This window comes from Neovison vison, chromosome 10 (genome assembly GCF_020171115.1).
Source record: "Neovison vison isolate M4711 chromosome 10, ASM_NN_V1, whole genome shotgun sequence".
NCBI lineage: Eukaryota > Metazoa > Chordata > Mammalia > Carnivora > Mustelidae > Neogale > Neogale vison.
Window position 1 is genome coordinate 31205611 of NC_058100.1, and position 140375 is coordinate 31345985.

At 51.4% G+C, this 140375-nt stretch overlaps 2 protein-coding genes, 2 non-coding genes and 1 pseudogene across 6 annotated transcripts in view; 2 read left to right on the plus strand and 3 right to left on the minus strand.

The window, feature by feature from the left end:
* Positions 1 to 7746: 7746 nt before the first annotated feature.
* Positions 7747 to 7818, plus strand: TRNAP-CGG. The gene has a single exon. It is a non-coding gene; the product is annotated as a tRNA-Pro (tRNA).
* A 495-nt stretch (positions 7819 to 8313) lies between these two features.
* On the minus strand, positions 8314 to 8385 carry TRNAP-AGG. Its single transcript has one exon. It is a non-coding gene; the product is annotated as a tRNA-Pro (tRNA).
* A 6422-nt stretch (positions 8386 to 14807) lies between these two features.
* On the plus strand, positions 14808 to 67017 carry MPZL1 (myelin protein zero like 1). Of its 3 annotated transcripts, none has more exons than XM_044266879.1 (6): positions 14808 to 15048; positions 48462 to 48628; positions 52256 to 52469; positions 53173 to 53305; positions 55694 to 55796; positions 65335 to 67017. In XM_044266879.1, exons 1-6 carry the CDS (start codon positions 14808 to 14810, stop codon positions 65434 to 65436), a joined length of 960 nt encoding a protein of 319 aa, XP_044122814.1. In that variant the 3' UTR covers positions 65437 to 67017. The 3 variants fall into 3 exon arrangements, with proteins under 3 accessions (XP_044122814.1, XP_044122815.1, XP_044122816.1); XM_044266880.1 differs by lacking the exon at positions 14808 to 15048 and adding an exon at positions 15421 to 15528; XM_044266881.1 differs by lacking the exon at positions 14808 to 15048 and adding an exon at positions 20506 to 20524.
* Positions 67018 to 76693: 9676 nt separating this feature from the next.
* LOC122918897 lies at positions 76694 to 76812 on the minus strand (annotated as a pseudogene).
* Positions 76813 to 82998: 6186 nt separating this feature from the next.
* The window catches only part of ADCY10 (adenylate cyclase 10), a 61678-nt gene continuing 4301 nt past the window's right edge, over positions 82999 to 140375 (minus strand). Inside the window, exons 6-32 of the mRNA XM_044266268.1 lie at positions 139592 to 139688; positions 134999 to 135087; positions 132294 to 132485; positions 130350 to 130468; positions 129263 to 129339; positions 127375 to 127564; positions 124903 to 124958; positions 121162 to 121315; positions 119125 to 119317; positions 118522 to 118608; positions 116361 to 116635; positions 114605 to 114741; positions 109518 to 109646; positions 108124 to 108402; positions 107744 to 108034; positions 99608 to 99677; positions 99120 to 99351; positions 97168 to 97275; positions 96735 to 96910; positions 93322 to 93478; positions 90120 to 90324; positions 89945 to 90041; positions 88936 to 89051; positions 88015 to 88132; positions 86221 to 86416; positions 84081 to 84269; positions 82999 to 83160 (exon numbers count right to left, since the gene is read on the minus strand). Of these exons, the coding sequence (XP_044122203.1) occupies positions 82999 to 83160; positions 84081 to 84269; positions 86221 to 86416; positions 88015 to 88132; positions 88936 to 89051; positions 89945 to 90041; positions 90120 to 90324; positions 93322 to 93478; positions 96735 to 96910; positions 97168 to 97275; positions 99120 to 99351; positions 99608 to 99677; positions 107744 to 108034; positions 108124 to 108402; positions 109518 to 109646; positions 114605 to 114741; positions 116361 to 116635; positions 118522 to 118608; positions 119125 to 119317; positions 121162 to 121315; positions 124903 to 124958; positions 127375 to 127564; positions 129263 to 129339; positions 130350 to 130468; positions 132294 to 132485; positions 134999 to 135087; positions 139592 to 139688 (4191 nt within the window). The remainder of the gene's footprint in view (positions 83161 to 84080; positions 84270 to 86220; positions 86417 to 88014; positions 88133 to 88935; positions 89052 to 89944; positions 90042 to 90119; positions 90325 to 93321; positions 93479 to 96734; positions 96911 to 97167; positions 97276 to 99119; positions 99352 to 99607; positions 99678 to 107743; positions 108035 to 108123; positions 108403 to 109517; positions 109647 to 114604; positions 114742 to 116360; positions 116636 to 118521; positions 118609 to 119124; positions 119318 to 121161; positions 121316 to 124902; positions 124959 to 127374; positions 127565 to 129262; positions 129340 to 130349; positions 130469 to 132293; positions 132486 to 134998; positions 135088 to 139591; positions 139689 to 140375) is intronic.

Consider the following 140375-nt stretch of genomic DNA (forward strand, 5'->3'; position numbering starts at 1 on the left):
GAACAGTTTACTGTGGGGACAGCTCCCCGGAAGCCTTGCCAACCTGTGGGGCCTCGCTCCTACCACACCCACCTGTCCCTGCGGCTGACCTCAGAACTGGATTCTGACTTAGCTTCTCAGATTTTGTTTTGTGCAAAGCAATAGCCTTTTTAACGCTCTGGACTTTTTATGATTCTCAGATGTGAGTAAAAGCTGATATCAGGTGGGTGGAAACAAAGGGAAAGAGTGTTGCTGAAACATAAGTCCCGTTAGTTACCTCAGTTATGGAAAAGCTTAAACTGTGGAGATCCCGAGACAACCTCTCAGCTTTTTCCACATGTGAACCGGCCAACCAACTTTTAAAACACTGGCCTGGAAGCGGTACTTCCTGCAGCATTTAAAAATATGTATTAGGAACCTTTGCTGTCCGGGAGTTTTCCAGCCTGTGGTACCCGGGGAGGTGACAGGCTCAGCCCACGCTCTTCCCAGGGGAGGAGGAGGTGGAGACGGGCAGATCCGGAGAGGCAGATGCGAGGTGTCATGGTTCTGCACACGCTGCCTTTCCTCATCCTGAGAGCAGAGTGGGGAGACCTTAACAATGCCCGCCCTCTGACACATCTGGGGGAGGAAATGTGCAGTTCGCAAGACGTCCTTGAGCCTGGAATAGGTGCTTCCTGGAGGTGCTGGCGCATCTGTTTTGAAAGGTACAGGACGAGGACATCTTCCTAGCGTCCCCGGGAAGCTGCTCTTGAATCAAAGCCCAGGCTCCCTTTCCGGACAGGACTGGGGGGCCTGGGTTTTCAGCCTCTTCTCAACGGGTTGCTCTGGCTTTAAAGTTCGGTGTGGAAAGTGCAAGGGGCTTTGCAAGGAGCTGGGGCCATTTCCTCTCCCCTCCTGATGCATAGCTGTTTATCCAAATACTCGGTTAATCTTTGCGGTTGGTTCTCATCCGGGGTGGAGGGTTTCAGCGTCTCGTTGTGCTGATGTGGTAGATGGAGCACCTGCTTCTCTGAAGGTCCGTCTGGCAGCCTCCTACCCTGACTTCAGAAAACCGTTTCCCAGACAAAAAGGCCTCTGTCCCTGCTGGTACGTCAGTGGTCTCGGTACAGTTTTACAGTACAGTACAGGCTCCTAGGACCGTTTTCCTAACTCCGGATAGTGTTCATACTTGGGATATATATTTTTTCAAAGTTCTTTTTTTTTCCCAAAAGTTTTTTCAAAACTTTTAAAATACAAGCATTTTCTAGACCTTGTAACTTAGTTAAGCCCGAAATTTTAAGTTTTATGTTTTAGCAGGATTTTGGAGCTAGGTGTGTTTCAGTTATTTTGAGGTCCACAAAATCCATAGCTATCCCTCCCTCCCCCGTCCACCTGTCCACCCATCTGTACCTGTCCCTCTCCTATCTGCCCGTCCATCTATATCAACAGAGATGTGTTACCCCCTAAACAATACATGATTTTATTTACGTATGTCTTTGGGTTGTTTATGACACACACATCCGGGCCAGAGTTTAGTGAATGTGTACGTGTTTGTGAGCGTGTGTGACAAAAGAAGGGACACCTGCCACTTTCCTTTACTTGAAAAAGGAATGGGCCAGGCAACCTGAGATGTAGCTGTGAGGACAAAACGATCTTTTGTCTGGAAGCATGACAGCTACAGCAGCAGGTGGGTAAGGAACAATGCATAATAACAAGAATGGGACCCCAGAGGAACAGCCATAATGGGGTCAGAATGACTTCCTACCGGCGCAGTTCCTAATGCTCACGTTATTGGATCTACCTTGTGAGAAGTCCGAGGCCCTTTCCCGGGCTGTGGGCTGTGGGCACGGGATTCACAAAGAGCCCAAACTGTTCTGGCTTCCGAGGCTGTCCTGCCGTTGGTTGCCATCCTTCCCGAAGCAACTACGATGATGTGACGGGTTGCATTTGCAGATCTGGAATTTCAAAATTGGGAATCTGAGAAATCCATTTGTGTCTTAGTTAGCACAAAGCCATCCCCAGGCCAGGAAGACTTGGTTTGGTTCACGCTTCCCTGATAGGCTTGAAGGAAAAACACTGATTTCTTCACAGCTACAAGGCTCGAGAGAGGAGTCAGAGGTGTTGTGTTCCTCCTCTGCCTCTGTCTCCTCTGCCACATACTGTGTCTTTCCTTTCTCCAGAAAGGGAGCAAGTAAACAAAAACCCTGAATGCTTTGAAGGGAGATGCCAGTATTTGATCTGAGGCTGTTCCATGGTTTCAGCAACGTGTGGGACAAGTCACCAGGTGACCACAGGAAGCCCAGGGGCCTCCACTGTCCTCCCTGAGCTGCCCCTGTCCAAAGCCTGGTTTGCCAGTCAACTAGACCCTCAAAAAACATATGTCTAACAAAGGGTTAAATTAGTGGACAGGCAGCCAGTAGTTCATCACCTCCTTTGACGAGACACTCTTGGCCACGTGACTGTGTAACAGAGCTGATGAATGAGGACTTGCTGTTGCTAATGAAAGAAACCCAACTTTAATTGGCTGATAAAATCCAGAAAACTGGGGGCGCCTGGGTGGCTCAGTGGGTTGAGCCTCTGCCTTCGGCTCAGGTCATGATCTCAGGGTCCTAGGATCGAGCCTCGAGTCAGGCTCTCTGTTCAGCTAGTGGAGCCTGCTTCTTCCTCTCTCTCTGCCTGCCTCTCTGCCTACTTGTGATCTCCGTCTGTCAAATAAATAAATAAATAAAGTCTTAAAAAAAAACCACACACACAGAAAACTGTATCTATCTATGAATCTCTCTCTCTTTCTCTCTCCCTCCCTATATACTGAATAATATAAATTAAAAACCCGTGGATAGGCCTAAATACAATACTCAAGCAATATCAGAAGGCTCTCTTTGTTTTTTGGTCTCTGCTTTCCTCTGTGTTGGCCATATCTCCCAAGCAGGCCCTTCGCAGCCTACAAGCCCAATGGAAAGAGCTTATTCTTTCCCAATAGCACTGGGGAAAGAAAACCTACAAAGGATTTCTATAAACCCTGTGTGGATCACATGTTCATACTGGAACCAGCCTTTACGACTGAGGAGCTGCAGAGATCAGACCAGCCAGTCCTGGGTCGTGTGACCTCCGGCGCTAAGGGCTAGGTTAGCCACTCCTCTGCAGTCTGCAAGGACTGTGATTGAGGACAATGGGTATCCAGCGGGGTGCTGTTACCAAAGGAAATTATGCTGGAAGATCCAAAAAACACAGCAACAGATGTGTCCAACAGGGCAACCCCAGACACACCAACCTACTATTGCATGGTTTACTAAAACATTAAATTTTGTTTGACTCCTCAGGAAGATCTCATCAACCTTGTGCTTATGGGCCAGGTAAACATAGTGGGAGCAGAATGCTAGAAAAGTCTAGGGGCAGGAGACAGAATTTTCTGACTTCCCAATCTTGCTTGGGACAACCCAGGCTCCCACTCAGCCCAGTGACGTCCTGACCAGAGTGGCTATGGTTGCCGAGAAGACTTGTGTTCCAGCGCTGCCCTCAGATCCCCAGGGAGCTGTGGAATTCCGGAGAGGCTCCGCTGTGCCCAGACGGGCAGGAAACCATGGCTCTTTGAGACTCGGGAGGAGGAGGAGACAATGTAAACGTTGTGTACTTCTCAGTGAAAAGGGAGCCTGGGTAAAGCCCCCTACCTCAAGAACCAGAGCATAAAGACTTCTTACTCCTTCTAATCCTGGAAAGCTGTGGCCTTCTCCGTGGGAGCTGTAACACGCTGGTCCTTGCAGTGCCAGGGAGGGGCTAGGAGGAAAACGGGATGCAGAAGGAAGGGGTCAAAACAAGCAAGCCCCCACCCACCCCCACCAGCTACTCCTGTAAGTAATGATTCTGGCCCTTCAAGGTGTCATTTTACATAAAAATTTGAGAAAATTACTTGAATTTAGGCAAACCTGTAATGTTCGTTATCACACTTCTCAACCAGTTCTTTTTAAAAGAGTAAGTGGACTGGACTGCACTTAAGCAAGCATTCCAAGAAGACTCTAGAAGGACGATGTATGGTTGGTGCTCAAGGAAACAGTAGGAGCCCTGACACTAGCTGTTACTGCTGGATGGACCAAGGAACCCATGGCTGCTGGACGGCTCCAGGAACTCAGTCCCATCATGGCTGCACCAGCCCCCTCAGGAGTGACCGTAACAGCTTTACTGACGAACTCCAGAAGGAGCTGGGCTGAAAAATCAAAAGGGCCTGTTTTACATTGCCTGAGAGTCTGTGTCTCTTTTCTTTTACCAAGCACAAAGAAACGCAGAGTTCTTAAGGTATGATTTAGGGTGCCTGGGTGGCTCAGTTGATAAGTGTCTGCCTTTAGCTCAGGTCATGATCCCAGTGTCTTGGGATTGAGTTTCACGTCAGGCTTCCTGCTCATTGGGGACCCTGCTTCTCCCGCTCCCCCTGCTTGTGCTCTCTCTCTATCAGATAAAGAAATGAAATCTTTAAAAATAAATAAATAAAGTGTGATTTAAAGGAGTTAATTATCCTTATTTTTTCTTATTATAAAAGCCATACATCTTTATTTTAGAAAATCTGTGGAGGAAAAGAAAAATAATTAAGAAAAAACATGTTTATAATTCCACTACCAAGAAATAGCTAGTATTAAGATTTTATGGCATTTTTCTAGTTTTTTTTAATCTGCATATGTATTTTTGCTTTAATTCTTGTTACAAAATTAAGTTCTCCGTACATGTAATTGTGCATCTTTCCTTTTTGTAACATACTACCTGGAGCGAGTCTTCATAAACAATCCCACTTCTGATCATGAAAACTATACACTTTTGTCCTTTCCTATGCGGCCAATACCATCCAGAACAAGACCGAGTCTATATAAAACAAAGGGACAATAAGATCCGCTGGTAGAAATGGTATTCCAGAAGAATGTGGTTCTTTCCACAATCTCAGCCTTAGATTTCGATCACCTTAGGACTTCAAAACTTGAGGACTCTCAAAACTTAAATCAAGTGAAAACTTTTGAATGAAAAAAGAAACACCCGGGGCAGTACCAAAGATTCACTTCTGATGATTCAGGGGCTGCAAAATTCAGGGGAAGTTATGAGATAGACCTCAGAAAAAGAACCATTGAGGTAAATAAACCATGTAGAAATATTTTTAGTAAAAAGGAGCTAGAGCTATTACAGAATATTGGGCTGGAGTTTGGAAAAGACACACATTTTCAATCAGATTCAAGTTTCTGTTTGGATCAGGGCATGGCTTGTGGTGGTGAAGCAAATCTGACAGGACAACCTCAGCAGCCTGAAAGTCAGTTAGTGCCTAACCTCAGGGGCAGCAAATAAGGCTGAGCACACAGTCCTGACTCCAGTCCTGGGTGCCGAGTCAGCGAAGAGTCCTCTGAACGGCAGACCCATGTGCTCAGATTGGATTCTCACTTCCGGAGACTAACGTCAGGTCAGAACAAAGTCTGCACCCCTTCGGTCTAGACTGGGTCTGAATTCAGGAGCGTGCAAACATTAGTTACAAAATAGGAATGAAAATGATTGTTAAAGCCGTTCCCTGTTCCAAGGCCTCCGCCCGACATCATCCCAGAGTTACTCTAACCATCTCCTAATGGACCTACTCTATTTATTTATCTGACAGACAGAGACCACAAGTAGGCAGAGGCGGGCAGAGAGAGAGGGGGAAGCAGGCTCCCTGCTGAGCAGAGAGCCCGATGCGGGACTCGATCCCAGGACCCCGAGATCATGACCTGAGCCAAAGGCAGCGGCTTAACCCACTGAGCCACCCAGGTGCCCCAGGACCTGCTCTAACTTCATCATCTTCCACTCATACATCTGACCCCAAGTCAAAATTATCTTCGGTTGTAGTTTTAACATCACCACCATTCTCAAAAGCGTTGATGCCACCAGATCCCTATAATAAAATTAAAATAGTAAAGCATGGGTTTGGGGGCACCTGGGTGGCTCTCTGCTCACCAGAGAGCCTGCTTCCCCTCCCCCTCTCTGCCTGCCTCTCTGCCTACTTGTGATCTCTGTCAAATAAATAAATAAAATACTTAGAAAAAGGAAAAAAAAAAAGAAATAGTTCATGAAGTATGGGTTTCCAACTTCTCCAAGAGCCACTGGTCCTGTTCTTCCAAGCCAGCTTCCATCTTCCTCGCAAACCAGCCTAGCTAAGTTCATTGGCATGAAATTGCACCACGAGCCATAAAAGTTGTCACAGTGGTCATCTCTTTTGACCGTATTACCCCAGAAAATCACCTAAAACATGAAAAATGTGTACGCACAGATGGGCCAGTCAAGCAACACTTACACCAATGAAATGCTGGGCGCGCCTTCCGCAGCCTGCGGGGAAACAGGGAAGTCCTGCCCCGTGGTCTTGATCGCACAGGTTTAAGTCACTAGGAGCGACTTAAGGGATAAGAAAGCAGGTGTGGGAAGTTCAACGACCTTGAGAGTGGCCGGGCAGAGGCAGGAGAGGCCTCCGGAGGAGAGGTGGTCTCGGACAAGGACAGGGTGTCCAGTTCCACGCGTGGTCCAAGCGCACAGAGGGCTTAGCTCGGACGGCCGCCCTCCCCAGCCACGTCCTCCTGCTCCAGGGTTAGGGTTAGGATCGGGGATGGGGTTAGGGTTGGGGTTAGGGTTGGGGTTGGGGTTGCGGTTAGGGCTGCGGCTAGGGTTAGGGTTAGGGCTCTGCGATGTCAGCGGGGCCAGGCTTGGCTTTTCAGCTTTTGCTCTTGGATTTGAGGTGTTTACACCTGAAATCCCCTCTAGCCCCGCCCACACCCCCGCCAAGGGCGCGAGCTCGGGTCCTGACCTTGCGTCGCCGAGAGACACCTCGGGTGCCCGCGGGCCTCAGGAGGAAGGGGGCGGGGAAGAGCAGAGAAGCAGGTGGAAGGTGCGGAGCCAGACCAGCGCCGGACCCTCGCAGGACCGTCCGGCAGCGACGCAGCAACAGCTTCCACAGAGCGGGACCGAAAGGAAGCTTGGGGTCCAGAAACCGGCTGCAGGAGCCAGGACCGCGGCCGCCCTGGGGTGGTCGGGGCGGAGGCGGGCCGGAGGCGGGGCCGCAGGAGGGGCCGAGGCGGAGGCGGGGTCGCAGGTGGAGGCGGGGCGGAGGCGAGGCCGCAGGCGGGGCCGCAAGAGGAGGCGGGTCGTAGGCGGGGCCTAAGTGCAGGCGGAGCCGGGGCGCGCCACCACCGCGGGGCCCCTCCCGCCGGCTGCAGGGGGCGCGCGCACGCAGGGTCCTCCCGGTTCCCGCGGCCGGCCGGACCCCCGTCGCCCCTGTCCCGCTAGCCGCCCTCCCGCGGCTCCCAGCGCGCCCCCCGACGTCCCGCGTGCCCTCTGCTGCGGCCGGGCGGTAGCACGTCGGAGCAGCACGTCCGCCGTCCCCGCTGAGCTCCGCGCCCGCAAGCCCTCACAGGGGCGGACGACCCCACCGCGGACGCTGACGTTCTCTCTTCACCGTCCTCTGGGGTTTCCTCCCCGCGCGCTGGGCCGCCTCCAGCCGCGGCTCCCCTCCGAGGGCGCGAACCGGGGGCTGCGCCCGCTCGACCAGGCCCCTGGCGCCCAGCGAGCACGGGCGGAGGCGGGCACCCGCCGGCGCCCTCGCAGCCGCGGCCCCTCGCCCGCCGTCCCCGCCGGGTGCAGCGTGGGCCGCGGCGCAGGCTGAGCGGCGAGAGGGGCCCCGGGGCGCACGGCTGGACAGGCGCGCGGTGCGGGCGGAGGACGGATCGTCGGCCGGGCGGGGAGCGCGGCGAGAGGCGGCGGCGACTGAAGGGAGGCGCCGGGCGCCGCTCTGCCGAGAGTGGCTCGTTGGTCTAGGGGTATGATTCTCGCTTCGGGTGCGAGAGGTCCCGGGTTCAAATCCCGGACGAGCCCAGGCTTTTCTTTCCCGCCACGCCCTCGACTGTCCGCGGCTTTTTTTCGTCCTCACGCAGCCCGTTTAGAGACACGACGACTGCGGCGCGGGGGCTCGGACGGTAGTTGCTCCGGGGCTGCGGAGCGGGAGGCCGCCGCGTGTCCCCGTGCCTGCGGCGAACAGCGGGACCCGCGGCCCCCAGAGCACGCGCGCGGGGAAAGGAGGCTCCGGGCGCGGGCGCGACCCCTCTCAGCCCCGCACGGAGCGGGCGCGGGGACGGCGGGCAGGTGCCGAAGCCACAGTGGCGGGCGGCGCGGGCCGGAGCGGGGTCCTCCCCGCGCGCGTCTCGGGTGCCGGCCGGGTGGGAGCGGCGCCTTCAGACTCCGCAGGGCCCGCGCCCTTCCCACGCCGCTGCGTCCGTCCCGGCAGCTCTTGGGTGTACCGTGTGAAGAGTCCAAAAGTCTCAGTTCTGTGTCTTGCAGCAACACGTCTTTATGTCGGGAGTGAGGAAAAGAGGGCTCGTCCGGGATTTGAACCCGGGACCTCTCGCACCCTAAGCGAGAATCATACCCCTAGACCAACGAGCCGGCGTGAAAAGCCAGCCCCGGCCGTGCTAGAGGAAGGTGCGCCGCGCGGTCCGGCGCCCCCACGCGGCCGCTCGTGAGTGCTGCTCGCGTTCTTCCAGCTCCGGCTCCGCGCGCCTCCTCGCTTTCCCGTCAGGAATCCGACGCGGAGCGTGGCCGCGGTCCCGCCACAGCCGTGACCGACTTGCCACTCGGTCTAGGAGCCGCGACGCTGGGATCCTTGCGGCTCACGAGCTGCGGCGCGTCTGCGACAAGGTCCTGCGGCAGGAAGGTTCCCGAGTAGGCCTCACCCAGTCCCGCGCGCGACGCTTCCCGCGGGTGGTTTCGCGTCTACACGGTCTCGCAGGGTCCAGACGCCGCCCGCCCGCCCTGAGTTCGCGCCTCCGCGTTCCCGCTCCGGCGGTTCTCCTCAGCGGGGACGTCTCCTTCCTCGGGGACCGGCCCCGAACCCTGCCCTTCCCGGAGACCTTTTTCCCACATCGGCGTGTGGTGCGGGACCTACGTGCGGCCCGACCGCGTGCGCTGCGGGGTCGGCGTGCGGCCCGCGTGCCCCGACCGCGTGCGCTGCGGGACCCGACGCCGGCACTAGCACTGCCGTCCGCGTGACTCCGTGCGACGGTGTCCGCTGTCCCGCGTCTGTCCGGAGACCCCGCGTCCGGGTCTCTCTCGAACCCGTAGCGCTGACGCGCGCGCGAGCACGGCGCCCTCTGAAGGACGGTCAGTTCCCGGTTCCTCAGCCGTCCACGTGCCGGTCCTCGGCCCGCGAGCAAGTCAACCCGGACAAGCGGCAGCCGCGGCGGGGCGGCCCGAGACCGACCTGTTCGCTCACTGGCTTCGCGTCAGCGTCCGCTCCTCTGGCCGCGACTCCGGCGGTTGGCCCTGCGCCCCGGACCCGGGCCCGCAACTTGCTCCCCGCGGGTGGCCGCCCGCCGGGGGCAGGGCCAAGCTCCGGCTCTCCCCACGGCGGGCTGGCGTGGCTCGAGGCCGTCGGAGCCGGAGTCCGGGGCCCTCCCTCGGCCCGGCAGGAGCGGGAGCAGCCCCGGAGATGCTCCTCGGCCTCGGAGCCCGCGCGCTTGTTCTCCACGACGCGCCCGGGGAAAGCGCCCTGGCCTCGGGGGAAGGTGGTCTTTCTCACGAGAATGAGGACTCCGGAGAGTGCGGCTCGGACCATGAACCGTCGCAACCACGGCAGGTGTCGGCGACCCCGAGCTTCGCGGTCACTAACAGGTCTCTGGGCGCCTCCCCCACGGAATTGGCTGTCCTTGCGACGGTTTTCAGGATTTTCTTTCTCACTCGTACCGCTCTCTGGGGACTGGGAAGTAGTTTGTCTGGACTCTTCGGGCTCCTCAGAGCATCCCGTTCGCCTCTCGCGGTGCTGCCCGAGGACTGACGGTGACAGAACTCCAGATGCCGGCGGCCCGACTGGCGGTGAGAAGCAAGACGGCCCGTGACCCCCCCCAGGGTACCGCCCTCCCTCGGAGTACAGAGATCGTCACAGTGTCCAGGGGGACGAAGGGTCTTGAGAAACATTTCATCCCCGTCACAGCAAATGAAGAAGCCTTGGCACATCTACTTTGACCGACGACACCTCTCTGAGGACCCCCATTATTTTTGTTCCAGTTTGGTGCCCAGAAACGCTAGACTCTGGGGAATTCGAATTTTCAGACCTTCAATATTTGCCACCCTTCTCCTGCATGAAGCCATTCTGTCCATAGAAACATTAATGAAATCGGCTTAGCTTCAGGCAAACCCTTCTCATGGTGGCCTGGGATTCATTTTTTATTCTGTCTGATATTTATTCATGAACAGTCAAATTCTTGGTGTTCCAGGAACCTCCTGCAATCACTACCCACAGATCACCGTGTTCCAATGCCTGTAGCAACAGGTCTGTAAAGACAAGGAAGGAAGGAATGCCGGCAAGAATACCGGAAGTGGTCCCAAACATCTGGTTGAAATTTGGGTGCCTGTCACCCTCTTCCTATTTTGTCCCATTAATTCCAGGTCCTTCTCTATTTGCCAGCAGTAGACGCTCCTGAGTGCCCCTTATCTTATCCCTATTAAGAAAAGATAAAAAGTCCTGAGAAATTCCCAAGGCAAACCCCTCCTTACTTCTCTGTTTGTTGTACACTCCATGAAGGAGGAGGTCTGTGAGGGCGAAGGGCCTGTGTCAATAACTATTATCAGAAGGCCTCTGCACATGATTCTCTCTTATTATTGATTCTGTGGGGGAAATTCTCCCCAAAGAGTCCCTTCTTTTCAGAGGCAGCCGTCCTTGAAAAGGACCCTTCTGACCTGACCGGAAGTCTTCGCTGATTCCGATTGTATTGTCTGAACGGCATTAGCTGGCAAAGGGGACTTTCCTGGAGGAAGAAAGGGGTCTGTGAAGAGAAGGAAGGACCTTGGGCTAACAATAATGACTGGAATCCAAGGGGTTTGGGGCTTGTTTGTTTTCCCATTTACTCTCTATGGCAGGGTCAGAAACTACAACCTTGCATGACTGGTTTTTTTTTCTGTAACGTCTCTGGATTAATTTAAAAAACATTCATTCATCTCTTCATCCAGCAAAAATGTCTTGAGCATCTGCTGTATGCAACATGCTGAGTGTGTTCATGAGCAAAACAGAAACATTTCCTTCCCCAGGGGGAACACACATTCTAGGGAGACGAGACAGACCATACATACAACCAAGAAATAAATTGCAGGGGGAGGGTTTGCGATTTGAACAGAGGGTGAGGACAGGCCTCTTTGAGACGATAACATGAGAGCAAAGGAAACACCAGGAGACATGCATGTACCTGAACTGTTCCTGAAACAGCCATGAGGACAGTGTGGCTAAGAGCAGAGGGCATGTGTGAGGGTAACAGAAGACCAGCATTCCTATGCGTCAGGCTCTGACTTGGGCCCTGGGAAAGCAGAAAACTGTATGGCAAGTCCCTTATATCCCTCAAGGGGGACCACTGTATATAGGAGACAGACAAGTAAGCAGGTAACAGCCAGCAGGTGCTGATAGGATAAGAGTCACCTTTATCGAGAACTCACCACCTACACATTACTCTCAGTGGTGTTCGCAAAGACCTTGACACCTGAGTCCCATCGTAGGTTTTCAAATCGCTGAAAATCTGAACGAGTACAGAGCTGTATCTGCGCTGTGGTCATGTCTACAAAGGGCAGTGTCAGAAACGGCAGAAAACCTTTTCAGAGGAACTCACCCTCTGGTGATGTTCTGAAAGATGGGAAGATAAATGCTGAGCGTCTGGGAGCAGAGGGAGGCCTAGGGCCTGAGGAATCCACAGAACAGAGCCCTGCAGGCCCCAGGGGCCAGCACTCGACCTAAGGCAGGTTGAGGTTCCACGGCTGGAGTATGGGGTGAAGGGCCCCAGATAGGGGCTCACAGAAACTACACGCCAGCAAAGGGTCTGGACGTCATGCTAAGGACAAGAAGGAACCCATGAAGGCTCTAAAAGGGGAGTTAATGGGAAATCCATTCTATGCACTCTCTGGTGGCTGTAGAAGTTGTGGAAATATCCATGGAAAGTCCAGCCCCCTGCAAAACACCTCCGAGCCTGGGTGTTCTTGTTTGTTCTCTCTGGACCCTGGACTGGTCTTCCTCCCCACCAGCTATGTAGAACTGGAGAAGGGGGAGAAACTGGCTGGGGCTTGAATCTAGGGACGAGGAGCTGGTGTGCTCAGTCTGGGAGTGGTCACATCTGGGTGTCACCCGGGAGTCCCTGAGGAGGCCTGATAGCAACTAGTGCTCAGATAGACCAAGCCCTCCCACCCTTCCAAGAAAACGATGCCTTGGAATCCGTTTTTCCTTTGCATCACATACTTGCCAGCAAGGGCATTCTATTGACTTGAGACTGGTGATCTGACCTTTCTTGTGAGCACCTTGTGGCCACATGAGGCTCATGTTCCATGTAGCCCTTCTGTGGTTTCCCTGACATCTAAGTGCCTTCTGATTGCCTGTGGGGGTGTTGTCAGCATTTTAAGCTATGTCCAAGGCCCAGCATGTTAGCAGTCTTCCAAGACCAGGTTCTCTTCCTTGGCTTTTAGTTTTGGTGGGCTGGTAGCATTATTCTCCACTCAGGCTAGAAACTGAAGGTCTTATCTGTCTTCCTGGATTCTCCCCGGAACCCCATTCTCTCTTTTTAAAGGTTTTATGTACTTATTTGAGAGAGAGAGAGAGCGTGTGCATGAGCGGGAGCAGTGGGGAGTAGAGGGCGATGGAGAAGCAGACTCCCTGCTGAGCTCCATCCCAGGACCTAGGATCATGACCTGAGACATCGAGGTGCCCTGGATTCTCTTCTCTTGTTTAGACTTCCCGTCCAGCTGACCTCCATCCTGTTGCTCTCTCACTCAACTGAAACACTTCTCCATGCCTTGTCCTCCTCTCCAGCCCCTTCACCTCTTTCTTCCGACCCTGTCTGCTGTGGTCAACCTTTGAAAACACAGAGCTGAGTGTGTCATTCCCCTTTTACCTCTCCCTACTGCCCACAGAATGAACAACCCAAAGCTCTTCAAAAGACCACAACAGCCTACTTTTCCAGCATTTTCTTTCACTCCCTCCTCTGAAGTTCCAAACCACACAAGATTTACCCACAACTTCTTGGACCTGGTACTGCTTTCCCATTTCTGAGTTTGCTTTTGCTGTTGCTTTCCCAGTGAACTTTTTTTTTTTTTTAAAGATTTTATTTATTTGACAGACAGAGATCACAAGTAGGCAGAGAAGCAGGCAGATAGAAAGGAAGGGAAGCAGGCCCCCTGCTGAGCAGAGAGCCCGATGTGGGACTCGATCCCAGGACCCTGAGATCATGACCTGAGCCGAAAGCAGTGGCTTAACCCACTGAGCCACCCAGGCGCCCTTTCCCAGTGAACTTTTACTCAACCTCTAAAGTCCACCTCAGGGGCACCTGGGTGGCTCAGTCATGAAGCATCTACTTTCGTCTCAGGTCATAATCCTAGGTCCTGGGATCCAGGGGTCCTGAGCTCCGCATCAGGCTCCCTGCTCAGCCTGCTTCTCCCTCTCCCAGGCACCCTGCTTCTGTTCCCTCTCTCTGTCAAATAAATAAATAAGATCTTTAAAAATAAAAAATAAAGTCCACTTCAAATGCTACATCCTTTCTGCATTTTTCCACGTGCCTCATGCACCAGTGGGTCCCACAAGAGGAAGAAGTGTGTGTTGGGGTTTATCACTGATGTGGTTCTGGAGTATAGGTGAGGTCGGGTGGGGTGGAGCCGGGAGCTGAGGACCAAGAAAGAATTCTTGAGACGATTTGGTGCAGAATGGTGGTTTATTAAAGCACCAGGACAGGACCCATGGCCAGAAAGAGCTGGGCTATGAGGGGTGGCTGATTATAGACTATGGGGTTGGGGGAGTAAGGAAAAAGGGATGTTTCAAAGGATATTTACCTGTTAAGACCTAGAAGATACCGCAGTCCTTGCCATTGTCAAGCTAAGGTTGTTTTCCCCCACTAGCAAGGCAGTTGGGAGATTTCCGGAAGAATGTCACACGTGCCCCCCCCAGGAGTGGGGGGAGGGAGGAGGCCACAGGTGACAGCTCATGCTTGGTCTTCAGCCAGTCCTTCTGCTCCCTCATCATCACCCTCCAAGAAGCCTGTAACAGGACATGTGTCCTTGAGCACTAATGTCCCTGTTGGCCTTGGGTTTCTCCTTCTCTTCAAGCATTTAAACAGATTTAGTGCCTGTATGTCTACCCTGGAGGACTGTGTGCTTTTGGGGAATAAAATCTAGGTGTTCTACATCCACAGCACATAATAATTACTCACTTAACGCATTTGTCCTCTAGCCAACCTATGACATTCAGACACACTTCATAAGGATCTTAGAGAAGAAAAGGGCAAAATGGTTGTCATGCTTTTTTAGTTTTCTCTCACCACTGCTAGTTATGAGTTGGCTTACAAGGCTAGCAGGCTAAAACAGCAAAAATGTCCCTTTGTTTAAAATTGACTTTATAGACAAAACCCTGACATGAGATTACATTTGGGTTTTCTCACCATACTCTTTGCCCTCTTGTCCTAATGGTCCACACCCTTGCCTGGATCCTTCCTTTACTTCACTCACTGAGCTCTTGCCCTGCTCCCGTCGCTGCCGCGCGGCGCCTTTTAGGGGTACTGAGCATCCCAGCATTTATTAGGCAACGGGGAGCGGCAGACGCTGTTCGGGGCCAAGAGACCGACGTGAGCAGAGTCAGCCAAGGCCCCTCAGACTCAGGAACTTCCCCACCCGGTTTCCATGGACAAACGAGGGGCGCGTTGTCCGCAGACGGACAAGCAAACGGAAAGCCAGGAAGGAGCGCCCGGCTCCGTCGGCGGGGGGACCCCGCTCCCGGCTCCGACGGGGGGACCTCGTGCCCGGCCCCCGGCGCTCCGAGAGCCGAGAGCGGGCCCTGGGGAGACTCGGGCAAGATGGAGGCGCCGTCCCGGTCCGCGGTCTCTCCGCTCTCCGCACGCCGCCTTCCCAGCGGTGCGAAGGGCGGGCCCCGCCAGGGCAAGGCGGGAGCCGAGCTCCCTGCGGCCGCCCGAGTCCCGCCGTCGCGCCCGTTTCCTCCGCCTTTGTGCGCGGACGGCCGCCTTTCCCTCGGGGCCCGGAGAAACCCGCAGCGCGGACCGCCGGGAGCGCGACCCGCGGCCGGGGGGCTGCCAAGAGGTCTGCGGGGCGGGAGCTCCGAGAGGCTGAGGAGCTGGCGGGCCCCAGGCAGACACCCAGCGGGCGGAGGCCGGGCGGCGGGAACCGAGCGCCTCCCGAGCCCGGCCTCCGGCGTGCGGAGAAGGGGCCGGGTGGCGGGGGGGGACCCGGGGACTGGGGGGATCCGGGGAGGGGGCGAGGGGTGATGGACAGTCGGTGTCCTCCAATGGCGTCCTCCCCCGGGCGCAGCGCAGGCCAATGAGCGGAGCGAGGGGGCGGGGCCGGGGGCGGTGCGCGGCGCGCAGGGGCCGGGGGCGCGGGCGCGGGCGGCGACGAGGACCGGGCGCTGTCGGGAGCCGAGCGGAGCGCAGTGGGGACGGCGGCCCGGGGCGCGGCGGCGGCGGGGGACGATGGCAGCGCCCGCGGGAGTCGCGGCGGGGCAGGCAGACGCTGCCCGCAGGCGCTGGTTGTGGTCGCTGTTGGCGGCGGCGCTCGGGCTGTGTGAGTGGTGCCGCGGCCGGGGCGGGGTGGGGGGGGACGGCGGGGCGGGGGGAGGGGCGCGGCGGGACGGGGGGAGGGGCGCCGAGGGGGTTGGGCGCGGCGGGGGTATCCCTGCGGCTGCTGGGCGAGGGGCCGGCTCCCCGCCTTGCTCCCCCCCGCCCTGCCCGCGTGTGGCCCGGGGGCGGCCCGGCCCAGCTCCGGGGGTTCGGGTTCGGGTTCGGGCGGCCCGGGGTGGCGCGGTCGCCGCCTGTGGGCGCCGGCGGCAGGTCGCAGGGTTCCTTGCGCGGGGCCTTTGTGGGCGGTTTTGTCGGCCTGAGGGAACGTTTGGTCTCGCCTCGGAGGTGCGGTTCGGTCGAGTCGGGCTCGCCCGCAGGCCCCGACCCGCCGCCGTCCCCGTTTCTCTCGTTCGCGAAGCGCCGGGTGCGTCGCAGCGTCTGCGCTCGGGCTTTTCCGGCGGGGCGGCCCTTGCTGTGGTCTCCGGACCCCGGCGGGCTAGTTCGCGCGGCGATCCCGGGGGGGGGGGGGAGGGGCGTCCCGGGGGGGGGGGAATCCCGGCGGCGGCAACTCGCCGAGGCCTCGCCTCGCCTCGCCTCGCCTCGCCTCGCCTCGCCTCGCCTCGCCTCGCCTCGCCTCCGCGGGTCCGCAGGTCTGTGCGCCGTCTCGTCTCCTTTGAGGACGGGTTCAGAGTGCGGCCGGGGGCTGAGACCTGTTTTGGGTTTTCAGTGTTATTTGCTTATTTGGCAGAGAAGAGCACAAATTGGCAGAGGGGGAGGGGGACGCAGGCTCCCCGCCGAGCGGAGACCCTGATGCGGGGCTCGATGCGGGACTCGATCCCAGGACCCCGAGATGAAGACCTGAGCTGGGGGCAGAGGCTTGACCCACGGAGCCACCCAGGCGCCCCCAGTCCTTGTGTTTTAAGCCAACAAGTGAGGAAATAGACTGGAAATGAGGGGATGAGAAATGCTGTGCCTCCGACGGGAGGGGTCGGGCGCTGCTCCTGAGGGCGCGGCCCTGAGGCGGTCTCGTCAGGCTCGAGCAGCGCAGGACGAAACGCTGGGTGTTCGCGGCGGGTCCTGTGGAGGACGGTCAGAACAGCAGCTTCGCGCAGCTCGGACGCGCCCAGCGCCGCCGTCAGGGAAGAGGGTGGACAGAGGAGGCTGTCTCACGAAGCAGTGGCTAGTGCTGGCTTAATTTTGGAAGACTTGGCAAGAAAAAACTTGCCCTCGTCTTCAAAATTCCCTTTTCTGGCCGTAGACGTGCACAGAGAGCAGTCCACTTCCACAGAAAACCTCGCAGAGTTTGGTCGAGACACCGTTATCCGGCAAACGTTTATTAAGCACCAACAGGGCTCCAGGAAGGACAGTCCCTGCCCTCCGTAATTTACCTCAGTGGGAGAAGCACCGGCGGTGAGACGAGAAATCCCCGTTGAGAGCCGTGTGCCCCTAGAGCCCTGAGGAGAGCCCTCCTCCCAGACTGGACGGGGCCACCGGAGGAAGACACGCTTCGCTGAGTAGGCGTGGGGCAAGGAAACAGGGTCCTGAATGGACCTGTGGGTCGGTCACTGTGGTGGGAGGTTGCAGTTACCCGGCGAGGGAGGTGGGGCCGTTGAGGCGGGAGAGCCAGCAGAGGCAGTAGCTCCCAAAGGACCGAATTTGCCATATGTGAGGCTGGACGAAGGAGTCCGTTCTCTGTGGGGACGCGGAGGATGGCTTGGAGTGGAGAGACGGAAGAAACCAGAGGCTTTAATAATCCCGAGGAGACCGGAGACGTGGATTAAAGCTGGGAGCTGTGAAAGGGACACGCTGGTGAGCTCGTTAGAAAGGACGTTGGAGGGGCGCCTGGGTGGCTCAGTGGGTTAAGCCGCTGCCTTGGGCTCAGGTCATGATCTCAGGGTCCTGGGATCGAGTCCCACATCGGGCTCTCTGCTCAGCCCTCTCTCTCTGCCTGCCTCTCTGTCTGCTTGTGATCTCTCTCTGTCAAATAAATAAATAAAATCTTTAAAAAAAAAAAAAAAGGACGTTGGATCCGGCTTGCACATGGATTTGCTTGAGTGAAGGGTGATCCTCACCTTCAGGGCTGGGAGGCTGGGCCCATTTTTGGCAAGTGGGGCTTCTCACAGATGAATGTGGGATTGAGGGAACGTGATGGCAAAGTTACCTTCGGGTTTGGTGAGTTTCAGATGCTGCTGAGACATCCTAATAGAAGTGGGCGGACGACGGTGGGACAGGGAGTCCTGGAGGTGAGAATGTTCGGGTTGGAAATACAGATTTGGAAGGAATCATGTAGTTAGTAGTTAAAGCTGTGGATTGTTTCGATGAGGTCACCACCGAGAGTGTGTTGAAGGAAATAGAGAGGGCCAGGGGCAGAGCCGGGGGTACGTGGAACCGAGAAGGAGGTCCGATGAGTACACGAACTGGAAGAATGAGGCGTCTTAGAAATCAAGAGGGAATGAAGTTTGGTTTTCTTTCCTTAAGATTTTATGTATTTATTTGACAGAGGTCACAAGTAGGCAGAGGGGCAGGTAGGGCAGGGGGAGCAGGCTCTCTGCTGAGCAAAGAGGCTTAACCCCACGGAGCCACCCAGGCACCCCAAGAGGGAATGAAGTTTTAAGCAAGAGGGAGTAGTTAACTGTGTCAGAAGCAATGAAATAGGAGGAGGGTTCACTGGGTTGGGCCCATCTGTAGGAGTGAACACACAGGGCGCCTGGGGGGCTCCGTGGGTTAAGCCTCTGCCTTCGGCTCAGATGACGATCCCAGCACCATCCTGGGACTGAGTTCCCTAGCAGGCTCTCTGCTCAGCGGGGAGCCTGCTCCCCCCCTCCCCCGCCTCTCTGCCTACTTGTGCTCTCCCTCTCTCAAATAAATAAATAAAAATCTTAAAAAGCAGGAGGGAGCGAGCACACAGTGTATGAAGACTGGATCTCAGAAATCCGCACCACCCTCCTCAGTAAGTGGCACTGCCACTCGCCTAACTGCTCGGCCCAGGAGCACCTGCAGTTCCTCCCGGTCCTTCATCAGGCCCCACATCTGCAAAATGCGTTTGGAATTCACCCACTGTTTTTCTATGAGCATTTTAATCAAAATCACCCAACTGCAAGAATGTTTTTTTTGTTGTTTTTTTTTTTTTAAGATTTTATTTATTTATTTGATAGACGACACAGCAAGAGAGGAAACACAAGCAGGGGAGTGGGCGTGGGAGAAGTGGGCTTCCCACTGAGCGGAGAGCCCGATGCAGGATGCGGGGCTCCATCCCAGGACCCTGAGATCATGACCTGAGCCGAAGGCAGAGGCTTAACAACTGAGCCCCCCAGGAACCCCTGGAAGAATGATTTTTATGAAAATGGAATCAGATCATTTTGCTTTCCTGTTAAAAAGCCTTAATGGCTTCCCCTTACGCTCCGAATGGCCCATGGGCTGCAGTGCTCTGCGGGATCTGGTTTCTGCCTCTCTGCCTTCCACTTATGCCTGCCCTGGTGCACTGTAGTCAGGCTGCACCACCGTCTTCCGCTCTTAGACGTTTGTTCCCGGCTCTGCTCCTGCGCACCTATGGTTCTTGCCGCCTCTTCCTGCTCTTTCCCCGGAATGCCAGGAGCTGTCTCCTCCTCATCCGCAAGGGCATAATTTCGCTTTTCCAGAGGCCTCCTTCCAGCCACCTGCCCAGAGGAGTTCCCTGTTGTCATTTCCTGGTCCTTTGTTTTCTTCTTTGTTGTAATTTGTAACTACTTGGTTTTTCTTTTTTCCTCTCTGAGAATCCAGGACAGAGACAGTCTTTGTCTTATTTATAGAAATATTCTTAGTGCTGGGACACCCTTGGCTCAGTTGGTTAAGCATCTGCCTTCGGCTTGGGTTATGATCCCCGGATGGTGGGATTGAGTCCTGCGTCGGGCTCCTTGCTTGGCGGCAAGTCTGCTTCTCCCTCTGCCTGCTGCTTCCCTACTTGTGCTCTTTTTCTCTCTGACAAATAAATAGATAAAATCTTTTGAAAAAAATTATTAAAGAAATATTCCTAGTGCTTAGCACAGTGGATATGATGGACGCTAATGTTTGTTAAAGGGCAATGAGGCACAGGTATGTCTCCATAACAGTTTGTTAGTAGTTTGAAGTAAATAGGAATTAGCCTGGCATATGGTGGGTACCCAATAAATGTGTCTTGAAAAAAGGAATCCTTTTCCCAAGTGTGAATTTATGTATTATCTGGTTATTTTCATTCTTTAAATACCATTTCATATTTCTTCAGAAATGTATGCAGTGAGGGGCCCTGGGTGGCTCAGTCATTAAGCGTCTGCCTTAGGCTCAGGTCATGATCCCAGGGTTCTGGGATCGAGCCCCACATTGGGCTCTCTGCATGGCAGGGAACCTGCTTCCTCCTCTTCCTCTCTGCCTGCCTTTCTGCCTGCTTGTGATCTCTGTCAAATAAATAAACAAAATCTTAAAAAAAAAAAAAAAAAGAAATGTATGCAATGAATTAACATTCTTCAACTACTTCAACTACTGGTTTCAGAATTAGTAGTTATTATATATATTTAAATTTTTTTATCATGTTTGCTGTAGCCCTCAAGTGTTTCATCAATAGGACTTTTATTTGATGCTTGTTGACAAAATTCAGGCTTGAGACACTACTTCAGTCAGAAAGCCACAAATTTCAGTACTAATTCCCTCAGCTTTGTTCTTATTTACCAGTTGGGATACTAAAACAAACATTCCAGGGGTGTCTGGGCGGCTCAGTCGTTAAGCATCTGCCTTACACCTCAGGTCATGATCCCAGGGTCCTGGGATCTGCCCCCAGCAGATCCCTCTCCTTCTGCCCCTCTCCCTGCTTGTATTCTCTCTTTCTAATAAATAAATAAAATCTTGAAGAAAATTTAAAAATAACTTAGCCCTTAAAAAAAATTCTGTCACTTGTTTTTACCCTTACTCTAGGATAGTCACTAGGCCCAGAGACTGCCAAAAGAAGAAATAAAGACGAATCTTAAGTGAAAGAGAGATCTATGTGAAAAGTACGTGAAATGAAGATTTGTGTTTTTATAGAGCACAGGCACTAAATGAACACCTGTTGGGTGCCCTGCGTCGTTTTAATTCTGGGAATGCTGTAGGGAGACTGGATTAAATTTACAAAGGATACACTGTGGGATTTCATTAATGGCTGATCTTTCCTACTGGGTTTTAAAAATGTGCTTTGATTGGGGAAGACCTTTTTCAAAAATATTATTGCATGCCCTCCATCTAGAAATGCTGGCCTACCTGGTAAATATTTCTCACATTCCTTTCTCTTCCCACTGATGCTGATTTATGTGATTCCATGGTCACATTTTTCCTGGATGATTAGAATCTCCTACAGGGCCCCAAGGGTGTTTTTATTTAAGTTGTATCTTTTATCTGAGAATTTGATAAGACGTGCTTCTCATGTGTACCTAAACCTTGCAAAGATTTTAATCTTGTTCTCTATGACCACTGGCATCATTTGAAATGAGAGAATAAAGAATTTGCTCTGACAGAATGTATTATAGATTAGTTTGGTCTTTCGGCTCCATGAAAGGGAATTTAATTATTAGAAAAACCAGAAGTGTCTGTCTGTGGTGGTCTCAAGTATCATATGGCCCCAGGTCTTGGTCCCTACGGCTGATGAAATGGAAGCTTTCATGTATCTTGAGTGATTTTCCTTTCCTTTTTTCCCCACTCATTTTGCCAAGTGCTTGATACTAGAAATGTCCTAGAGTCCAGACCACAGTCCTTAGGATTTCAACTGCCATAAGAGGACAGAGATCAGTTGGCTTTGGGACCGTTCATAGTGCCTAAAATGAGAAATTTAATTATATCTTGGGACCTTTGTATCTTTGCCCTTGAGCCTCTTTATTCAATATCTTTTTGATTGCATGTGGCTGCTGAATTTTTTATTCACTTAAAGTTTTTCATTGGTCCCATTAAGTCTTTATCAAGAAACATAGGATGCTTTCATTAATAAATTCTCCTTCAGTAATTTTTTATCCATCTGTCTATCTTTGAAGCTCAGAGTCTTCTTTAGAAATTGTGAGCTTTGTGGGCACCTGGGTGGCTCAGTGGGCTGAGCCTCTACGTTCGGCTCAAGTTATGATCTTGTGGTCCTGGGACTGAGCCCCATGTCAGGCTCTCTGCTTAGCAGGGAGCCTGCTTCCCCCTGCCTCTCTGCCTACTTGTGATCTCTCTCTCTGTCAAATAAACAAATAAAATCTTAAAAAAAAAAAATTGTGGACTTTGCTGTACCTCTGATTGACTCTCTGGGCATGTAGTTGGAATAAACTTGGCCTTGAACAACACTGGGGTTGGGGTGCTGACCCCCACCCAGTTGGAAATTCAAATATAGCTTTTGACTCCTGAAAACTGCTAAGAGCCAATGTTGACCGGAAGTCTTATCAGTAACATAAGTAGTTGATTAATACTTATTTTGTATGTCGTACGTATTATAGACCATAGTCTTAACAAAAGCTAGAGAAAAGAAAATGTTGAAATTGTGAGGAAGAGAAAATACATTTGTAGTTCTGTGCTGTGTTAAAAATAAACTGTGTTGGGGCCCCTGGGTGGCTCAGTGCGTTAAAGCCTCTACCTTTGGCTCAGGTCATGATCTCAGGGTCCTGGGATCGAGCCCCGCATCAGGCTCTCTGCTCCGTGGGGAGAATCATGCCCCCCCCCCGCCTACTTGTGATCTGTCTGTGAAATAAATAAATAAAATCTTTAAAAAAAAAAAAGAATGACCCGTGTCTAAGTGGACCTGTGCTGTTCCATTCGGTGTTGTTCAAGACCCCGCGGTGCTGGTCCGACAGCTGGGATACACCGCACCAGTTGTTAGGGTCACTCATTGAATTTAGAAATGTGCTGTGTCTTTGTTGAGCCCGAGGTACTTATTGTTGCACATAATTGCCGCATAGATTGGAATCCATGACTCGCGCTTTGTTAGTATCAGACTGTAACCAACTGAATGAACTCAGGCGCATTTGCACTGAATATTGTTTATGCTAGGAGACCGAGGAATTCATTATGCGCAATTTAAAAGCATTTAAAAAAGTTTTTATCAAAATTAAGAAATGGTCAAACATTAAGGAGCACAGTGTTGAATTATGTCACTTTAAAATAATCTTGTGCTTTTTCCAGATAGCACCTAAAAAAGCGAAGGTGCTGTATCATAGACTGAGCTTCAGGGAGAACTTTATATGACCCTGTACCAGACGGTATCTTACAGTTACCCCCTCTCCAGTCACATCCAGGTTATATTTGCTAAATATTCTTCTTCAAAGGGTGTTGCTCAGAAACACCGGTAAAGGACTCCATTTCCTCAGAGAAAAATGTGTTAAGATGCGAATATTTGAGATCCCCTAAATGGCCAAAAATGGCAGAGAGAGAATGAGTATATAAGGAAGGAGAAATTTTGAGTTAATTAACTGATACTATATCTGCCTGTATGGATACAGATACGGATCCTGTGTGTGTCTTCTGTCAGGTATAGTTCCTGTTTCTTAGCCCTTAGAAATTGGGATATAGGGCTGGCAGGGGGGCTCAGTCGTTAGGCGTCTGCCTTTGGCTCAGGTTGTGTCTCAGGGTCCTGGGATCGAGCCTGCATCGGGCTCCCTGCTCAGTGAGAAACCTGCTTCTCCCTCTTCCACTCCCCCTGCTTGTGTTCCCTCTCTGTATCTCTGTCAAATAAATAAAATCTTAAAAAAAAAAAGAAATCTGGATATAAAACCAGTTTCATGTTACTTATGGTGCTCTGTCCTCATTGGCTGAGTGCTTCCTATGTGCTACGCCTCTACTAAGCAACTTACATGCCTTATCTCATTGACCATTCTGGGTGATAATCACTGTTTTTCTTTTTTAAAGATTTTATTTATTTATTTGACAGAGATGCAGAGAGCGAGGAAACACAAGCAGGGGGAGTGGGGGAGGCAGAAGCAGGCCTCAATCCCAGCAGCCTGGGGTCATGACCTAAGCCAAAGCCAGCCACCCAGGCGCCCAATAATCACTATTTTTCTGAATTTTACAGATGAGGAAGCTAAGAATCTGGTAGGTTGTGTAACTTGTCCAAGGTCACAAAAAGCTAATACAGGATAGAGCTGGGACTCAAAGCATCTATATGCAGCCTCTCTGCCATATTGCAGAATTTCTCCTTCAGGGTCCAGCCATTTTTTAGGAGGCTTTTGGCATATCTGAAATGTTTACAGAGTCTTTATTCTGCCCTGGGGTGTCCAGTCTACTTCCCTTCATCGTTCCCTTCATGGTAACGTTTGTGCAAGAACTGTGATGGCTGGGCCTCTGCTGCCTGCTGTGGAGACAGCACTTGAGCATCATCTCAGAATCCTCCCTTTCCCTCACACGCCATGGATTTAAATCAGTCTTGCCAGTGTTTCCCTCCTGTTTCTGAATCGGCCCCTTCCTTTCCATTGTGCTTGGACAAGCGCCAGTCATTTGAAGTCTGGGTTACTGTAGGAGCCTCCTAATTGGTCTCCTGATGCTGCATGTTCCCCTTAGGTCTCCCCTCCCAGCTGCTGCCAGAGGGACCGTTCATGGGCAGGTGTAATTGTGCCACTCCTGTGCCAAAACCCTCCATCCCTGTTCCCTCTAGGATGAGCTCAGGTCCTCAGCTTGACTCGTGTCCTGCCCCCAACTCCTGCCGTCCCCTTCCTTGCACTTTGTTGGTTATTTGCATGTTCCTGCATGTTACGAGTTTTGTCTTCCTGGTTTTATGTACGACACATGCACTCTCCTGCCCAGGTGCCCTTCGTGTTTATGTACCTTCCTAACCCCCTTAGCCTGTCTCCAGCGCTCGCATCTAGCAGGTGCCCCAGCTAAAGCCAAGTAGCCTGCGTCTGAGCTTCCTCTCTGTCACTTCACATAAAATTATCTTTGTTTATTTTTTTTCTTTGTTTATTTTTTTAAAGATTTTATTTATTTGAGAGAAAGCGCACAAGGGGGTTGAGAGAAGGGACAGAGGCAGAGGGAGAAGCAGACTTCCCGCTGAGCAGGGAGCCCGTGGGGGTTCGATCCCACGGGGGTCGATTCTGGGAACCTGAGATCATGACCTGAGGTGAAGGCAGACCCTTAACCGACTGAGCCACGCAGGTGCCCCTGAAATTAACTTTTTATAGGATTGCCTCTCCACATGCAGAAACTGTGGTCTTAGAAATCTCTAGGTCTCCAGCACTTAGCGCAGTGTCTAGAATGTGGTAAGTGTTTAGTAGATACCTGGTGAACTGTTAAACCAAAACCCAGGTGGGAACTATAAACCTTAGAGCAGAAAGCCGTGAAAATAAGAAGGCAGGTCCGCCTAGGCCTTGGGACTTGAAGATGCAGGGAGTCCAGACACTGGGTTTGACAGTGATAGGGCTCAGGGGAAACTAACCAAGCCCTCAGGGGCGTGATGCCCAGCCAGAGCTTGGTGTTGGCTTACTACCTCACAGAGAGCATGATGAATGCTGGGGGCTAGGATGGTAAGTGGTCAGGTTGGTGACATTCTTCTCCCCATGTAAGGCAGACTGCTCTCCCAAGACTGCCCAGGGAAAATGGGATCAGCTCAGAGGACGTTCAGCGAGTGACTCTAATGGCTGTGGTCATGAAGCCCAAGTAGTCTGAGACAGCTTTCTCTCCAGGGCAGTGATGTGGTTTGAAGTGGTGGGGTTCAGAGAGTCCAGGGCCAAGAAAGAATGCTTGAGACATCTTGGGTGCAGAAGGGTGGTTGTTTAGAAGCCTGGGGACAGGACCATTGCACAGGAAGAGCTGCACCGGGGCTGTGAGGAAGGGCCGGTTATAAACTTCGTGGGCCTGGGGACGTGAGCACAAAGGGAGGTGTCCAGAAGGACTTTCACAGGCTGAAGAAGACTCCCAGGATCCTCTTGTCAAGCTAAGGTGGTTTTTCCCTTTAGCAAAGGGTAAGACAGTGGGGACTACCTGGACGAGTGTTCTACTCTGCCTCTCTCCAGTATTTGTCAACCGGCCGCAGGGGACAAGAATTTTAATTTCTTTGTTTCCCACACTAGTAGGAATAGAACTGAGGGGTGCCTTGGATTGGCTGCTTCACGCTCCTCACTGGAGAGTGTTACACTGTGCTGACCGTCACCCTGTAGACATGGAGAGGCCACCTAGAAACCTTGACCGGACGGTACACTGTCCTGAATCTTGAGAGTTTCCCTAGACAAAGAGCCGGTCTTTTTTTTTTTTTTTTTTAACATTTTATTTATTTATTTGAAAGAGATCACAAGGAGGCAGGGAGGCAGGCAGAGAGAGAGGAAGGGAAGCAGGATCCCCACTGAGCAGAGAGCCTGACGCGGGGCTCGATTCCAGGACCCTGGGATCATGACCTAAACCGAAAGCAGAGGCTTTAACCCACGGGGCCACCCAGGCGCCCCAAGAGCCTGTCATTTAGAGTGGATTCTGTACAGATGAACATTGAGTGTTGTTGATACTTCTCATTTCAAAATTCATTGACCTCTTTGTTTTTCCTTAAATAATTGAGTTTTTATCAGATTTCAGGGTATTTCCTATGTTAATGTTACCTGGAAAAAACACTGGACTTAGGAGTCAGGATGCACAGAAATAAACACAAGTGTGACCCAGAGTGCAACAGGCATATTACCGCTAACCCCGCTATTGCTGACCTCCTTTGCCTTTGTTAGTACTCTCCCTGCTGTTTATAGCTGAAAGTGTTTTATTTTTTCCTTCTGTCTCTTCTTTCCTGGCCCTCCTACTAGAGTGAATCTACACCAAGACCCAGAAAAGTACCTAGGACAGAGAAGGAATCCAGTAGATGTCTGTTGGATGTATTTTTGGTCACCATGTAGCAAAGTATTGTTATACTTTATTAAAGTTTATTAGTTCAAAGTTTGAAATACATGAGCTCTCTGAATTTTTAAAATAAAAATGAAAACTTCCTAACATTTAAGGTATAATGAATGTACCTTCTAAAAATGTGGTAGCTTTGCGATTCGCAGTAGGTGTTGCCTCACATAGGGGCTGCCTTGGCGTCCCCACAAAGCCTCGGGGAACCCACAGAGTGGCTGGGGAGCTGGGGAACACAGTAGAGTTGTTCTCTGTCACATCGCTGTTGATCACCGTCACCTGCAGGGCGTCCCCGCGTGTATGCTCTCTCTGGAGTTGTTTCTTAGGGCTCAGAGCAAGAAACATCTGCTATTCTGACCGTCTCTCCTGCCCTCTTGTCTTTTTTTTTTTTTTTGAAGATTTTATTTATTTATTTGACAGACAAAGATGACAAGTAGGCGGCAGAGGGGCTGAGCAGAGAGCCTGATGCGGGGCTCGATCCCAGGACCCTGAGATCATGACCTGAGCCGAAGGCAGAGGCTTTTACCCACTGAGCCACCCAGGTGCCCCTCCCTCTTGTCCTTCTGAACCTTGTCATTACCCAGAAAAATGCACCAACTCCCAAATCTCACCCTATTCTACACAATCTCCTTCTTCGAGTCTGACTTCAGTACTCTCCGGGACTCATGTCTGATATTTCCCCACTCTCTCATTTACGTTGGCCACTTCCTGGCTGCTCCTCTCTCCCTCTCCAGCCTGGAGTCTGTGGTCCATTGTTAGGCTCAGTCCCTTGCAAAACTCCTGCCTTCCTTTCCTTCGATCCCTTCACTGTGTTCCATGAGGCCTACAGCTTTGGAGAAGCTCCTGCCATCTTTTCTCATCCACTCAGAGTTTGGTGGACAACTCAGTGTGGCCCCTCACCCTCCTGGTCCAGGTACCAGGCCCTTCCCCACTGTGGGCTTGGGCCCCTCAGACGATGCGGCCGAAATTTACCATGGGAAATTTCTGGGCCAAGAATGTGTTGCCTGTGCTCTGTGTGCTAGAGTTGGCAGCATGACCGGTCCTCCGTACTTTGTTCCGGAGCATTCCCAGAGCTGCTAAGAAAAGTGCCGTTATTGCTTTCAAGGGGCCTGCCTGTCGCTCCCCTCCACCTGTGGGTAAGATGGCCACAGGCAGCTTGAATTTGCCGCCCCAGTTTTTACAACCTGCTCTGTTCTTTGATCTGTTAGGAATGTGGTCTGCCTTCGATCATCAACACAGACCACGCTGGCAAAGAACGTAACGGAAACGTTTCACCAAACAACTTCTGTCAGCAGCCTAGTTCAAGGAAGTGATACTTGGAAAGGGTTGTTGAAGTGATAGGCAGCCCATTTACTTCTGTAGTGGTTCCCTGTTTTATCCCTGGTTTGACTTTGTGCTTGGACACCTGCGTCTGGGCCCCTTATGGGACAGCTTTCTTTGAATTTGCCATGTGTCATGTTGTTAGCTTTTTTACTTACTTTTTTTTTAAGGGTGTCTGGAGGGCTTGCTTTATAAAATTTACTATTTACTACTCTAGGTTGTTCCTGGCGACATGCCCCTTGTATTACTCAGTGGGCCCTACCTGCAGAATGTACCTGAGAAATCTCTCCTAGAACACTGGGCAGGAGAAGCTTTGTTTCAGCCAGTGTACACACCACATCTCCTGCCCATCTGTGTTCTGTTCTTCTACCCCTGACATTGATCCTTTATTTTAACTTACATTTTCTCCGATTTCCATACTTTATTTAGTACCTATATTTATCTGTATTTATAGTAAGCAGCATCGACTCCTTCATATAAGTAGGCAGAGTATAAGTAAATAAATGTAACGATGCCTCTTGTTTCCTGTAGTCAAGCCGTACTGTTTTACTTTCCAGTGTTCTGATCCTGGTTAACTTGGCCTCTGTCTCTGGACTCTGCATGAACAATTGCTGAGCAGTCTTTACTTACAGATTAGAATGCCTTCTGTTTTGAGAAAAACAGATGGATCTCACTGAGGTGGGCTGGGCGGCCTTCCTGGCCTCTCCTTCCAGCACGGTTATGGCCGGCCCACTCGCGTCGCCATCTGCGGCTGAGGGGCGACACTTCCTCTGTGGCATGTAGAGTGAAGATGGTGGGAGTGGCCGATGTCTGCACTCAAGGTGCTTATTTTTTTCTTAAGGTTTTATTTGAGAGCGAGCATGAGCAGGGGGCAGAGGGAGAAGCAGGCTCTCCGCGGAGCTGGGAGCCCAGTGTGGGACTCGGTATTGGGACCCTGGATCAGGACCTGAGCCAAAGGCGGACATGCTTAACCCACTGAGCCACCCATGTGCCCCTGCATTCAAGGTGCTTTGAGTCCCCTTGGAGAGAGCAGAGGTGCGTGAAATAAATGGGACCAACATTTCTGGACCCCTTACTAATGCAGCAGTTTTTCAGGAAGGAAGGAGCTATCGTCTGTTTTGATAGGTCCCTTTTAGAGCCAGAAGCATTACATTGCACAAATATTCCTGAATGGTATTGCGACTGCTTATTTATTTACTGAAGGCACGTGGGGAGCTGACCGTAGGCCAGGCATTGCTCTCAGCCCTTTAGTGGGACATTAACTCATTTCACGCTTGTAACAACTCTGTGAGGTAGACACTATTATTAGAACATATTTATCGTAGAAGAAGCTGAGGGGTGCCTGGGTGGCTCAGTCAAAGTGTCTGCCTTCAGCTCAGGTCGTGATCCCAGGGTCCTGGAATTGAGTCCCGTGTAGGGCTCCCTGCTCAGTGAGGATCCTGCTTCACCTTCCCTCCCTCTGCCCCTCACCCCTGCTCATAGGCTGTCTTTCTCTCTCTCTCTCAAATAAATAAATAATATCTTTTAAAAATTAAAAAAAAAACAACAGCTGAGACCCAAAGGGGTCTTTGCCCCAGGTTATGCATCATTGCGATTTCCTGCAGCCCTCTGGCTTCCACAGCAGCGCAGAAGCACGCGGGTAGCTTTTCAGCAATGGTTGTGAGGTCTCTTTACAAAGTACCTTACAAGGGGCCCAACTTGTGATCTGTAAACAAATACGATCCATTAGAAAGTGGGACGCAATGAAGCCCCGGAGTTCGGTAGGAACGTGCACGTACACTGGAGGTGCGCCGGCTGCGTCCCTCGGAAGCAAGTTCACAGACGGGCCCTCACAGGGGTCCCCTTCATGGACGCCTTACAACAGCAAGTGAACGTCGTTCATTGAGATTGTTTCCTTTTTTTTTTTTAAGATTTTATTTATTTGAGAGAGAGGCAGTGAGAAAGAACATGAGCGAGGAGAAGGTCAGAGGGAGAAGCAGACTCCCCAAGGAGCTGAGAGCCGGATGCGGGACTCGATCCTGCGACTCCGGGATCATGACCTGAGCCGAAAGCAGTCGTCCGACCAACTGAGCCACCCAGGCACCCAGAGTTTGTTTCCTTTTAATTGGGAGTGAAGTCAGAAGTATAGATGTGGGCACTCCCATCCCCACAGTATCTGTTTCAGATGTGGGAACAAAGAGGTCACAATTGTTTGCAGTAAGTGGGTATGGAAGGGACTGCTCAGCCGTCTGAGGCTCTCCGGGAAGAGCAGGGCGGGCTTCCCAGGCTGCGTTCCAAAGTGGCTTAAAAGAACGAGGAGAGGGGACTGGCTTTACTTTTACTGGGATAAAATGGTGGGGCTAGGGCGTGGGCTCCCCTGTGAGCCTCGGGCCAGGGTTTGGTTGGAACTTCCTGCCTGACCCACAGGAGGAATTGCCGGGACTTGATCAGCTGGCCTAGGGGCAGGGATGTGGGACAGCTTGGAAGCTGTTGGCAAACATCAGACTCCATTACAAATGTGTATATATATCTGTATGTATGTGTGTGTGTATATATATGTTTTAAAAGAGTTTACTTATTTATTTGTCAGAGAGAGGTAATAATGAGGCAGAGAGACGGGCACAGAGAGAGGGGGAAGCAGGCTCCCCACTGAGCATGGAGCCCGATGCAGGGGCTGGATCCCAGGACCCTGGGATGATGACCTGAGCCGAAGGCAGAGGCTTAACCCACTGAGCCACCCAGGCATCAGGGTTATTAACAGGCCCTCACAAATATAATTCTAAGTGGTTATCTTTATATACATTATGGGGCAGAAATGTTGTCCAGGGACTAAAGTAAATACCGTGTCACGTTAATCTATTACTACAAATGTAAGATTCTGCAAACTCTGATGTTGAGAATGTATTTGGGGGGCGCCTGGGTGGCTCAGTGGGTTAAGCCGCTGCCTTCGGCTCAGGTCATGATCTCAGGGTCCTGGGATCGAGCTCCGCATCAGGCTCTGCTGAGCGGGGAGCCTGCTTCCTCCTCTCTCTCTGCCTGCCTCTTTCCCTGCTTGTGATCTCTGCCTGTCAAATAAATAAATAAAATCTTTAAAAAAAAAAAAAAAAAAGAATGTATTTGGAACCGTGGACACATGTCCTGTGTGTCTTTTAAAAACATTGGAAATATTTAACATGCCTTATATGTTTGGGTTAATAACCCTGATGCTGAAATAATTGGTATTCCCTTGATCATTATAGGCAAAGAAGCTTTTTTTAAAGTCTAATTTTTTGGCATTAATGATTTTTAAGTTTTATGATATCTTTTTGTATTCTATTAAGCAGATGCTTAATTTTTTCATTTTTAAATTTAATAAGTAGGACTCTTATTTTACTGTGCATATCTTGGGTTTTAGGTTCTGGCCTAACTGTTGGGAGGCGGGATGAAAGTGAATAAAACTCAGACTTTTAGATTCCGAAGGCCTGGGAGAGAAACAGTGATCAAGAGACACGTTAACAGGCCAACGGAAAACAGCATCTTTACCTTCAAGACTTGTGGTTTGCTGCATTATCTTTAATTTTAAGACAGTTTTTCATATTTCACTGTCTCTGACATTGGGATATGCCTTACAACTGTTGGTGAGTTAGAATCAGCATTTTTACTTGCCAGTGGCACATAAAATAATGTGTCTTACCATCAATGGCATCTTAGAATTGATGAAATATGCTAATTTTTATAACTTTATGTCTTCTCAGCATAAGTTCATTTAAACTTCAGGACCAATATCCGCAATCTGAACCACGTTAGGGGCGACTTTACAGATGTGATCGTCTCGGCCCTGCGTTGACGGAAAAGTCGGCGTTGGCCCACGCTGAGCGAGTGGGTTGGTGGAGATGGCATTCTAGACAGAGTAGCGTGCACAAAGCATGATGTCGTTGCGGGGTGTATTGTGTTGGGGACAGGGTTAGGAGCTCGCCGTGGGAGAGATGTGGGCGCTGGGGCGAGATGGGGAGACGGATCAACTGTCAGAACCGTGACCTGGAGCCAGCCTTGGAAGGACGTGGCGTGGCGTGGCATGGCATGGCGTGGCAGGCTGGGGAGATGAGCTTGTATTAATGCCCCCCCCCAGCCTCATAAAGCAGTGGGCCCCTGTGGCTTCAGTGAGGGGTGGGGAGCATTGCCACAGTAACAGAAGAGAGTAGATAAGGCAGCTTGTCCAGTAAGAGGAGCCGCGCAGAGCTCTCCAGGGAAGGGACCAGCTGGATGCTGTGAAATTAACTGGGAGAACGTCCCCCAGCAGGGCCATTTCCTTCTGCCCCAGGTGAGAGTAAGCTGGGGTTCCGTGGCCTGTCCCCGAAGCCTGTTTCTGGACTAGTGCTGTGGCCGCTGCTGAAAAGGAGAGAATGGCTTTCGTGGGGCAGTGGTAGTCCACTCGGATGGAAATTTGGGGGAAAGCATATAGGAAGTGGTGTTTCTAAGCTTTCTTCTAAGGGTCATTTATTCTGAAAATTAGCCCTAAGTGAAGAGCCATTTATTATTATTTTCCTCTAAAATATAACACCTGGTAGAGGAAGAGTCTATCACATAATTTTTTAAAAATGGGTTTTTGGTTTGCGGGTATTCGGTTTTTTGTTTTTTGTTTTTAAGATTTTATTTATTTATTTATTTGTCAGTGAGACAGAGAGAGAGACTGCAGAAGCAGGGGGAGTGGCAGGCAGGCAGAGAACCAGCCCCCCTCTCCCCACTGAAACCCTGGGTGTCCCTTGATTTGTGTTTTTTCCATGTTTGGGAATTTAATCTATTAAGGAGATAATTTGTTCACTTTGGGTCTCCAAATAAAAGAGGCACAGAAAATGTGTGCGTCAGAGAGCCCCTGAGATACAAAGAGAAGACCAGGGAGGAAAATTAATGGAACCGGATGGTTTTCCTGTTCTTCGGCGAGTTGTAGCGCTCATTACCATCTGCAGCCCCCCGAGGGTATTGTTTTACACAGAGCTTGGCGTTGCTATGCTAGGGGAAGGACCTGGTCTGTGATTTGTTTTTTTGGTTTTTTTTTAAGATTTTATTTATTTATTTGGCAGAGAGAGACACAGCGAGAGAGGGAGCACAAGCAGGGGGAGTGGGAGAGGGAGAAGCAGGCCTCCTGCTGAGCAGGGAGCTCGATCCCAGGACCCTGCGATCATGACCTGAACCCAAGGCAGACGCCCCGCAACTGAACCACCCAGGCACCCCAGGAGCTAGTCTTTTACAAACATTTTCTAATTTCATTTCACTTCTAATAAAAAGAATTGCATATTGCTGTATTGGCATAGTTGGGTTGAAAAAGCGAGTCCGTGGTAAACAACCTCCCTCTGTCTCCAGAGTCCTTGCTGAGGAAGCTGATGGTAGTTCCCGGGTCTCTCTCCAGAGACGTTCTGCCTGTAAGTCATTCACGTCCCAAACGTGTCGTTCACCAGCTCGCTCTTTTTAAACAGTGGTTTTACGTAATTCACCTACTGTAGAATTCACCCCTTTAAAGTGTAAAGTTCAGTGGTTTTTAGTATATTCACAAGAGTAGTTTGGCCATCATTACTACCCAATTTTAGAACTCTTTCATTACTCCATAAAGAAATCTGGCACTCGGGGCGCCTGGCTGGCTCAGTGGGTTCAGCACCCGCTTTAGGCGCAGGTCATGATCCCAGGGTCCTGCACCTGCTTTGCGGGGAGTCTGGTTCTCCCTCTCCCTCTGCCCCCCTCTTTCCTGAACGCCCCCACTTGTGTTCTCTGTCTCTCACTGTCTCTCAAGTAAAATCTTTAAAAACAAAACAACTTCAAGGAGCTTGTGGCTGCCATAGGACAGACGTAATCATGCAGAATTCTGAATTCTTTCAAAGAAATTAGGTATCTACACTACTTCGTTTTTTAAAAATATCCCTCTCAATGCCTCGGTGGCTCAGTTGGTCAAGCAGCAGCTTTCAGCTCAGGTGGTGATCCCAGGACCCTGGAATCACATCCCATATCCGCTCTGGCTCGGCAGGGAGCCTGCTGCTCTCCCTCTCTGTTAAATGAATAAATAAAATCTTTAAAAATATCCCTCACATAACCTAAAGTGTTCGTGAACACCATCCCCTTTCTCTCTGCAAAACGCCCTTCCTGTTCCTCTGTGTTGGTTCCTCTCCGCCTGCCGGCTGGACCCCGGGTTCCTCGTCTGGGAAACACTCCCTGACCCGTCCTGCTTCAGACTCCGCTTTCAGTAACTGCGGGTGGTCTCTTTGCTACTCTAAGGAGATGCTTTTGTAGGAGCTTCTTAGGGAAGATGCCGGTGAAACAGGCCTGGGAGCGTGTGATCCCTGTTTGGGGGACCATGTTCCTGGGTCCTGCCTTGTGCCCGGACCCCTCCCGAGCTGCTGGCGCTCAGGGTCTGTTGTACACATTCCTGTGTGTGTGGGTTCAGGTAGAGGGTCTGACGAGACCGCATCATCCACAGAACTAGCTAGCCCTCGTTTGCTCTTCAAGAGATGAGTTGTTTAAGTGATACTAGCCTTTTTAAAATTATCTTTTACATTTTTATTATCTTTGTTGTTATTTGATTCTAACAAAGCCAGCATCTCAGCAGGATGGTGGGGGAAGGGGCAGACGTTTTCCATTCTCTCTCATATTTTATTTTCTTTGCAAGGGGGAGCACCTGTACTCTGAACTCTTTCGGGCTGTGCCGGGGGTTGCTGATCAATCATGTTGACTGACGTTAAGTATCCATTTAAGGGCAAGTTGGTTTCTTCAGTTTATTTAGGGAAAAAAAAAATGAAGTGATACCTAAATGATAAAGTTTGTGCTATAGGAATCCTAAAAATTCAGCGGTTATCAGTTTGTTTCCTCCTGAAATGTTCTTTGAGAGCTTTGTGGCATGAGGAAGTACCCTGTGTTGGGCCCACGAAGGCCAGATAAGATGTGACTGCACCCCCAAGGAGTCTTGAGTCTGGGGGGTGTGCTCGAGGTAATGGCTCTACGAGAACCGAAGAGGTTTTGCCTCTCACTTGAAAGGTGTGGCCTCAATAGTCAGTAGTCAGAGAGATGTACAAGAAATACAGAGTAGCAGGGCAGAAGAGAAGAGGTAGTCAGATCAGGGAAGATTTTTACCAAAGTCCCGTTTGGGTGGATTCTTGAGATTCTGTGTGATTTTAGACGGCCTCGGCCCCAGCTCTGTATGTCTGCGTGCCGTGTGCCCTGAAGCTGGGCCATCTGCACGGCCTGTTGAGGGAAGTGAGAGCAAGCCCATACCCGCTCCCTGGAGACAAGCCCTCACCCGTGGAAAGCAGGAAAGGGTGGTGTGACTTTGCAAAGTCCTGTGCCGTGCGGAGGACTGTGGGCCTGGCGCAGTAATGGGGCAGCTGTGAAACTGGGTTTTCAGTTGGCATGAGTGAATTTGCATTTTAATGAAGACTCTGCCCAAAGGATAACCAGGGAGCAGACACAGCTGTGAGAGTGCCCATAGCTCTAGAAAAGGGTTTAGTATTTCCTTCTCTGTTTGATTCACTTCCCTGTGTGGTTAAAATGTGGCTAGTCTGTTTGTCTAGCTTTCCACTGCCCCGGGACAGACTCTGGTCTTACAGCTCTGTAGTCCGCTTCGCTTCAGAATCCAGCAGTTTCCAGGCTCTCGGACTCCTGGGGCGTTCTGGCTCCTCTGCTTCAGGGCTTCTCAACGCTCGACGTACGTTTCTGTTTTTCCCCTAAAGTTGTTGTTTGTTTGTTTGTTTTAAGATTTTATTTATTTATTTGACAGAGACATAGCGGGTGAGGGAACACAAGCAGGGGTAGAGAGAGAGGGAGAACCAGGCTCCCCGCTGAGCAGAGAGCCCGATGTGGGACTCGATCCCAGGACCCTGAGATCACGACCAGAGCTGAAGGCAGAGGCTTAACTGACTGAGCCACCCAGGCGCCCCTTTCCTAAAGTTCATTTTTAATGATTAAAATAATAATAAAAGGACAATATACATAGATATGAAGTCACAGGAATAATTTGGGGACCTGAGACCACTGGCACCTTAATTCCAGCAGCTAACGCATTCTTCCGAGTAAAGCAGATTTTTGTAATTTCTGTGTATACATTTAAACTTGTGTGTGATTAAGAATACAGTAGTGCACTGCCCTAGTCTTTTTTAAGAAGCTCCCGTCTGTGTGTATGCACTAATAGAGTTTTACAGTGGAACATACCTGTACCTACGCTCAGCCAGATGTCAGGCAAGGTTTGGCTCATATGCTTCCGGCACAGTCTTATCATACTGCAGGACAGAAGTGGAGCCTGATAGCTCAGCAGTTACCAGTTGAGAATCACCTGAGGGCTTTTTAAAAATCCTGGAGCCCAGGCCACACCCCTTTCCAATTAAATCACAGTTCCTGGGGCTAGAGGTGGATGTGGACACCAGCATTTGCCTTTAATAGACTGTTTTTCATAGCAAAACTGAAAGTTTATATATCCATATGCCATATACCCATATCGTCCCAGAGGTGCGTGGCCTCCCTCGTTATCCACCTCCCCACCAGCATGATGCATTTGTTACAATCGATGAACCTGCATTGATAAATCATAACCACCTGTGATCCATGATTTCCATTAGGGTTCACTCTGATGTTGTACCTTCTGTGGGCTTGGACAAGTGCATAGTGCCTTGTATCCATCATTGCCAGGCGGAGCGTTTCAGTAGTTTCAGTAGGCATCAGTACCTCTTAAAGCCCTCTAGGTGATTCCACGGTGCGGCCAAGGCCCAGGACCACTGCGCGGTCTTGTAGTTCTGGGCCTTATTTATTATTCTGACTTGTATGTGAAAACTCCCTCTGTCTTCTTTATACATCTTTATACTTAAGAGCCCACGTTTTATTTGAATAAAAGATTCAGTTAGAGCTTGATAATCAGCATATTGAAGAGAGTGGTGCTTTGGGGTCAGAATATCCGAGAGTCAACTTTTGGCTCCACATTGGCCAGATAAGTGATTTGGGCAAGTTCCTTGGCCTTTCTCTGAACTTCTGTCCACTAGATAACACCCAACAGGGTTGTTGAAAAATACTAAATGTCCTCTAGTTCAGTAATGCTTTACCCATAAGAAGCACTCAGTAAGTGGTGGTTTTCTCGTTGCATCCTTTTTGCCTTATTTTGGAGGTGAGGAATGCCCTTCTCGTCATTGACCACAGGCGTATTTTTCTCCAAGTCACATGTTCTGTTGTTGGCTGTAATACTTTGTGGGTTTTTTTTTCCCTGATTTGGATTAAATCATGGTTCAGGTATCTTCTAACATAATGTAGACCTTCTGAGAAGATCTGAGTGCTCAGAAAGATAGATTTAAGTACAGTGGTCTCCTGTTTGCATGAAATTATATAAGCCGTTTCAACATATGAGAAATATAAACTACATGAGAGTGTTATTTTTTCATCGTAAGATGGGCCCCCCAGAGGCTTCCGCGTGTTTACACGGAGCACTTTAGTCCACTAGAATCTATTGGAAGTGACATGATCTGATTTTTCACTTTTATCCGTTTGCTAAGAACTGAGAAAGCTGGGACACCTGATGTGGGGACGCAGTTCGGGTTGGCTATGGTCACGGCATTTGTGTTGATTGCTTGACTGGACATTTGGCCTTTTAAAAATTAATTAAAAAAAATTTTTTAAAGATTTATTTATTTATTTGACAGAGACCACAAGTAGGGGAGCGGCAGGCAGAGGGAGAAGCAGGGAGAGGGCTTCCCACTGAGCAAGGAGCCCGACGTAGGACTCGATCCTAGGACTCGAAGATCATGACCTGAGCCAAAGGCAGTGGCTTCACTGACTGAGCTGCCTGGGTGCCCCGTTTTGGCCTTTGATGGAGGCCCTGCGCTATGCCAAGTCTGCACTGGGACTGGGCGCAACCTGGGGGGCCAGCGCCGTGCCCCGGCCACAGCCTGCAGATACTTGTTCATTCTCCAGGAGACGGTCAGTCCTTACGGGGCAGTGGCAGAGTCCCCGTGTGGTTTGAAAGAATGAGCCGCTGACGGACAAAAGAAAAGCGGTAGCAGGAGAAAGGATGAACAGTCCATACATAGAGGAGGGCAGAGAAGAAATACTAGGGCTTTAAGGAGTCATATGATTAGTTAATGACTGGCCTGATTCAGGACGTTTTGAATGCCTCCCATTTGAGAAACAGAAAGACCTTTGTTGGTGCAAAAAATGTTAAAGATAGAGATGTGGCCAGCTGGACATTGCTTGTGAGTGGAGGGAGTGGCTCAGAGGAGTTCAGTAATCCTGTGTGTTAGTGGAAGTGCACAGACCTTCTTTTACTATTATTTTCTCCGAGATAAAGGTGTTTTTTTGTTTGTTTGGTTTTTTTAATTCCGGTATGCTTAGCATCCAGTGGTCGTTAGTGTCGGGTTACAAGACAGTGACTAGCAGTTGTGCACACTACTCAGCGCTCACCGTGGGGAGTGTACTCTTGACACCTTCACCTGCCTCCTCTGTCCCCACACCCTCCGTCCCGCTGGTGACCATCAGTTTGTTCTCCGTAGTTAACAGTCTGCTTCTTGGTTTGTCTCTCTTTTCCCCCTGTTAGTTTTGATTCTTAAATTCCACGTGTGAGTGAAGTCATAGTCTTTCTCTCACTGGCTTATTTTACTGAGCATAATACTCTCTGGATCTAGTCATGTTTTATAAAGGGCAAGATTTCATTCTTTTTTATGGCCAAGTAATATTCCATTGTATTATACATACTACATCTTCTTTATCCATTCGTCTACTGATGGACACTTAGGTTGCTTCCATAATGTGTCTATTGTAAGTAATGCTACAGTAAACACAGGGGAGCATGTATCCCTTTGAATTTTTTTGAGATAAATACCCAGTAATGGAGTTACTGGAATATATGATAGTTCAGTGTTCAACTTTTTTGAGGAGCCTCCATACTGTTTCCCACAGGGTTGCGCCAGTTTGCATTCCCACCAACAGTGCACGAGGGTTCCCCTTTCTCCACATCCTCACCAACACTTCTTTCTTTCTTTTCTTTTCTTTTCTTTTTTTTTTAATGTTAACCATTCTGACAAGTGAGGTGATATATCATTGTAGTTTTGACTTGCATTTCCCTGATGATGAGTGATGTGGGGCATCTTTTGCATGTGTCTGTTGGCCATCTGGAGATCTTCTTTAACAAGATGTCTGTTCTGCCCATTTTGGGGTTTTTTGTTTTTTGTTTTTAATTTGACAGAGATCACAAGTAGGCAGAGAAACAGGCAGATAGAAAGGGGGAAGCAGGCTCCCTGCTAAGCAGAGAGCCCGATGTGGGGCTCCATCTCAGGACCCTGGGATCATGACCTGAGGCGAAGGCAGAGGCTTAACCCACTGAGCTACCCAGAAGCCCCTCTTCTGTCCATTTTTTTATTGGGTTGTTTGTGGGGTTTCTTTGTGGTGTTCTTGTTACAGTTCTTAATATATATATATTTTTTTAAATATTTTATTTATTTTTTTGACAGAGAGAGTTCACAAGTAGGCAGAGAAGCAAGCAGAGAGAGAGGGGGAAGCAGGCTCCCTGCCGAGCAGAGAGCCCGAGGTGGGGCTCGATCCCAGGACCCTGGGATCATGACCTGAGTCTTTAACCCACTGAGCCACCCAGGCGCCCCATTTTGGATACTAACCCTTTTGCAGACATGTCATTTGCAAATGACACTCAGTAGGTTATCTTTTAGTTTTGTTGCTTATTTCCTTTACTGTGCAAAAGGTTTTTATTTTGATGTAGTTTCAATAGTTTATTGTTACTTTTGTTCCCATTGCCTTAGGAGACATATCTAGAAAGATGTTGTTACAGCTGATGTCAGAGAAATTACTGCCTGTGCTCCTTCTAGGATTTTTTTTAGGGTTTCAGGTCTTACATTTAGGTCCTTAACCCATTTTGAGTTTATTTTTGTGTGTGGTGTGAGAAAGTGGTCTCATTTCATTCTTCTGCATGCAGCTGACCAGTTTTCCCAACGCTGTTTGTTGAAGAGACTTCCCGTCACATACTCTTCCTCCCCTGTTGTGCGTTAATTGGCCATGTGATTGTGGGGTTTCGTTCTGAGCTCTCTGCTCTGTTCATTGATCCGTGTGTTTCTGTGTTGCTACCATGCTGGTTTGATCACTACAGCTCTGTCATGTAACTTGAAGTCCGCAATTGTGATGCCTTCAGTTTTGTTTTTCTTTTTCAAGGTTGCTTGTCTATTTGGGGTCTTAAAGTAGTACATACCCCTTTCTTATTGAACATTTCAAAAGGTGAGTCTCCTTTGGGATTCCCTCATCTAGATTGGAAGAAGACTCTTGAACCCTGTGTAAGCTTCCTCCAGGATCACCCTCAGCGTCCTAACCCGGCCCCCAGCAACCCTGCGAGCGCTGGGGCCTTACCCTCAGGGCATTTGTTGTGCAGCGAGTATGCTTTCTGTAGCTGGTTTAGTTGGCATGTCTTATTTTTCTCTCTCTCTGTCCTTCCTTTTTCAAACAAACGTTTGTTGAACACCTTAACACAGGCATTTGTGAGGGGACAAGAACATGATGAAGAACCAGGTGGACGCAGTCCCTTCTCTCCTGGCTACAGACAGCGGGTCGCTCCAGCAGATATGTGAGGGGCCGTTGCGGAGCCCGGCCGGGCCAGATGCCAGGAGCACGGGGCGCAGAGTGTGGGCAAGCGCTGGCAGGAAGTCACTTTTAGATTGAGGCCTGGAGCATAACTGCAGACAGAGTGTAGAGGAGTGTGTTCCTGACACATGAAACGCTTTTTTTTTTAAGATTTTACTTACTTATGGGGCATCTGGGTGGCTCAGATGGTTGGGCATCTGTCTTTGGCTCAGGTCGTGATCTCAGGGTCCTGGGATGGAGCCCCACATCAGGCTCTCTGCTTCTTTCTCTCCCTCTGCACTATCCCTGCTTGTACACTCTCTGTCTTTCAAATGAATAAAAAAATCTTAAAAAAAAAAAAAGATTTTATTTATTTGCAAGAGAGAGGGAGGAAGAGAGAGCACAAGCAGGGGGAGCCCCAGGCAGACAGAGACACAGGCTTCCCACTGAGCAGGGAGCCCAGCATGGGACTTCATCCCAGGAATCTGGGATCATGACCTGAGCTGAAGGCAGATGCTCAACAGAGCCACCCAGGGATCCCACATTCTGGAATTTAAAAAGTAAATCTCTTACTAGCTTACTGTTGTCTTCCTTTCTTTAAAAAGACAATTTTTATTATGAAAAATTAAATACAGAGGAGTATACGTGTGTGTTTTCAGCTTACAAAGCTAATGTTTTTGTTTTTGTTTTGTTTTAAGATTTGGTTTATTTATTTGACTTAGAGAGACAGCAGGAGAGGGAGCACAAGGAGGGGGAGAGGGAGACATGGAGAGCGGGACGCAAGGCCAGATCCCACCTGGGATGGTGACCTGAGCCAAAGGCAGACACTCAGCAACTGTGCCACCCAGGCGCCCCCGAGGAGCTAACGGGAGCTAACGTTAAAACGCGCTTCCAGGGCGCCTGGGTGGCTCAGTGGGTTAAGCCGCTGCCTTCGGCTCAGGTCATGGTCTCAGGGTCCTGGGATCGAGTCCTGCATCGGGCTCTCTGCTCAGTGGGTAGCCTGCTTTCCTCCCTCTCTCTGCCTGCCTCTCTGTCTACTTGTGATCTCTGTCAAATAAATAAATAAAATCTTTAAAAAAAAAAAAAGTGCTTCCATGCCCTCACTACCTACCCTAGGAAATCGAACGTTACCAACAGCGCACGCCTTTTTCATCCGGTCCCCTCCATCCTCTTCCACTTAGAACCCCCATCTGAATTGTGTTTCATGTTCTTTTGTTTTTCTCTTTCAGTATGTTTTAAAAGGTCATATTTATGCTTGTGTTAGGAGATATTATGATATCAGATTAACATTGTGTGCAAATAGCCAACAAGAGATAGGCCAGAAAGCTATTTAAATAAACTGCTTGATTGTACTCTTTTAGGCAGGAGAATAAACTGGTAACATCAAAGTGTTTCCAAAAAAATTTCAAAACAAAAGCCTTATTTCGGTTTAAGGAAAAATAGCGGGGGTTGTTGAAAGGGCGAGGTTTTGACAAAGCAGGGCCGGACAGACCAGTAGTGATAACGACAAGGAGCTGCTTCCCTCCTTAAGTTTCAGGGTCCCTGTCTAGGCTTTGAACGTGTGTATTCATTTATAATAATGCTGTTCCCGTGTATTTCAAATGATTTCATGGTATGAGAATTTGAATTTACTTGGCATAAGGCCATTTGGCATGTTAATTAGGAGGCATTATTGACATTGCATTACTTCAGTGATTCAAAATACTGAAATAGATCCTGTCAGCGTTCCTGGGTGGCTCGTGGGTTAAGCACCTGCCTTTGGCTCAGGTCATGATTCTTGGACCTCTGCTCTGTGGGGGCCTGCATCTCCCTCTCCCTCTGCCTGCCACTCCCCCTGCTTGTACTCTCTCTTCACCTGCTCTGTCAAATAAATAATTAAAAAAAAAAAGAAATAGATCATGTCAAAATATAGACTCTTGGCCAAACTATTCTTGAATTGGCTTTTTTTTTGTGATTGCGGTGGATGCTGTTTTGTTGTTTTGTTTTTTTCCTCAGCTGTTGTGGTTCTCCCTCTGAAATAGAAGAATATCCAAATGGTGGGTTTCATAGTCGATTACTGTAGAAATGACTTCTGGTGAGTTGATTTTGCAAACTCTTTGATTCCTCATCAGATGATTTTTCAGGCTTTTTTCATTTGAATTAATCTCCCAGGAAAAGGGTTGTCTTTGGTCTGGTGTCTTGCCCTTTGATGGCAAGTGTAGCTTAGCAGGATTCCTTCCCCCCAGGAAGAAAGTAAGCTCAGCGCCTGTTACCGTTTTGAAATTTGCGTGTAAGTTAATGTATAACTCAGAATCCAAGTTGCGGGACAGAAAAACGTTTAGACCTCACTTAACCTTTTATTTCGTTTCGGTTCACTTCTGTGTTTTTATTCCTGAGGCAGTTGGTTTTTCCAGGATTCAAGAGGAGACTTTTCCCCATCTGAACTTTTGAATTAAAGCTTTAGTTCTCACGGCAATGTTTGCCACGAACCTAAATCTTCAGCCTAAACGAGCCCTATTGACGGTCTCGCTCAGGCTGGGGCCCCGTCCGCAGTGGCGAGGGGTGACGGGTTTACAACCCTAGTTTCCCTCATCTCACTGTGCTTTCCATTTGCATTTCTAGCCGTTCTAGGTGACTCTCTTTCATGACTGTGAAGACAGGCCCTCTGGAGTGATTTTACTGTGTATTTACAGCACTTCTGCGGACGGGGGTTGGGGACACTCTGCACAGAGCGCACCGTGCCCGGTTGGTTCAGAAACCACTGAACTCAGGCCTTGCAGGAGCGGTGTGGGCTGCCCGGAGTCAGTGAAACCCGTGCTTCACCCCCGCGGTGCCAGCCTCGCCCACCGGGAGCAGCACCCTTCTCGCGTTCCCGCTGGCCGCGGGCGGGGTGGAGCCCATGGCTGACTGCGGCTCTGCAAGCGTGGGGACCCACTGAAGGTCCTCCCCAGGAGCCCTGGGCAGAGTGCCCGGCTCGGCCTCCCCAGCGCTGCCGGCTCTGCCCTGGCCTCTCCTGGCCCCACAGCTTCCCGGGTTCCCTCCCGTCTCTCTGCCCTTGGGGGCGCTCACAGGCTGAGAGGCCATGACATGCCCAGGGCGGCTGCTGCAGCTCTGCCCAGGGCCAGGCGCGGGGAGAAGCCTCGGCGGGACGGCCTGAGCAGGGGTCGGGAGCTCACGCTCGGGGGCTTCAGGGGCCTGTGAGGGCTCCCGCCCGATGCTGGCTCACGCGGAGAACCGTGGAGTGTCTTGGGCAGAGCAGTGATATGCTCCCATACGTATTTTGCAAGATCTGCGCAGCCCCCCGTGGACTGGCTGCCGCGAGCTGGGCGGAGGTGGGGTGGAGGCACCAGTTGGGGAAGCCGCCTGGACACCCTGGCTGGAACCAGGACGGCGGCGCTGGGAGACGCAAGGACGGGGCACTTCGGAGAGATTCTTTTTTTTTTTTTTTTTTTTTTTTTTAATTTTATTTATTTGACAAAGAGTGAAAGAGGGAACACAAGCAGGGGGGAGTGGGAGAGGGAGAAGCAGGCTTCCTGTGGAGCAGGGAGCCCGATGCGGGGCTCCATCCCAGGACCCTGGGATCATGACCTGAGATGAAGGGAGACGCCCAACCACGGAGCCCCCCAGGCACCCCTTGAGAGATGTTTCTAAGTAGACACAGCATGTTTGGTGACAGCATGGAGGTGAGTGTGAGAAAGCTCAGGGTCAGGAAGCCTCAGCCGCTGGAAGGCTGGCCTCGCCGCTTGCTGAGCTGGAAGGGGCCGCGGAGCAGTGGGCTTGAGAGCGGGAGTCAGGAAGTCGGTCCGCACATACTAAGTTTGAGATGCTAGTTAGAGCCAAGTGAGGCAGTTGATGGCATTGTGTGTGTGTGTGTGTGTGTGTGTGTGTGTGTGTCCAGCATTTAGGGGATAATTGCAGCCTTAAGACTAGATGAGGTCATCAAGAGAAGAGATAAGGGGTCAGCAGGAAGGTCTGGAACTCTCCGACTGCGACTGCGGAGGTCAGGAGAACCAGAAAAGGAGCAGGCAGTGAGACACGAGAACCAACAAGTGGCGTTTCAGAAGTCAAACTGAGAAAGAACAGCTGTTCCAGTGGGAAGCCTTCAGCTGTGTGCCATGTGAGGACTGAGAACTGGCTGTGCATTTAGCCCCATGGAATCATCGGATTCTTTGACAAGAAGAGCTTCAGTGGGGGGCTGAGAATAAAAGCCTGGGTTGGGTTTATTCAAGAGAATATGGGAGGAGAGGCCTTGGCACAGTAAATATGGACCATTCTTTGAAGATCTGTAAAATAGAAGAGAACGAAACAGCCATCACGGTGGGGAGATGCAGGGTCAAGGTTTTTTCCTGTACAGCTGGGATGTAAGTATAGATGTGGGTGTATATGTGGCTGCTGGCAGTGACTCAGGAGCGTGAAACATTCCAGAGAAAGAGGAAGAGTTGCTGACTGACATCCTTAGTTAGGCCAGAGAAGAGGTCCTGTGTAGAGGGGCCGGCCCTGGAGAGGAGCACAGAGGTTTCCTGTGGGGACTGGGGAAGTTCTCTGCTGCTTGCTTCTGCTTTCCCAGTGAATAGGAAGCACAGTGTTCGGGGAGAGTCGAGGTTAGAGAGGAAGATGTGACAGTGGCAAAGCAGATGCACTAGGGAAGTGGGGAAGGGTTGCTGGGCAGCATGAAGAGCCCCCTTTTAAGTTAGTGGTCATGAGTTTCAGGTGAAACCAGCCTGTGGGATTGTGTCCTTTTCTCCGTCGTGCTCCGCGGTCTCAGTGGAGATGAGGGGCGTGGTGGGAGTACAGGATCGGGTTGAATGCACAGAGGGGAGAGAGTCAGAGGGTGGGTCCAGTCACATGCCCCGGAACCGGCCTGAGTAGGACAAAACGAAGACGTGCTGAGCATGAGAGACCGTAAAGGGACTGGAGGGTGGATGGGTTTTTAGGTTCAGCTGCAGCTGAAGGATCGGCAAAGTCAGGGTCTTGGGGGACGTGCCCTGGAAAGACAGGAGGTGAGAAGCATGAGATTGTGGAGGGTGTGTTCATATTAATAATAGGGTCTGGGGCTGTGCTTCTCAGCTATGGGTAGTTTGGCCCCAAGAAGCTGTTTCAGCGTCTGGGGACATTTTTTGATTGCCATGGCTGGAAGGGGAGAGCCAGGGGTGAGAGGGTGTTAACCAGGTCTGTATGGAGCGTTTTGTTTTATTTTATTGGAACTGCTGATTGGCCAGAGTTGGAATTCCTAATCCTGGCTGTAAGAGCTTCCTGTCCTAATCAGCCAAAGAGTGACCCTTTTTTAAGTCACTTGTTCATTAACAAGTGATATCATTAAGTCTGTCTTAGATTGTCTAAACGCCACTTGGGGATTTGGTTTGTCTTTATGGTCAAAATTCAGTGACTGTAAACTCAGACCCTTGGCCCAGTTCCATCTCTAAATAACCTCTCAGGTGTCAGATTTTGCATGCCAGCCTTGAGGGAGGGATCTGGCCGAAGAAAACCCTTGAGGAGACCTTTATTAATTGGCGTTGTAGATTGGCTTCCATTGCAGTGCTCACCACAGTGGAGAAAACCAGTCAAAATGACGCAGCGTAAGTAAGGTTTATAAACCAGTGCTGCTTCCTGGAATAACCTGGTCAGATGGCCTGGTCTTGTGCTTTGTCCTTCACTTTGAACTCAGATGCCTTGGCGTGCTTTTCTGCCTACCCACAATGGCAGGGAACGTCTTTTGTTTGCTTCTTGTTTGAAAGAAGGGCTTGTTTTGAGGTTTGGACCGCAAATAATAATCCATTGTTCTCTGTAATAATAATCCACCCTCCTTAGCAGAAAAAGTCTGCTTGATGCAGTGTGGCTGTCAGTTGATTTAAGAGAACAGCCGAAAGTGCCCATTGTGTCCTGAGAATAAACATTTGCAAGACGGTTGGGAGGACTGGGGGAGGACTTGCTCTCCGCGGCCGAGAGTCCTGGTTAAGACTCAGGAAGAAAACGTCCCGCACACGGTCGTCAGGCCTGGCGGTAGACAGTGCCCTTCCCTGTTGTGCTCATCTGTTACATTTGAAGAAGAATCGGGACACTGCGGGTACGGATTCTTCCCAAACTGTGACTTTAAAAAACATCTTTATTTGGAAGATGATCTTTTCTATGTTAGCTTTAATTGGTTTCATTTTTAGGCTAAATTATTTTCTTTGTAACCTTCATTTGATCCATGAACATGTCTTTTTTGAGTGAAGATTATTTTATTTTAGCAGCAATCCTTAAAATTCTTACAGTTGGCTCTGCTTACAGATTTGAAAAAAGGAGCTATTTTTATATTATAAGTGATAGACATTTTAATGACTATTTCTGGGCTTAGGCTAACTGCATGAACTCAGTGGGTGAAGTGAAAATGTGACCCAGCGTGCGCAGCTGGTTCTTCTATGGCGCGCGGAAACGTAGCAGTAGATAACGGTTTCACTAAGGAAAGCAGATTGTGTTGTGCATATTTTTGCCTTAAATCCCTTAAAGGAAAAAAGGTCAGTTAAACAATAAACTTGGCTTTTTTTTTTTTCTTAAGATTTTGTTTATTTATTTTTGCAGGAGAGGGAGAGAGAGCGCGTGTCCACAGTGGAGGAGGGGCTGCAGGGAGGGGCAGAGGGAAAAGCAGGCTCTTCACGACTGGCTCGGGCCTCCAGACCAGCGGAAGGCAGATGCTTTACTTTCTGGGCCACACAGGGGGCCCTGGCTTTTTTTTTTTTTTTTTTTTTTTTAAGATTTATTTGTTTATTATAGTGCAGGGAAGGGGAGGGGCAGAGGGAAAGACAAAAACAGTCTCAAGTAGAGTCCCCACCAATCGCGGGGTCCAGTGGGGGCTTGATCCCAAGAGTCCGAGACCCTGACCTGAGCTGAGCTCCAGTCCAGTGCTTAATGACTGAGCCACCCAGGTGTTCTTAATATGGCTCTAAATGAAGCGATATCGTACCCAGAATAGTTTGAATTACATTAAATATAGAAGATGAGAAAAGTTTAGTTCAGTGTGATCGTGGTTGAAATTTAACAGGTAGAACTGTTTAAAAAAGTGGAAAAAAACATGCCCTCAACATTATTAAAAATAGACCATCAGGGAAGCAACCAAGATGTCCTTCAGGAGGTGAATATCCATAAATATATCCATTATTCAGCAATAAAAAGAAATGCTATAAAATGACATGGAAGAAACTTAAATATTACTAAGTGATAGCAGCTAATTTGAAAAGGCTACATTTGGGGGCACCTCGGTGGCTCAGTGGGTTAAAGCCTCTGCCTTTGGCTCAGGTCATGATCTCAGGGTCCTGGGATCGAGCCCCGCATCAGGCTCTCTGCTCAGCGGGGCGCCTGCTTCCTCCTCTCTCTCTGCCTGCTTCTCTGCCTGCTTGTGATCTTCTCTGTCAAATAAATAAATAAAATCCTTAACAACAACAACAAAAAAGGCTACATTTGCTGTATGATTCCAACCAACTTTGTCTCTGGCAAAGGCAAAGAAACAGTAGAAAAAAATCAGTGGTTGCCAGGGGCTTGGGGCAGGGAGGAGACAGTGAACAGGCGGGACACAGAGTTTTAGGGCAGTAGAATGATTCTGTGTTTGACTGTAATAGTGGATACTTTGTCAAAACCCATGAAATGGATAGCATAGAGTGAGCCTTAATATAAAGGTGGGCTTTAGTTAACAATATTGACTCATCAGTGGTCCAGTGTACTACACTAACAAAAGATGTTACTAATAGGGAAACTTGGAGCGGGGGAGGGAGTGAGGGAAGAGATGGGAACCCTCTGCTTCTGTCATTTCTGTAAGTCTGGTTAATTTTATTTATATATATATGGATATACATATATATATATATATATATATATATATAATTTATTTGACAGAGATCACAAGCAGTCAGAGAGGCAAGCCAGTGGGGAAGCAGGCTCCCTGCTGAGCAGAGAGCCCAATGCGGGGCTCGATCCCAGGACCCCGAGGTCATGACCTGAGCTGAAGGCAGAGGCTTCACCCACTGAGCCACCCACACGCCCCAAGTCTGGTTAATTTAAAAGAAAACATAGACATTAGGTATAGCTGAATAGTGAAAATACCTTCTTGCTGAAAAACAGGAACAAAGTCCTGGGCGGTCAGCAGTTCACCCTGCTTGCGGGCAGTATCTGGCGTGGAACATTCTGCCAGACGCGCGTAGTACAGGTTGGCCGCAGAGGTGCTGTAGACATCGAGTAACTCTCTGGTCTTTGCCGTCTTCCCTCATAGGTCGGCACGGTGGTGCTCGCTAAGTCCGACTCAGGCTCTCTTTGGTCTTCTCTCTCCAGTGACCACTGGCGTGCCAGCCTTGGAGGTGTATACGCCAAAGGAAATCTTCGTGGCAAATGGGACACAAGGGAAGCTGACTTGCAAGTTCAAGTCCGCGAACACCACAGGCTCGTCGACCTCGGTCTCCTGGAGCTTCCAGCCAGAGGGGACCGACACCACTGTGTCGGTAGGAATGCTCACATCCTCCTGCCGAGCCTCCCTCCCCGCTTCTCCCCTGCTGTCCTGTCGTGAATGTACGTTCTCCAACGGCTGGTTTGCTTCCCAAAGGGCTGTGCTGACAATCAGATTCCAGGGCCCTTCTCTTGCTTCAGACTCTCCGGGAAGAAATAATTCAGCATCCTTGAAATGCAGTTCTTTCCTTGGCCTTGCGCAGGTGGCACTGCCCCCGCACCGCACCCTGTTCTCCTCCATCTCATCCCCTTATGGGATTCTCTTCCATGGAGCAGCTTCCAGTCGACCCTGCTGACCAATCCTGGTTGATCCTCCCCATTTCAACTTTGATTTGCCCCATTTTTATTTGTATTTCTTTGAACTATTCCTGTTTTACACACACACACACACACACACACACACACTCCTTTCTGATTTAAGTCTGAGGGTTTTTATTTAGAGTCCATCTGCTTCCGTGGCAGTTGTGGGCCTTCCTGTGCAGCGGGTCCTCAGTCGTGTGCTCTCACTCTGGAGTAATTGGGGGTAGGAATGGTCCCGGGCGGGGGACTTCAGACTAAGGTGAGCGGCCGAGCAGAGATGCGCGCCAGAGAGCTGACAGGAAGGCTCGTCTGTCAGCAGCTGAGTGCGGACCCAGCAGTGTGGTGATTCCACGTGGACGGACCGTCTGGTTCTTTTTTTAATGTACTTTTAAGACACATTATTTATTTATTTGAGAGAGAGCATGTAAGAGAGCACAAGCAGAGGGAGGGTCAGAGGCAGAGGGAGAAGCAGGCTCCCCGCTGAGCAGAGAGCCCGACGCGGGGCTCCATCCCAGGACCCGAGATCATGACCTGAGCTGAAGGCAGACGCTTAACCCACTGAGCCCTCCCGGCACTCCGGCCCCCCTGATTCGTGTCTGCAAGATGGGGACGAGCAGCCCTCCCCCTGGGCTGCTGTGAGGGTCGCAGAGGATTGTCACGTCAAGTGCTTGGGACTGTCTGGCTCCTAAGGGGTAATGTGTGCACAGTTTGTCCTGTTTCTGTGGCTCCATCTGCACATGGACGGGCTCTAGCGCGTCTCCTTTTTCAGGGTGTCAGTTCTCAGCAGGGACAGAGTCTGCTGCTTCTCTCTAAGATAAATTCTGCGTGATGATGGGTTACATCCCCGAGCACCCTCTGGAGGCTGTGCCCCTCATACGCCTGTCTCATCGCCTCCTCACCCTCGCGAGGAACATGTGTGTTTCCCACTGCAGACTTGGGGGGCATGGGAAACTGCTCAGAGGGTTGTGACCTACCCCATGTCACACCATACAGGCGGGAATTGTTCAAACCCTGTTTTGTTGCCCTCCTGTTGCTCTGTTATTTCCACTATGTCTCCCTTCACTCAGAGGGAAACAATTTGGTTTTTTTTATTTGTTCGTTTGTTTCGTTTTTAAAGATTTTATTTATTCAGCAGAGAGAGATCACAAGTAGGCGGAGAGGCAGGCAGAGAGGAGGAAGCAGGCTTCCCGCTGTGCAGAGAGCCCGATGTGGGGGTCAATCCCAGGATCCTGGGATCATGACCTGAGCCGAAGGCAGAGGCTTAACCCACTGAGCCACCCAGGTGCCCCAAGGGAAACATTTGTTTACTGTCTCTAGGCTTTAGGGATTGCTTCAAGCTGTGTCTCTCAGTCTTATTATTCATTATCCCCTTCCTACGGAGTGTCTTTGAAACATGCTTTCCTAATTTCTGTCCTTCTTCTATGAAATCTTAAGACCACAGATACACTGTTAAATCTGTTTTATATGTAAAAAAGAGTAGGATTTTTTTCTTATTGTTTTCTGTCCTCAGAACCAATATTTGCCCCCCGCGGTGAGAGGTGCCACCCCTGTTGAGAACGCATGGTTTAGAAGCTCTAGAAGCTGCTATTTGGTCATCTGTGGAAGTGGAGAGATCTTTTTTTTTTTTTTTTTTTAACATAGAGTCTTTGTGCAAAAAATGTACCCTTGATGCCTTTCCTGAAAGAACAGAGTGACTGCCTGTCCATTATCTCTAGATCATGAGCTCCTGAGGGTCTCCTTTGGGAACTGGCGGTGTGTATAGAGATGACTGGAGCCCTGGGAATAAAACTTCAGCCTGAGTGGCTTCACTTCCCGACATGCGATGTCAGGAAAGCTACATGTTCACTGTTGAATTAAGTCTCCAAAACAAGACCTGTTGCTCCAGGTTGGAATATATCACACCTGACTTCCAAATCCTTAAGTGGACCTATGTCTTCCGGGATTTTCATAAAAAAGGAAGCTGCCCTGGATGTTATGCCAGAGAAGGAAGGCAGGCTGAGGTCAAGTCCATGAGTGCAGATGTTAGATAACTTACTCCCTGGGTACAGCTGGGGGTGACTGTCCGTGAGTTTGCATAGGAGTGAGTGAGGGCAGGAGTCGTGCGGACGTCCAGGGGAAGCGGTCTGCGTCTTTATGGGAACACGGCCTCGGTGCAGAAGATGCTTCCCACAGACGCAAAATTTAGCACACAGGAGTTGACTCAAATGAGTCCAAACCTGTGAGGGTTCCCCACCTGAAGTCTTCGGTAAGAGTGGGTGTGAGGGGCATCGTTCAGTCCACATTCCTTCTCACCAGGAAGACACCCAGTGGTAATAACTTTCTCTCAAAAAGTTGACTCCATTTATGCTCGAGACAGTCTTGTCAAGTGGCTTCAAGCAAGTCTACAAGACTTACTGTGGAGAACATGCTGTGTTCATTAGCGTATTTAGCTGAGCAGTTTATACTTACACACCAACCTGATCACAGGCAATTCCTGAACGCTTAGCTCTTGATACAAGATCTTTTAACTCAAAAGCATCAGAATATGTTTAATAAGATGAGCTGGTTGCTTTGGTTTTTATAGGTTTCCCCTGGCCCATTCCCATCCCACCAGGGAGTAAGGAGAAAGAGCTGCTTGGATCGAAGCCCAGGATCAGGAGAGATCCCCGGCCCCTAGACCATACCTAGCTTCCAAGGTGCTGGGCTTAACAAGGCTTCTTTGAGAAATGAGTTCCTTTGCTAAAAAAGCAGGTGTGAGGAAAGTTAGCTGAAGGCTGATGTTCGAAGAGAAGTGAGGACATCGGTTGTCTGGGCTTCCTCTCACACACCCGTAACATTTCCCTGGGAAACCAGTACGTAAGAGGGAGAAGCCCGTCAGATTAACTAACTGCTCTGTGATATTTAGGCTTTACCTGCTTCAGGGCTTTCTAGAACTAAGTGGTAAACTTTGTGAATTCAGACCGAAACCTTTGGATTCAGTCTCTATCATGGTGTGGTCACTGGCTCTGAAGGGTCAGATGGTCCTGACTTTGGGTCCACCCCCTGTTGTCACTGTGACCCTGAACAGATGGCTTCTTTGAGTCTCCTTTTCCTTATGTATGAAGAATGGGCAGTAATCACTCCACCAATGACATATTGAGAAGATTTGAGATGATATACGAGTTTATGGCTTCAGCTGAAATAGTGTCAATCCCCGTGCTTTCTAAACGCTGGTCTGGCTTCTGTCCCATAGCTCACTTGTCATATGGAGTTGTATGCCTTTCTCTATGAAGTCTTCGCCCATTACGGAGTATGGGGTGCCTGCCTGTGAGGAGAGCTCATGTGTCTTTTTTTTCTGGTTGCAGTTTTTCCACTACTCCCAAGGGCAAGTGTATCCTGGGAATTACCCACCATTTAAGGACAGGACCAGCTGGGCTGGAGACCTGGACAAGAAGGACGCATCCATCAACATAGAAAATATGCAGTTTATCCACAACGGCACCTATATTTGTGACGTCAAAAACCCTCCTGACATTGTTGCCCAGCCAGGACACATTAGGCTCTATGTCGTAGAGAAAGGTACTTCCCTGAGTGTTTTGGCAGTGGTAACACAGTCCCCTTTGTCTCAGGTTCAGTTGAAGAGCAGGAGTGACATTTCCGAGTATGTTTGTCTGCAGTTAGGTGCCCTGCCCCTGTGTACCTCTAGCTGCAAGGTCGGGGAGCCCCTGCTTTTCCAGCTGCTTGAGCCGGGTTCCCCATCTGTATCCTTGGAGCCCACTGACCCAAATTCAGGAATGTCCTTCTTCAGTATTAATTGGAAGTAAGACCGAACTCACAGTGGGTGGAAGGGGTGGGCAGTGGGAAAGAAGGTGAGTACAGCTTCCATGTCCTTCGAGGGAGAGTTTCCACATTTGCAAAAGCAGGACAGTGTTTTCCTTCCCTTTCTTGGAAAATAAGCAGGAAATGCAGGTTCTGCATTTGGTGTCTCCTTTGAGACAAAGTCTGCTTTGTTGGAGAGCAAATTGAGGTAAATTCACAGCCCTGGAATTTCTCTGGCTTTAGAGCATCGGGAGGGAGGCGTGTGTGGCAGACGTGCGATGCTCTGTCGTGCCTCCTTCACCTGTGAGCGTGTGCACGTCGTCAGTCAGACACCAGGAGCTCATAATGCAGACACTAAAGAGGACGTGGAAGCCCCTAAAGCACTCACTTAGTGATTTAATAAAACCCTGCTTCTTCTCTTGGTAGCAAAGTACCTTAAAATGATTTTGTTCTTTCTCTCCAGAGGTCTTGCCCGTGTTTCCGGTTTGGGTGGTGGTGGGGATAGTTGCTGCTGTGGTCCTGGGCCTCACTCTGCTCGTCAGCACGACCCTGGCTGTCCTCTACAGAAGGAGAAACTCTAAACGGGATTATATGGGGTAAGAAAAGCTGCTTCGGGGGCGGGGGCAGGGTGGGGGAGAGGTTGGGGGAAGGAAAGGAATTTAAAAAACGTGAATGTTTTTGGAGAAAGAATGGTGAAGTATTAGCTACTGTTTGCTTTCACATCAGAGTGGGGGAGTGTGTCCCTGTGTCCCGCAGGGGCCAGCAGAGCTCGGAGGCCTGTGGGTGAGCATAGGCTGTGGCCTCCACCCTGCTCCAGAAGGCCCGTCCTGGGTTTGGCGATCAGCACGGCCGTCGGCAGCCCCCCGACCACAGGGCTGCGAGGCCACGCACGTTCCTTTCCCGCTCTGAGTGTGGTTTGAGTCTCTGGTAGTGTTCTCACGAGGCTCTCCTTTGCAGTTAGGTGAATAGGAAACGGTAGTCCCAGAGCACAGCGCCGACGGCCGCAGCGCTGTGACGGGAGGGCTTTCCCACTCTTCCTGCTTCGTGAGCAGTTTTACTGCTTTGATCATTCTCGAATGCACGGCTGGACTCCTCTAAACCCGGCTAGTAAGAGCTGAACAGCAGAGTGTACCAGCAATAAAGAGAAGTAGACTGTCTTTTTGTTTATGGCTTCGGAAAGAGAGTACCTCGTAGCAGAGGGTACGTGTCTAACTGAAGGACCTTCTCCCTGGCTCCAGCTGGACAGGCAGCCCACGCACGCTAGGTACGACTCCCAGGGTAAGACCGAGCAGAGGCCAGGTTCAGGCTGCAGCACGAGCCGGGCCTCCTGTGCATGGGCCTGCCGGCAGCAGCCTGAATCTGGGATTGTGCTCCGAGAGGATGGCGTGTGCCGGACCCCCGTGCTGCTGGACGGTGGGAACCCGGGCCCGCGGCTCTGGTCTTTAGGAGTGCCGTGTTCTAACAAGTTTGAGTGTTCAAATTCAGATCTTGTTTGCTTGGAATGCTCTGTCCTGCTCACTCTGTCTTCTCCTTTGCATGGTGAGTGCTTCACGAAGACCTGTAACTAGAGGGCTGGTTTTCAGCGGGAGACTAACGCCGGGTGGTGACACGCCTGGGTCTGTAGCTCTTGCTTTGGGGTCAGAAGGGGGCAGAACTGTGCCTTAGAATCCTGCATGGCACCGTGAATGCTGCTTTTCTTCTTACTGTGGTTTTTTTTCCCTCCCCTGCTTTTTCTGCCGTGGTGTGCCGGGATCAGGTCCTGCTTATCTGCCACTTCTTAAGAAAAGCTGACGTAGACGACACCCTGGGACTGTGGCAGGGCTGGGGTCCTCTTCCACCCCCACTAGACACATGGTAACTAATCACACTGCCGTTGCTGTTAACATCGACGTGAGTGTGTGTTCCGTCCCTCGCCCTTGTCGATAGCTGACCCGCTAGCTCTGAGCTAACCCGGCAGTTACTACGGTTTGTCCACGGATACGTCCTGTGTTTGCATGGGCCCCTTGTCGAGTGTACCATCCCCGGGACCTGGGCTGTCAGGGTTCCTAGAGGGTTTGTGCATTGGAGTATGTATGTTCTTCGTGTGGAGCAGCGGTGCGTGTGTGTGTCCGTGTTCTTTCATATGTGAATTGTGGTGTTGGTGATTGAGACCCTCTTTGTGTCAGATCCCCGGACCATTTTGGTTTGGGGTCAGAGCTCAGAGCTTCCTGTTTCGGAGAAGAGCGCCATTCCTGTTCACTCTGGTCTTAGTAACCACACTTGAATGTGACCCCCCACCCCACCCCCAGTCCTGAGAGTTGCTTTAAAAAATGCATCATAAAGGACTTACGCTCCGACAAGTACCATTAGGGAATCCCTAATGAGTTTCCTCCTGCAGTCACTCTGCCTTTATTTATGAGGTAATGCTCGTTCTGAAAGACCCCCAGAGGCCTGACCAAGTTCAGCCAGTGTCATGCGACATCCCAGTTTCTTAGTGTTCGTGACCTCCTGGGTTCTCTTTGGTTGGGCTGCAGCCTTCGTGGGGAAACTGAGTCTGGGGAGCTATGGGGTGGAAGGGAGGAGGCGTGCCTGGGTGCGGGTCTGGTGACTTCTGGAGCACTCAGCAGAGGCCTGCCTTGGGCCACTGGCTGGAAGGCTTGGCTTGCTCGCCGAGGTGGATGACAGCAGAGGGAAGACACAGAGCAGCGGAAGCATACATGACCCCGAGAGCCAGAGCCCTCTCATCAGGTAGCGTGATTGCAATGTGGGGCCAAGAGGTTGCGCCACGCTGGTTTCTGTGCACACACAGTGGGTTCATCAACTTGAGAGAAGTAGTGTCAGGGACGAGAAACGGCCTCGAGTCTGTGACCATTTTGACCCTCATCGTTCTGTTGTGTGTTATCTGCTGCTTCATCTTGTCATCACTTGCCTATCTATATATTTTTTTCCATTTATTTTATTTTCTTTTTTTTTTACATTTGTTCTCCATACTGCCAACTCACCAGCTGCAGTACGTCAGAGAGCGCGTCCCCACTTAAGGAGGTGCCACGGAAGTCGCCCTCCGATGCAGAGGGTCTGGTAAAGAGCCTGCCTTCCGGATCCCACCAGGTAACGGCTGGTTGCAGCTCTGACCCCCCGCTCTGCACCCTGGCACTTTCCTGGTGCAGGAAAACAGTACTGAGCCCTGCGGCAGGAAAGAGAGCCACCCGGGAAGGGGGAAGCAAGAGCTGGCTGAGGAGGGCCACGGGAACGCGTGGAGAAGAATCCGGCCCGCAAAGCGTTCCACCGTTTAGATTGTGCTAGTCATGCCGCTCCTCTCGGCCCGATGAAATTAGGGGACGGCCTCGTCAGATGAAATTCCTTAACTGCTTAAGGAAACAAGTCCAGTGAACTAAATTATGCTTGAGGCGCCTGCAAGACAAGGAATTAGCAGGAAAAAGTGATATTCTTGGTATTGAAAATAAAACGGGAACCATTATTTTGTATGAGTTCTCCAGAAGAATCTGAAAGTAAGGATGTGTGTGAGTAAACGGTAAGCTCGATGAACAGGGCGCGGCGTGGAGGTGGATCCGTGGAGGAGGAGTAACTGTGATTTGGAGCTCAGCATGGGATCTAGCGTCGTGCTTGATAATGTGTTTCGGCTGTGTTGTTGGGACTCTAACTGCGGCACGGCAGAAATTCCAGAGCTTAGGACCAATTCTGTCCTTCTGGGGTAGAAAGCATTCTAAGGAATTTGGCCAATTCCAGTTTTTCCCTGAGGTGTTTTGGAGCTCCAATGGATTTAAAGGGAACTGAAGGACAGAATGACAGTGTTCTGTGGAGGGTGATATACTCATGCTCTTTTTTTTCCCCTCTTTTTTTAAATTAATTTTTTTTAATAAACATATAATGTATTTTTATCCCCAGGGGTACAGGTCTGTGAATCACCAAGTTTACACATTTCACAGCACTCATCTTTCTTTTTTTAAGATTTTTTTTATTTTTTTATTTAACAGAGAGATCACAAGTAGGCAGAGAGGCAGGCAGAGGGGGTGGGGGGGAAGCAGGCTCCCTGCTGTGCAGAGAGCCTGAAGGGGGCTCGATCCCAGAACCCTGAGACCGTGACCTGAGCCGAAGGCAGAGGCTTAACCCACTGAGCCACCCAGGCACCCCACCATGCTCTTATTCCACAGCTTTTACTGAGGCACTGTGATGGTCACTCCCTAAAAGCACACACCCGGCAGTTCACAGAACTGGGCCTAAAACTCAGGTTCTAGCACATTCTCTGTCATATCATAGCATCAGGGCTCATGACTAATTCCTAGTCTGTCTCTCTCAGAGAACATACTATGTCTCAGATACCTCAGCTCACTAATTTGGGTTGCAAATGGGAATAGGGTTATGAATAAAGGCTTGAGAGTTAGGCATAACATCTGAAGAAGGCTTGGAAACTTTTTCTTCTGCTTTAAGTGCTGTGGGCATTGCTTACCTGTTCAAAACAAACAAGGAGATAAAAACCAGAATGGTGTTTGGACATTGGAAAATGAAACAACGCAGTATGGTACTGTGATCCCTGAGAGAAAGGACACAAATAAGAGGAGCCCTGTGACACTCTGAGCTTACTGCCTTGAGGCAGTTCCCAGACGGCAGTGCTGGGAGGGGAAGCACACCGGAATTCAGTTGTCTCAGTGAGTTGAGGAGCAGAAGTCAGTATTTGGGGAGGCCAAGGTTTCTAGGATTTATGAAGCAAAGTACCAGAGAAGAAGAAACCACAGAGAAAAAAAGATGTGCAGTGGTGGGACTCCCTTGAGTTGTGTTCCTGAAGGCCAGAATGCAGAGACCTGGTGTTACACAGAGCTTTGGTTGTAGTCCTCACAATTGGTCATGCCTTAGTAGTAGAGCTAGTGCAGCACCAGCATGTGGACACCGTAACAAAGCTTCAAAGGAGGCGTTTGAAGAATCAGACTAAAGTAAAAGTATATTAGCTGCATGCAAGAACAAAAATCCAACACTCTTTACAAGAATACAACAAAATGCAGCACCCAGCAATGCAAAGTTTACGATGCCTAGCACCAATCAAAATTAACACACGTACAGAGAAGCAGGAAGATAATAACATAACCAGGAGAAAAGCCAATCAATAGAAACAAAACGAGAAATGACAGACAATGGACATAGAACCAGGACATTTAAACAAGCATGAAAATCTTAGAAATAACTTTAATGATGTAAAGGAAACCTTGACATAAAGAGACACATATAAAAAAGACCAAAACAGGGTGGGGGGCGGGGCGTGAACAACAGCAGCAGCATTGGATGGCATAACCCAAAGAAAAAAATATCAGAAAGCTCGAAGACAGCAATAGAAACTACCCAAAATGAAGCATGAACAATGAACTTCTAGGGTTCACTAGAGGAGATGGGCCACATCTGACTAGAGTCAGAAAAGGGAAGGAAAGAGAAGAGAATAAGGAAAAAAATTACATAATAGTAATGCTTTCCATTCTTTTAACTATTTTTTCTGGTATTCATGTTTCTAAACAACTTTATTATATTACTACTTCTAGATTCTTCAGTTTTAGATATTATCTACCGACTCCCTACTATGGAAAATGAAAATATACATTTCTTTTTCTCCCAGTCTTTTTCCCTAACACACATTCTGTACACATACATACACACAGGCCTCTTCCCGATGTGGTTATGTCACTATATTTAGGTATATTTCAGAGTTGAGTGTACCTTTTTTTTCCCCACCATATATTTGCTTCCTTTTATAATTTTTTATTTTTCATGGAGTCAATATTTGCCTTGTTTTTTATTTGCAGTTTTCTAAGTACACATGTATGTATGTATGTATGTATTTCAAAAATTTTATTTACTTATTTGAGAGAGAACAGGGGCAGAAGGAGAGGGAGAAGCAAGCTCCCCGCTAAGCAGGGAGCCCAACTCAGGGCTCATTCCCAGGCCCCTGAGATCATGACCTGAGCTGGAGGCAGACACTTAACTGACTGAGCCACACAGGTGCCCCTTTAATAATTTTCAAAAGCTTTTTCTTACTCTTGCTATAACATCCTGTACTTGTTTTCATGAATGCATTTTCTTCTCTCTGCACATACCATTTTTTCATATATTTTATGTGATTTTTAAAAAATGTTTTCTTCTTTCACACCATAAAGTTCCCAAGTGCCATAGAGCATTAACAGGTGATCCTAGTCTGTGCTTTTTTTCTCTAAAGATTTATTTGTTCCTTTTAGAGAGCAAGAGCAGTGGGGAGGGGCCGAGAGAGAGTCTCCACTTGATTTTGCTGTTTCTTTTCAGTTACCTTTTTCTCTTATCATTTCTTTGATGTTAGAAGCTTTACTCAAAGGCTTAGTGACCCCTGGTTACCCATTGATAGTGAAGGTGCTCAGATCTGACCCGAAGCTGCTTGTGTAGGGACAGAGCTTCCTGGGTCACGGGCTTTCCTGTTGGTATAAGGTGCTGCTTGTCTTCCACCGGGGGACCTCTGAACCCGCTGCTGGGGTCTCTTCTTGGGTTCATCACTTTCTCCAGAAGGAAGTCCCTGCCGGGAGTGGAGCAGAGGAAGGAGACATGAGGGCTCCTTGCTCTGTAGGCAGACTTGCCCACCCTGTTTGGAGGGCCGACACCTCCCCCTCCCATGCCTGCTGCCCCTGAGTCAGAGGCTGCCTCCCTTCCTGCGAGTCAGCCCCCAGGGTTCTGCCCAGGCCGAAGTTGGTGAGAAATAACCCAACCACAGTGTCGACCAGTAGGGGCATTTTTCAGCATCTGCAAGGTAACAGCAGACTAGCTTTGGGAGCAGAATTGGAGCATTTCCCACAGTTGATTCCTGGGTGGTTCCCTTTGTGCCCAGGGCAAAGCCCTGAAGGCCTCTTCTGTCCCCATCAACTGCACATCAGGGTTTCTGTTAGGTGGCGTGCACCTGAGTACCCTTTGACTCACTTATTTTTATCAAGTCATATTCTACCTTTTATTTTGCAGTTGTACTTGTTCAGACTAGTTTCTGCCTTACCTGTTTCTGGCACTTACACATCCTCTGCCAGTTAGGGCCAGGCTTAGACGTAGATCATGTGATTTCCTAGCAGACTTCTCTTCTAGCTTTTGTTTTGTTTGGCGTTGCATCTTGTGACCATGTCAACTCACAACACGGACTGTTCTCCGAAGGCAAAAATGTTTGCTTCCTTCACACCATAAAGTTCCCAAGTGCCATAGAGCATTAACAGGTGATCCTAGTCTGTGCTTTTTTTCTCTAAAGATTTATTTGTTCCTTTTAGAGAGCGAGAGCAGTGGGGAGGGGCCGAGAGAGAGTCTCCAGCCAGACTCCCCTCTGAGCGTGGAGCCCAACACAGGGCTGGATCTCACAATCCCGAAATCAAACATGATGCTCAACTGACTGAGCCCTGTACCCCTGCAGCCCCCAGCCCCGGGCACCCCTGGCATGTGCTTTTATTCACCGTCACTCAAGTGCTATCTTCAGGTTCCAGAGCGATGCCTCTCTGAGCATCGGAGTTTTTGATGGAAGTTGTTTTCGCCAGAACCCTTGTGACATACACTTCCCCCTCAGCTTGTTCAGATGGAGGCTGCAAAGATCTTCACAGTTTAGGGAAAACGTACTTGACCTGGTATGTCCATCTTATTAGGGAATTTATGAGATTAATTACCTTTTTTTTTTTTTTAAGATTTTGTTTATTCATTTGACAGAGCACAAGTAGGGCGAATTAGAGAGGGAGATGCAGACTCCCCACCAAGCAGGGAGCCCAATGCAGGACTTGATCTCAGGACCCAGGGATCATGACCTGAGGCTAAAGCAGAGAGCTTAACCTCCTGAGCCACCCAGGCGCCCTAGACTGATCCTCTTCTATCAGTTGAATGCAACCAAACATCAGGATTCTCTTAAGAGTCTGATCCGTATGTTCTGGTGTGAGCAGTTCCACAGGCACGTGGGTACTTGCTGTGCAGGCCGCATAGGCTGAACTGGGGAGATGATTGGCACCCACCCTGCCCCCCAAAACCTTAGGGTCTCCTGGATTATTGGCATCACTTTTAGGCTTTTCTGTGATGTCCTGAATTTTTTTTTAGTCCTAATGAATATTTGAGGGGGGGTTGTTTAGTTTTTGTTTTTTTTTAATACCCCAGCAAACATCCTTGAGGAGATCTTCATATTTAGATGAACTCCAAGATAGTGCGTTAAGAATTAGTGGTATATGGGGGTGCCTGGGCAGCTCAGTCACTAAGCATCTGCTTCAGTTCAGGTCATGATCCAGGGTCCTGAGATCGAGCCCTGCATCGGGCTCCCTGCTCAGGGGGCAGTCTGCTTCTCCCTCTCCCACTCCCCCTGCTTGTGTTCCCTCTCTTGCTGTGTCCGTCTCTGTTGAATAAATAAATAAAGTATTTAAAAAAAAAAGAATTAAAAAAAAATTAGTGATGTGTTACAGACTGGCACTGACTTGGGTCCAGCCAATGGTGGTGGTAACGTGGGGAGAACTATTTCATCTCAGCATCTGTTCGTCATCTCTGAAATGATGGGTTGGGGCAAGTCGATCTTCTCATTTTTCTCTTTTTAGTTATAAGGGCCTGTGGTGCTCTGTGCTTTATAAGGACAGGCTAGGCGGTTGCCCAGCACGCTGGCAGTCAGACCGGTGAAGTGGGGGTGTGGGTAAGAATATGTGCAAACTATCCCTTTGTACCTTCTTCTGGGATTTTATCATGACATGTTCCCTGATCACCAAAACCTTCCGTTTCCTACCTGCAGGCACCATCTGAGAACCTGGTAGCATTCGTAGTTACTACTGGGAGGAATAAATACATCTGTGCTATTTTATCAGAAGAGAAGCAGCAGGAGAACCTAAGGAGGATATTTACAAAAGATGAGACGTAACACCCAACCAAGACATTAAGTTTGCTGTTTCATTCGTCTTGCTTTGGTCACTATTTTTGTTATAATTGGAAGGCTTGAGTAAAAGTAGCTTTAATAGTCAGAGGTTTATTTATTCACAAGGGGTCCCAAGGAAGGTACTTCTGTGTTCTTTAGTTCAGTGACCCCACAGTGTCATCAACAACCTAGTTCTTTCCACCTTATTTTTTCTTAAGATGCTGTTAATTTCTTCAACAGAGACTGACACAGTGAGAGAGGGAACACAGCAGGGGGAGTGGGAGAGGGAGAAGCAGGCTTCCCCGCCGAGCAGGGAGCCCAGTGCGGGGCTCCATCCCGGGATCCTGGGATCATGACCCGAGCCAAAGGCAGACACTTAAAGACTGAGCCCCCCAGACGCCCCGACCCACTGTACTCTTTCAGTCTCTGCATATTGTCTTGTTCTTGGGCTCCTTCCCGCAGCTTCCAGATGGCTGCCGTGGTTTCTCCCGTGGAGCAGAGGCAGTGGGAGAAGAGCCGACTGGCCTCCCGTGCAGTTTTGTCGTGGAGGAAAACCTTCCCCAGAAGTTCGCCCGCAGGCTTCTCTGAGTCCCATGGGGAGCGGGTCACACCCTGATGGCTCTTCCCATCCGGGTCATTTACCTGAGCGGGCGGAGGGCGAGTAGCACACGCAGGGTGAGGGCTCAGCAGAACGCGAGCCAGCGGCCTGGTCGGGAAGGGCATGAGGTGGGCGCTGCTTCGAGTATCCCGCGTCGGGGATGACAAGTAAAACGTCTTTGGGAAGTTGAGTTTAAAATCATTTTTGTGGGCATCTTTCCTGAATCCCGTGCTGGAGGTGGTTAGTGTTCTGTGTGCAGGAGGCAGGCATCGGCGGGGCGCGGGGACGCAATGACCCAGTTCGTGCCCTGTGGCCAGGACGCGGGGACATAGCAGCCTTTGAGGTGCGGGTGCATCAGCTCAAGCAGCACTCGGCGTGGCCCTGCGCGGCCGGATCTTCTGGGTCCCACGTTGCACGTGGACAAAGGGAAGCTTGCTCGGTTGCTGGGTGGCGGAGCTGCTGTTCCGTCCAGATCTGTTGGCTTGGAGGCAGCTGCTTGTTTTCTCCGGCCTGTCCCGTTCTTGTCAAGTCCGCGACACACTCGAGCCCATTGATCTCATCCTAACACATGGCTGCGTGTCACACTTATTTCTGGCAGGACATAAATACTGAAAAAGCTGTTTTGTGAGCGGTCGCTGAGCATGTGGTGAAAGCAGATGTTCTCTTCTGGTGGTGCCTGTGCTGACGGATCGGGTGTGACTGAGACCAGAAAGGGCCGCAGAGACGTCGGCCAGTGGACAGCAGGACAGAACACGGTAGCTTAAGTCATGTGATTAATGTGCATTTGGGGCAACCGTTTCTCCATGAACCCTCTGCCCCCACCTGCACCCCTGTGTCTTCATATTGGAATACTTTTCATACACATGGAACTCAGGAGTAATTTTATCTCCTACCAGCACTAAAAGGAGAGACTTGAGTCAAGCAGTTTGTTTCTTGAAACGTTTTCTAGTTAAAGACAATTTGTGTAGTAATTAATCGGGAAAACGTATCCAGAGCAGCTTCTTACTCGATTATTGTATTCTTTGTGGTAAAGCAGCCCCCAGCCGCACCCCACCGAAGGAAAGGGGAGGTTGGAGGGGTGAGTACCGAGATGTACGGTGGACATCCACGTCAGCACAGGTGCTGTTCCTGGTGTTGTCTTAATTCTCGAACACCCAAAAGTGACTCTCTTCGCGGCGGCTGAGTCATCTCCACGTCTGTCTTCGTTCCCTTGCGTGGGACTTGCATGTTCCGACCTGCATGTTCCGCAGGGACCCAGGCTGCTTTCAGATTCCAGAGGGCCTTCCGGACCGACTTCCGAGAGCTCTTCTGGATTGCACTAGATCTGTCAGCACGTGCCTGAGCTTGACCGATATCCCAGAATTCGTCTAGGCCCGTTGCATCATCTGCCCTTTCACCGGCGCTCCTGGGTCTGCTGGTCCTGCCCCAGGCACTGAACTCACAAGATCCCGGATCTCGGGAGCCCATTCTAAGAGGGAAAGGGAGTGAGGACAGAGCATAGTGGTAAGCAGTTGAAGGAAAAAAACCACAAATCCACCAACAGGAGGGGATTCCTTGTATCTTTCAGTATTTCCCAGTTGCTTTTGACAAATGTTGTGTCCTCTTGCCAGGAAAGACCACGCTGTCTCGCATGAGACACCTTACTGGTGTTTTAGCATCTACTGACTGATTCTCGGCTCGTTCCGTGTTCTTTTTCGTCTTTGTTTTCTCTCTTCTCTCTTCCACTCGCCTGGTGGACCAGTGGCCTGTTGCCGTGTAACAGACCACCCCAAAACCCCAGAACACGGTACCATGTTTATTTGGTTCCCGGTTCTGTAGGTCGGGTGGGCAGATCTGGCCGGGAGAGTGCAGCCGTGTGTCCTTGGGCTCACCCACACACCCACAGTTGGCTGGACCGTTCGCAGTGGTCTTGGTCTCGGTCTGTTCAGGGACAGGCTCTGGGCCTGAGAGGCAGCCCTGGGGTGTTGGTCTGTGATCCACTTTCCACTGCAGGTGCACGTGGTTCAGCCCCAACAGCCGACGTGTCCCTTCTGGAGCGCTTGGAGGGCCTGTGCTTCTCGGGAGCCCCCGGGGCACATTAGAGGAGGCAGGCTCAGGGGCTCCTAGGTGGGCGTATGCTTGTTCAGTTGAAGCTACAGGCGTCTGGCCACTGAGCTTAGGATTCCAGAGGTGAAAGTTTAAGCACAATATTGGACTTCCCAGGAGAGTTTCCTAGATTGGGAGAAAAGTTGACTTTGGGTTATATTGAACTTGTCTTTTGCAATCAGAGCTATTGTGTTATTGTTGTTTGTAACTTCAGAACCTCTGGGTCGGAAGGGAGGGACGATAAGGGTTGTGAAGTGCAGGCACCGTCTCCGGCCTCTGCTCGACATCCTCCCCTGGAGCCAGAGAGACTCCTGTGCCCTGCTCTGCACCCCTTCCCCCCGCCACCCGCCTTCCCTGGCTGCCCTGCCTGAGACTCTGGAGCCCCCTTCCTCATGCTGAGGCCAAAGGGAGGACTTCTACACTAGTCCGCAGAGTTTTCTTCACATTGCTTCAGTCATAGCCTTTTGGTTTTTTATTTTAAAACGGGAAAAATAGTTACATGGTCTTAGATGTCAACGAAGCAATATCTTTATTAGTTATGATAGGATCAGACCAAAAGGGTTATACTCTAAGTAGGCACATGAGAGAGTATTTGAAATGTTTTTAAGCACCTGTTTGTACAAAATGACCAGTTCAGACTGGGCATATCTTTGAGTGATACCCAGGACGCTGGTTTCTTACTGGCATTAGTCTGAGGCTCATGATTTCAGGGCGTCTCGGGTTGGGGTAAGTGCCCATCTTAGTCCTTAAAACTCGGATCCCAGTTCCAAGGGCTGAGGAATTCTGTGGCAGGTATTGAGGTAAGGGTAATTCCTGAGGAGGAACATTCTGCTGTACAGAAATCCCCAAACAGATAAAGAAGTAGATGGCATAAGGGAACGTGCCCCCAGGCACCAGCTTTAACAGTCCCCAGCCTTGTTTTAGGGTCTGCCCTGGACACACTGTTCCTAAGAGGTCTCCTCAAAGACATCTAAAAGGAGGAACTCACGACTCTGGAACCCTAATGTTACCTCTTCAATGATTGCTTCTGCACCTGCCCCTGGAGGGAGCCCCGGTTTTCCCAAACCCCTAATTGTCTTTCTCTCCTCCAGGGCCCAGTCATATATGCGCAGTTAGACCATTCTGGTGGACATCACAGTGACAAGATTAACAAGTCAGAGTCTGTGGTGTATGCGGACATCCGGAAGAATTAAGAGAAGACCCAGAACATATCCTAAGAATTAAGAGAAGACCCAGAACATATCCTAAGAAATAAATGAAATGGAACGCTTGTGCAGAAAATGGAGCCCATAACCCCATGTGGCCTGGGAGAGCTGGGCAAGGACAAACACGTTTATTCACGGGAGGAGAAAGATTATATAAAGGATATGTATAAACATTCTATTTAATCTGATACGGGGAGCCAGTGCTGCATGACGAACAGATGCTATGATTCTACGTATATATGAACTGCCTTGCTGTTCTGTGCTGTCTTCCCGGGTCATTTACAGTTGGGAAAAGTCCAAAACATTCCTGTTGCTGTCATTTACGTGCGGTTTGCCTTCGTGGAGACGGTAGCAGATCCTTAGTGTTCCAGTAGACGTGGCCCTGTGGTCTAAGGGCTTAGCCAGTCTTAGCATTTATGGTGGTCGGAGAGCGGAGACGCTGACCAGTGTCGGCACCCCTGCTGGGCTGTAGGAGTTGGAAAACCTCGACTCGCATGCCCCTTGGACACAGCTTGAGAAGTCTTTGTTGGTGTTTTTCTCTCTAGAATACAGGGTAGTCTTTCGCTTTGTATGTTGTGAGACCGACTTTCATGTTACACCCTAACCCTCTCAGTTTGTGGATCCGGCACGGTGAGACCAGCAAAGGGTAAATGCCGAGGCCACCGCTTCCTTGATGCCTTCAGATCGATACCATAAACACCGTTGACGTAGGAAGCCTAGGCCTTGCTTGAGGAGTGGGTAGTATTTGGAGAGTAAGAAGTACCGCTTAACATTCTTTGCCCAAGTCCTTCCTGCTTGAAGTAAGGGTCTCCGTCCAGCCGAAGGAGAGGAGTATCCTTTCCTTTTAAGTGGGCACAAGTGGGGTCATTACAAAGCCAGTCTGTGGCACCCGGAGCTGTCGCAAGATGATCCTCTTTGGAAGAGCTTCCGGCATGTCTGGCGAGACGTGGCGTCAGTCATAGCTCTGTGATAGCTTCCCGGTGTCTCAAGAGGCTGAAGATAGTCTAGACTTTTGTGAATCAGTGGGTAGGGTTATTAGCACTTCTACTCTGGGGTTCCCATCTCTGTCACTGTTTTGAAGTTTGGGGTGGGGTTTTTGGGGGGGGTTTCTTTTTTTTACTCCACCCCCTACTTCCCCCAGTACGTGGAATCGATTAAAACTGAGAGCTTGGCACCCGCTCTAGCAACAGCCACTGGCCCCCGGCCCCCTTGCCGCCCAACCAGACCCCTGGCCCTGGCAGCAGGGCCCCTAGCCCTTCCTCTTGTGTCCCAGTGTGCCTGTGCCTGTGCCTGCCACAGAGGACAATGGTGGGGTTGCTCTCAGCTGGCAGAGCTGCCCTTCCTGTGCCTTATTAGTGGCAGGACGAGACCTTTTAACATTCCATGTGATCAGGGGACACCCAGAAGGCATTTCTTAAGAGACAAAAATCCCAGACCACCTCTCGGTTTTCAGTGAAATGTATCCGGCTCGGGAAAACCCATCTAGTTCATTATTATTTTTTGTTTTTTCCTTCTTCAGAATTGTTGTACCTTTGTGAATATCTTAATACATCTTTTTCAATTACTGAATCATGTCATGTCTTCCTTCTTTACCATTCGTCCCCCTCAGGCCGCACTGGGCTCCTCATTCTTCAGGAGCGCCATGCACTGCCTGCTTCAGGCCCTGTGCACCTGCCGTCCCCTCAGCCTCGAGCTTGCACTTGGCGCCTGTCTGGGTGGCTTGATCCCCCACTTCCTGTAAGTGTCCGCTCCCCTCAGAGAGACCTTCGGCCGCGTGCAGAACAGCCGCCTCACCCCCTCGGCCGGCTCCCCGGCCCCCTGGGTCCCACTGCCGTGTGCTCGCTCAGCTCTGCCCGTGGGAGCACGAGCCCCAGAGCACGAGACTGAAATGAAGCAGCGAACCTCCAGGCCCTTGCCACAGAGCAGGCCTGACGGGGCATAACGGCGCCAGCCAGCATGACTGAGCGCTCGCTGTGGGCCCGGCACTCGGCATTTCTCACGGTGCGTCGCACGGCGCACACGCTGCTTGGACAACTTGTAGAAAGAGTGTCATGCTTGCGGTGTAGACCTTGCCTGAGGTCACTCAGCGAATAATGTCCAGAGAGGCAGGACTGGGCTTGTTCTGAAACACTGCCCTGTGGCCTAGCTCACCAAGATAAGCAAATAAATAAAAGAACTTCTTCATTGGAGTCAATGTGCCACGTGCCTGAAAGGCAGTCCTCGTGTTCAGGAGGAGCTCGGTGGGGCTGATGCGAGGGCGGTGTCGTACAGACACAGGGACCAGGGGCCACACTCAGTTTGGAAGACAAATATGGTGACAGTCTGTTGAGAGCTGTGTCACAAGCAATGAGGGTGCTTGTGTGGCTCAGTTGTTGGGTGTCTGCCTACAGCTCAGGTCATGATCCCAGGGTCCTGGGATCGAGCCCCGCATCGGGCTCTCTGCTCGGCAGGGAGCCTGCTTCCTCCTCTCTCTCTCTGCCTGCCTCTATTTGTGCTCTGTCAGATAAATAAATAAAATCTTTAAAAAAACAAACGCTGTAATGTCTTATAAGCCATGATGTTTTCTAGGGATTTATTAACTTGCTAAAATTACACAGACGCACAGGCGGCTGGCTGGCCAGCCTTCACGCTCTCCTGAGTGGGAGAGAGTCGGAGCTCAGGCCAGCCGTGGGAGAGGATCTCACGGGAATGCAGTGATCATGTGATGCGGCGCCAGAAAGAGAGACCCTCCTTCAGCACACAGAGGCAGAGTACCGGGAACTGGGTCTGGGGGAGTTGCTCCCACGGGGCCTCTGGTTTCCAGGCTGCACGGGGAGTGCGCCAACCAAATATACACTCATGATTGCTGAGGCGGCCCCAGCCCCAGGCGGGCAGGCTTGGCAGTATTTAAGTGGAAACCTCAGATTCTCTACCCGCCCCCACCACCCCTCGAGGCTCCCTTCGCATCCTTCTGGGTGACTGCCGTGCTGGCCCGGTTGGGGTGAGGAACCGATGACTTCATCCTCTCCCGAGTGCCTGGGACAGCGGAGGGAGCGTTCTTGCCGGGCAGGACGGTGGCAGGTGTCGTCGGTGGAGGTGAGGCAAGGCACTGCCCGTCTGTTTCTATGACGGGTTCCCACACTCAACGTTCTCCCTGTATATCCACGTTTTCTGTGAAGAATTTCAAACTGGCACGAGAGGGGAAGGTAAAACCCACTTCCACACATCCACCTCAGTGACGCTTCAGCTGTCCCTTTCTCCTTCTTCCTCTTTTCTGAATTATTTGAAAACAAATCCCAAAACATGTCTGTTTACCTGACGTTCTTTGGTCATGTTTAAAAATAGGTAAATTTTGTTACATAACCGTAATGTCTTATTACATTTAGCAGAAACTTTTTTTTTAATTTATTTAAGAGAGCAGGGGGAGGGGTAGAGGAAGAGTTCTGAGCCAGACGTGGGCTTGATCCCGTGACCCAGAGATCAAGATCTTAGCGGACACTAAGAGCCCTGATGCCCACTGACAAAGCACCCCAGGCACCCCTAATGGAAACGTGTAAAGAAAAACCACACATTTAAAAAAAAAAAAAAAAAAAAAGATCTCTTGCCATTTGCAACGACGTGGATGGCACTAGAGGGTGTTATGCTGAGAGAAATAAGTAAATCGGAGAAATACAAATCTGTGATCTCTCTGATACCAGGAAGTTGAAAAACAAGACAGGATCATGGGGGAAGAGAAGGAAAAATCAAACCGGACGAAAGCAGAAGACAAACCATAAGAGACTCTTAAACAGGTTTGTTGGCGGGGGAGGGGTGACTGGGGATGGACACTAAGGACGGCTCGCGTTGCGATTGTTGCGATTGTTGCGATTGTGTACGACTGACGAATCACCAGCCTGTACTTCTGTAACCAGTAATACGTTGTATGTTAGTTGAATTAAAATTTAAAAAACATTTAAACAATTCTTTGACTATAGGAGCGCTTGGGTGGCTCAGTCGGTTAAGCCTCTGCCTTCCGCTCAGGTCATGATCCCAGCGTCCTGGGATCGAGCCCCATGTGGTGTTCTTTGCTCAGTGTGGGGCCTGCGTGTCCCTCTCCCTGGGCCCCTGCTTGTGCTCTCTCTCGCTCACTCTCCAAAAAAATCTGTCTTGGGCGCCTGGGTGGCTCAGTGGGTTAAGCCGCTGCCTTCGGCTCAGGTCACGATCTCAGGGTCCTGGGATCGAGTCCTGCATCGGGCTCTCTGCTCAGCAGGGAGCCTGCTTCCCTCTCTCTTTCTGCCTGCCTCTCCATCTACTTGTGATTTCTCTCTGTCAAATAAATAAATAAATAAATAAATAATCGTTTTTAAAAAAAAAAAAATCTGTCTTTAAAAATAATGACAAGAATTCCTTAATATCATCTAAAACCTGTTCATATTCAAATTCCCCCTTGTCTCAAAAATGGCATTTTACAAACGGTTTCTTCGGATCAGGACCCATGCAAACACAGCTCCAGTGACAACGTCATGCCTGTGTCCAAAATAAAAGATGGGACCATGGGCTTCTGTGGTTTGTTTTCTTCCCTCAGCGCGGTTCGGAGCAGCCTCTGTGCAAGCACAGAAAGCACCAGGCCCTCAGCCGGTAACACCTAGGGAGCCTGCTCTCGGGTCGATGCACCATATTGGAAACCATTTCTGACTTCCTGGCTTTTGTTCTACTTGTCTTGTTTCTGTTGACCCAAGTGGTCCTGCAAGCATCACCTTTTCTCCTGACTGAAGAATTTGCAGCCCGGGGCAGTGGCACGGGAGGAGACAAGCCCCCTTGGAAAGGGAGTCGGAGGGGTCGATGGTGGTGGCCTTCTAGCTCCCTTCGGGCTCCCTGTCCCCACCACATCCTTCTGAAGGCCCCGCGGCTGGCGGAAGGGCCACGGACTGGACTGTAAGAACAACGGCGGGGGGGCGGGGGCAGAAGGCTGGCGGAGGCCCCCGCACCCGCAGGCCCTGGCTGTGCTCTCAAGGACGGAAACGTAAACCTTTCAAGCCCCCGAGTCCCTGAGGAGCTGCTGCTTCCGGCTTCCCTTTCCTCCTGCAGACAGGGTGTGGGACCATTGTCCCTTCTTGGCTCAGGTTCGGGTTGGGTCCGTCATTCCTTTGCGGGGAGCCTCGTGGCCCCGGCCTGCAGGGCTCCTGAGCATGAAGAGGAAGGGCTGGTTCTTTTCTTTCTTTTTTTTTTTTTTCATGTCCACAGTTGGGACGAGGAAGTCAGGCAGGTTTAACATCCCTACGTCTGCTTCGGAGCCCTGCCCTCCAGAGCTGCGTGGCGGACACACGGGGTCTACTTTGGGCTCCTGTGCCCAGATCGCCACTCTGCTGAGGGAATGGGGGACAGGGCCCAGCTCAGGCCAGCTGGCTGAGGGCCCGAGGTTTGCCTTCGCCTGCCACAGACTCCGAGGACACTGAACTTTGACTCTAGATCCATTCTCGTTCTTTCTTAGGGTTTTTTGTTTTTTTTATTTTGTTTTTTAACAACAGTGTCTTTCCACTCGATAAAAGAAATATGTTTATTTCATTTTGTAGGGAATCTCTTAAAATGTACAAGACACCCGGAGGAATGCGGAGCAGGGAACAAAGAAGCTCTTGCTCTCGTGGGCCCCATGAAACCCCAGAGGCTTTGTTTCTAACACATCTGGGCGTTTCTATCAGAGTCAAAGGCCTGGACTTTCTTGCCCAGAAGCCTTTCCTGAAGGTAGTTGCTCTGCCAGAGGGAGCCGAGTTTCTGAAAAGTTTGCCTGGGCGTTTTGGTCCCAAAGAATGTAAAATATCTGTGGACCAAGTAGGTGCTGGTGGCCAACAAGGGCCACACCACGCGGAGTCCTTCCCTGCAGGGAGCCACTCCCTGGAGCAGGGAGCTCCAGGGTCAAGCCTGTGGAACAGCATCACACCCCGAGAAAGGAGCACGTATAGAAGGCACAGCCTGAACCCCTCGGACACGGACACCTCAGGACACACAGGGGTGCGGAGAGTAATGACTTAATGCTGGCTAAGTGAGGGTGAGCAAGGAGGAGGGAAGCAGGTGTGCCCACACCTAGCTGGAAATACCTAGGCTGATACCGTGAGGAAGGTGAGAGATTTGGGTGCCTTGTGTACGTTTTGTCCATTTCAGTTCATTCTGGGTTTTTCCAGGGTTCCCTTGCACGCCACCTCCTCCTCCCCGTCCACAGGCATGTGTTCAAGTCATTGCAAAAGGCAATCCCTTCCCCTGGAGGCCAAGGGCGGGTAGGAAGGAGGGTAGAAGTATAAAGCAGGCTAGCCAGTGTGACCCGGCATTGGACGGACATCAGAGCTGTTGTCAAGCACTGGTTTGGTATCTGGAATCCCGTTGATTGGAGAAATACATCTTTTTTGTGTAAGTATCTTATTTGTCAGAGATTTGTACACATGCAGGGGAGGCAGCAGGCTCCCTGCTGAGCAGAGACTCAGATCCCGGGACCCCGAGATCATGACCTGAGCCGAACATCTGCACGTTCAACGGACTGAGCCGCCCAGGCGTCCCAGCAGAGATAGATCCCAACGAGAATTGTAGCCCATGCAACGTGATACGTGTTCTCCTACGTATTAGTGATTCCCCCTCGATCCAAGCTGGTATTACTCTTTACAGATGCTCCCGTTCCATCTTTGGTGGTTCTGCCTTGGCATTTTAAGGTCAATGAAGTTAGTGCACGGCCCTGTATGGTCGCCAGTGGCCACATGCAACCAGACATGAAAATTACGTGAAGTGAAGTAGTATTTACAGTTCGCATCCTCAGTCGTACTAACCACGTCGCAGGTGCCTGGTAGCTGCAGGTGGAGAGGACAGGACACACGCGGGGACAGCAGCTTTCCTTCAGCACAGGGAGTTCTGTCCGACAGCCCCGGGGCAGACCACGCAGGAGCCGGCTGCCTTTCAGTCAGTTGTGCCCCCCACACACTCTTGGGACTGGCGGAGGCCATTCCAGTCGGAGGGGACAGCCCAGAGCCTCAGGCTGAGGGGCAGAGGGGCCAGCACGATGGCCACGTCGGATTTGGCAAGGAGTGGGCCCTGACAGCCTTGCAGTCCAGGCTGAGAAACTGGGCGGCCGCCCTGAAGGCAAAGGGCTTTAGCAGAGCAGCAGCGATTGGGAATTCTTGGGGAGCGAGCGCACCTGCCCGCTAGTGGGGTGGCGGTCAGAGATCTGTTACGTGGCTGTCAGGGACGTCCGTCACCAGCCGGACCGTCCAGAGCGTGGGAGTGAAGATGGCCAGGAGGGTCTGGGGAGGGCGGGGGGAGGGGGTGGGAAGAGCGACGGGCGGGGCCGGGGACAGAAGGCGCGAGAAGAGACGGGCAGCTCAGGGGGGGGGGCTCCTGAGGGCCTCGGGGCTGTGGCCCAGGAGACAGGCGGCGATGGGACTGTCAGCTCGGCGGGTCCCAGGATGACCAAGTGCTCGAAGCGCCGCCAATCCCCAGCGGATGGGGCCTCTCCCTACGTGCTGGCCGCCGGGAAGCGTCCTCCCCGGGTTTCGACGCTTCCTCCGGCGTCTCCGATGGGGCTGCCGCGCGGGCTCCAGGCCTGCACCGCGTCCCCCGGCGTCCGTGCGGCCGCTCCCCGACGGGAGTTTCTGAAACAACGCGGCACCGCGTCCTCAGGGAAGTCGCCGCGTCCCACGGGCCTTGAGCGGCGTCGCTCCCACGTGCTCGGTTCAGACCCCGAGGAGGCCCAGGCGCCCTGCGGCCTCCACAACCACAACTTCTCCCGCCTGAATACCTTATCCCAGCCTGGCAAGTCTGCCCCGGCCGGCCCCGGCTTTCTCCTAGAAACGCCTAAAGCCATGTCAGGGTGCGCGTCTCTCTACGTCCTCCTCCCACAAGCTCTGTGTGGTTCTCCCCAAATCCTGTTTTGTTTGTTTTTTAAGATTTTATTTATTTGACAGACGGAGATCACAAGGAGGCAGAGGCAGGCAGAGAGAGAAGAGAAAACAGGCTCCCCGCTGAGCAGAGAGCCCAGTGTGGGGCTTGATCCCAGGACCCCAGGATCATGATCTGAGCCGAAGGCAGCAGCTTAACCCACTGAGCCACCCAGGTGCCCCCCAAATCCTGTGTTTTAATTGCCTGTTTATTCCCTCTGCAGGAGCTTACCTGAGTTAACTCCTAGCAGCCTGTAAAGCCGGCCAGTATTACCATCCCCGTTTTAACACACGGGAACTGGGGCGCCTGGGTGGCTCCATGGGTTACAGCCTCTGCCTTCGCTCGGGTCATGATCTCAGGGTCCTGGGATCGAGCCCCACATCAGACTCTCTGCTCAGCAGGGAACCTGCTTCCCCCTCTCTCTCTGCCTGCTTGTGATCTCCGTCTGTCACATGAATAAAATCTTAAAAAGCAAAAAAACAAGGGAACTGCCCAGGAAGAGGTTAGCCTGCCCAAGGACACAAAACGGGCGCCTGGCCGTGCGGGGATCCTGTTCAGAGACGTCCTGGACCCACGCGTCGGTAGCGACCAGGCAGACGGGCCGTCACGGGCCTGTCCTCGCGGCTCCAGCACAGAGCCCGTGCGGGTCATCGTCGCTCATCTCCGTTAGGGTCCACGCGTTTCACCCGCTCAGTGCACGACGCGTCCCAACCTCTCGGAGGCCTGTGGAAACGTGAGCACCTCCCGCAGGCGGCGAGCTCTTCCCGCCCACTTCCCGCGCACCCAGCCCCTGGGCCCCCGGCCTGGCGGTGGAGGAGGGGGACAGAGCCCCGGCCTCCAGCGACCTGCGGAGGGAAGGGGGTCAAAGTCATGCTTAAGGAAAGAAGCGGATGTCCTGTCTTCTCCGTTCCCTGCGCTCCTGAAGCCTCAGGGATTCGGCGCCTTCTCCGGGGAAGCTTGGCCGGACACACCTGCTCCCGTGGTGTTGCAGGCGGGGTGGGGGCTGCCCTGGACGCGGAAGTGGTTCAAAGGGTGGCGAGACGCGCGAGCCCGGGCGGGACCAGAACGGGGGAGGCTGCGACCGCGGCCACAGCGGGAGGCGGCGCTGCCATCTGCTGGCCAGAGAGGGGACGTGCCCACGCCCGTCCTGTGGGTGGGAGGCGGCGCGCCACCTGGGCGGGAAGCAGGCCAGGACGGCCGCCCAGAGTGTGTGTTCTGGATGTGGGGAAAGTGACAGGAAGGTCGCATAACTGGTTTGAGGCAGGCTGGGGGCCGGAAGTGCAGGGTTCCTGTACAGCCTGGCACACTCCCTCCGGGCTGCGTGAGTTCGACGGCGCATCTTCCCAGCACGGTCTGGGAGTTAAGGGGCTGCACCTCCAAGAACCCCTGCCTTCTCCCTGTCCACCTACGTCCACCTCCCAGCCTTGCCCATCTTCGCTCTGCCAGGGGGGAGGTGGGGTGGCTAGGGAGGGGGGCCTGGCTCACTCCAGGACAGGGCAGCCCCCAGAGCATCTGCTGGCCCAGAGGGGCTCACGCGAGGCTGTCATCCACACCCACCCATGTGTTCCCCCACCTGCCCCACTCTTCCACTCCCGCAGACTCTTCCTTCTGCTCCTCTCCTGCTAGCCTCGCACAGCAACCTTTATGGGGTTGTTTGAGCCCCGCCCCTACACAGGTGGCCAATCGGATCTCAATTCACCCCAGTGGATATACACCCGCCCCACTGATTGGACATCTCCACCTGGCCTGCCCGGCCCCTACATCCAGGGTCCACAAGCAAGTTCCTCTGGGAGGGTCAGGCCCTTACATTCCCCCCTTTTCTTTGGAGATTAGTCAAATCCTTGACTTTTCAGATAGTTCTATCTTATATTGAACATATAAGACTCACATTTTATCGACCCAATTTTCTTTAGTATAGCAACAATAAACTTACAGTTTTTTTAGTCTTAGTTTTTAGTCCATGGTCAACAGGGTCTGTCGGCTGCCGCTCCCATCTCTGGGGGGCATCCTTACTCTCGGCTCATTTGACGTGACCCGCATGAACCCAGGCCCTAATACCTTCTACTTTTACTGCCGTGGGGGTGGTTAGGATAACAGTAAATTGTCCCTTCCAGCAAAGCTTCAAGTTCCCCACTTGATAGTGACGTATCCAAAGCAAGTCCCTGGGATGTGGTTCCACCACTGTCTCTGTCCCAGTGTGGGCAGCTTGGATCCCTTCTTTTTAAGACAGACTGTAATGCCTGCAGTGACTGGGGTATAGACTGATCAGTCATTTCTGCTAGGCAACCTCCTGTAGCCTAGGACAGAGCGGGGGGAGGGTCCTCCCAAACATTATTTCAAATGGGGTCACCTTGTTTAAATAGGGTGTATATCGTGCCCTGAGGAGAGCAAAAGGAAGGAGATCCATCCATCCACCGCCAGCCTCCAGAATTAACTTTGTCAAGGTCTCTTCGAGAGTCTGGTTCATTCTCTCTCCTTGCTCAGAGCTCTGGGGCGAGTAGGCAAACTGTAGTTTCCAATTAGTGCCCGTGGCCTTGGCCATCTGTAGCGCCTTGGTGAATGCAATCAGCTTCGCTTTTCCACTGAGATCCTGTGTGGCAGGGCTGTCGTCCAGAGTCCCTGCTCAGGAGAAACCATTGCAGCCCCCGCATACCTCTTTCCACTGACCATGTAACTACTCCCTTCTGTGAACAGAGTCATTTCCGCATCCAGGAGGGGAGTGTCTCTGAGATCCAGCCTTATTCCCGTGACTTGGGTTAGGACCTTCCCGCAGTTGTGTGGGTGGTCAGCCAGCACCTCTGATAGCAATGTGGCTGGATTTAGCACTGCCGGGGGCCGGAAGATCACTTTTTTTTTCGTTTAGGAGGAGGGCCTGATACCCTGTCACTCAGGCATTTGTTATCCACCGGTCTGGTGGAGTCCGGAGAAGGCCCTTGATAACGTGGGTGGTGGTCAATATGAGATTTTGACCCAGAGTCAATTTGCATGCATCCTTGACCAGGAGGGCCATGGCAGCAATTATGCAGAAACAAGGGGGGAACCCAGCTGCTACTGGATCTAGTTTCTTGCTAAGATAGGCCACTGGCCTTCACCAAGGCCCCAGAGTCTGAGTCAAAACTCCTTTAGTCAGCCCTGCCTTTCCATCCACATACAAGTGGAAGGGCTTGGTAACATCTGGGATGACCAATGCTGGGGCACATAGTAAGGCTCTTTGTAATTCCCGAAATGCTCCTTCTGCCTCAGCTGTCCACACTCTACCATAGTGAGTCCTCCCTTAGCCAGTTCATAGAGAGGTTGTGCCATCTCCGTGAAGGCAGCATCCACAGCCAGCAGTAGCCCACCGTCCCAAGGAACTCCCTCTTGGAGATCAAAGCGAAAGCACCTGGTATTCCCAGGCAGTCTTCCATCCAAGTACTAACCAGGTCCAACCCTGCTTAGCTTCCGAGATCAGACGAGATCGGGCGCGTTCAGGGTAGTATGGCCATAGACAATCATAGGGTTCTTACCCGATATTCTCAGATGAGTGTACGCGACACCCTGTGTAACATGGAACCGTCCTCCCCTTGCTGGAGGAAGCTGAACTTTCTCATACCCTACTGTTACCTTAATCTGTCCAGGCTTGGTTAGCTACCATATCTCTCTTGTTCACAGTTACATTGGCCCCCCTGCCTTCTTGGGCTACTGATGCCTTGTGGTCATACCCATTCTGTACAGAGGAGGAGGTAGTGGAGGATTTCTAAGTGCTTGGAACAGAATGAGGTTTCAGACAGATGGACATGTCGTTCAAAGATGCAGAGGCTGCAGAGAGCCAGCATATTCAGGAACGTGCCAGCAGCTGCACGTGTATCACTCGGGACAGGTCCCTGGCAGCCTCTGATGGCCAAGATTTGAAGCCTTGACTCCCGAGCTCCTCCCATGGGCCCTTGTGTGATCCATCAAGTCCAGACATCAGAGAAGAGGGACAGGCAGCTCATGGAGCTTCTTCTTCCCCTTGGAGAGTTTTCTTCCCCTTGGAAGATGGCTTCCTAGACTCAAAGTGGACCCTCAGACTCTCATTTTCCTAGGTCTGAAAACCAACACATAGGTGCTGAGGCTCATGGGCATGCATGTTCTAGCATGGGGGTATCAGCCACCTGGCAGCAGTGCTGCCTCACCTGAACCCACACCGCCCACTCCCCAGGCTGTGCTCCCAGGAGCAGCAACACTCAGCAAGGGGAGGCTACCCGGCCCTGCTGCCGGCTACTGATCCCACGTTCCTGACGATGGACGAAGGCACGTAGGCACACCTTTGAGCCTACACACCTCTGCTGGGTGCTGAGCCAGAGTCCAAATTCATTGCACAGAATTTCCCCTGTTCCATCTCCCAGATTCTGGGTGGAGGAGCCCAGAGAGAACAGCCATGGTCTGCTCTGCCATCGGAGCAGGGCTGTCCCTGGATGCTGTCCTGCTCACGTCCCTTGCGGGAACTTAGGACCATCTTATCTAAGGTCTGTCCGTATAAACCCTGGACCAGGCTACTCTGTGGAGTAGATGACCATTATGCCAGATGACGCCCTGTGAGATTCAGGGTGCAGTCCATTCAGACTCCATAGCAGAAGCGGTGGAGCCATAGAGATACATTCACACAGTCAGGCACTCTTCAGATTCAAACTTTTACATATTGCCTACTTTTTACATACAGAGTTGCTTTTCTCATTTCCATCAGTCTTAATTACACTTAACAGAATTCTGTACTCTTAGAAATACCTTAACCTCTACTGAAGACTAAATATAAACCAATTGTGAGTTGTTACAACAGAATTCTTTAGATGGCAAATTTATCAATCAGTTAAGCACAGAACGTGTTCACCAGCAGATTTCAAAAGTACAAACCTAGTTTCAGCAACCAGCGCCCTAGCACTTCATTCCATTTGGTTAAAATCTAGATGTCCAACAAATTTAACTCCATTTGTCATTCAAGCAACCCTTCACAGTTTCAGGTTACCAAAGACTTTGGAAGCCACTTTAACAATTACTCATTAAAACCTTGAGACAGTTAACCATCAGCCCAGCCATCCCTTCACCAACAGACCTCATGTTCCACCTGGGCCCATTCCACTTCAGATGCCATGCTTTCCCTGCCAGCAAGGGGGAGGGGCTAGGCAGTCCACGTTGGGCCAGAGAAGGCAAGGAATTTCCCCAAACAAAAGAAGTTTCAGCAGCTGCTTGGGAATATTCCTTAAAGTCTGTCTCGAGGTCGGTTCATCCCCCAGTGCCAGTTCTGCTTACCGAAAGTGGCCCACTAGGCACTCATATTCCATGCCCGGCTCTAAGGAGCATCAGCATTAGACACCTCAACCTGGCATTTGACTAACTCCAGTTGGCTCATTATAGCCCTTTAACACACGAAATGAGTGAGGGAGAAGCCCCACATCTATTATGAGGAACAGAGAGATGAAAGCCAGCATCCCCTTACTCTCTGCTTGCCACATTCCTTCAACCATAACAAACAACACAATAGACAACAAAAAGACAAAAACAACAAACAACCACAACCCCAGTGGCCCTCATCCAGGCCCCCATCCTGCTACTGGGGGAGGAACTTTCTTGGTCCCCTGCAAACACAACAAACCACACAATAGACAACAAAAGAACCAGACAAAAACAACTGCAGACCCAGTGATTCTTACCCAGAACTTGCCACTGGTGGGGGCTATCTTTATCCCCCAACCGCCTAAAGGCACTCGAACCCCTCAACTGTCCAAGGGGAGGCAGGGGACTTGTACCCCCCGACTGTCTAGGGAGACTCGAACCCCCCGACCACCCAGGGGGACTAGAACCCCCTCAACTGGCAGGGGACTCATACCCTCCGACTGTCCAGGGGACTCGAACCCCCCGGGACCGCCCAGGGGGACTCAAACCCCCCGACTGCCCACAGGGACTCAAATCCCCTGACCATCCAGGGGGACTCGTACCCCCTGGGACCACCCAGGGGGACTCAAACCCCCTGTCAATCTATCAGCAGAGGGATGGGGCGTCCCTGCATCCACTCTAGCCCTGGGGAGCATGGCTGCATCCAGCTTCTCCCTGGTGGGCTATACCCTGGAGCTCCAACCAGACAGATAGGATCCCAATACTTCCAATCCCAATACCTCTGATCCCCAATACCTCAGATCCCAATGCTTCCGATCCCAATACCTCCAATCCTCAATACCTCAGATCCCAATACCTCCGGAGGCTTTTCCTAAAAATTCCAATTCTGGTTCAGGTCTCATCGTTTGATCCCGGACGAGCCTCCAAATGTTAGGGTCCGAGATCAAAGGAAGGAGACTGATACAAAGCAAAGGTCAAGCAAAACTTTATTTTGCACCAAGCATCAAGAATCAAACTGACCTGTCAGGACTATCTCTTACGAAAAGGCGACGACGATGATCCCAACAAGGTCACTCCCAAGAAGGCCGCTCCAGACGAGGCTGCCCTAGATGAGGCTACTCCGCAGATGAGGCCGTTCCATGACTGGAGCCACTCCCAAGAAGAGGCCAGTCCCAAGACAAGGCTGCTGCTCAATGAGGTTGCTCCCTGGACAAGGCCGCTCCCAAGAAGAGGCCATTCTGGACAAGGCCGCTTCCCGGATCAGGCCGCTCCCAACGACGAAGAGACAACAATGACAGGAACGATGACAAGGAGGACAACCCGGATGACACAGACTCTGCTCCCCACGATGCCACTCTGACAAGGCTGCCACCCAGAGGAAGCCACCGCTGCAGACAAGGCCACTCGGGGCTTGGGGTGGTGAGACATTTTGCAGCGAGGCTGCTGGCGGCTAGGGGCCATTGGCATCTCAGGGCTGCTGGTGTCTCAGGACCACTGGTGTCTAGGGGCTGCAGGTGTCAGGACTGCTGACCACTGGACTGCTGGACCGCTGGTATCTTGGCAGCTCCGGGCTGCTGAAGGCGGGGCACCAGTGGCTCGGGGCCACTGGAAGTTGCAGGCGGCTGGAGGCTGCAGGTGGCGGGGCCACAGGCAGCTGGAGGCTGCAGGCGGTGGCTCAGGGCCGCTGGAGGCAGGACCGCAGGCGGCTCGAAGCTGCAGGCAGCAGCTCGGGGCCGCCGGAGGCAGGACCGCCGGAGGCGGGGCCGCAGGCGGCTCGAAGCTGCAGGCGGCGGCTCAGAGCCGCTGGAGGCAGGACCGCAGGCGGCTCGAAGCTGCAGGCAGCAGCTCGGGGCCGCCGGGGGCAGGACCGCCGGAGGCGGGGCCGCAGGCGGCTCAAAGCTGCAGGCGGCGGCCCAGGACCGCTGGAGGCAGGACCGCAGGCGGCTCGAAGCTGCAGGCAGCAGCTCGGGGCCGCCGGGGGCAGGACCGCCGGAGGCGGGGCCGCAGGCGGCTCAAAGCTGCAGGCGGCGGCCCAGGACCGCTGGAGGCAGGACCGCAGGCGGCTCGAAGCTGCAGGCAGCAGCTCGGGGCCGCCGGAGGCAGGACCGCCGGAGGCGGGGCCGCAGGCGGCTGGAGGCTGCAGGCGGCTCGAAGCTGCAGGCGGTGGCTCAGGGCCGCTGGAGGCAGGACCGCAGGCGGCTTGAAGCTGCAGGCGGCAGCTCAGGGCCGCCAGAGGTGGGGCTGCAGGCGGCTGGAGGCTGCAGGCGCTGGAGGCTGCAGGCGGCTGGAGACTGTGGGCGCAGGGACTGCCGGTGGCGGGACCGCTGGCGGTGGTTCTAGCTCTTACAAGAGCTGTTACAGCTTCTCCACTCCGTCTACTCTTCAGCTCCCACCAACTCTTCCTTCTGCTCCCGCCACAGCTCTCCTCCTCTCCTGCTTGCCTCGCACAGCAACCTTTATGCGGTTGGTTGAGCCCCGCCCCTACACAGGTGGCCAATCAGATCGCAATTCACCCTAGTGGATATACACATGCCACACCGATTGGACATCTCCACCTGGCCTGCCCCGCCCCTACATCCGGGTCCACAAGCAAGTTCCTCTGGGAGGGGCAGGCCCTTACACCACGAAGAGACAATGGAACTCAAAGGACTCGTTTCTGAGGCAGCTCAGCTAAGTCTTCTGAGAGGCTTTCCTGGGTGCTGCTCCCAACCACTCGATTCTTACCCTGCCCACGGCGGGGGCTTCACTGGTGGCCTGCTTCCTCTAACAGCTTAATGAGCTGGTCAAGGTCAAGGACCGGCCCTTTATGTCTTTTTGTCCCAGCCTCCCCTCCGTAATCAGTTCCTGGTACGTTGGGACTTGTCCAGACGTGTTGTTGGATGAGTAAGTGAATACGATGATGTATGAAATAATGAAGAAAACAAGTAATTTTTATGTAACGAGTCCCCAGCTTCCAGATGACCCAAAAGCTTTGAAGGGGATGATACTCCCATGCAGGTTACCCTTGGATGTGTTTATTTTAAAAGCAGTCCTCTCAAATAATAACGTTTTTTACTTGGACGGCACGTTGTCTTTTCCAACACCTTTCCCCCTCTGTCACCTGCGAGCCTCACACGTGTGCGGAGACAGGGAGGTTTGGAGACAAGCCACGGGAATAAAGCTTGTGTGCGGCAGAGCGGCTGGAGCTCAACCCTGTAATTTCCCGGGCTGCTTGTCTTCCCACCGTCCCAGGCCCCCAGCTGTGCCACCAGGATGAAAAACATGCCCTCACTTAGCAGGACAGTGAGATACCGGCCTGTGAAAGAAACGCCGGCCTGGGGGCACTGCCGTGGAAGTCACCGGGAGAGATCTGGGCGCACATTACAGGAGGGCAGGTCCCTCCTGTACAGGTTCCAGGGGAACCTGCTCCGGGATCAGAAGACGGCTGGAACCCACGAGTGGAAATCCTGGGGCACCTGCTGGAGATTGCCACCGGGGCCCATGGGAGGACAGGGGCTGGGCCGTGCCGCGGTGGGCTGAGTCCCCATGGACCCACACACGCAGGGGCACGAAATGCCACTGAGAGCACTGCTGTCTGCGGCGCCCGTGGGGCTGCGCCGGGGTCAGGTCAGGATCCCCGAAGCCGTGCTCTCGCTCACTCTCTGTGAAAAGCTGACACAAAACAACCGTTCTGTCTGCCAACAGGAGAGAGACTGTCTGCAGGTGGCTCCCCGCGTCTGGGACACGCACCTGAGTGCTACCGCCTTCCCTTTTTTTTTTTTAAGATGTTATTTATTTATTTGACAGAGAGAGATCACAAGCAGGCAGAGAGGCAGGCAGGGCTGGGGGAAATAGGCCCACTGCCGAGCAGAGAGCCCCACGTGGGACTCGATCCCAGGACCCTGAGACGGTGACCTGAGCCGAAGGCAGAGGCTTCACCCACGGACCCAGCGCCCGGAGCGCCGTCACTTTCTTAGGTCAAACAAGCGGGCTCTGAGCTGCGCCTGTGCCCACCCTGGAGCCGCTGGTGTTTCAACCGCAGCGAAACCCGGTTCCACCGAGAGCGGCTGCGGCGCGCACAACAGACGGACGCCGAGACGCGTGAGTAACTGTCGGTTTAATGGGTTCACCCGGAGCGTGTCTGTCCCCGCACGGGCCGCGTGGGCCGCAGTGAGCCAGGCGAGCCGGGGACGAGGGGCGGTTGGGCGAGGGGGGCAGGGCGTGACCCCGCGGGCCCTGCGGACCCTCCGGGAGCAGTGGGGGACGCGGGAGCCTGGGGGCACCGGCAGCGGGGAAGGGGGCGGACTGGGTCCTCGCGTCCGGCCGGAGCTGCCGTTCGCGGGGCTAGAACGGATTGTCCAGGATGTTGACCCTCATGAGGAACTTGTTCTTCTGCAGGTCCTGCGCGCTCGCCTCGCCGGCCGCCACCTTCTCCCAGGACGGGAGGCGCGCGAGCGTCTGCGGCCAGCGGTCGTCCGTTGGCTCCGAGCTCGAGTACCAGCGCTCCTGCGTGGGCGGGGCGGGGTCAGCGCGGGGTCAGCGCGGGCGGGGCGGGGGTCAGCGCGGGATCAGCGCGGGCAGGGCGGGGTCAGCATGGGGTCAGCGCGGGCGAGGCCTGGGTCAGCGTGGAGGTCAGCACAGGCGGGGCGGGGTCAGCACGGGGGTCAGTGCGGGCGGGGCCGGGGTCAGCGTGGGCGGGGCCGGGGTCAGCGCGGAGTCAGCACGGGTGGGGCGGGGTCAGCACGGGGGTCAGTGCGGGCGGGGCTGGGGTCAGCGCGGGGTCAGCACGGGTGGGGCGGGGTCAGCGCGGGGTAAGCGCGGGCGGGGCCGGGGTCAGCGCAGGCGGGGCCGGGGTCAGCACGGGCGGGGCCGGGGTCAGCACGGGGTCCACGCGGGCGGGGCGGGGTCAGCGCGGGGGTCAGCGCGGGCGGGGCCGGGGTCAGCACGGGGTCAGCGCGGGCAGGGCCGGGGTCAGCACGGGGTCAGCGCGGGCGGGGCCGGGGTCAGCACGGGGTCCGCGCGGGCGGGGCGGGGTCAGTGCGGGCGAGGCGGGGTCAGCGCGGGGTCAGTGCGGGCGGGGCCGGGGTCAGCGCGGGTCCGGGCCCTCGAGCCTCGGGGCCCCGCGCGCCCGCCGACAGACGCCGACCCCGCCCGGCCGCCCGCGCGCAACCAGCCTGGGGAGGGCGTGGGGTGCGCCGCGTGGGGCTCTGGAGGAGGGACGGGCCCGGCGGCAGGACAGGGACGCGGCGAGGGCCACGGATGGCGAGGGACGCTCCGCGGGCCGCGAGGGAAAGACGGGGTCGCGCACGGGCCCGCCGCGCCCAGACGGACCGGGAAGGCCCGCCTCCAGCCTCCGCCGACCCGCCGCCAGCTCCCGGGGCCCCGGAGGCGGCTGTCCCAGTCCCGTCCCGGCCGGCCGCGCCTACCTTGCTCATGTTCAGCCAGCACCTCTCCAGCACGTTCCCCTGCGTCTCGGACAGCTGCAGGGCCGTGTTCAGGAACAGGTCGCAGTTCTGCCCGTCCCCCATCAGGATGCACGCGTAGGCCATCAGGTGGTAGAGCCTCGGGTAGAAGACGGGGCCGGTGGTGTTCTGGGCCACCAGACTCTCCAGGCTCTGAAGGAGACACGGCAAACCCGAATCAGAAAGCGGTCGCGGCTCCCGCGCGGACGACCTGGAACGTTCCAAAGCTTCTGGCCCTGTGCGTTCCGGAGGCCTCCGTGGAAGCGGCGGCCAGGAGGGGACACGCGTAGGGGCGGAGTCTCAGCTGTCCGCCCAGACCAAGAGTGAGAGGTGGGGGCTCGCTGAGAAAACTCTTTTATTCTGATTACCAAAGCAGTACAAGTTACTGTTCAGAACTCGGAGCATAGACTAAGATTACCCAGAAGCCTAGCACCCAGAAAGGGCTCTTTGTCACACTGGGCTACGTGCCTTCCCACTTATTTCTCCGTCCTTCCCCTTCTCTAAAAACAAAACAAGCAGGCTGGATGTAGCCAGATAGGAAGCAGAGGTAAGCTTTTCATGGTGTGACAGAAGACCTGTCCTCTCCAAGTGTCATCTTTCAGTCCCAGCCAATGGCTGCCCGCTAGGAATGTGGGCCTAGACTCACCAGATATACCAGTTTTTAAAAGAATCGGAAATTCAGAATTTTTACGTCAAATATCCCAGTGTTTAAATGCACCGTGTCCAGCTTAACCAAGACTTCTTTGTGAAGTATATATAGTTTTTCTTTGGGGGTGTAAAAAGGTTAATTAATTTATTTGTTTGGGAAAGAGAGAGAGAGAGAAAACAAACTGGGGGGAGGGGCAGAGTGAGAAGCAGGCTCTTCTCAGAGCAGGGAGCCCACGCCAGGGCTCAATCCCAGGACCCCAAGATCATGACCTGAACGGAAGGCAGATGCTTAACAGACTGAGCCACCCAGGCACCCCTCTGCATATAGTTTTTCTTTTCTCCTAGTTTTATAATGCTATCAACCTGAGATCAACATCTTTATAAATTTTTGTAGTTTTTAAAAATATTTTATTTATTTATTTGACAGAGAGAGAGAGATCACAAGTAGGCAGAGAGGCAGGCAGAGGATGGGGCGGGGGGAAGCAGGCTCCCTGCTGAGCAGAAAGCCCAATGCGGGGCCCAATCCTAGGACCCTGAGATCATGACCTGAGCTGAAGGTAGAGGCTTAACCCACTGAGCCACCCAGGTGCCCCTAATTTGTGTTATTTAAGCTGTTAGGTTTGTGGTAACTGGGGACCTGGCAATGGGGACCGGATACACCTGTGCTCGGTGTTTAAGAGAACAAGGCAGGTAAGGGTCAAGCCCACATGGAGATTCAGCTTTTCACTCCCTTGGAGGGCTTTCCCTGTCCAGGCTGGAAACCCAGAGGCGGGCACCAGGTGTGACCTGCTCCCCGTCACACTCCCACAGCTGCACCTGCTGGTTACTACCTGTCAGTTGGCTGTTGTAATTACATGTGTATTTTTTGCACTCAGCGCAATTTTGTTCAGTGAGTGGAAGATACGCACGTTCTGATGCTTATACTGAAGCGTTTGAAAACTCACTTTACGAGTTTGGTTTTTTTTAAGAAGTTCACTTAAAAGACACATTCAGGATCAGCTGAATATTTTAAACTTGCACGTGCAAAGACTTACCTATCAAGATGCCTATCACAGGAACAGCAGGAAAATGCTACGAAAAAATTTCTGTCCCAGAACAGTTTGGCATAGTGTCTAACAAGATCTTTGAGATTTTATCTATAAGAGAAAACACTATGCTTCCCTTTAACTTGCGCTGTAGAAAACAATGTACTGACAGGAAACCATTCACAATTTATTTTGATTGCACGTTTTATAAAAATGGAAACATGCATGTGTGCGCACACAGAAAAAAAACCTCAACAGCGGTGTCTCAATAGATAAGAAGCGGTTATCTCTGGGTAGTAAGGTTGTGGGCAATTGGTGTTTTCTTCTGATTCGGAGGGGAGGGGTTACCTTAAAAATTCGCCCTATAAACATGGAAGTTCTGGAATCGAAACAAGAATTATCACAAGGGTTAGACGGAGTCCTGGACTCACCTTGAGTAGCTCGACACCGCTGTCCTGGGCATTCTCCGACTGACCCTCGATCTGCTTTTGAAGGTAGAGGACTTCCCCCTCCATGTACCTACTGATCCCTTCGTAGTAGAGCGCAGTGGGCGTTCTTCTGGGCACCAGGTTTTTAGCTCTGCTGGAAAACACGTGGAAGCTGTCCCAGTCCTGCAGCCGGGCATACCTGTGGCAGCACAGAACGAGGACGTGAACCCGGGGGCGCTCAGAATGGGCTGCAGTTCTGACCCGGGTCTCTCGGGAAGTCCAGCTCCCAGGACCGTGGGCTGGGGCGCCGGGCAGGATTAGAGCGGTCTGAAGCAAACAGGGTCCTGGGACACTCAGCTAACATTAGCCACCCGTCATTTAACTCTTTGGGCTGTTTTAAAGCAAAGGCAGTCGGACGCTTGGGGCTATAAACCCAGAACTTAGACACTGCTCCAAGTCTGGAGAGAGGTGGCCTAGGCCAGTGCTGCTCCAAGCGGGGGGCCACAGACTGGGGTCACCAGTGTCACCTGATGCTCTTTAGAAAGGCGGGCTCGCAGGTCCCAGCCATGCCTGCTGAATCACACACGGGGAGGGGGCAGGACACCGTGTGGACGAGTGTGAACCAGCTGTGCCCACTGAAATGGACAAGCTCTGGCCTAGGCCACAGCTGTGGAGAGGAGATAGAGCAGAATAAAAAATTAGGATGCGTTTTGGGCCTTAGATTCCTGGACTGTTAATGCACGTGGGCAAGCTGTCTTGACTCTTTGGACCTGTAAGGGCAGTTAAGTTTTATAGATTTTTTTTTTTAAAGATTTTATTTATTGGGCGCCTGGGTGGCTCAGTGGGTTAAGCCGCTGCCTTCGGCTCAGCTCATGATCTCAGGGTCCTGGGATCGAGCCCCGAGTCGGGCTCTCTGCTCAGCAGGGAGCCTGCTTCCTCCTCTCTCTCTGCCTGCCTCTCTGCCTACTTGTGGTCTCTGTCTGTCAAATAAATAACTAAAATCTTTTTTTTTTTTTTAAGTTCTGGAACCTTGCTGCTGATCTGCTTCCTTGAAGGTACGACGGTAGCTGCAGCTTTCCTGAGGGAAAACCTTGATGCGTTAAAGGCGTGAAGCCCCAGGCTCGGTGGGTTAATGGGTCACCAAGGGTGCTGCTTCCCCTCCCGCCATTTCCTTTCGTGCGTGGGAGCCCCGCGACCTGTCCGCCCCTGCTTCCCTCACTGCTCCAGGGTCCGGAGGGACGGGTGGTTGGTGACGTGGGACCCGAGCTGGGCGGGGTAGCCCAGGACCTGGCCCTCTCCGTCCCGAGAGGCAGGGCAGCCCACCGGGAGCTTCGTGCGGCATCTGTCTGCCATGTGGGGGCCAGAGGCCTGTCTCACTGCGGCAGGACGATGGCCTTCCAGAGCTGCCTGCTGAGGAGTGGGCAGGTCTGATGCTGGGGTTCAGAACTAGGACGCCCACCCCACTGCAGACACCGGCCCGCGTCACTCCATCTCGGTGGGGCAAATGGTGCTGTTAGGCGTCTTCCTCAAGCCCCAGACCCTCCCAGAAGCAAGGCTTCTTCCTCTCTTCTCCTCACCACACCTGTTGCACTGAACACAGCCCAGGTGGCCTTGCCTGGGGGGGATGAACTAGGGGACCTCCAAGGCCCCTTCCAGTGGGAGCCCACGCTGCCGCCTTCAATCTAGCTCACGTATAAATTGTAAATTCTTTTTCTTTTCTTTTTTCATCTCCTAGAAGTCTTCTTCAGGGTTCAACCTGTTCAGATTCGGGACTTCGGGGATAGGCGACCCCGTTACCAGATAGCCACGGAGGAGTAGAGGCCCAGGAGGATGCCGCTCTGGAACTTGAGGATTCTGTGGTCTTCATTCTGGCGTATGAATTCCAAACATTCTTCAAACGTCTTATAAACAAACCCTAAAGAAGAGAGAAGCAGAAGAGCTCTGGGTGGTGGAATGGGGGGGTCCTGCTGTAGCCTGGAGCCCCCAGGGGGACTTCCTGCCTGTGGGGAGAGCCCATACCCTCTGTTTACCTTATGAATCGAGAGGGCCTCGTGGCAGGCCACAAGCTCGAGACCACACTGCCCAGAGGCCCAGCTCCCAAGCGAGCCCAGGCGGCAGTGCGGTCTGACCCAGCCGTCCCGGGCAGCCCTGCTGGAGTTGGCCTGAGTGCGGCCCGGGGCCTGCCGTCTCCCCACCCTTGCCTCCCCGCTTGGCCACAGCATCTGTATCCCTTCCCAGAATCCCATGGTGGGGACCGAATGCCAGCTTGGCTCCCCGCGGTTCACTGTGGACGCTGAGGGTATAACCAGGAGTATCCAGGCAGAGCTTCTTTTCCAAACCTGCAAAGCTACCAGTGCCTGGACCCATTAGCCCTCCTGCCCTTTGTCCTAAAGCACGGAGTCTTTAGCATGTCCTGCTACCAAGTCCTGTAGAAAAGGCGCACAGAAGACACTGTTGGTCCCTGCCCTGGGGCGAGGTCGGTCTCACCCTTCAACTGGCAGCTCACACCCCACGGTTTGTGTCCTGGGGACTGCACTGTCCTCCTTGACCTCCCAGATGGCTCCTCAGCTCTCCCACCACGCTCTGCCCTTCCCAGGCCTAGAGGTCTTTCCAGCCCGAAGCCCAGTGGTCTCAAGACCCCAGCCCTGACAGCTGCCGCACCCCACCGGCACACCCACCGTACCCCCACTTTCCTGTACATCCCTAAGCCACATGTACCAGAATAAAGCATGATGTCCAGGCAAACAAAATAGAAGAATGCCTTGCTGAAGATGTGCTCCTCTGTTACCGAGAGGTCCCACAGCCACCCCAGCACCTGGATCAGTTGCTTGTTTCTGCGGCAGAGGAAGGAGGTGAGGCCAGGAGGTGCTGGAGGACAGGACAGAGCAGACTGCCGGCCTTGCTTCCATGGTACCCACGACTCCAGACCCAGATGGCCCCTACGCAGATTTCAGACCCACCCCCAAATCTCAGATGGGCTCTTTGCTTAAACTGTTGTCAGACCTTTGTATCAGGGCGACCAGAGTCAGGCCATGTCAGCTGGAGCTTCTGGCCCCGGTGCTCTTCTCTGGGCATTTGCCTCCCCTGTGAGGCTCTGCCCTTTCCCTCCAGAGAAAGCCTGATCCCCACAGCAGCATGGCTGACGGACCCTCCTGCAGTCACTGGCCAGAGCAAACAGACTGGGGACGTCATATGTGCAGGGGCGCCTGACCAGCTCGGTCAGGGGAGTGTGTGACTCTTGATCTTGGAGTTGTAAGTTTGAGCCCATGTTGGATGTAGAGAGTACTTTAAAGAATAACAACATCTTAAAAAGAAAAGAAAAAAAAAAAAAAACACTGTGCAAAGAGCAGGAATTCCAAAGACTAGGAGTATCCATTGCATCTTACTGTAAATCCTGGTCCTTTGCCACCCAATGGCAGGGTAAAACGAGCCCTGGAAGCTCAGTTACCACGGCTTCCTCCCTCTAGTTTTGAAAAATACTTTCAGCTAAATACCTGCTTTTGTTTTCTTTCTTTTCTTTTCTTTTTTTTTTTTTTAAGATTTTATTTATTTGACAGAGAGAGATGCAGTGAGCGAGGGAACACAAGCAGGGGGCATGGGAGAGGGAGAAGCAGGCTTCCCGCCGAGCAGGGAGCCCGATGCTGGGCTCGATCCCAGGACCCAGGGATCATGACCCAAGCCGAAGGCAGAGGCTTAACCCACAGAGCCCCCAGGCGCCCCTGCATACCTGCTTTTCAAGAAGAGAGATTTGCTGAGCCAGCAGAGGACTATGTAATGTCTGTTGGGGTTCCGCAGCAGTGCCCACATCTTGTGGGCTCGAGAGCCTGGGAAGGAAACAGTTCCGGTGTACCCCAGGGTGTTACCTGTATCCCGCGTGCCCCTTCTCGCCGGACAAACCTTACCTAAGTCAATGGCCAAGTCCAAGTGACCCATTAGAAGCTTGGTGTAGCTCAGCGTATCGGCCACATAGGACACGATTTCGATGCCCACGCCTTTCAAGGGGAGGTTGAAGATCTGCTCCATGGCCATGAGTTCTTGTTTGAACCACACGCCCTGGTAGCCGGCCAGCTGGTGATGCAGCGCGTAGTCCAGGTAGGCCTTGATGATCTGAAACGGCAGCGGCGGGGCAGAGGAGGGCGACACTGAGGCGAACCGAGGCAGGAAGCCCAGGGTCGCTGCCCAGGGCTGGCCCGTGGACACATGTTTACTAAGCTTGCGGACGGAGCCGGTCCTTTGGGCGAGGCTCGGGCTGTGGGACAGACGTCCGCCTGGTCTCTGCTGCCTGTTTAGTGCACGACTCAGGACACGCTCAATGGCTCCCACAGAGTCCTTAAGCCAAATATAAGGATGTTAATTTTGTGAACAATGAAAGCAGCGACTTCACAGCGACTTCTCTATGTGACTGTACGACCGCAGAGCAAAGAGCTGGGCAGGGTTCGCTCCAGGGTGCGGTACGTCTCTGGGGGAGGAATCTGAGGGACAAGGGGGACTTTACTCTTCACCATCTACATCTCTGTGATGTTTAATTTTTATAGCAAGGACGTCTACTCCTGTTATTTAATAAACAAGAAAAGGGGGGTTGGCTTGTTTGCTTTCAGAAAGAGGAAAGCGTGGTTTGAACGGAATCGAGAGACCTCCCCGGAAGTCCGCTGCTCCATGAACGACGATTTTAAGCGGTCCCGTTGCCCCAGGGTATGAAAGCTTGGTGCGGGTGAGGAGGAGGCCTCTCCTGCTCGAGAAGGTTCTGATAGCCGAAGGGCTTGCAGTAAGGGCCGTCCGCGGAGAGGAATTTAGGACAAGGGGCTTCTTTCCCAGAATTCTTCAAGTCACACATTCTGTGTTACAGACAGTGCTGCGGGCACCTGTGGAGCCACAAAGCCCGTCGGAGGGGTTCTGTGCTCCTGGTCTGGGCTGTGATTGAGGCCGGGCTGCCAGAGGGGACGGGCAGCCAGAAGCTGTGGGCCAGGAGCGGACGGCCAACGACGATGACATGTCCACCGCTGTACCAGAGCCTGAGACCCCTTGGAGTTGGACCCAGAGCATAGAGTCCAACTTCTTTACTTCTTGGAGAAAGTAGGAAGCTCGGAGGTTATGTGGCTTGGCAGCGGTCATGCCGCAGGGAGGGGAAGTTCCAGAAATCGCTCTCTGGGGGCTCATTCTGGTTCCTTCTGGTTCCAACAGTGAGTGTCTCGTCTGCTTCTGAGCACCCAGGCGACCACTTGCCAGGCTGCCCTGCCTTCTGCCACAGGCATATTGTTAACGAGCCTCCTTGGATTCACTTTCCAGTTCTGGCTTTCCCATCGCGGTCTCCTGTCCCCCAGCGCCACCGTGTTCTTAAGAGACAGCCGCAGTGGGGAGGGGGATGAAAGGATTTCATTCACTGAACGTTTGTGGAGACCCCGCTATGTGCCAGACGTTGTTACTGAAGCTCAGGACGTAGAAAAGGTAACAGACGAGGGCCCTGCTCGCATGGACATGGCAGGCCAGTAGTGGACGCAGGCGACGCACCAACAAGGGCGCCGACAAGATAATGTCAGCCGGTAATAAGAGCTACAGAAACGGAGGGAGGGGTTGGAGAGTCAGTGGGCCAGGTGGGCCCAGAAAGGCCTGTGGAGGAGGTGACCTCAAGCTGATCAGCACAGAGCCTGGTAAAGGTCAGGGGATGGGCACTGTAGGCAAAGGAAATGTCCACAGCAAAGATCCTACAAGGGGACTGAGCTGGATGTTTGAGGAGCTGGAAGGAGGTCTAATACGGCTGGGTTTAGTCGCCTGGGGAGCCACCGGAGGAGGATGGGCAGAGGCTGTTCTGACGGGCTTTGTAAACATTTCTGTATCCCGGGGTACGGGACGGCCCTAGTGCTGGGGACAGACTTATGGCTAGGAATTCAAGTCCCTCCACCCTTTAGAGTGCCCTCAGCCATTTCCCTTAATTCCTGATCATCAGTCACTCCAAGAGGAAATCACTGCCCCACAAGAAACCCAGACATGATGTGCTTTTTTCTAAAGGGACCCGATCAATCTTTAGATGAAATGGCTTTAGTTTTGTGATCTTGTTTTGTCTCCCGGAGTTTTCAATGTCTAGCTAAAGACTTCCCAGTTTATCATTCTGTTGGGGCCAAGGGCAGGTTGCTCCCAGACAGGCCATCAAAACCCAGCACATTCAAGAAAAGCTTATTTTTTAAGGCTTAAACAAATTGATTTATTTTTTAAGCTGAAATAAAATTAACATCTGGTGTTAACGCTAGTTTCAAGGAAGGGTTCGTTACCTGTCTCTCGACTGACACCTTCACTAGGAAGAGAGCGACTAACAGATCCCTCTTCTGTTAAGCAATTCCTCTGCACAACAGGGTAACACCCTTGCACCTTCCTGCGGACAGTCCTCCTCCCCTTTGTCCCCTCGAGCCCCAACCCCTCTCCCTAGCTCCTAGAGGCCTCGGGTTGCCTCCTCGTCTTTGGAAGTTCTTGTCTCTGTGGATCCCCACACAGACGCTATAACACTTGACTTTCTCCTGTTAATCTGTCTCACGTCAACTGACTCTTGGTCCAGGTAGAAGGGCCCTGAAAAGTAGAGGAGTTTCCTCCTCCCCAACAACGTGGACTCGTAGTTCTGCCTGGGGGTCCTGAGACCATTCCAGGGAGGGCACGAAGAAGTCCCAGCCACTTTCAGGATTTCAGGGCATTGCCGTGTGTGGAAAACACAGTGCCGGGCCAAAACCACCACAGAAAATCTTCGGAGGGTGGTCCTGTCCAGCTCCTCGAGGGCGTCTCTGCCTTTCACTGTCTTTGGGCTGAGGAGGGAGAAGGACTGGCTGAAGAGCAAGCGTGAGCTGTCACCTGCGGCCTCTTCCTCCCCTGACTCCTGGGGGGGGGACACGTGTGACATTCTTCCAGGAATCTCCCAACCACCTTACCGTTAATGCCTTGCTAGTGGGGGAAACAACCTCAGGTTGACAATGGCAAGGCCTGTGGTATCCAGTAGGTCTTCTTGAACATGTAAATATCCTTTGGAACCTCCCTTTTTCCTCACTCCACCTCCGTGATCTTGAAGAGTTTCCCTCTAAATAAGATGCAGAAATGTAAAAAGCCGCTACAAAAACCCTCTACCTGGAAGTCATCTTGAGTCTCCAGGGCCGTGTTCACTTGCATCATAGCTGCCAGGTGGCCGTAATACTTGTGGTGGAAAAAATAATTTAAGCTGTAGATCTGCCAGAGCAAGGAGAAGCAGGCCGTCTGCCTGTAGAGCTGCGCCAGCCTCCTCTTCCTGTGAGAGAAAACAGACACGTGGGACAGAGAAAGAAGGTGTCATCGCCCGCATGCTGGAAGGGAACTCGGGGACAGAATCCTCGCTCCCGGCTGGGAGGTGTAAGCCGGGGGAGCGCGAGTCCTGCCTCTGTGACAAGCTGGAGAAGCCCAGGCACCTGCATTTTGCACATGGTCCCCCACGAATGGGGGCGAAGTACCGACTTTGTGAGGACTGATTAAGATAATTTATGCAAGTCACCTGTCCCTAGTCAGGTCATCGCTACTTAAGTGAAGTTATCTTAGAAGCAAATTTATATAATTCATCCCACTGGGTTCTGAGAACAAGCCTAGAAGCAAAGCAGAAATAATGAACCCCATTTTACACAAGCAACTGAGACTCCGACAGTTAAGCGACTAACCCACAGTCACACAGCTAGAAGTGGCAGGGCTCTGTCCCCTTCAGCCTGGCCACTCCAGGGCGTCCTGCCCTCCAGTAAGATCACTGCCGGGAGCTGGACCTCAGCGCTCAACGAAGGAAATGAACATTTTTCACAGTCGCATTCTGCCATGATCTGAATTCATATGTTGAGTCCTAACCCCCAAAGTGAGGAGGTGGCCCTTTGGAAGGGAATTAGGTCATGAGGGTAGAGCCCTCACGAAGGGGGCTGGGCTCTTATAAAAGAGACCCCAGAGCTCCCCAGCCCCTTCCCACCATATGAAGATAAAAACATCTGTGACCTGAAGAGGCCCCTCCCTGACGAGGCCCTGCATTTGGGTCTCTGACCTCAGACGGGAGCGATAGGGTTCTGCTCATTAGAAGCCAGCCAGTCCGCGGTGTTCCTCTACAACACCCAAGTGGATGAAGGCACGTTCCGAGGGGATGAAGGAACGTCACGGGAGGCAGGGAACCGCCTGTGCTGGAGGGTGTGCAAGGGGGGATGCAGGAGCGCCTGCACACAGCGTGTAGGGTCCCAGTCAGCTTCAACAAGCCGTGCGCCTGGTCCTGGAGCCAACAGTCCCTTCTCGGATGATCGAAACGCGAACCTTATCTTTATGATAAGCGAGCTGGCTGCAACATTAGTGAGTTAACAAAGCCCAGAATTTAGGAATTAATGACATTGAATCTGTTATGCAAATTATTTTTTAAAGCCTCCCAGGAAACAAGGTAGAATCCCTCACAGCGTCAGACAGTCACGAGGGCCATAGAAACTCTGACACTAACGTTGCTTCTTGTCCTCGTTTTGAGATCAGAGCCCTTTGACTGGGTGGTGTCGGAAGCCCACAGCTCTGCGGTTTCCTCCTCCCAGCACCTCCCCCTTTACCTCGTGCAGGGAACTTCTTACTCCTGCGACAAAACATGACTGCTAACGACCAGGGCCAGATTTCGGGAATGAACATGTGAGTTGCCCAGTTAAATTTGCATTTCAAAACAATCAATGATTTGTTGAGAGTGCATGTGATCAAAATATTTGTGTGACATTTATGTATCCTAAAAAATACTCGGGCTCCTGGTTTCAGCTCAGGCAGTGATCCTGAGGGTGTGGGATCAGGCCCCACACTGGGCTGGGCCCCATTGCTGAGCATGGATCCTGCTTAAGAGGGGGTTAAGCCTCTGCCTTCCGCTCAGGTCATGATCTCAGGGTCCTGAGGTCGAGCCCTGCCTCAGGCTCTCTGCTCAGCGGGGAGCCTGCTGCCCCCCCACACCCCCCTGCCGCTCTGCCTACTTTTTTTTTTTTTTTAAAGATTTTATTTATTTATTTGACAGACAGAGATCACAAGCAGGCAGAGAGGCAGGCAGAGAGAGAGGGGAGGAAGCAGGCTCCCCGCTGAGCGGAGAGCCTGATGCGGGGCTCGATCCCAGGACCCTGGGATCATGACCTGAGCCGAAGGCAGAGGCTTAACCCACTGAGCCATCCAGGCGCCCCCGCTCTACCTACTTGTAATCTTTCTCTCTCTAATAAATAAATAAAATCTTTTTAAAAAAAAAGATTGTCTCTTTCTCCTTCTCCCTCTGCCCTCCTCCTTCATGCACACTCATTTTTTCTGTCTTAAAAAAAAAAAAAAAGCTCCTCTGACCTTCGAAGTGAACTCAATAAGCAGACTGTGCTTGATCAGACAATCCGCCGGTGACCCAAAGTCTGATTCCCTCCTACCTCTTAGAGAGATCTCTGCTGAACTCTCCCAGCCCCCTCCCTCCTGGTGTCTCCTGAGACGGGGCCACCATTCCCAGGAGCCTGTCCCTAACCTGCAAAGGAGCTCATTTCCACTCCAGGCTCCCCCACACGTCAGGGAGCACATCTGGGGGAAGGCAGTGGGCTCGGAGAGGGTGCGTAGCAACGAGCTCCTAGAAATAGATGTTTGCATCTCGGGCAGAACCTGGAGGGATATTGCCCCGGCTTCTCTCAGCGCCGGAGAGGTGTCCTCTGTCAGCCCTGCAGATGCCCAGCGAGGTGGCATTCCCCTTGGCGCCAAATGGATAGGTGGAGTACATCCAAAAACTTTTGTTGTGGGACATTCCAAATATACACACAGTAAAGCAGAAAAATATCATGAACTACGTGCACGGAACCCCCAGCTTCAACGACTCCGAACCCAGGACCTGAACTCACACCCTGAGATCGAGGCCTGAGCTGAGATCAAGGGTCAGATGCTTAAGTGACTGAGCCACACAGGATCCCCTCCCTCCCCCGCCATTTTAATTTTTTATCATTTTTTATAGGTACAATTTACATCCATTGAGAAGTATAAATCTTGCCGGTGTAATCTTGACTGATGGCTACGCCCCTCACATCCCACATCCCCCTCCAAATCCGTACATGGGTGGGCGGTCTGTCCTCTGGCCAAGGTCTTTGGGACCGTCTCCTGCAGTCTGGTCAGGGACGACGCCCCGTGTTGCGTCTGCACCCCCGGCCGGAAAAGGTCCTGAGACGGAGGCTAGTGAGGAGCAGCTTCCTCGGTGCCCCCGGCTTCCGGGAAACATGGCGTGTCGGAGGGACTAAAGGGACTCACCGGGGCAGGGCGCCGGTGCTCGGCTTGCGAGGGGCTCCCTGCCCTCCGCTTCACAAAAGCTGCTGGGACGCGATTGGGGCAACACCACCTTGCCTGGGAGCCCCTCACTCCCTGACTGGCTCCCCCGGGCACCAGAGAGCCTCAGGGCAGAGCCGCCAGGCCTTCCCGCACCCATTAGAGGCCCAGGCTTTGGGGGCTGGTGGCGTGTGTGCAAGTCTCTCTCCTGGGGACTGAGACCTCCAGCTCGTCCCAGCTTGGCCCCTTACCCTGGAGGAGCGCTCTCCTGGGCCTGCTGATCCGCGTAGTAGAAGTGTCTGTTCTTCTCCATGTGGGTGTGCAGAAACAGGGAGATTAAGTTGTAGGGGAAGACCCTGTTGAGGAGCCTCAGGGCCTTGCGCAGCATCTTCTTGGCAAGCACCATCTGGCCCATGTTGAAACAGACCTACGGGAGAAGGGAGCGGGACAACGTTCACGTCCACGGCCGGAGCTGGTTGGGAAAACCTTTCATGACGACGTCCCCCACGAAGACGAGGAGGAGCTGCCGGCGAGTGAGGCCGCAGGCCGGAGCAGACAGACCTGAGGTTCTGCCGGTCCGGGCCAGGGTCGGTGGCTGGAGGAAGGGCAGGGAGGGCTTCTGCTGCTTCTGCCTAACGCCCCTGGGACGGCGGACACGTGGCCACGTGTGTAGCGGCGTCTTACCTGACCTTTGAGGCTGTAAAAGGCCGCGGCCTCAAAAGTGTGACTCCAGGATTTGTCGTCCTTGAGCGTTTTCAGCAACCGCTCTCCCTCCTTCAAATACAGGTGCGCCTGCAGCAGCGGAGGGGCACAGAGCATCCGTTCAGCCGGGGTCCGGCCACAGAGGGCCACCGCCCAGCCTCAACCGAATAGGCAAGAGCGGCTGCCGTAGCAGGACCCCCTTCCGCCCCCAGCCCCGGCTCCGGAGCTGGGCCTCCCGGCTGGAGGCAGCCCTGGGTGGGTCAAGCCCCTGCCGAAGATCCTGGCCACCGGATCACTTGCTCCAGGGGATGGAGCCAGGGCAATTTCCTCCTCTGAGTAACTCCAACCCCGATGGCCCCTAATTCCAACAATGTGCGCCCGGCCCTCGATGGAGTCCCCAGGTCTATGAGAAGCTGATCTCCACTTTTGGAACAAGTTATGAACCACTCCCATCTCCTTTGCCAGGAAGCAAGGCCCTGAGCAACTCTGCCTACCTCATTTATGACTTACTAGGACATGGTTAGACAGGACGGCCTCAGTACACGTGAGCACCAAGGCAAGGTCAGATTTGAAGAGTAAAATAAGGGAAGGTGATATCCTCAACTGTCACATAGTCCAAGATGGGAGAGAGAGGCAGAAGAGGGAATGTGAGTTGACCCGAACCTACTAGATTATTTCTGATGGGAGAGAGGATGCAAAGGGCACATGCTGGGTGACTTGCACGGGCTCTGCTTCCCTTCACTGTCTTCCCGGCCATCCCCACTCCCTGCCGACTGAGGGGACCGCTTCGCAAGTTGGTCCCCAGGGCCACTTAAACCTTCTATTCTTGGGACTCACTGACCATATCCCCCTTTTCTATATGTCTCTGAGTGTGTATATGTACATGTATTAATACGCTTATTGATACCTCATATGCGTGGATGACTTTCATCTTTAACATAAATATGAGAGAGCTAGGGCTTACCAACATTTTTAATGGTTTAATTTTAAAATTTCATAAAAATCTAAGGTATGAGGGTCGATTAGGCTGCTGTGGTTGTAAATATGGAAGAGACCACCGGTGTAGACAGGAACCGCAGGCCTGTCTACTCAGAAATGGGGGTGAGATGGAACAAGGGCCGGGGGCGTTTTCTACAGTGAGTTCATGCAAGGCAGTCTAGCTAGCTGCGCTACGGAAAGTGGTCTCCGGTCAAGTATGTTGGAGAAACACAGAACTAGCCAGATCCTCTAGACGATTACACATGTCTTAGCATATTAAGTCCACGAAATATTTGCAGGAAAGAAATCTATGTAGCTATTCAGCTCAGTGCTTCCCAACTTACTTAAGAATGAATTCTTATTTCATTCTACATTGAATCCCCACATTTCTAGGGACACATTGCCCTGGAATATTATTTACAATTATCCCAGGAAACACTAGTGTTTTGGGGGTCTAAAGGAAATGCATGATAACATAGCACAAATGCCACGAGGACCAAAGTGGATGAGCTCCTTTGGGGACCACAAGACAAAAGCCAGATCTGTGCTCATCCAAAGACCTATAGGTGTTTGTGCTCACAGGTGTTTAGGAAAGACAGAGGGTCAGTGCCACGGGGACATTACTGAGGAAGCCTCTGCTGAAATGGCAGCATCGATACATTTTGGGGATGAGATAGGACATCCACCCCCTTCCCATCTAGGTAGACAGCTCCTGGCAGGTTTCTCAAAACGGCACTCTTTGAAACACGGTGTGATGCTAGTTGCAATTTGTTCTTTCATTTCTCAAGCTCAGGTCATTTCCCTTCTCAGGATTCGATTTTCAGAGGAAAGGGGAGCCGGCAGGTGTCAAGAACATGAAGTACGACAAGAGAACCCTAGAGCTGCCCTTCAGGTGCTGTGGTCTCTGAACTGTCTCAAAGGCAGGGTGGGGGGCTGGAGAGGGGGGAACACCTTACCATGTAATTGTCACCCAAGATGAGATAAGCAGATGTAATTTCTAGGAAGTAATATAAGGCTTTGTTGTTTTCTCCCAAAGCCAGAAAATGGTGGGCCAGAGGCATGATGACCATCTCTACGATCTCCTCACACTGGCAAGACTCCAGAGGAATGATGTCTTCTTCAGGCATCTTCATTTTTGTTATGATGACATCAAAGAAACTCAAGATCTTTTCTCTTATTTCTTCAGGACTGTCCAAATGCAGAAGTAAATAGGAGGAATAAGTGGTAGCCACACTTCGCTTTCGATGTGAAAATATCTTTAAAAACTAGTAAAAGAGCAAGGTAACCCTGACGTAGATGCCATCGACCAAACTCACCATGCACACACCCCGACGTGTCCGCACTCGCACCAGAGAGGCCGAAAAGAACTGACCAGACAGAAGATTTTAACAGTATTCTACTGACTGACAAATGTTGATGCCTAAACAATTACGTATGCCTGTACCTGAGATTTTCAGAAAATATCTCCGATTTCTTAGGAGTCTCTATTTTGGAAAAGGTGATCTCTTCTTCAGCTAGAAAATAAAGAAAGAAATGAGTCGTGTGCGTCACGACATGTTCCCTATGGGAGAAATGTCGGGTCCGCCAAAGACTCTCGCTGCCCCTCTCCTGACACAGCGCAGGCTGCCCACACAGACGCCGCAGGGGAGCCCTCGCGATCGTCTAAGATGGAATTCTGTCAGACGTGCTGTATGGCGCCTGCGAGCGGAGATGGCCTGGTACGCCTCCACTCTTTCCTTCTGCCAGAGAGCAAATCATTGTGATTATCTCAGGGACGACAAAAGGACAGAATGGAAGCAGCCTGCGCCCCTGACTTCCTGTGTTCAAGACCGTTGGTCAGAACTTTCACTGGATCATTACGTGTGCAGGAGGAAAATGATTCTCTTGTGTCATTGGGGAGGACGGAAGAACTTCCTCTGCCCCTCAGGGTCCTTCTAGCTGAACTAAGTCAGACTGACGTGAGACAGATTAACAGGGGAATCAAATTTAGTTGATGTCATTAAGGGGAACCCATGCAGACGTGGAAATTCCAAAGACAGTGAGGAGACATAAAGCTTACAAGAGCCAAGGACAAGGGGTCGGGGGGTCAGGGGGTGTCCTGAGGATACAAAGGGAGGGAAGACCATTAGCAAGAAGGTGAGAGGAGGTTTGGAAACAAAGGGCGTCTTCTTATGCAGAGAGGCGTCTTAGGTCAGGAGGAATCCCTGTTTGAAACGCTGTCTTGCTGGTAAAGCAGGCCGTGGAGGGGCAGGGGAAGAGCTTTCTCTGAATCTGCTGGATCTGGGTGGTTTTAGTTCAAAATGATGTTTGTGCAAAGCGGCCCATGTCACAGGGACCTGCGGGGGCTCCTAGAGTGTTAAACCACCACAGTGCTGGGGCTGGTTATAGATGCTAACATTATCCTAATTTACCTGCAGCAACTACAACTGTGAATAAAGGGTCTGATTCCAGTGGAGAAATATAGACATTTAAGTACATACTTCAAAGGCTACCTAAAGGGCAGAGAGCTTTAAACTCAAAACCTTCCGTCTATCCAGACTCCAAGAGGTTAGAAAATTCCCCAATGATCTTAAAACAGAAACAAATGAGGATGGTTGGATCTTCCCCATGCAGAAGGAAGAAAGTCCCCTGGGCAGGGGAAGGGACTGTCTCAGACTCTCTGTCAGGGATGGCGGTAGGACTGGAATCGAGGTCTCCCAGCTCCAAGGCCAACACATGACTCCACCGATCTTTCGATTTCTAAACAGGCAGTTTAAGCACCCAGTTATCATCTTCTTTTGAAAGCCTTCTGTGCCCTCGTCCCCATGGTTTTAGGGCCCCGGCTCACCTGTGCCCTGTGCAGAGCTCCGTCATGGTCCTTACTGTCACACTGTGTAGGGAATAATTTGCCCACCTCCCTCCCCAGACTGCCAGCTAGTGTATTCCTAGTGACGAGATGCGGAATAAATTGAATGATGCCTTTTCCTTCTACTCTTCTAAAATTGGTCCTGTAAAGGTTGCCTGTGGCTACCACATTGCCAGATCCAAAGTTCACGTTTGTCCATGTGTTACTGCACCTCTGAGCACTCAACACAATCAACTGCTCCCTCTTTTCACCAGGTTTTCTCAAAGCCATTCTCTTGGTAGTTTGGTTGCTTTAGTCATCGGCCGCCCACTGTGCTGGCTCCTACTCCTCTGTCAACATCCCCAGGGCTGGGGAGCCTCCCTCTGGTCCTGGGCTCCCTTCTCCATCCACAGTTTCCCAGGTGGCCTCCTCTGCCCATGACAATGAATTCTAGTCACATGCCCACGACTGCCAGCTGTTTAATCTCTGAGCCTGACATCCACCCTTAACTACAGATTCGTGTACCCAAATGCCTCTTTGGCAATGGCTGCTTGAATGGCTACCAGGCATTTAAAAATTAACATGATCCAAGCAGAACTCGTCGACCTCTCTTTCAACCTGTACTCTGATCTTACTAAGCATCAGAGCCATATATTGGTTTTCTTAATGGCAAAAAACCTAGACGCTGTTTTGGATTCTTTCTTTCCCTCATCACATTCAGCCCATCATAAGTCCTGTTGACTTTCCCTCAAAACATACCTGAATCCATCTTCTTCTGTCTTTACTCTAACACCCCCCCAGTCCACCACCAAATTTTATCTGGACAAGCATGAAACACTGACCTCCCTTCCAGTCCCAGCTCCGTAATCTGTTCTCTACAGAGAAGACAGGATGTGGTTTTAAAAACATGACTCAGATTTCCATGCCAGAGATTGTTGGTCTCCTATCTCAATTCTATTGTCCTTTTTCTCCTTACAAATAAAATTCAGTTTTACTCAGGGCAGCTACATTTTCCAGCCTCCCTTGCAACTAGATATAGTCGTGTGACTAAGTTCTGCATAGCATTTTGAGACGATCCCTTAAAAGGGAAGGAGGGCATCCCTTTCTTTCTTTTTCTTTTCTTTTTTTAATTTTTAAAAAATTTATTTATTTATTTTGGTTTCTTTTCTTTTTCTAGTGTTAAATGTAAATATGATGGTTGGAATTCCAGCAGCCATTTTCAGACCAAGAGTTTCTGATGATGATGAAGCCTTCACATTAGTCCCAATGATCAGACAAAACATTTTACATGAGAGAGAAATAAATTTAACAGTAAATAAATTAAAGCCACTCTAGCTGGGTCCTTGTCACATGTAGCCAATACTAATTCTAATTAATAAATCTCCAAAGTCTTCCAACCCCCTTAAAATAGAAGTCAGACTATTTATCAAGGCCTATAATGTTCTTTTTATGGTTTTCTTAATTAATCTGTTTATTGTCTATCACATCTATCACCAGCCTTCATGAAAATTCTAATATATGAAAAAAAAAAGAAAATTCTAATATATGAGAATAGACACATGTCTATCATTTTCAGTACTATTATCTCTGGCACCTAGATCACTGCCCAGCACATAGTAGATGCTCAGTAAATATTTGCAGAATATATACACTTGTTTTTTTTAAAGATTTTATTTATGTATTTGACAGACAGAGATTACAAGTAGACAGAGAGAGGGGAGGGGGGAAGCAGGCTCCCCGCCGAGCAGAGAGCCCGATGCGGGGCTCGATCCCAGGACCCTGAGATCATGACCTGAGCCGAAGGCAGAGGCTTAACCCACTGAGCCACCCAGGTGCCCCTATAATACACGTTTTTTTAAAAAAAAATCAATAAGAAAAATGAAATGCTATTTCTCCTTCAACATCTATATCTATATCTATATCTATATCTATTTTTTAAAGATCAGTGGTGCCTGGGTGGCTCAGTGGGTTAAGCCTCTGCCTTCGGCTCAGGTCATGATCTCAGGGTCCTGGGATCGAGTCCCACATCGGGCTCTCTGCTCAGCAGGGAGCCTGCTTCCCTCTCTCTCTGTCTGCCTCTCTGCCTACTTGTGATCTCTCTGTCAAATAAGTAAATAAACAAATCTTAAAAAATAAAAAAGGTTTTATTTATTTATTGGAGAGAGAGAGCGAGCAAAAGAAGGAACACAAGTGGGGGCAGAGGGGGAAGCTGGAGAGGAAACAGCAGACTTCCCACCAAGCAGGGAACCCATGGGCATCGATCCCAGCACTCTGGGATCATGACCTGAGATGAAGGCAGCCGTCTAACTCACTGAGCCACGCAGGTGCCCCCAATGTCTCTATTTTTTAATGTTTCAAATTGTGATAGTGATAGAACGGGATGCAGAGACAAGCAATATTGGCTAGGACAGGAAACGAAGTTGGGGAGTACAAGATGTGCTTCTGTCATCCTGTCCTTTACCCGTAGGTGAATCATATTATTTTTAGTTCTCAACTTCTTCATTTATGAAGGGTCTATTGTTTAAAAGTTCCCTACTTCAAAGGGGATCTATAAAACTCAGAAGAAAAAATGTATACAACATGCTTGTGGGTGCTCAGAAGCAAGGAGAAAAGCAAAGTCACCACTTGCTCATCTCAGGTTTCAAACACCTGGAAGTAAGACTTCAGGTTCAAGGTGACAGACTGAACTCCTTTGTTTATCTCTAGTACTTCTGGGTCCAGGACATTTTACCCCACTGAAATGAGAATAAAACAATCTTAAAAACCATAAACCCAGGGGGCGCCTGGGTGGCTCAGTGGGTTAAGCCGCTGCCTTTGGCTCAGGTCATGATCTCAGGGTCCTGGGATCGAGGCCCGCATCGGGCTCTCTGCTCAGCAGGGGGCCTGCTTCCCTTCCTCTCTATCTGCCTGCTTCTCTGCCTACCTGTGATCTCTGTCTGTCAAATAAATAAATAAAATCTTTAAAAAAAAAAAAACAAAACAAAACCATAAACCCACAATGTATAGAAAGGAAGGGATCCGTGCCTGTCCAAGGTCATTGCCGGGGCTGTCCTCTCTGCCCGGAATGCCCCTCCCTGGCCATCGCCACTTCCTCTGTCTCACCTCTCAGTGCTCCCCTAGTGACTCTGCATTCCTCGTCTCCCTACCAGACATTCTTCTCCGTTTTCTTCCCTGCAGTGGGTTTTACCTCCCACAACATACTGTAGATTTCTCACTTATTGTGTTTTTTCCTCCATTGCTTCTCCACAATCGAATGAACGCTCTTTTGTCACTGACGTATCCCAGAGCTGCAGCAGAACTGGCACAGAGCAGGACTCAGGGTTTGCTGAGTGAGTAAACAAACTGTCGGTGGGGTTTCACTCCCTGTTCAGAAGGCAAGGTGTGAGAGGAGTGGTCTCTGATGAAGTGGGTGGAGGGCGTTGAAGGGCAGATCTTTGGGGATCAAGACTCAAGAAAATAACTTAAGAAGGACTTGAGGAAAGAGAGAATTGAAAAGAGAATCAACCTCCTCACTAACTAATCTATGCCTGTGGTCTTTGAACCTCTTCCGATTACAGCTGACCCTTGAACAGCACAGAGGCTTAGGGACGCCTGACCCCTGAGCCCCCAGCACTGGAAAATTCACATATAACCTTTGACTCTCCCCAAACTTTACTTAACAGCCTGATGTTGACCAGAAGCCTTATTGATAACATGAAGTTAATTAACCCGTATTTTCTATGTTTTATGTATTATATACTCTAGCCTTACAATAAAATAAGCTAGAAGAAAGAAAATGTTACTGAGAAATTCATAAGAGAAAATACATTCATAGTACTCTACTATATTTATTGAAAAAGATCTGCATATAAGTGAATCTGTACAGTTCATACCTGTGTTGTTCAAAGGTCAACTCTATGTCCTTTACCAGTGTTACCTACGGTCACAAGGTTCAGGGGTAATGGACAGAGCATCCAACCAAGACAGGATATTATAAAGAAGACATTGCAAAAAAAATTATCCTAGAAACTCAAGGAAAATGGACTTTCATTAAGAACTCCATTTGCAGTATATTACTTGGTTCTGGAATGAATAGCATTTACATGGTCTCCTTAATGATTTATCTAACAATGGTCATCAACGGTGCTGGTCCCGAGGAGTAGTGTGACAAGGTATGTTTTCCCCCTGGCATGTTGTATCTGTTCACAAAATTAAGAAGAAAACAGATAATGCCAGAATTTGTTTTGTTTTGTTTAACTGTATGAACACATCCTTTCGTCCGTGGAGGCGATGACCAGAAAGAACAACTAAGTTAAGATGTTGGCCCCTGAGAAGTACTCAAAGTGTGTGGGGTACTGGGGCTTGGCATTATTGTTTCTACTGTAAAAATTTTAGGAAAAATTTTAAAGATGTCTAGTTGATAGCCTTTTAAACAGGTGGAAAGTTCTGACAAGAGAAATAGTAGAGCTTTGGCCTCAGGCAGGCAGAGGAGCGAACAAAAGCACAGACCTTACTCAGAGTCACAGGAGGGCACAGAAGCACCCGAGTGAAACTGCTAAGGTATATTGGAGAATCCAAGATTACCTGAAGTTGCTTTCTTTGACAGCCCTCGCCAGCCTGCTTAAAACCAACTGTGGGCGTGGCTGGTGGCTCAGTCAGTTTGGCGTCGGACCCTTGATTCTGACTCAGGTCATGATCTCAAGGTTGTGGGGTCGAGCCCCGTGTCGGGCTCCACTCTCGGCAGGAAGTCTGCCTAGGATTCTCCCCCTTAGCCCTTCCCCCTTCTCTAAAATAAATAAATCTTAAACAAAAATCAATTGCAATTTTACCCCCCCAACACTGCCACCAAATATATATATATATAAAGACATACATGGAGAGACTCACCGGTTCCACATAGTCTGGGATCTTCCTTCCTCATTCATCCATCCATTCACTTGGTAGGGTCCACACCCAGCATAGAGCTCAACACAGGGTTTGAGCTCATAACCCTGAGATCAAGACCCTGGCTGAGATCAAGAGTTGGACCCTTAACCAGCTGAGCCCCCTAGGCTGCCCCTTGCGTCCCCTGTCTCTTATCTCCCTCAGTCAACTCTCTCCTACTGGCACTTGCTCTGGTTCTTGAACATGGCTCTATGTTGGGATCATCCCTGAAGCTTCTTGGATTTGCCCATGTACCCTTTTCAGCCCTCATTGCCTACCCTCTGGGCGCCTGCTTTGTTTGTTGTAGGGGTCTGCCCTGTCTTGGTCCTCAAGTCCTTAGAAGTTGTTATTTTCTTGAGTCTTCTGTTCCAACATCTAGGGCTCTTCTCATACTCCCAAGAAGTACTTAAAAGGGCTCCAGGCTGGCTTTTTCTCCCATCCGACCCAGGAGAATCTAGGGATCAGAACCTGAAGTCTGACTTCTCTTTTTTGGAAAGGGAGGTGAGCAAGTGCTGGTTCCAGGTCAGCACTAGACTTGTGCCACAGTGCCAAGCTGCTTTCTTCCTGATCGGGGACGGAGACGGCATTGTCTTCTTTACTCTCCGACTCCACTGACAGCCGCATCCAGAAACCTCTTCCAATCTCCCCTGCCAGCCTTGCCCAAAGGTCCCACCCTGCACTTTGGGAAGCTCAGGTGTACTGGGCACAGCATGAGCTTGGGAACGAGACTGACCTGTGACTGAATAGTCTATCGTTCATTCTGTGGCACTGGACAGGCTATTGAAGATTCCAGAACCTCAGTTTTCTCATGCATAAAGTAACAAGAGCCTTCCACCTTGAAAGGTTAACATGAAGATCAAAGGAGAATGCATGTGAAATAAAGAATGAGTGAGAATAAATATTTATTTTGGGGGGGCACTTGGGTGGCTCAGTTGGTTAAGCATCCGCCTTGGCTCAGGTCATGATCCTGGGGTCCTGGGATGGAGCCCTACATCGGGCTCCCTGATCAGCGGGGAGCCTGCTTCTCCCTCTCCCTCTGCTCTGCCCCCAACTCACCTTCTCTCTCTGGCTCTCTCTCTCTCTCTCAAATAAATAATTAAAATCTTTTTAAAAATTATTTTTGTACCTACTATGTGCTAGGCACTTTAGATACATTTCTTCCTAATTTTTAATATCCATAACATATAAGAATCCTGTCCTTATCCTCTACTTTCCCAACCAGATTTAGCCATAATCACCAAGGCCTCTGGCTCGGGCACAGAGCCCTGTGATGCTCCCTGATTCCCCATGAGGGAGGGCTGGAGTTGGGGTTGCTGCCTCTGGCCTCACGCCTGTGCTAACGGTCCCTGTCACATGTTCCTTTGAATCCAGACTGTGTAGCTGAATCGCACCCCAGACTGCCGCTTCCTCATGTTTGTGCCACAGATGATCTGGAACGTCTGCCCTGAGCCGGAGTCCCTGACCTGCTTAGCCCTGCATGGTTCCCCCCACTCACATTCTTTCTCCGAGGGAACCTTGTTTCAAACCTGACTGCGGCGCAACAGTGTCACCTGCCAGGAAGCGGTGCTCCCTCTGGCTCTCCTTCCCATTCAACATGTGAGCCCCCCGACCCCAGCCCTTGGACTCCATCCTTGGTGTGAATTAAGCCGGGTCAATTTCATCCCTCTGGATATTTTCCTTTGAGCTCGGTGCACCCCATTTTGCCAGAGTCCTGATCTCGAACCCTCTGTGAGTGTCACAGCAAGACTGTTTCTGGCGCACTCAGGGCTCACATGCTCACCCCCCCCCCCCCGCCCCGATCTACGCGACGCAAGTCTTCAGCCATTCGCGGAGCCCACGCCTCGGGGGACTTACTCTTATATCCGTGGGACTTGGCCATCTCCTGGATGGTGTCCACGTCGAGCGTGTTGAGGCGGATGTCCACGGTGAAGTGGTGGTAGGGGACGAAGTCCCCGCTGCGGCAGTGGTCACAGCGGTGCGCGTCCTCCTCCAGGAAGCGCGCACACTTGAGGTGCATGGCCCTCCTCTCGGCCTTCAGCCACAGCTCGTAGGCCGTCTTCTGCATCACAGGCCGGCAGAAGCGGATGACGTGGCACTCGATGACCTCACTCTCCAGCTCGTGCAGCTCCTCGCCCTCGTCGCGCGCTGCGGAGGCAGAGGGGCACCGCTCGGCCCGGGCCCCCCGTGGGGTCGGAGGCCGGGGCGCGGGGCAGCGGCTCCCAGGGTGCACTCACCCATGCCCAGGCCGGGCCTCAGAGACAGCGAGCGGTGATTGACCTCGCACGAGGCCGCGTTGTGCCTCAGGGCGGTCCGCAGTTCCTTGCCGTTGCGGAAACAGTCGAAGACGTTGGCGTCCACGAGCGTCGCCAGGGCCTTGATCATCATCTTCATGTTCCAGCAAGGCAGGACCTCGAACAGCAGCTCCGTGGTGAAGGTCAGGCCGGTGACCGCGGCGCACCGCACCAGCATCTGGTGCGACAGGCTCATGCTGTCCAGCTGCACCAGCGAGGTTTCTGCGGGGGAAAGCCGCGCGGCCGGCCGGCGCTCACTGCCCGCGGCGGGGCCATCGGGACGGCCGCCGCCTGCCCCGTGCCCCGGCCAGCCCCAGAGGGGCTCCCCGCCCAGGGCCTGCCTCAGAGCGTGAGCGGGGGGGGGGGGGCGCCGAGGGCGCGGGGGTCGCTCCCCGAGACGCGCCCAGCGTGGGGGCCGGACTGGAACGAGACCCACTGCGGGGTTCGGGTTCGGGGCCAGAGCATGACAGGGTCTGTGGGGCGGCGGGAGGTCACGGTGGGCCCCGGCAGTGGGAGGAATGCGCCCACCGGCCGCCAGCTACCTTGACTTCTGCGGCTGGCCCTCGTCTGCCCCGCACTGACCCCCGCACTGACCCCCTCGCGGCCTCCGCCCGAGGCGGCCTCGTTCCTGGAGCGGCCGCCGCCATCTCTGCGCTCAGGGCACCCGCCAGAGAGCCTCGAGCACCAACTCCAACCTCTCGCCTAAGCGTGGCCTGGTGAGATCCCGGCCAGGATGCCCTTCCGCGACCTCCCCTGTGCGGACAAGACCTGAATCTCCCGCCACAGAACCGTGCGGAAGCCGAGGGGCAGACGCCGCGCCTGAGCAGCGATGCTTTCCGAAGACCGAGAACCTGGAGTGTCCCCGGTCGGCCTGCGACGCCTCCGGCTGTTTGTGGGCGGCATGACTGGGAGCCGAATCCCTACCACAACACTACTTGGAAGTCATTTTTCTTTAACGGGGTAAGAATGCAGCTCGGATATAAATTCTACACTTGCCATTTCTTATAAAAGTGGCAGAAAAAGTGTCAGGTTTCGATTTTTTCCCTCATTATTTGACTTAATTTAATGATTTACTGAAAAATGCACTACACCTCATTCGTTTACACACTTGAACTAAACTTGGTTCAAATCAGATTCCAGAACATGCCCAGGGGAGCAGGCACTCCAGGTCAGAGGCAGAAAAGCTAAGTCTTCCACGGAGATCCGACTGTGTGAGGCAACGCCACGCGGGCGGCCCCCGCAGTCCCTTGCGATCTCCCTCTCTCCCTTTACGATCGCCACCCTAGAGAAGGGAAACGGGGGTGAGGTCCTGGAACCCCGGGCCCGATTTTCTTTACCTTTTAACGATGCTGGCGGTGACAAGTTTTTCAGTCTGACACCACTGGCGAGGGTGCAGACTTCTTCACTTCTCTCCTCATAATTAGGGGTCAATATTTTTAGTTCCTCGGTTGGTCTACTGAAATTCTCTGAAGGGAGATGAAAAGGAAGAACACATTGGAGTTATTGTCACTGTCTCGGTTTCACAATAAAGTTCAAGGTGGGTCTCAAAGATTTTATTTATTTGTCAGAGAGAGGGGGAGAGAGAGGGCGCGCACAGGCAGGGAGAGCAACAGGCAGAGCTGAGAAGCAGGCTTCCCGCCCAGCACGGAGCCCGACACGGGGCTCGATCCCACCGGCCTGGGATCATGACCTGAGCCGAAGGCTTTACCCACTGAGCCACCAGGCGCCCTTCATCCAGTATTTTGGAATAATGTTTTAAGTAAACTAATATAAGACAACCTAAATGTACTCAAAACGTTCTGCCCCACCCCCAAAGCGCTGGGAATCACTATTAGAAGTCTCCTGTGGTACGTGCAGTTTAAGAGAAGTTTGACTCCAAGATCATCAGGGCGTAGCTTGCCGTACACACTAGCGAACACCGTGTGCACATTCAGGCGCCCACGCTCGGATGCAAACGCACTCTGGGACCCGGTACTCGGCTTACCACCCGGTTATCGGAACGAGCTATTTAAAGTGGTGAGGCAGGCGCGCACGCTCGCCTGGTCACTGTGTGTCCCGATACTCACGGAGGTCACCCCCTTACTCCTGCAGCCATTCGCGGGTCGCCGTGGGCTGCGGCGTGGGAACGTGAGCGTGAGCGCGGCTCGGCTCCTCACCTCCTGGAGGAAGGTGTGCGCGGAGCTGCGCTTCCAGGCGGGAAACGGGCCACGTGAGGGGCGCCACCTCGAGATGAGCCCCGTGTCGCTAAGAGTGAGGACCCCCGGCGCACCGTACGGCCGGGCCGGGGACAGACGCGCGCGGTGCCCGCTTCCCGCCGCGAGCAGCTCAGAGACAGACGCGGACGTGCGGGTCAGGCGCCAGCGGGACGCAGCGGGGAGAAAGCAAAGCGCAGTGAGCTGGGAGCCCAGAGAGGAGCCACGGCTCCGTCTTCGTGGATTCCGAACGCCTCGTGGAGCAGGACGCAGCGCGATGGCGCGTAGGAGGAGGACGTTTCCAAGCGAAGAGCGGGGGCCGAGCAGGGCTGGGCACCGCAGCCGCAGACGCCCTGCAGGGGAGGCGAACGTGAGGTCGCCGGGGCCGCCGGCGCCAGCGCGTGGGGGGCAGGAGCCCCTCCAGCGCACGTGCTCTGGGGACGCGGTTTGGGAGCAGACCGTGGAGGGCGTTTGACGTCGCACTGTCCAGTCTGGCCTTGACTCCCGGGACAGCACAGGTGCCTGGGAAGGGGCAGGAGTCGGCCACCAGCCGCTTCTGGGCGGGCAGCCCTGGGTGTGGGTGGGGCAGGCCAGGGAACGGGAGAGGGGACACTGCGAAAGATCCGTCGCGACGGGGCGCAGCGAGGAGCCGGGCCGAGCCAGGCGGGGACGCAGCGGACGGGGTGTTGCCAAGAACCGCGCGGGGAGACGTGGGAGGAGGAGGTGGGGAGGGCGGGCGCGGCCTCCGGGTCGGGCGGGCGGAGGCCGAGGGGTGAGCGGGTCCAGAAGACCGTCCGGCGGGCAACGGGAGGCGCCGCGTCCGGAGAGGAGCGCGCGGTTACGGGGGGAGACGACGCGCCGGCGGACACCCACGAAGGCTGCGGCGGAGGAGTCCCTCGCGGGGAGGAGGAACCAGTTGGCGAAGAAGCAGGCTAAGGGCGAGCTTGGAGCGAGTTGCCGTCGCCGGAGGCCCCACACTCTGCCTGCCTGGTCAGAGAGGTGCGGCGGGGGCAGGACTGCAGCTTCTCCCTGAGGACGGGGAGGCCAAGACAGGGTGGAACACCCCAAAAGGGGCCGCTTGTGAGTGTGCACGCGCGTTAGGGTGGGCCAGTGGCGTCCCAGGGCATGACGTGGTCCGTGCTCGTTCACGCGCTCTCGTGTCCCTGTCTAGGACCCGGCAGCTTTCAGCCCTCAGCCAGCGTCAGCCAAGCGCCCTGAGGTCCTGGGCATTGTCCTGCGGCCAAAGATCCGGAGCCAGACGTCCTGCGGCCAAAGATCCGGAGCCAGACGTCCTGCGGCCAAAGATCCGGAGCCAGACGTCCTGCCAAGCGAAGCTCGAAGCTCCGAAGCTCAACTTGCAACAGTGGCAGAGGGACAAGGAACAACAGATACGTAAATGCGGAGGCTAATGTCACAATGTGACTCAGTTTATGGCGGAAATAAATCTGGTGACAGAGACTCACAGGAAGGTCAGGGCCGGGGGGGCTTCTTCGGACAGACCGAGGTGGACGTAGAGAAAGTCACGCGACACCTGAGCTGCAGGGAAGGAGCCCTCCGTGGGGGCGGGGGCGCCTGAGGAGGGGGGAGGCGGTCTGCAGCAGAGGGGAGCAGGGCCTGTGCCCCAGCCCTGGAAATGCCAGGGACGCAGCCCGTGCAACGGGAACACATTTCGGAGCACGGAGGAGGCCACGCAGGTCCGGAAATCAGGTCCTGCAGCGCTTCCCAGGCCCCGTTGGGAGGCGGTATTTCATCGTAAGCTCCGTGGGAAACAACTGAATGTCACGTGTTTCTAAAAAATCTTTTTATTTGGGAAGTTTCAGACTTAACCAAAAGCTGTGAGAGTAAGACTGTGTATTCTCCGTTCAAACACACCTGCTGTTGACGTTTTGCCTCACCCACCGCAGCCTTCGTTTTCTCCGTATGTGCTGTTTTTCCTGAAGCATTTGAACACAAGTTGAACAATTCATGTCCCTTTACCCCAAATGCTTTACTCAGTATTTCCTAAGAATGAGATCCTCTTACACAACTGGAGCACATTTTTCAGTTTCAGAATATTTCACATTGAAATAGGAATTTACTGTCCATTTTCCAATTTTGTCGAGTGATGCAATAATGTCCTTTGGTGTTTTTTTTTTCCTTCCAATATAGACCCAGTCTAGGATCCTGTACTGTGAGTTTTTTTTTTTTTTTTAATTTAGGTGAAATTCACATACAGTGAACCATTTTAATGTTTCGAGGTCGGTGGCACGCGGTGCATTCACACTGTTTGCGACCAAAACCTCTCTAGTTTTAAAATTTTTCTTTTAAAGATTTTATTTATACATTAGGGAGAGAGAGACGGAGGAGGAGAGAGAGAAAGCATGAGTAAAATAAATAAATAAAATATTAAAAAAAAAAAAAAGGATAAGATGTCAATTTGTCCCAAATTGATCTACGATGTAATGTATATGTATTGAAATTCCTATCAATATCCCTTCAAGGTGGCACCTGGGTCGCTCAGGTGGTTAAACAGCCGACGCGGTTTCGGCTCTGGTCATGGTCTCAGAGTCCTGGGACTAAACCCCACGTCTGGCTCCACACTCCACACTCAGCAAGGAGTCTGCTTCCGGATTCTCTCTTTCTCCCCTTCCCTAGTTCACTGCCTCTTTCTAAAATAAACAAACATATCTTAAAAAAAAAAAAAAATCCCCCAAAGATTTTTTATAGGTACAGACAAGATTATTCTAATGACTTATTTATTTATTTGAGGGAGTGGGGGAGAGGGAGAGAATCCAAGCAGACTCCCTACTGAGAGCAGAGCTGACTCAGGGCTCGATCTTGTGGCCCTGAGATCATGACTTGAGCTGAAACCAAGAGCTGGACCCTCAACCGACTGAGCCACCCAGGTGCTCCCCAGAAAAGATTATTCTAAAATTCATATGGAAAGACAAAGGAACCAAACAGCTAAAACAACTTTGAAACAAGGAGGAGGAATCCGTTCCCACGGTTTCAAGACTAGATAGCTATAGTAATCAAACTGAATGGTATTGGCAAAGGGATAGACACAGATCAATGGAACAAAAGAGGAAACCAAAACCCACCCACACAGACGCGTCCAGCTGACTGTAGACAATGGCGCCAAAGCATGTCAAGGAAGAAGATAGAGCCGCGTGACCAATGGTGCCGGGACAGGTGGACACGCGTTGGGAGTAGGAACGGGAAGAGAAGGGCCTCGACCTAAGTGTCACACTTTACACGAAAATTAACTCAAAATGGATTACAAACCTAAATGTGAGATGTAACACCTTCAAGAAAAAGGAAAACAGAGGAGGAAACTTTGACCTTTGTTTATCTAGGAATAAACAAAGACTTCTTGGATTTGGGACTCCTGGGGGGCTCCGTTGGTTAAGCGTCTGTTTTGGCTCGGGTCATGATCCCGGGGCCCTGGGATCGAGCCCCGCATCGGGCTCCCTGCTCAGCGGTGAGCCTGCTTCTCCCTCTGCCTCTGCTGCTCCCCCCCCTACTTGTGCCCTTTCTCCCTCTCTGAAATGAATACATAAATCTTAAAAGAAAAAATTTGGATTTAACATGACTCATAAAAGGAAAAATTGGTAATTGAATTTTGTCAAATTTAAAACACTTTGAGAGACACTTTGGTGAGAATGAAGACAAGCTACTGAGAGAAAATATTTGCAAACCCTCATCTGACAAAGGACCTGTATCTACATAGATTAGAAACTCTCAGAACTCAACATTTAAAACAACAACAACAACAAAACCCCCAAACAATCCAATTAGAAAATGGGAAAAATGCATGAAGAGATAGTTACCAAAGAAGATGCAGAGATGAAAAAAAAAAAAAACCACATGAAAAGATATTCAACATCATTAGCAACTTGGGAGAAGCAAATTAGAACCGCAGTTAGATATCACGAAACACGTAAAAAAGGATTTGAGTTCCTTTACCCCCATCTTAATCACAGCCTGCCGAAGAACGTCCAGGAATTTTCTCCCCTCAGTTAACGTGGAGCTCCCGCCTCAGTGTTACCGGCTTCGGGTGCCCCAGTACCCTTCCGTGTTCTTTCCTGAGGCACACGTTCCCCCACCGTCCGGTCAACATCTCTCACCATCTCGGATATTGGAAACCGGCTCCAGCCCCCCTCACCTCCCCAAACCTCCTGACCCTATAGGATGTCCTCTATGGAAAAGCCCCTGCCTGCCTGCTCTGCAGAAGCCTTAACCAGGAGACTCACTGAACAGGTTATTCCAGGTCATATTGATCTTTTCCTCAGACTCCATGGGTTGGAAAACGAGGACCCTGTGATGGTCAAGGTTCTTCAGCAATTCTTCACAGTAAAACGGGATCCCACAGCTTCCCTCCACCAGGTACCTGCAGTAGAAACACAGCGACCTGTTTACACCAAACAACCATCTCTTAGGAAGGAAAAATATTTGACTCTAATCTAATTATTTGAAAATAACTCCTTATTTGAAAATAATAGTATTCTCTATTTGTTTCCACTTGCTTTCCCTTTTTAGGGTTGATTTTTTCCCCTCTTTCATTTTTTAAAAAAAATTACATTTACATTTCTTCAAAGTATTTCAAAGCATTTGAATACAGCAATACATTTATTCAAAGATAATCTATATAATCGGTGTTGCCTCCCTTGCTCGCCTTATAAATAACCATATCGGTTAGTTTCTGGCTTATCTTCTCAATGTTTGTTTTTAAAGATATCAAAAAAGCACACAGATGTATTTTACTCTTTCTTACCTAAAAGACAGCTTGTCACTCTTACTGCATGTTCTGCTACACCTTGTTTTTTCACTCAAGAATATATCCTGCCCGGGGCACCTGGGTGGCTCAGTCGTTAAGTGTCTGCCCTCGGCTCAGGTCATGATCCCAGGGTCCTGGGATGGAGCCCTGCATCAGACTTCCTGCCCAGCGGGAAGCCTGCTTCTCCCTCTCCCACTCCCCCTGCTTGTGTTCCCTCTCTCACTATATCTCTGTCAAATAAATGAATAAAATCTAAAAAAAAAAAAAAAAAAGAAAAGCTAAAAAAAAAAAGAATTTATCCTGCCCATCCCTCCCTATCAGTAGATCTTCTCATCTATTTAATGCTATGTAGTTCTCCATTGTGTGCATGTATCCTGTTTTATTCTACCTATCCTCTTAGAGATGGACTTCTGGGTTTTTAGTCTTTTGCTAACACAAACAATGCTTCGATAAAACTTTGTCCATATGTCTCTTTATAGCTTTGTTAATATATCTTTGAGATAGTTTCCTTGAATTGGGCTGCTAGATCAAAAGGTAAATGCACACATATATGTACACTTACACACAAAATGTACACATTTAGAGAGAGAAATATGCACATACACATTCAGAGAGAGAGAGGATGAGCAAGAGGCAAAGGGAAGGAGCCGGATTCATGCCTGGAGTTACTTTGAGACTTTGTCCCGGACATCAGCAAAAGCAAAGCAAGCAACAAAGCAAGTTCATTAGAAAGAAGGGACACAGATACCAAGGTGGGTTGTAAGTGGCCGTGTTGTTAAGGGACCACTGTCTGGACCCCAGTGGGGGAGTCCCTGAGGAGCTTAGAGAGCAGTGGCGGAAAGAGCCCGCCTTCGGCACCTGCCGCAGACACAGCGATTCCAGCTGACCTTGCTTCGTCGCAGGTTGTGTCTTTCAGGCTTACCAGTGGCCTCTTGTGACAACCGTCGTGCCCTCTGTCACTGCTGATCAAACCGAGCGTGCCCACACCCAGCATGATGAAGGGAAACAAAACTGATGTCACCGAGCGAAGCGGGAGAAGCCGCAACAGGAGGGCTAACCGGGAAAGGGCCAGCATGGCCACCTCACCAGCCGCGACAGTCGGCTCTTTTGAAAGGTAGGATCAGTGGAAATGCAGAAATAGGCACCTTCAGGTGTGTTTTAAGAATCGGGATCAAGTCTGGATCTGGGGAACGGACACGGGGGAGACCTCCAGAGAGAAGCAGGATACCCACGTGTCCAGCTCTTTGGGGATGCACCGGACGTTGAGGTCCAGGCAGACCTTGTTGCGGATGTCCTTAGGCTGCAAGGCCCCGAGGGTCACGTAGGTGGCGTTCCTGTTCTTCATTATGGTGCGGGCCGCCGCGCAGGGCGTGTCCGTGAAGGGAGACAGGGACATGATGATGAAGATAGGAACCGTCCGGATAAGCTTCTCCATAAAGGCCCAGGAGGCTGAGTCAATAAACTGGCCCTCGTCGATGATGAAAATAATCCTTTCCTCTTTCACTGTCTGGACAAAATGGAGAAACAGAAAAATGCTGGAGGACTTTGGATTTTTATTCAAAAATTCGAAAAACCCATTCATTATGGGTATGCATGTGTATGCATTTTTTTTCAACTTCTAAGATTTTGTTAACATGAGTTTTTAAAAACAAGTATCCATACCAGTGTGGGGGTAAGGATGGGAGCAGGGAGCGGAGGAGGGTGGGAGGGAGGGGATGGCATGGCGGGTTTGACGGGGGAAAGGAACTCTGCTCCAGGTTCATCCCGTCATGGATTTCGTAGTCCTCCAGGGACACATGGTCCTTATGTGGTACGAAGTTAAAGTCTGTCCAACATATTTGTACTAATTTAGAGTCTACTATCTAGGAATTTGTGGCAGTTTAGACAGAGCTGGCTGGAATGGATTCTTACTTTGTCAAACCCTCGTGTGAATATAATGCAAATTTTGTAGGGTAAATGGGGTTGTAGCCAAGTGAAAGTATCCACTACATTAGAAGAACTGATATGTGGGGCGCCTGGGGGCTCAGTCGGTGGAGCGTCTGCCTTTGGCTGGGGTCATGATCCCAGGGTCCTGGGATGGAGTCCCGCGTCAGGCGCTCTACTGGGCAGGGAGTCTGCTTCTCCTTCTGCCTTCTCCCTTGGCTTTGCACACTCTCTCTCTCTCTCTCTCAAAATAAATAAATAACTTAAAAAAGAAAAAAAGAACCGATAAGTTTACCACACATCATTTTAATCTACTGGCAAATGAAGATCTCTTGGGTTTATCTAATGGACATTTGCTCAACCGACGTGTATGTATCCAACACACAGTAACTGGGCACCGGCTGGGCTGGGTGCTCCGTGTGCAGGGCTGAGGGAGACTAAGCTGGCCGGCTGCCTTTCCCTCACAGGTCTGCACTATTCGCTCATGCATTAACCATTTGTTATGCAGCCATCAGGGGTGCACAGAGCTGGGGCCACGGCACTGAACAAAGTAACAGCTCACATGGTCTCGACAGAGCAAGAGTCCCGTGGAGAAGACCTCCCCACTCTCGGGGCTGCCCACAGCTCTTCCTTTCTCTTGGCTCCTTCTGGGAACACCGTTGGTTAACCCATTCTGCCCCTCCATGTCTTTACAAATGAAAGCTACTTTAAAATTTCAGATTTCGTAAGACAATCATTATACAGTATCACACCCTGTTTGGTTACATGAACTCAACAAGCCTACTTGTCGGGCCCCGTTCTGTCACCAGAGATTTACTCTTCACTGACCTTGAGGACATTTTGATTAACAGGGAGGTTCGCGTTACTTTTTTTTTTTTTTTTTTTAATTTTATTTGGCAGAGACACAGCAAGAGCGAGAACACAAGCAGGGGGAGTGGGAGAGGGAGAACAGGCTTCCCCATGAGCAGGGAGCCCGATGCAGGACACAGGGCTTGATCCCAGGACCCAGGGATCATGACCTGAGCTGAAGGGAGACGCTTAACAACTGAGCCCCCCAGGTGTCCCAAAGAGGCCCTGTTCTAAGCGTTTTACACAACCCTGTGACCCAGGTACTACTATTTCCTCTTTTACGAATGACCAAAAAAGCACAGACAAGGTAAGTCACTTCCTCTAGGTCACCCAGGCAGCAAGTGATAGGCCTAAGGGTTCAGATGTTGGTAGTCTGTCTACGGAGCCTACCGACCAGCCACCGGGATCTCCCTGTGATCTCAAGCAGAGGGAGGAGGAGAGGGGCTGGTTTAAGAAGAGGCTGACCCCGGGGAGTCAGGAGCACACCCTGGACCTGAGGTCTGGGAGGAGGAGGGGCTGTGGGAGGTGGGAGGTCAGAGCTTTCACACGCTTCGAAGCTCTGAACCCCTCGGGCCACCTCCCTTTGTCCCGCCCCATCTCTTGCGATTGCGGTGCCCTTACTTGCTCCAAGATCTTCAGAAACAAGGCTTCCAACTGCTTTTGCTTTTTTAAGGTGGTCATCTTGGAAACCTCTCGTGAAATAGGGAACTGCATAAAGAATTATGAGAATATTGAGTCTGGGAAAAAGCAAAAGGAGTTACTAGCTGTGTGGGCAGATCATGTTACCATTTGGGGCCTTCAAAGCCTCATAAACCTCATGTGTTAGACGGTTCATAACGTCCTCTCCAGCTGTCTCCCCTATGTCACTGAATCTAACAGACACAGGGCATGCCAGGACATACTCCGTCTCTGCCCTGGCAGTCGCCTGCAGGAGCACAGGGACTCTGTGCCTGGCCTCCGCTGGTACAGGGGTGCTCTGACGGAGAAGTGAGGGGAGACGGATCCGCAGGGGCCACATGGATTTTCTCGGCGTGCGGAAGGTGGAAGGAAGGTGGCAGCTCACTCACGGAGGGTTGGGAGCCGCTTCCTCATCACCCAGACTCTCCACATGAGAAAAGGGAAAGAGGATCCACGGCCAAGAGACGCTAAGTCGCCCGACCTCAGGCAGCAGCCGCTGCCGGTGCCCATGTCTCTGTGCTGCGGAGACGTCCTCCCGCCACTCGCCTGGACGTGGAAGATGTCGTTCAGGAGACAGTAGAACTTCTCGTTCAGCAGAGTGTTCACTTTATTTTGAAGGTTGGTCTGTCGTTCTTTATAATGTTTACAGGTATCCAGACCTAGAACGTTGGCCATGAGTATCTGGATGGTATAGAAATTCTGATGGAAGCCGATCTTAGTCAACGCGATAGCAATGGTCCTGTTTGTGAGAAAAGCAAGCAGCCCAAGAGAGCACTTAAACACATTTTGTGGAAATAATCAAGGCTGAAGGAAAGCTCTGGCTCTTCCTGTTCAGTTGCTACAACAGCAGTTCCCTAAGCTGTCTGGAAGCTGTGGTTTACTCCTGCGTCCGACGCAGCCCCTCATCCCTCCGTGTCCCGGAGCCCTCCTACGTGAGCCTAGCCGTGTCCTCTTCTGCGGCCCACGCCCACCACGTTGCCCCAACCCCGCAGACTGTCACCCACACTGCTGAGAAACCTGCCTAGCACCACGACTCCGTGGATCCCCTTCCACACGCCGGTGCTGGACCGATGCAAATCCTCTCTCCCATTTCCAAGTTTTAGTGGCCCCCACTGCAGCGGCTCCTCACAGCCCCGTCCGATCCCTGCAAATCTCCGCTCACGTGCAGCCTCCTGGAAACCCGCCCCGGTGCCCTGACGTTGGGTCCCAGACCCCTCTCTGTCATAGGTTCCCAGTCCTCGCTAGCACACTTCCGTCACCGACCCCACCGCAACCTGTTTTCACTCTTGCTCTCTCCTCCTCTTTCATGAGAGCTCTGTGAGGGCGGGGACCGGATATTACTCATCTTGGGGGCACTGACGCTTGTCATGGGTGACTCATGTCCCCCCCAATTTCATGTGTCGGAACCTTAGCTCCCGGTACCTCGGAGGGTGATCGTCCGAGTGATCTTGGAATAGGATCGCTATGGAAGGAATTATGTAAGTTAAGCTGAGGTCATGCTGGTGTAGAGAAGCCCCTAATCCAAAATCACTAGGGTTTTTATGAGAACACAGACAAGGCACAGGAGAGCACTATGTAAGGATAAAGGCAGAGACTGGGTGATGCTACTTCAGCTCTAGGAGCACCAACATTTGCCGGCCAACTCCTGGAAGCTGGGAAAAACCCATGGGACAGACCGTCCCTCAAGGCCCTCAGAAGGAACCAAGCAGCCTGCACCTTGATCTCAGACTCCGAGCCTCCAGAGGTCAGAGATGGTACATTTCTGTTCGTCGAGCCGCCCAGGCCGTGGTGCTGCGTACGCAGCCCCGGCAAAGCAATTTAGCTCTCGGCTGTTCCTGGAACACGGTAGTTCCTCGGTAATGGTCGGGATAAAAGAAGGAGAAAGTGTCTCCTCGTTATGAAATCTCTCCTCAGCAACATTAAAGATACAAACCAGCCCTTCTTGGGCTTGATGTGACAGTGGAAGAGAAAAACAGCTTATACTAGTGTACGGTTAAAAGCAGACCCCATCGTCCTCGTCTTAGTCACCGTCACTGGTCACTCTACCGAACACCACACGGCCCTTGCCGCGAGGTGCCACGTGGGCTGTCCCAGTGCCCTTGTGACGTTTCTCCTACGGAAACAGCTGGACGGTGTGAGAGAAGAACCTTAGCTCCGCCTTCCGAAGGCAAACCCAGGGGCCTCTCCTTCTCCATCCCCTCTCTCAGGGCTAAGTGGTTTCAACTAGCGGTCCTCTGGCGCGGGCCGGACACCTCTCTGGGCTTGTTCTTAGATCCCACCCAGCCTTGCTCTCCGGGTCCGTGCCGCCACGCTCCCACTGCACACCGGTGACAGAGAGGGGCACCCAGGCCCCGGCTGGCACCACAGCGGCATCTCAGGGGTCAGCCCAGCTTCTCATTTCTTCGTTCAACCTATTTATCGTCAATTATCCACTTAGTGCAGAGGGTAGGACACCCCATAACTGACAGGTTGTGGGAGGGTTATGTAGGACACATGACAGAAGGGAGAGGGGCACTAGGGTAAACGAATCCTTTAAGGACATTTCTCTGGGTTCCCAAGAAGTGGTCACTGCAAGACACCCACCTGTGGTTCTCTCCTTGGGCCAGATACTCAATTTCCATAAGTATCTGGCTCTTCCCGTATCCTGATAACCCTTCGTACATTAGGACGCGGCTGCAGTTGGACACCAAAAACTCCTTCATAGTGCACATGAAGTACTTGATTTCCTTATCACGACCTGTTGTTTTATTTTTTAAAAAAGGAGCAAACATAATCAACATAAAATAATCTAGAAACACAAAAAAAGCACCTAGTGATACAACTTCTAAAAATACCTTTGGAATTTCCATGGAATTGTTCATGAACTTTCTTGAGATCTTGTGCACTTTAAAAAATTTTTAATCTTTCTCTGGAGCTTTCCAGTTAACCATGTAGTTTTACAGTTTTGTTTGATCCCCGTAAGCCATGAGGGCAAGTACTTTTATAATGTTCATTAAAATATCCATGTAGCTTTAGCACAGAAAACCAAGATTCAGTGTGACCAACTGCTTGGATTACACAACCAGAACTCAGCCAACATTATCTGGCCCTGGAGCTTGTGTTCCTTTCCTTTTTCTTGTTTTCCGTAACCCACTAGAAGTAATCTGCAGATTTTTACATCGGAAAATAAATGTATTAAAGTTAGGGTTCCTATATTGAACAATTACAGACACAGTATTTTTTTTTATTTCTAATTTTGTGAAAGAAACTTGCTCTTTTTCAATGAGAAATTATCCTTATCCCAGGGCCACTAGAAACACGACTAGTGTTAAGAATATTCAATTTGCTCTTGGAAATCGTGTATAGATTAGCTCTTTCCTAGGAACAACCTTCATTCTTAGTAAAAATAAATTACAGCCTTTTTCTGATTATAAAGCTAACACATGCTCAGTATGAAAAATATGGAAAACTTAGGAGAAAATAAAGGTCACCATGGTTACCACCTGATGTGGTTATTTTTTTGACGTGTATTTAATGATATGTAACAGGACGCCCTGGCTGAAATCTTAAAGTCAGCCCGCGGTCTTTGAAACCTGGCGGTCAACAAGGAGGGGCAGAGCTGTCGTTTCAAAGAAGTGCACAACTTCCTGGGAAAGTGCCGGAGACCCTTTCAAGGCCGGATCTTCCTCCTCTGCTGAATTGGTCCCTGGAGTAAACGCATCCCAAGGCGTGAGCTAATGTCTATTGCAAAGCAGGACCATCCTCTAAGTCTGGATGCTTTAGACCAAGAAGCTAAGTGTTTACGTGGTGGTATAAATTTCTGGGCACGGTTTAGTGGGAACCAGCCCGCAGACTCGGTGGCTTCTTTTGGGTGAAAGATCCCCTTTCTGAAAGCGCATCTGCTCTCCGGTATTGTGAGATGTGGCCCGAGGCTCATGCGCTAACTCAGAAGAGGGACCCCAGACAGCTCTCTGTGCCCTGTTCGCATGGAACCCCTCCAGGTAAGACCTCAGGGACTGTCTTCCCACTGGATTCTAGACTAAAGTCGGCCGTCTTGACGTGAAGCACGTGCACCTCGCTTCCAGCTAAACCAGCCCTAAGATCTGGGGCTGTTGCACGTATTTTTGATCTTAAAAAAACACTTTTTTGATTATAGTTTTGTTGACATCTGTGTTGTTGGTGAGCATAGAAGGGCACTTCCTATAGTCCCAACTTCTGACAGTCTCTTTCTCAGCTAGAGCTTCGAGGAAAAGGTATGTGGGCTTGATGTTTGCCTCTCACCGAAGGAATCAGGGAGAAATTGTATATTGTGCCACTGTGTTCTAATATGACTGCCATATTGAGTCCTTGGTCTTGCAGAGGGCCCAGGACTTGCTGTCACTCACTACCACAGTGAGCATACCCTAGGCTGGACAGTAAAGCCCCAGAGGAGGGAGGGTGGGCATTCTTCCTCCTTTCCGGCCTTCGGGAGTCTGGGGCCTGGAGTTACAAGAAGTGATCGGACTCTGAAAAACACCTGCTGCCGACCCTCGGCCATTCTTTTAGGCTCTGCTGAAATCAGGATTCTGTCCTGACGTTCCCCCACAGTATGGGATGGAGCCTCCTCCTCATGGTCCTAATGCAGTTGGGCCCGGGATTTAATCTATGATGATGCTTTTAGGGATGTTCAAGTCTAACGGAAGGAATTCGCCAAGTGTTCTTAGAAATGGCTGCCTTCAGAATCCACGGACAGATCTTTAGGAGGGTCTCTCCCCAGAGGGTATATCCCTCCCTCGTTTTATGTCCACTTCCCTGTGAGGTCTAGTCCCAAGTCAGCTTTCTTATGATAGGGTCCCTGCCACCATGAGTCACAAAAAGATCACTGCCACTGCCAGATTTAGATCACAGATCTAAATGTAAAAGGTAAAACGAAATTTCCGGAAGAGAATCTTAAAAAAATTTTTCCATGACTATCAGGTGAAGAAAAATGTCTAAATAGTATATGAAAGTACTAGCTGTAAGAGACTGGTAAGCTGGATTACATTAGAATAAAATATCTGGGGGGCGCCTGGGGGTCTCGGTTGTTAAGCCTCTGCCTTCAGCTCGGGTCATGATCCCAGGGTCCTAGGATTGAGCCCCGCATCGGGCTCCCTGCTTGGCGGGAAGCCTGCTTCTCCCCCTCCCTGTCTCTGCGGCTCCCCCTGCTTGTGCTCTCTCTCTCTCTGACAGACAAATAAACACAATCTTAAGAAAAACGCACACACACACACAGAATTGAAAGGTAAGTGCAGAATGGGAAAAGTTACGTACAGGAAAAACAAGAGACTGTACCCATTTTTAGGATATACAAAAAATTCGAACAGATCTATAAGAAACAGAACCTAATTGAAAAATAAATAGCAAAAGATCTGTATAGACACTTTATAAAAGATGATGTCCAAAGGGCCAACAAACACCTGAAAAAGGAGCTCAGCCGTATCAGGGACATACAAATGGAAATCACAAGGAGACGCCACGATATACCCAACCGAGCCATTAAAATCAGAGACTGTTAAAACTAAGTTGTTGGTAAGGACAAGGAGCGACCAGAACTCTCATAATAACCCTGCTCGTCAGAATATAAACAAATACAGGGGCGCCTGGGCGGCTCAGTGGGTTAAGCCGCTGCCTTCGGCTCGGGTCATGATCCCAGGGTGCTGGGATCGAGCCCCGCATCGGCTCTCTGCTCGGCAGGGAGCCTGCTTCCGCCTCTCTCCCTGCCTACTTGTGATCTCTGTCTGTCACATAAATAAAATCTTTAGGAGAAAAAAATATAAACAAACACAGCCACTTGGACAATCACTCGGCATCTCCCGGCAAAGCTGTACCCGCCGTCCTGACCGCTTCCCCGACACTCACGCCCAACAGATACGCGCACGTGTGTTCACCGAGAGGCAAGTCCCAGCATCTTGACGGCAGCGTTTCCCACAGAAACCAAGAACCGGAAGCCACGGCAGGGCTGCACGAAGACGGGAGGACTAGCTGCGGCCGCGTACAAGACGGCGCAGACCAACGCACGAGCCCTACACCTGCCGCCGCCGGGCAGTGTCGCGGCGTAAAGCTGGCTGACGGGAGGCACGTGTGGTGACACGTTGGCAGCTTCGTTTACAGGACCCCCCAACAGGCCTGAGTCACCTCAAGTGTTAGACATCCTGGGGCGCTGTGAGGGCCCCCCGAGGACGGCTATTTTCCTACTGCTTTGCCTGGATGGCGGTTGTAGGGTCATTCTGTGGCAGCTCACTAAGTCGCAGACGGAACGTTGCTGTACTTCCTGTGTGTTTTGTCCTGGTTCGATAAAGAAGGTAAAAACCAAGGCCCACTACCTACCCAGCAGCGGGTAGCCCTCGTCCCTGCTGCAGATGAGGTACGCCATGCCAAACATGCTGGGGCGGAAAAGAAAAGAAGTTAGAGTCACAACAGGGAAATACCGACAGCGAGAGTTTCATTCTCAGCTCCCGGAAAGTCTCCTTCCCCTGACTTACGGGTTGCAGACGCTTGGGGCAGGAGAAAAGCGAAATTCTTACCTGGGAAGAAGGAGCCCAAACAACTTCGGAGCCTGGACAGTTTCAGTAAATGCCTGTTGAGTCTGCACTGGTGGAACCAAACCCCTTCCTGGGGAAACCAGTCACCACGACGGGACTCAAGGACACGCACGTGGCACACGGCATCACAGCCCAGAAAGCACCACCGGGCGCTCAAACAGCGGCGGCCCCTCTCCGGCGAGCCCACGCCTTGTGCCTGGCGTAGCTCCACGCGCTCTGCGTATCATCCTTGGCTCCTGACGAAGACCTCACCGAGACAGCCCTAGTATGTCCCTTTTACAGAGGAGAAAACCGAGGTGCAGAGAGTTTAGCTTGCCCAAGATCCCACGAGTAGTGGGGACAGCGCCAGGAATACCGACAAAACCGGCATCAAGCCGCCGGTGCCGGCGCTTGCCCACCGCGGATCACTTCTTGAAGGAGCCTTTCCAGGCAACGCGACCACTGCCTTGCCAGCACTACTGTACTGTTTTGTTGTGTCTCTGCTGCAGCATATGCAACATACAGCTGATTTCGTCTACTGCATACGCTGGCGCCTCCCTATGAAACCGAGTTTGGGGGCAGGCACCAGGCCCGGTTCATATTTGCACTTCTACACTCTCGTATTTGCAGAAATGGTACAGAAAAACTATGAGGCGGCCAGCCTTGGGATCGGGTAGTCCTGGCTTTCTGGGGTAGACGGACTGATTAACGGCCCCCCTTTTTCACCCCTACCTGTGTCTGTGCCCTGTGCTATTCACTCTGGGCTTGGCCTTGTGCATGCTTTGCCAGTGCGATGTCACCTGCCCTGACACAGGGACTCGAGACACGCTTGGGCGTTGGGCTCGCTCGCTCTCGCTGGCCCCATATTGCTGCGACTACATGCCTGGCGCAGGGTGATGCAGGCTGAGACACACAGGCCAAACCGTCCCCGCCGTGTCACCAGACTCCACAGTTACCCCCTGACATCGTCCTGGATCGGCCAACGGCCTGCTGAGCCCCAGGCATGGGAACAAGCCTAGTCAAGATCAGCCAAATCCAGCCCAGATCGGCTGAACCCACATATTTGTGGGACCAACAAATGTTTACTGTGGTCTCTACTAAGCCACCAAGGTTTTGCGGCTGCCCAGAACGCAGCCTTACTGCGGCATTTTGAAACCCGGCTTTACTCATTCCTTCAAATAGCGTTTTATTGATGGTCCGCGCATGTCATGTGCAGTGCTGCTCCCGGCAGCACTGTGTCAGGGCAGGTAACAAAGGTCCGCAAGGAAGACTCCTTGACCCAGCTGTAGCCCTGACTCTTTTGTCCGACCGCTGAGACCTGGATTCTAGCTAACACGAAGAATCGATACCATTTCCATGTCCCATTTACTCAGTCACGCATTCGCTACTATTGGTGCCCACTATGCGCCAAGCCTGGGAATATAAAAATGAACAAGAAATAGCCAGTCTCTGCAAAGAGCTCTCAATGTAGGAAGTGAAAAGCCTATCGGGTCAGTAATTGTGCGGGATACGTGCCAGAGAGGTACATCGAGGAGGAAACACTGGGCTGCCTGGGCTAGACTGGGCCCTTCCAGAGCCAGCCTCACGGAGGAAGAGATCCCTGAGCTAGATTTCAAAAGTTGACTTTGTTGTCCCCAGCAGACTGGGGATGGGGTGGGTCATGGAGAAGACCATCTATTCAGACAGCCCAGAGAAGGGGGCACAGGAGGAGCATAGTTGGAAAGGCAGGGACTACCCTGTATGTCATTTCAAGGAAAGTGAACATCATCACAAAGATGCCTGGGAGCCACTGAGGGGTTCTGAGTCCCCAGTGACACCCACACGTCTAAGCCAGGCTCCGGAGGAACGCGGCTCACAGCGGGCCGGCAGGAGCAGTGATCTCTTACTCGTGCTAGCCCCATTGAGGCCTGGCACACGGTTGACATGACCAGTAAATACTTCATGGTTGGCCACTGTGTCCATCTGGGTCCAAAGAGATACTCCAATGAGGGACCCTGTTCTGTTTGCACAACCTGTGGAGACTCGCCCACCAACGGTCAGTAATGAGGGTAGAATGGGGTCCTGCGCCATCTACAATGTCAGTAGGATAGAGAAAGTTGAAGGATTTTGAAATCGGGGCCTTGGTCTGGCGAAGGCATAGATTTTAATTTCATAACTTGGATTCAGATCTGACATGGGCAACCGATGGGTTCTGTTTTGGTTTGTTTTTTTTTTTTTGCTGTCTTAATTTCCCACTTCTTTACCAAAAAGTACCACAAAATCCACACCCCACACTCACACTTTCTCGTTAAGCCCCAGACACTGGTAGACCGGTCCGGAATCTGCAACACCCTTCATGACCTTCTTTGGAAGCTCTTTGAAAAAGTAGGCCGGGAGGTTGCTGCCATTGTAGGTGACGGAGTCACACGTCACAATCCCTGGGTAGTACATCATCATTCTGGCCGCTATGTTGACTTTCTGACCAATAACTGAAACAGAAAGGAAGAAGGCAAAGACCAGGGAGAAAACAGCCATTGAACAATTAGAATGTGATCCGAAACATACTGTCCCCAAGGGGCATCTTCAATCCTTACTCCGTGGGCCTCTCATGAATGACACAGAAGTCCTGCCTTCGACCAGCCTCGTTCTGCCCACGGTTTTTAAAAACTGTACAGGGAGTTAACCTGATTAGCTGTCCACACAGTTTCTACCTCACCTGGGAGGCCACGGGGACAATGTGGTCGGAGATTAAAGGGTCTTGAATATGGAGAAGGTTCTGTATGGGCAGTGACCACAGGCCCAAGGGCTCCCAGATGAGCCGCAGCTGGTCTTCTGTTATAAGACAGACAAGCACAAGCTTGGGTGGGAGACACTGACCTCCCTATGAGGCACAAAATTGCAACTTTTCATTCCATTTTCAAAATGAATCACCTTCATTTGGGAATGCCTTTTTTTTTTTTTTTAAGATTTTATTTACTCATTTGAGAGACAGAAAGAGCATGAGTTGTAGGAGAGGCAGAGGAAGAGGGAAGCTCGACGCAGGACCTGGGATCATGGTCTGAGCAGAAGGCAGACGTTTGACTGACTGAGCCACGCAGGCGCCCATTGGCAATTTCTTAAGATTGAGTAATTAGGGCTAGAAGGGGTGAGTGTGTAAGACAGACTCGGGGGATATTTTAAAGGGTAACACTAGTGTACAGGCTGAAGGAAGCCATGCAGCTTCGATCCCCATCTCTATCTGTATGTTAGCAAATTCCTTGGGCAAGTTAGTAGTTTTGGGCTCTCCCATGCTTTCATTTCCTCATCTGTAAATGGGGATGTAACAGTGTCCCTCTCAGGGGACAGTTTATAAAGATCCGTGAATGAGGAAACCCCGGTGGTTCAGTTGTTAAGGGTCTGCCTTCTGCTCAGGTAATGATCTCAGGTCCTGGGATCGGGCCCCGCATCAGGCTCCATGCTCAGCGGGGAGTCTGCTTCCTCCTCTCTCTCCGCCTGCCTCTCTGCCTGCTGTGATCTCTGTCTGTCAAATAAATAAATAAAATCTTTAAAAAAATTGATTATTAAAATTTAACCATGCAATAAAGCACGGTATTGTATCTCTATACCTAGCACCTAGCCCCAAAAGCCCCAAACTTGTGGTCAGTCCCGCCCCATTCCCACTGCCATCTGCTCTGCACCCTGCATTATTTAAGAAATCCTATCAGACATCCGGTCGTTTCAGACATAGCTCTTCCAGTATTCTAGATGTTTTGTTTCTGGATATCTTAAACGGTAATAGGGTAATAGGAGGGAAGTCAAAGCAGCGAAACCATGAGATAACATTTACTTTCTATTTCCTTCTGAGATTCGTGTTATTATCAGGAATACCAATATCCTTAAATTTCTTTAGAATTTTTTTTATGGGAATTAAGAGGCGTAGCTGTCTCATGTTAACGGGCAACGACTAGAAAGTCCCCTCATTCCAGGAGCCGAGAGCCCCACTGCTCCCTCGAGCACTACACATCTGAGAGCTGTGCAGAGCCCAGAAACGCGCTTTGCGAGCGTCGAGCTGCCTGTGGGCGAAGCTACAGGGCTCGGTTCCTCCGAAGACTATGTGCTCTACAGGGCAGGCCCACGCGCCGCTCAGCTGCGTCCGTCCTCCCACAGAGCTGGGGCCAGGTGCGGCGAGGTGAGCTAGCCCAGCACACCTGTGTACTCGTGTCTCACAGAGTGTCCGACGATCCCGCAGAAGACGATCCCGCTGGCCACGCCGATGGAGACAGTACTGGGGCCCGGAAGAAAGCAAGAGAGTTGTAAGGCAAAAGGGAAAGAAAATGGGCAGAGAGAATGTGGGGAGGGCGGGGACGTGACGATGCAGGGGGCGGGCAGGGAGGGAAAGGCTTTTCAACAAGTAACTCTTCCACGGTGGGGAGACTAGGGCCACTGGACAGGGTCTAGAGCTGTGAAGGGGGGATGGTTTCAGACACAGAACTAAGTCTTTAGAAGTGATAAATCAGTTCACTTTTCTGCTATTTTAAAGTATTCATCTGGGCCACTTTTCTAGAAAAGAACCTCTCATCGCCCCAAGTGGACTTTCAATGGAGAGTGGCTGTGGCTGGAGATAATTTAACTATCTTCGCTGTTGCTCAAAAGAACAAAGTCATTATTTTGAAAGGAGGTAACTCAGATGTAGTATGTGGCATCAAAAGCTAACTTCGTTGGTTCCCGAGGACGGCTGCATATACAGATAACTGGGGGCTGACACGGCGGGGATATTTAGAGCAGGGAGTGATACGCGTTCAAGTCGAGCTACAAGTTGGGTCCTTGGGGTGCTCGGGTTAGATGAACCCCAAGGCCTGGGCTCTCAGGCAGCCAGGGCTGGGGACAGTAACCCTTACTCATCTTAACCATTTTACTGTGAGTAGATCATCTGGGGGCCAGATCAATATGTAAATTTCCAGCCCAAGGACTCATTGTATCTCCTAATTATTAAAAATCAGTGCAGGTGTCCAGCTCAGCGCTGGTGGTTCAGCCTCTACCAAGAAGTAAGCCAGAGCATCGAGACACAACCCCATTCTGCTTTCTTGCAAACCTACTGCGTTTTGACTTTGTAAGGGTGTCCTTTCTGCACTTGACCTCTACCGTCCCTTTATCACTGCACCGGGGCTGGGTCAGCCCTCAGTAGTGAATGCAGACAGCCCTTCCCTCACTTCCTGTTCCCTGCCCCTTGTCTTCTCTCCCTAGATACTACAAAAGGCTCAGGGACCACAGGATGAGATCAGGGTCAACACTCACTGGATTTTGTGAACCTGAGAGCAGAAGTCAAATATATCCACGGCACTCTCCAAGGCATGAGTGACCTCGTCAGGAGCCTTTTCCCCAGGGAAACCAAAGACACAGAGGAAGGAGCAGCCCTGTGAGGGAGAGAGTCAGCAAACACAGCATGGTGACCTTTAAAGGGGACCAGCCAGAAGGCCCAGGGGAAGGTGGGCAGTAACTTTCCCTGTTGGGTCCCATTTCATCATGATTTCTCTCCTGCCTATTTTCTGTTTAGTAAATGTCATCTAACTTCTAGAGCATCGCCAGCAGCAAGGGTTCCAGCCAAGAACCCTTCCATTTTCTCCAGAGAGAATGGGTTGCCCTGGGCTACGGTGCCCCCACCTGCCTCTTCCCTTGCCTCCAAGATCTCCTGCTACAGGGTGTTAAGCGTCCGTGTGAGAAGCAGCACAGAGCAGGGGGAAGGCACCAGAAAGTCTGTGTTCTCAGGCCCCTTCACGAGTGTGGAAACGTGGGCAGGTACACTGTGCGAACTTCAGTTTCTCAGTCTGCGAAGGGACGGAACACAGAGCTGCCGAGGTTCCTTCGGCTACTAGGAGGAGAGTGTGTGTGCGCACGTGTGTGTGCGTGTGTGCACATACATATAACTTTGTAAACTATAGTATATGTAGACTTTTGTAACCTTGATGTTCTATTTGTAAACTTATGTATCACATGATATACATATACGATATAAACTTGATCTACAGTTACACCTGGTGAGCTATAATGTTCTTTTCAGCTATTGTTATTCTGAGGGAAAAAGGCTTCAACAGACAGCGCTTTTCCTTGGCATGACCTCAGCTGTTCCGAGCAGAGATTAAGCTCGGAAGCTCGAGGTCTTACTATCAATCCCTTAAAAATTATCTCAGTCAGATGCTGTTGTCTGTAAGGAAAGAGGACAATAATTGAGGACAATGGGCTACAAATTTCAATCTATGTCAAGCCTCATGAAATGCAAAGGAGATGCCTTGATCTCTTCAGCCCTCTCCACAGAGTCTGAGAGTCCGTCCTCGCTGGCCCGGGCTCTGTCTGGGCGGGAGAGAGGAAGCCCCGCTTCACGGCTGAGTGAGGACTCGGGTAGCCCTTGCTCCAGAAAGCCCCGTCGTGGAGGAGGGAGCGTGTGGCGGTCATCGAGCGCTCTGCTCACGAGATGCAGACACGCGCGCGCACTCACACGCACATGCACACACACGCACGCACAAGTGCACACACGCACACACAGGCGCACACATGCACGCGCACACTCACACGCGCACATGCACGCGCGCACACACGCACGCACAGGCGCACACATGCACACGCACACTCACAAGCGCACACGCACGCGCGCGCACTCACACGCGCACATGCACGCGCACACTCTCACACATGCATGCGCGCACACTCACATGCACAGGCGCACACGTGCACGCGCGCACACTCACACACGCACACTCGTGCACACGCATGCGCGCACGCGTCCACACGCGCGTGGAAACCCCGGAGATGGGGAGCCCATGCTCGCCAGCGCTTCCGCATAATGGGTCAGTCACCCCGTTCTCCTCCGACGTGATTAGGGGCGGATTAAAAACACCCCGAAGCAAACAAAACCAAACAGAACACCCCGAAGCTAGAGGGGCCACCCCAGCCCCTGCCTCGCTCCCCTCTTTGGCCTCCCTCCCCACCCCACCCCGTGAAGCTGGAAGGGGCACCTGAGGCGTAGACACGGCGGTTGCGGATTATGAGAAACAGGCTTCGGGGTGAGGCGGCTCCGGACACCTGCCCTCCAGGTCCCGGCGGCCTCGGCGCCACAGGTGCCCCTGCCGGGAGCGCGCGGCGCCGCACAGGCTGCGTCCGGGTCAGGACGGAGACGGCGCTTTCGGGGTAAAAGCGTCTCCCCCTCTCCCCGGCCGAGGGGCCCGCCCCGCCGCTCACACCCACCTTGTCGAACATGAACACTTTGTTGATTTGGCCTCGGAAGGCCCTCAGGACGGAGCTGATGTGCACGCAGGCGTCCTGGATGGCCGAGCCGATGACCTCGGCCTTGTCTTGGTCCTTAAACACCAGGTTCACAAACACGATGGTCACCGGGCGCAGCTCAGACAAATAGCCCCGGAGCTGCTTGTCGTCGATCTGGGGAGCGGAGAGCGGCTGTCCTCAGCGCGCGTCCCTGGCACCGGCTCGGCGTCCCAAACCCACCTCCACGACGCCGTCACTGGGGAGCCCCGCAAGGCCGCACTTCTCGGAATCGGGGCGCAGCACTGCAGACCCGCGCGCAGCGGAGCCGCGGACACGGAGCGCACCGTCCCGGCTCTCCAGGGTGCGCACCACGCCCTTGTCCCCTGCGGCTCCCCGGCGCCCGGGGGGCGTCCCACAGAGGGTGCTGGTCCTGTGGGCGCTCTCGCAGTTTAGGGACAAGAACAGCGTGTCACTAACCCAGCCTTAAATTTTCACAGCCTGGGACTGTCCAGGACACTCTCCCGTTCTATCCCACTTCATCTTCCGGTGAAACAAAATCAGATTATCCCCACTTCACTGGTGAGATAACTGAGACATGAAGCAACACTACAAGCTTCCCAGGGTCCCAGGGAGCCCAGTCTCCAGGCTCCTGTCCAGGGCTCCATTTACAACTCGCACCTGCGACGCAGCCGTCTGTTTCATCCCACTCCCCTCTGCTCCCCACCTTCGCCACAACAGGCCCGGGGAAAGGAGAGAAGCACATTCCCAAATCGTGCTGCTTATCACCATTCTTGAATTTTGTTAAATTAAATACATAGCAAACCAGTGGGGGAAAACCATTGCAGTTTCTCTCCAAATAGCACAAAACTGTCCTAGTCGCCATTGACAAAAGAGGGAATTGTGCGTAGGGAACCCTGCGGTCATGCCTCCTAACTGGCTGGGACAGTCCTGGTTTTACGTAATTTTATACTTTTCATAAAAGATGATTTAATCGGGGAACGTGAGTGGCTCAGTGGGTTGGGCCTCTGCCTTCAGATCAGGTCATGATCTCAGCGTCCCGGGATCCAGCCCCACATTGGGCTCTCTGCTCAGCGGGGAGCCTGCTTCTCCCTCTCCCTACCCACCCACTCATGCCCTCTCTCTCTCTCTCTCAAATAAATGAATAAAATATTTTTTAAAATTTTATTTATTTGACACACAGATTGAGAGAGAGAGAAAGATCACAAGTAGGCAGAGAGGCAGACAGAGAAAGGGGGAAGCAGGCTCCCTGCTGAGCAGAGAGCCGGATGAGGGGCTGGATCCCGGGACCCTGAGATCATGACCTGAGATGAAGGCAGAGGCTTAACCCACTGAGCCACCCAGGTGCCTTGAATAAAGTATTTTTTTTTTTAAAAGATGATTTCATAATGTCTAACGAATCAATGTGATAACTTTTCTTCAATAAATCACTAAATAAGAAATTAGTATTAAACAAAGATTTAAAGATGAAATCTAGCAAAGAAATGAGTTCAAAATGATTCCATTGGACTGTGTGCACCTCTGAGGATCTCTGTGCTCTAGGTGCAGTCTGGGTACTGTGGGGAAAGGTTGTCTTTGCCTGCTTTCAGCTCCCCCAGCTCTATCTTTTCAGCCGGTGTTTGTCATGCCTCCCCACAGCCTTCCTGCTGACTCATGGAGTCTATCTTCTACTCTGTTCCTGGAAGCCTTGTTCTCTGCTGGTTGCAGCTAACAAAGCGTAGTGTGTCCTCTCTCCTGGAGGCAGGGAGGGAGGGGTTTCCGGAGCTTCAGACATCTCAGGGGCCCCGCAGGGGCAGGTATGGGAGGCAGGGCTTTCAAATTGGGCTAAAGGCGGAGGGTGAGTTTGGCTACCACTTCCCACTGGGAAGGCACCCGTCCACTGTGCAGGCTTGCCGAAGAGTTCCTCCATGACACAACTGCATTTTGATGGAATTAAGGGTTAAAACATGCATGTATCAGGAAGATGTACAGCCTGTGCAAAAAAATGTAGGATTCGGACAGAACAAGGTTCAAATCCTAGCTATGTCTCTTACTTTAATAATCTCGGAAAAGTTCCTGGTAGCCTTCCAGGTCTTGGCTTTCTCATATATAAAATGGGGATCAAGCTCTCCAGCAAGGACTGTGAAAGACCAACACGTGAGAGCAGAAGGCCCGGGCTATGGTGAGTGCTGCGGGTCACACGAATCAATACGTTTAAGGAACCCTAGATCTAAGCCAATAAAAAGGGGAAATTTTAGGGGGTGAAGGTAGTTCTGGGCATCATAAGTATCTGTATTGTTAACTCCCAAAGCTCAAGATGAGGCGAGTCAGTGACCGAGAGAAACAGTGTAGCAATATGCTAATTCATTTGAGCTCTTTCCACTACGCTTAGACAAAGGGTGGCCACATGTTCTTGTTTGCTGGGAAAAAGTTCCCATTTGCCCAGTTGTATAAAATGCACAGTCCTGGTTTATGCCTGTAGTCAGAGTGTAATTATGAATAATGCCTCCTTTAACTCTTAAAAATATCCTCATTTGAAGAACAAATTTTGTAATCTCCTACACATGGAGAATGTCAGCCCCATCTTCTTTTAGTTCAGTGAAACATTTTACTGGCTACTGGATTTCTCGATCTTTCCTGATGTCCAAGATCCCTGATAATAAAAGCCAAAGAATCAAGTGTGCAGATACCTGCTTCAATATGCTTTCCATCACATACTTTTGCAGGGACATCTCCAGCTCAGGGTCGGACTCCAGCATGCACGCAAGCCTCAGGAGGTCTAAGAGGGCAGAAGGAGGGGCAGGATCAGAAAAGCAAGCGTGGTTCTGCAGAGCTAGAGACAGGAGTCTCTCTGTCCCCGTTCCCTTGGGTGGTGGTCTTCACAGTCCAGTCACGGACTTTGGGACACCTCGTGGCCAAAGAGAACCAAAGGAAGTCCAATGAGAGAGTCTTTGAAGTTGCAGGTTTCCCCGAATTCTGTCACATGGAGCTCCAAACCGTTATACTTGTCATCATGCTTTGGAATGTGGGGAGACTTTTCCTTTCAGACCTGAGCTAAAGCAATGGCCACAGGGATGCGGACAGACAGATAAGAGGACAATAAGAAGGACGACAGTCGGAAGGGGCTGACGGAGGAGAAGGAGAAAGATTCAGGAGACTTCTAATCTCTGGGCTTCTCGCTCCCGGTTTGATAGCAATTCGATGTGTGAATCTGGACAAGTCACCTCACTGCCCGGGGGGCCCCCCATTTCCTCATCGGAGAAAATGGAGGTTGACGGTTTTATACTCAAGAATAGACTAACAGGTGGTGGTAGGAATGAGCGCGAAGAAATAAAAAAATAAGGGAGAAAAAGTGGCGAAACGTTTTCAGCACGTAATAGAATAACAATGGTGCAAAAAATGAGATGAAAAATAAGAATGAAGTCTGAAAAGGATATAAATTTAGAAGGAAATTCCATTTAGCCCATTTATTGAATATATCCCAAGCCTACTGTATTCAAAATACCATGCTAGGCACTACGTGGGAATAAAAAAGTAATGAGGAAGCTTGGGCAATTTCCTAGAGGCACTTCCTCACTGGGCTTCCAAACGTTATATGCGTGGAAACGCCACACAGAGAAAGAAAAGCTCAAATGGGCGAATAGATCGTAAAAAGGAAGAAGTGGTCAGTGTGAGGTGGCCAAATCGGGGACGGGTTCACAGGAGAACTAGACAATTCTACTGCATCTTGAATGACTTCTGGCATCTTTCTAGAAGGACTGAGGAGGGCATGCCTAGCAGAGGGATGGTGTCAGTGAAAGTTAAGAATGAGGACAGGGGTGCCTGGGTGGCTCAGTGGGTTAAAAGCCTCTGCCTTCAGCTTGGGTCGTGGTCCCAGGGTCCCGGGATCGAGCCCTGCATCAGGATCTCTGCTCGGCGGGGAGCCTGTTTCCTCCTCTCTCTCTCTCTCTGCCTGCCTCTCTGCCTACTTGTGATTCCTGTCTGTCAAATAAATAAAATATTTAAAAAAAAAAAAAAAGAATGAGGACAGTGCTTTAAAGGACTGGCGAAGATTCTAGCCTGGCTGGACTCCCCTGGGAGTACTGGAGATTAAGAAATGATGATGGGGACGTCGGCTGGGTAAGAGCCTTACTCTTGGTTTCTGCTCAGGTGGTGATCTCATGGGTTGTGAGATCGAGCCCTGTGCAGGGCTCTGTGCTCAGCAGGGAGTGGGCTTCAAGGGTCTCTCCCTCTGCCCCTCCTTCCACTTCTCTCTCTAATTAATAAATAAATCTTGATTTTTTTATTTTTAATTTTAATTTTTTTAAAAGATTTTATTTATTTATTTGACAGACTGAGATCACCAGCAGGCAGAGAGGCAGGCAGAGAGAGGAAGAAGCAGGCTCCCTGCTGAGCAGAGGCCCGAGGTGGGACTCGACCCCAGGACCCCGAGATCATGACCTGAGCTGAAGGCAGAGGTTTTAACCCACTGAGCCACCCAGGCGCCCCTAAATAAATCTTTAAAAAACAGGAAGAAGAAATGATATGGAACAGATTATGGAGAGAGACAAGGGAGCAGGAGTTGTTATAAAGATCTGGGTTAGAGGCGCCTGGGTGGCTCAGTGGGTTAAATCTGCTGCCTTCGGCTCAGGTCATGATCTCAGGGTCCTGGGGTCGAGCCCCGCATCAGGCTCTCTGCTCAGCAGGGAGCCTGCTTCCCCCCTGTCTCTCCACCTGCCTCTGCCTACTTGTGATCTCTGTCAAATAAATAAATAAAATCTTTAAATAAAATAAAATAAAGGTCTAGGTTATCACAGGGGCAATGTGACAGAGATGTACGTGTGCCTATGGGAAAGTCAAGAATTTGGCTGGTCCTTGTTCTTGGTACCTTGGTACCTAAGTCTCTGGAATTTCTCAAGTGATGGGATTGTCTGTTCTTCTTGGACCTTCAGACCACAGCTGGGTTTCGGCCAACGGGGTCTCAGGATGGGGCCAGTTGTGCTGAAAAATGGCAAGTGCGTGAGGAGAGGTTTGGGGCTTCAAGCCATGTGGTATGAGCCTGACCTCCGACTCTGACGAGGGCCATGAGCCTGAAGAGTGAGTCTCATCACGTGGCCAATGAGTCAATCAGTTACGTCTACTTAGCCAAACCCCAATAAAAACTGAACCCCCCAGAGCCAGGGTGGACTGGTTGTGGTTGGCGATCACACAGCGACGTGTAGGAAGGGCGATGTGCCCCGAGGACACAGAAGCTCATGGCTGGGACTCTCCAGATTTTACCCTAAGTGTCTCTTGATTTGGCTGGTCCAGATTTGTATCCTTTACAATAAAACTAAAATCGTGAACTTAGCTGTTCCCTAAGATCAATGAGTCATTCTAGTGAATTATTGGGAGCCCTGGGGGAACCCCTACATTTACAGATAGTTGGTCAGAAGTTCAAGTGGCCTGGGGGTCCCAGAGCTTGCCACTGGTGTTCAAAGTTGCCGGTGGGGGGGAGGGGGCTTGGAGAGTGCGTAACCTTGAAATCTGTGCTAACTCCTGGTGCTTACCATCAGAATTGCATTGTGACACTGCAGTGCCCAAAGTGAAGCCTGAAGAGGCCCTGTACTGAAGGCACCAGTAAGACCTAGGAGACGGGATCGGGTAGAGCTCAAGGGGTGTCCAGTGGACCTTCTCCATCTCTGGAGCTTTTGGGTTCTTGGCCTTTCTTGGTCAATTCTGCAACAGTTTCCGTCCGCCCAACCTCCTGCCCCATGACATACTACAGCTTAGTAAAAGTATGATCTACTCTTTGTAATGTTCAGAATATCTAAGACCTGTGTGTAGATGGCAGGGAAGGATAATGATTCAGACATGCTCCTGAAGTTCCAGTGTGCAGGAAGAAACAACTATGGGAGAAAGACGAGTAGCTCAGAGCTTAGACAGGGTCGAAACCAATTCTTAGGCCCAAGCCTGTGGTGCTACGTCAGCAAACCAAAACTTCAGGTACTGTCACGTCCCTGGAAATGCCCCACTTGACCAGAAACGCAGTCTATCTAGCCAGCCAATCCCCAAATGCCAAGCCAGCTTCCGGCTTCTCAGCCCAAACAAGGATGACCATGTGGTCCTAAGAAGCTGGATATTTTCTACTTGTTGCTTCCTTGTTCTTTATTGCTCATCTTATAAAAGCTGCCTTCTGCCCCATTTTGCAGGTCTCCTAAAGAAAGATTTGCGTTTGTTTTTGTTTTAGTTTTGTTTTGTTTTTTTGCATCACCTAGATTGTCTTTAACCATTTTTTTTTTTTTATACTTTAACCATTTTTTAACAACATGTTAATGTTGGAGTACCTGTTTGGCATTCAGTGGAGATGACCCATGGGCAGGTTTTTGAGTCTAGAAATCAGATCAAAGCCTGGGCTGGATTCTGGCAGTTAGGGCTGGATCTTATGTGAGGCAAGCAACTAGCAAGACCATGAGTAGTGCCTCCTTAAATTTCGCGCCCGAGGCTTCTCCTTTCCTCACCCTAGGCCCAGTCTTCTGGGAGTCCTAGGAATGAGGAGCACGGATGAATAGAACGGATCTCCAAGAGGTCGGTAGGAAAGACTAGAGGGTCAAGGACAGAGCCCTGGAATAACCAACATTTAAGGAATGGGAAGGAGACGAAGCAAGGGCAGTGGAAACAGGTGGCTTAAGGTATAAAAGCAAAACTGAGAAAGAATATTCATGAACCCAAGGAAAGAGGAGAAGCTCGTGTCCATAAGAAGAGAGTAGTCTAAGGCCAACCCGCTAGGATGAGGCCTGAAGAGAGGTTACCTGCTTCGGTAAGTTGATGGTCACTGGTGGCCTTGACCTCAACAGTCTCAGCAGAGGGGAGAAGTGGCTAGAAGCTAGATGTCACCTACTCTAGCCGCTAGAGTAGGTGAACACATGCCCCTCAGGCACATGCAGTTTTCTTGCAAGTTTCCTGGGTGAACATTAAATAAGAAGCCAGGAGGAGACACAGACATACGATGACTCTTGAGAACTTTGGTGGTGAAATTAGGAGGGAAAAGTAGGGTTCACAGAGGTTTTATTTTTCCTTTCATCATGGGGCAGACCTGCACATGTTTAGATGATGAGGGGGAGAGTCATTGCCAGAGCAGAGGAGGGGGGCCTGAGGAGGGTACTTGGAATCAGCGTCCTGAGGAATGGGAAGGAGGTCCCTCTTGTGTGCTGCTGAGGACCAGGAGCCGTACTGAGAGCCAGTTATAATAGAGCCCTGGGTGTTGGTAAGACCCTACTGACCACTGGTAAAGGCAAAGGCTCTTGTCCATGGAGTGTACTTACTTTTGTGGTCACCAGAAGGATAATAATTCATGAAAGTCATACACTTTGTGAAAAATTCATCAAAATTAAAAGTAGAAGGCGGTTTTAAGAAATTAACCTAAATAAAGAAAAAAAAGAGAGAAGATTTTGGTTATTCCAAGGGTTGTCTGGTCCTTTGAATAGAATTTCTCAGCAGAAAGGGAAGGAAGTGTGCTTCTGAATGTCCAGGACAGGGTAAACAGAGACTACACACTTAGACAACAACAATCTTTCATTTGGATGTGATTACATTAAAAATATTTCTGATTATTTCATAAGATCTCAAACTTCAGTGTGTGCACACAAGGCCACACTAGAGGCTCGCCTGCGTACTTTTTCACTCTTAAAACTTTCTTCTTTCTTTCCTTCATAACATTTTAATGTAAATAAGACCGGTTAAACCATCTATCATTTCTTTCTTATATCATGAGGATAAAGTTGGACAAAGGGGGCTGATGCCCAAAAAAGTAGCAGGCGCATCCCCAGCAGTAAGAGTCACACCGTGGGAACCCCGTGCTGTGGTTCCTTGAGAATGACACAAGCTCGGCTCCGTGCTGTTCTTGCCTCCCAGCCCAGGTGAGTAACCTCAGTCCAGGAACGAGAGAGGATCAGGCAAAACCAAATGGAGGGACATTCGTCAGGACGGTCAATGCTCTTACTACGTATCAAGGTCAAATAAGGAAACACTGAAGAATGGCCATCGGTGGCAGGAGACTGAAAACAACGCCAAAACGCAGTGTGCGATCAGGGAGAGTGCTGGCATGTT

Excerpts from the sequence above, each read along its gene's own strand:
- MPZL1 (XM_044266879.1), top strand. The coding sequence starts at position 14,808 with ATGGAGGCGCCGTCCCGGTCCGCGGTCTCTCCGCTCTCCGCACGCCGC. Across the intron at positions 15,049-48,461 it reads GGCCGGGGGGCTGCCAAGAG|TGACCACTGGCGTGCCAGCC; the intron begins GTCTGCGGGGCG and ends TTCTCTCTCCAG. Across the intron at positions 53,306-55,693 it reads TCTAAACGGGATTATATGGG|CTGCAGTACGTCAGAGAGCG; the intron begins GTAAGAAAAGCT and ends CCAACTCACCAG.